General features: G+C 48.5%; 3 protein-coding genes across 23 annotated transcripts; 2 read left to right on the forward strand and 1 right to left on the reverse strand.

The window, feature by feature from the left end:
- Nucleotides 1-3,145: 3,145 nt before the first annotated feature.
- On the forward strand, nucleotides 3,146-25,931 carry Vsx2 (visual system homeobox 2). The gene is given in 5 exon segments (NM_001169128.3): nucleotides 3,146-3,632; nucleotides 4,892-4,976; nucleotides 9,307-9,430; nucleotides 22,771-22,951; nucleotides 23,703-25,931. Coding segments are annotated over 5 exon segments (1,086 nt in total). The 5' UTR covers nucleotides 3,146-3,262; the 3' UTR covers nucleotides 24,029-25,931.
- A 12,762-nt stretch (nucleotides 25,932-38,693) lies between these two features.
- On the reverse strand, nucleotides 38,694-53,081 carry Abcd4 (ATP binding cassette subfamily D member 4). 21 transcript variants are annotated; one of them, XR_015621807.1, is made up of 21 exons: nucleotides 52,973-53,081; nucleotides 51,218-51,336; nucleotides 50,969-51,096; nucleotides 49,702-49,841; nucleotides 48,378-48,494; nucleotides 47,925-48,050; nucleotides 47,722-47,783; nucleotides 47,281-47,331; nucleotides 44,706-44,800; nucleotides 44,345-44,466; nucleotides 44,175-44,266; nucleotides 43,942-44,031; nucleotides 42,106-42,314; nucleotides 41,881-41,972; nucleotides 41,435-41,471; nucleotides 41,076-41,125; nucleotides 40,442-40,494; nucleotides 40,075-40,151; nucleotides 39,425-39,540; nucleotides 38,990-39,247; nucleotides 38,694-38,875 (listed from the first exon to the last, which is right to left on the reverse strand). XR_015621807.1 is itself a non-coding variant. In XM_087552801.1 (20 exons), the coding sequence occupies exons 7-20, from the start codon at nucleotides 47,775-47,777 to the stop codon at nucleotides 39,179-39,181; spliced, it is 1,209 nt and encodes a 402-aa protein (XP_087408927.1). In that variant the 5' UTR covers nucleotides 47,778-47,783; nucleotides 47,925-48,050; nucleotides 48,378-48,494; nucleotides 49,702-49,841; nucleotides 50,969-51,096; nucleotides 51,218-51,336; nucleotides 52,973-53,081; the 3' UTR covers nucleotides 38,694-39,178.
- Nucleotides 53,082-86,950: 33,869 nt separating this feature from the next.
- Nucleotides 86,951-89,215, forward strand: Vrtn (vertebrae development associated). The gene is given in 1 exon segment (NM_001398941.1): nucleotides 86,951-89,215. A coding segment is annotated over 1 exon segment (2,265 nt).
- Nucleotides 89,216-105,966: the final 16,751 nt, after the last annotated feature.

A 105,966-nucleotide genomic window follows, 5' to 3' on the forward strand; every position in this document is an offset into this window, starting at 1 on the left:
AGTCCAAAGTCAGGGGGCAGAGAGCAATGGACGGGTGTTGCTGCTTAGTGCCTTGCCCTTTTATTTTATTTAAGTTTTATGTATATGTATGCATACATGCACACATTATATCTATATATAATCTATATCATATCTAATCTATATCTATATTTCCATCATCTTCACCTCCACCTCCACCGCCATCTCTATCTTATATGTACGTCAGTACCCAAGGGAGCCAGAAGAGGGCACTGAATCCCCTGAACTGGAGTTACTGACAGTTGTTGTCACCAATGTGGATGCTGGCAGTCACACTCAGGTCCTCTGGGAAGAACAATAAGTTCTCTTAACTGCTCAGTCCAGCCTTCTTACTTATAGAGTCTAGGATCTCAGCCAAGACACAATATCCCTCAAAATGGGAGTGTCCCTCCACCGAGACAAGTACAATCAAGATCATTTTCCAGGACTTGAAGAGCTGACTCGGCGGTTAAGATCAATCGCTACTTTCACAGATAACCCGAGTTTGGTTCCCAACATTCACATCCGGCAGTTCACAACTGCCCACGACTCTGGCTCAAAGGGATCTGATGCAGTCTTCTGGCCTTGAGGGGCAGCTGCATTCGCATATGGCATACACATACATAGATACACATGCATGAAATCAAGCACATACACACAAATAAGAAATATTTTTAAGGCTGGAGAGATGGCTCAGCAGTTTAGAGCACTGACTGCTCTTCCAGAGGCCCTGAGTTCAAATCCCAGCAACCACATAGTGGCTCACAACCATGCCCTCTTCTGGTGTGTCTGAAGACAGCTACAGTGTATATATAATAAATAAGATTTTTTTTAAAAAAGAAATATTTTTAGAAGATGATTCTCCATATACATGCTTAGTGGTCTATCTCCTAATCTCCCTGGTGGTTCTAGATTCTGTTAAATGGCAGTTGTGACAACTGTCACAGCAGGCCAGCACCAGCAAGGCCTGGAGATCTGCCTGTGCCTGTCCTCCTTCCAACACTGAGTTTACAGTTAAGGGCTGCCATGCCCAACTTTTTCCCTGGGTGCTAGGAGTTGAACTCAGTTCCTCATGCTTACACAGCAAGTGCTTTCCCAACTGAGCTATGTCCTCAGCTCCTGGTTTGATTTTGTTTTGTTTTTGAGAACAAGGCCTTAGGTAGTTCAGGCTGGCCTTGAGCTCTCTGTGTACCCTAAAGATGATCTCGAACTCCGTTTCTCCTGTCTCTGCCTCCTGGGGCTGCCAAACCCAGCTCAACAAAGCCTAATTTCCACACCTTTTTTTGGTGTCTCTTCCAGCTCAGTCTATCCCTAAAGAGGCCACAGAGAATACCAGACAACAGAGGAGGCAGGTCTCCGAGCCTTGCTGGTGTGAGCCTGCTGTGACAGTTGTCACAGCTGCCATTTAACAGAATCTAGAACCACCTGGGAGATAGACCACTAAGCATGTCAGCCAACAGAGGAGGGTTAGGAGGGTTCCATTTCTTTGGAGGTTTGCAGCTGACAAGCCAAGTTGTTCCAAATGAAATCTCCTGTCAGTCTGATTTCCCATTCTCCTCAAAGCAGCTGACTCTGTCCTTACCTTCCTCCTGAACGTGTCTTTAGGTCAAAGAACCATCCACTAAAACTCATCTTTTCTGGTGATGGTGGCATGAGCCTTTGAACCCAGTACTAAGGAGGCAGAAGTAGGCAGATCTCTGTGAGTTCAAAGCCAGCCTAGCCTACCGCTTGAGTTTCAGACAGCCAGAACTACACAGAGAAACCCCGCCTCAAAAACAACAAAAATGAAAACAAAAACAAAGTAAACCAAAACAAACAACAAAAGAAAAACAAAAAACAACCCCACCCCATCATATGTTCTATACAGTGGATAGAGAAACCCCCGATTTACTAAGATGATCTCCAGTTCTGGTAAGGTGACAAGGAGCTAAATCGAAGGTCTACAGTGTGTCTGGGACGCATGTTCTCCTTGGCTAGTGACACTTGGGCCATGCTCCGGGTCTGAGACCTGAAGCAAGAATTTTTTTAAAAACCACTCTACAGGTATATCTCCCAGCCTGCCTGAGTTGCTTCTCATCACACTTCCGCTGGCACCACCGACTGCCCTTCCGAAGCTCCTGGAGAGGGAGGTGGTCAAAGAGGCCCCAGCACTGGGAAAAGAGGCTCCTTTTTAGTTACTCTCTGCTCCCTTCTTCTGCACCGGCGATCACAGTTTCACACCCTGCCTTGTCTTGCTGGTTTGCTGCAGAAGCCCAGCCTTCTGCTCCAAGCTACTAGGTACCTGATACTTACTAACAGAATAACTGTTAGATTGAGTATAACCTTCCAGACAAGCACTTCAGGCTCATTCTGTGGAGATGCTCAGAAAGACATAGTTGGATTGTCAAGTTGGCCCCCAGATGAAATCCCAGCCCTCAGGAGGAGAATATTGAATTTGGGAACAGCTCGAACTGTATAGAGGTCCTGTCTTAAAACACCAGGAAGAAAGAGGGGGGTGGGAGTAAGGAGGATTAGATAAGGAGGGAAGGAAGACCCCATATTTGTTATCAAACAAAACCCTCACCTTTTCTCTTTCCCACGAGGGCTTGATCCTAACCCTGATCCCTTTAACGCAGGCCAGTATTTATTGAACAGCTCTTCTGAACTGAACACAATGTCCCATGCTGGAGAGACAAGCCCTACCCACACATCTAAGGCCCTTGCTGTGTTCTCATTCCCACCACTCAGTTCAGGGCCCTCCAGCCTTCCTTGTCCCGTGTCTGTCTATTTGAGGCTGCTGAGTTAAGAGAGGGGAGAGGTCTCCTAGTTTTGCAGACCATCCCCATCCCCCTAACCCTACCCCAGGGATCTGTCCCAGCTAACCTTGGCACTGGTCCCAGTCAGGTTATACAACTCAGAGCCCCTATCCACTGTGTCCCCTGGAACAACTCCAAACCTGGCTGTTTCACCTTTGTCCCTGCAAGAGCACCCTGCAGAGCCCACCACACTTGGGCCTGCAGCGCCCTGGCCCCTCGGTACCGGTGGCGGCGGGAGCTGCCAGCTTTTTGGAATTCCTAATCGCTCCTGGCCCCGGTGATTGGCTGTTCAGCTCTGACCCCACTTGGGCTGCCGCCTGGTTGGATAAAAAGGGAATCTCCTTGGGGCTCCAGAGCATTAGACACCGGAGGGGGCACCTGGGACCAACTTCACGAAGCGGGGAGCCCGGCGGGGGGGGGCTTGGGGGAGCAAAAGACCCGCGGCCTCAGCCCCTCCAAAGAACCGGGAGATGACGGGGAAAGCGGGGGAAGCGCTGAGCAAGCCTAAATCCGAGACAGTGGCCAAGAGTACCTCGGGGGGTGCCCCGGCCAGGTGCACAGGGTTCGGCATCCAGGAGATCCTAGGCTTGAACAAGGAGCCTCCCAGCTCCCACCCGCGGGCTGCCCTGGACGGCCTGGCCCCCGGGCATTTGTTAGCTGCGCGCTCTGTTCTCAGCCCCGCAGGAGTGGGCAGCATGGGGCTGCTGGGGCCCGGAGGGCTTCCCGGCTTCTACGCACAGCCCACCTTCCTGGAAGTGCTGTCCGATCCGCAGAGCGTCCACTTGCAGCCACTAGGCAGAGCGTCGGGGCCGCTGGACACCAGCCAGACGGCCAGCTCCGGTAGGTGAGGGGCGAGGCTGCTTGCCTGCCACACTGCTTGGGAAAGTCGCATCGGGAGCTGCCGGCTCTCGCCTGCGGGCCCCGACCTCCCCCGGGAGGAAAAGTTCACGCAGGTCAAGGGATCTCAGCCTAGGCCTAAAGTCAGCGGGCCCCGGCTAGCGACCCGAACGAACTCCAAGGGTTTTCAGATTCAGCTTGTCCGACCCCTGCTCAGTTCTTGGGACCTAGTGTCTGTCCGTGCACGATCGAATATCTGGGTTGGGGCCCCAGTGGATGTTGGCTCCGGTGGCCGAATCCTTGTCGCATCATTTCCTTGGAGCTAGCTGGAGGGCCTTAGCTCCACTGCTCCACTGAGGCTCGGGCCTTGGGGAGGACCTGCTCTCCTGAAGCCCCGATGCTGTACCTAGAGCTGGCAGGACAGGAAAAAGGAGCTGGCCCTGGCTCTTGCCCCTAGGTCCAAAGTTGTCTTTTTCCTCCCAGTTTCTCGGTCCCAAACCCCCGTATTGCTTAGCTAAGGTTCGATTTCCTCCCGCTACGAACTGGGAAAATAAAGCCACCACCGCACCCAAAGGGCAGCCATCAGATATAACCTAAGAGGCACCATGTATTAGATCCCGATTTTTCTCTGGCTCAGGGACCTTGGATGAGCTTCCCTTCGCCCTGTCAGGGCCACTTCCCTCGCAGTATGTTCTAGCTCGCCGACTCTCAGTATTTCCCCCAGATTTTTAGTGCCGTTATTATGTATTAAACGTAGCAGGACAACGAAAAGTGGTTCATCGTAGGCTCTCCGAACTCGAACAGAAAAACATTTTGTGGGTGCCACAAAAGAGACAACGAACTCGCAGTCTCCAGCCCTTTCCAGCACCCCAGCTCCCCTGCAACAAGCCCGGAATCCTTGGGTCAACTTTTGGATCTGAGACTTGGGGGCTGTAGGCGGATGGGAGATCTCGGAGCTGGGAGGACCCCTGGGGATCCCTGCAACCCCGGTGCCTGTCTCATTCTCCCATGTCCCTCCCTGCCTTCCTGCATGCCCGGCCTTGGCCTCTCTTGCAACGAAATCTATTCAAAAATCTGTGGTCTCAAGAGCAGACCTGGAGAGGGTCGGCCTGGGCGTAGGGATGGGGATGGTGGCCGGGACCGAGAGCTTCGGTGGAGACCACAGGCCCGCGCGGCTCCCAGAAGGTGGGGTCCTCACCGTTTGCTCGGCGCTGCGGAGCGCACTCCCCATTCCACTCCCTGCCTCTCCGCTCGCTTTTCAGATTCCGAAGATGTTTCCTCCAGTGACCGAAAAATGTCCAAATCGGCTTTAAACCAGACCAAGAAACGTAAGAAGCGGCGACACAGGTAAGAGCCACACAGTCCTTTCTTGTTCCCATCCCCAGCCATCTCGTCCCGGGCCGGGTGACCCAGATGTCGTTTTCTGCGGATCACAGATGTGAGGGCCCCGGCTGCACCGGGGCAAAGACACCTGCGTCGTATGCAGGAGCCTATCCGGGGGCCCTGGCGTCCGGTGAGGGTGACTGAGCCAGAGCAGCCCCACCATTTCTTCGGCTTTCTCCCTGTGCTGGAGACAGGAAAGGCCCAGCTGGGTCAGACCTGAGCCGGAGAGGCGTCGGCGACCTCAGATCTCTGCACCCACCAGGTCGGAGATCACTCAGACCCTGTAGAGAGCAGATAGGTTCCCACCTCCTTCCGGCTGGAGCCATATCCAGGCCCCTCAACCACGGGGGATCCCGTTCCTCATACACTGCCCCAGGCTCGTCAACTCTCCAGGTTTCTGTTGCGATCATTTCCCCCCAAAACTTCAGTGCACGACTGGACCTTTGCTTTTGGTCTCTGCAAGTCTGTGCTGCTGGGCGAGTCGCTATCCTTCGTGAGCCTCAGTTTTCTAGTCTGAAAGATGGGGAAGAAAGTGGACTGTCTGGTTTCACCAGCCGAGGCCGCAGTTGGCTGGACTGCTTTGGTGTCGGGCTAAGGAGGGTTGACCAGCTCCAGGGGATTCACGCATTCTTCTGGCCTCCTGGGGTACCACGTACAGGTACTAATAAGCAGATACGTACACGCGCACACATATTTTTAATGTGAAAAAATAGTCTTTAAATAGACGTTGCTTCCCCAAAGTTAAAATTCAATGGACGAAATATGCTCTCTTCGTCCCTTGTCCCCACGGGCATGGGGGCCGGGGCTGGTTCAGACCTTCATTCATTTCAGCGACAACACTAATCCGTTCCTAGCGGAAATCTTTGAGGAGATTTTTAAGGGGGAAAAAAAAAAGGCAAGAGGACCCAAGCAAACAAAAACACAAACTGAGTTTGAGTTTCTGGGGGTGCTGTTCCTGGGTCCCTCTACTTCTCAGCAGGCCAGTTTCCCACTTTTCTCTCCCAACCCAAGTGAGGCGACCACAGGGACATTTCCCCACTGCAGCGCACTCTGGCTCGCGTTCCCACCGCATCCTCTTTTCTCTCCCCGGGTTGGTCTCAGTCTGTGCATCCTCTCTGTGGGTGCTTCCCCGAGTCCTGCATTTCCCTAGCCCCATTCCCTTCCGAGATCACTACGGACTTGATTTCCTAACCTCAGAACAGGTTCTGGCTTGAGGGAAAGTGAACTTTAGCTTGGGTTTCTCAGGGGAACCTCAAGTTCATTCCCCGACGACAGCTGCTTGCTTTGGTTCCGTTTTATTTATTTACTTTTTTGAATCTCTAATTGTTACTATCTTGTGCACACCTTGTAATGTGGGGGCGGGGTTGGGTTCGATCAAGCCAGGGAAAGGTACCTGGTGGTCAGAGGACAACTTTGTGTAGTTGATTCTCTTCCTTCCACCCTTTTGTGGGTTCCAGGGAATCTACTCGGGTCTCACAAGCGCCTTTACCATGTTTAGCCATCTTGCCAGACCAGTTTATTTTAAACGGAAAGAAAATTTATTAATCTAGTCCCGGGTCTTTTAAAAACATTATCCAACAAAATTAATTAAAACAGTACCTATGCATCTGTGTCTGGCTGGTCCTAAGGGAGTCTACCCTTCTGGTCAGCTGTGGTGGGAGGGGAGTGGCATTGAGAGCAATCTCACCCCCAAACTGGAGTACAGTGCGACCACTTAAAAACCAGGTAGCCCTAGCCACAAGTCGCTCCTAAAGTCCCTCTTGACCTGCCATTCTTTCTGACAGAGACATGGTTTGGGTTTTGGTGGATTAGGGCTGGGGTAGAACAGCTCACCAACATCAGAAAACTAGCTACCCTGGTTTTTTATTTCCGGTGCATGAAGGCAGTCGATAATTAAAAAGAAGAATGGGGACGGATTGCAGGTGTGGGGGATGGGGATAGACCAGCAAAACAAAACACATTTTCCTGAGCGTCTGTCCTCTGAGGATTTTGAGGAAGAGACCCTGGAATCCTATGAGGAGAGACATTTTTGCCTCCAGGAAACAAACCAGTTTTAGCTGGACTTAGGGGACAGACCAGGGATACAGCAGCCGTGGTGGCCTGGCTCTGGGATTTTGTTCTTAGGGAAACTGCAGACCCTCTTGTAAGAGTTCTTGGACTCTGCCTCAGTCTGAGAAGAGTTTGGGTCACTGAGTGGGGGAAGGAGATCTCCCTGAAAAGTATGTGGTCACCAGTAGGAGGATCAGTTCTGAGGTAGGAATGGGGGAATCTTGGGGAATTTAAGGTTTTCTTCCTTTCTTCCTTGTTTCCTTCCTTCCTTGGTTCCCTTCTTTCCTTGCTTCCTTTCTTTTTAGCTTGTTTTTTACTTTCTTCTCGAAGTGTACTTCTGGCCGGCCTAAACTATGGTGATCAAGCTGGCCTTGAACTTGCAGAGGTCATCCTCCCCCACTTTGCAGTGCAAGTGGCACAGACCAGTCCCCACCACACCTGACTAGTCTGTTTCTTGAATGGACTCTTTCCAAGTACAGGAAGGCCTTTGTGTAACTCTAAATGGCCAAGAGCCAGCTCCCTTTTTAGGTTTTTGGTCAGGTCACACACTAGCTGCTTTCCTCAGTTTCCCTGGTTTTAAAAAGGACTTTAACAATATTTTGACAATCCGCTCCAAAGATTTTCAGCAAGTGGCAGAAGAGAAATAGAGGGTAACATGTTCAAAATCCAGAATAACTAACTTCTCTCTTCCTTTTTTCTTTGTTGTGTTTTGAGACAGGGTCTCACAGTCTAGCCATGTCTGGCCTAATGTACAACAGGCTGGCTTCTATCTCATAGAAATCTGCCCGCTTCTACCTCTGCACTAGGATTAAAGGCATCGCTCCTACACCCAGCTTATGAGTTAACATTCTATGTATGTAGGAATTCTACGTAGTACCGAGAGAATAGAGAAAATAATTTAAAATCAAACTAGTCTTCTTCTATAAAGAGCACAACCTTCTCTTCTCATACATACTTTATAACATCCCTGGAGATATTAAAGTCCATATTAATTAGCACAGGAAATGGGGGTCACTTGTGAACTTTTTCTGTGCATTGGGAGAAGGCGAGGACACAACAGGGAGACATTTTACTAATAAAACCCAGTGCTGCTCCCAGGGTCCAAAACTCAGAGGATCAAGAAGGGGTGTGCCACCTTTTACACTTTCTGTTTGTAGGAACCCCGCCTGTGGTGAGGATGTATAGTTAAAGGCCAGGAAGATGAAGTGAGTGTAAGATCCGAGAAGAAGAGTTCGCACCTGTGATTTCTAGTTTATTTTAAAAGGGGGGTGGGGTTATGAAGCCCTGAATACTGGAGGCTGGCTGTTTGCACATGTTTCCCCAGGTGAAAGAAAGTAGCTTTTTTGCTAGCTTGTTTTGTTGTTTTGAGACAGGGTCTCTCTTCATAGGCTGTGCTGAAACTCACTGTGTAACTCAGACTGGCCTTGAACTCACAGAGATCCATCTGTTTCTGCCTTCCGAGCAATTGGAGGTTTTGACTAAAGGTTCACCAGTTCTCTACATGAGTCAGTGTGAACCATTCTGGGGGCAGGAGAGGGAACAGTCCACCCTCACACAGATCCTGGAGCAGCTGAAGCTCTGTGGTGGGTCTGGGCGGTACAGAGAAAGGGCAGATGTGGATGAGGGAGGGAGGGAAAAAGGGACAGGGTGTCAAGGTGTGTGTGACTCGGTTCTCACAGACAAATGCAGAAACTGAGGCTGCATTTGGCCTTTAAGAAGAAGAGAATCTTTACATTTGTTTGGGGAGGAACACAGGAGGCAGGTCCTGTGAGCCAAGCCTTTATTCCTTTGATGGGTATCTGTTTGACAAGATCTCTTTGGCTTGTGGGGGAGAAAGAAGACTGGCTGATTTTCAGTCTTCTAGAACTTTCTTCGTATCACGTTTCCCCACCAGAGTGCTGCCAGAAAAATTGTGAGTGAAATATCACTGAAGTAATGCCCACTACCAAGATAATATGGGGCCTCTCCCCCCGAAAAAAAAAGGCTGGAGAAGGTCATTGTGCGTGCATTCATGGGGGGGGGTGCATAAATGTGTGTGTGTGAGTGAGTGTGCATTTTTACATGTGTGTGTGTAAGTGTGTGTGTGTGTGTGAGTGAGTGAGAGAGAGAGAGAGAAAGAGAGAGAGAGAGAGAGAGGGAGAGCAAGAGAGATGAGTATGACCAAGGCACAGGAGAGAAATATCCTATGTTCTCCAAGGCAGGCCCTCATTTCCAGGGTTCTGAGTTCTGATCTTGCTCCTCTCAGGACAATCTTTACTTCCTACCAGCTAGAGGAGCTGGAGAAGGCATTCAATGAAGCCCACTACCCAGATGTCTACGCCCGGGAGATGCTGGCCATGAAAACGGAGCTACCAGAAGACAGGATACAGGTAACAGCGGCTGGCCCCTCCGGCCACCCGGGGACATCTATATACCAGGTCCAAGGGCCCCTCCTCTCACCATCTAGACCCTTCTCTGGAGGGAGAATCATTTGCCAGTGAGCCTTTCTCAGTAAAAACAGTTTATTTTGACCTATTAAGCTAACAGCTATTTGCTGAATACCTACAATGGGAGCAGGCCCTAGGAGGACAAGAAGCTTGGTGGAGAAGTCCTGCTGTCCCTTCTAAACCATAGGCTCCCTGGGTTGGCGAGAACGTTTAATGGTGGAATGCTTTGACTAGCAGGAATAAGGTCTTCGGTTCTATTCCCAGCCACTGAGAAACCAAACCAAAACCAAACCCAAATGAACAAAACACAGACGGTAACTTCCTGAGAGCACACTGTAGAGGCCCTGAGGAGGCTTGATGATGAGAGACAAGAGGTGAGGGAGGGGCGTTGTGAGCAAGCCTACCATAGCACATGACTGTTCTAAGACCAAAGGTAGGACCAGGCAGCTGTGGGTGGCTGAGAAGGGAAGCTGGCTTTTGCCTCTAACCCTGGTCAGCTTCTCCTCCTCTTCTCTCCTCCCCTTGAAGAAATACTGTCCCTCCTAGTCAGTCTTATTCCTGACACCATGTCCAGCTGTAGCTCTGTGCTCCCCTCATGACCAGACAGCTGTTGTTCCTGCCTGCAGCTCCTCCTTGGTGTTTCTCTCTGGTCTGGTCCTGAATGTGGCTGGGTACACATTCTGTGCCCTCTGCTGGGACTAGTGGGACCCGGCCAAGCCCTTCCTCCTCTTCCGAACAGTCACGTGATGTAACTAGACACTTTTCTGGTCCTGTGGTAAGAATGAAGGGGAAGCTCCCAGACAAAACATATTCCCTACCCCAGAAAACCCAGGAAACACATCATGAGGCTAGAGATTTGAGAGGGATGGGAGGATTATTTCCAGAAGATCTGATTCCAGTCAGATCTTAGCCTCAAATGAAAGTTGCCCCTGGGTGGTTCAGAGGGTAGAGTCCTGCTCCTACAGAACTGGCAGGGGTCTGGGTAGAGGTGGGGTGAGTATGTCCTGAGTTCCTGATGCTATTGCCTGGCTAGTGTCTCCTCTCTGTCTCCACTGGAAGTCCTCTCTGTCAGCAGGTGCGTGGAGGAGGGGAGCATCCCGGATGTACTAGAGAAGGAGGCAGAGGTTGTAGAGTTGTTCAGACTGTCTGACTAGAGAGCCAGAGAATGAACGTGAGGCCAGGAGCTGTTTTTCCTTTCCCTGGAAGTTGAATTGGAATTTCAGCTCGGGCTCTGGACATTGACACTAACAATAAGCTCCACTATTCCTAAGCAGCTCGTGCTCATCTATAGAGACCTGGAACTATTTATTCTCTCTCAGTTGAGTTCTCGTGGGAGAGATTTGGGTGTGACTCTGAGTTGTTTGTGTGTGCTCACATGTGCATAGAGGAGGGGGTTTGCTGTAATCTAAGCCCTAGTTTGTCCAGTCATCTCCTTCTGCCCTTCATTAGCATCAACTTGGCCATTCCAAGCGGTTTCTAGACTGTTGCTGACAGGCCCACATTTGTACTGCTCATTAAGAAAAAGGAGCCTCTGTCTCTTTTGGTATGCTGTCTCATCTCTGGCTGCCGTGGGTGCGGTGCGCTGGGCAGGGCTGCTGGAAGCTAGAATCTCCCCAGTAACTGCCCTGCAAAAGCCCCAACAGCTCCAGGCTAGGCTTCATTGAGTCACTTGGAAGTTGTCTATAGGGAGATGTTAGAAGTCATGTAACCTGCTCGGGAAGAGGTGGAAATTAGAGAGCATGTATTGCTCTGGGACTATGGAGGCTGCCTATGGATGGGTGAATACAGGCCAGATGATCTGGCCAATCTTCTGGGTCTTACAGAGCTAAATGCTGCCTGCCCCTGAAGGCGTTTGTAAGTGATGAGGTGACCCTGTCCCCAAGGCATTTAAACAGGTGGCTTGATGTGTATTGGTAACAATTCCAGGCATTTCAGAGAAGTGTGCATGTCCCAAGGGTGAACACAGGCAAGGCATGGTGACATAGGTAGTGGCTGGTGACACTGATCCCAGAGCCAGACTCCTGGGTTCATAGCCAGTCATCTCCTCCCAGAGCCTCCCTGTACTAACGGGACTAGAATGGCTTCTCCCCTTGTGCAGATACAACAGGCTGCCCGTGAATAGAGCTCAGAGCAGTGGCGGACACGTGTCCCCGGCTCACTCAAGAGTCAGCTCTGCGCTCACTAAATCCTGATGACAGGTGGCAAGGTAGAGACCAGTTGCCTCCCTGAGTACTGTGGAAATGAAGGTCAGTCAGCAGCTTCCCGTGCTCAGTAGCTAGTAAGCAGAGGACGGGAGATTGGAAACCAAGTCTGTCCTTAAAACACCCCTTTTCGCCTTGGGCTTTTTGGTTGAGGAAGCTGAATCCAAATGGGGAAGAACCAAGGTGGTTTGAAAGCAGGCAGGAGTGAGGTCTGGGCATGCTGAAGAGGAGAGTCTGATGTATCTGAAGACTGACTGATACCACTGTATCACCTGTGTGCTGTGTGCATGTCCACACGCGTGTGCATGTGCGTGTGCATGTGTGTGTGTGTGTATGTAAGGCGAGGGAAGCCATTACAGGTAGAAGGGGACAATGTCCGTTTGTTTGTTGTTTTGTGGTGTGAGAGAGAACTGACATCCTCATGTATACTTGACCAGCACCCGACTCCTGGGCTACCAGAACAGAGGCAGCCTCCATATCAGGATCAGGGTCCTCACCAGGCTTTGAGCTGCCATTACTGGGTTGGGAGTGCGGGCCAGCTAGACTTTACCAGTCCTAAGTAGCCACTCAGGGAACTTAGCCCCGGCTTACCCATGCCAAGTACACTCCTAGTACAGCTGGTCTTCCTTCCAACCCTAACGACAGCCCATGGTGCACACATGCATGCTAGGGCACATCTACTTCTGCCCTTTGTTTCACTGCCAGCAAGTCACAGGCTGAGCCTCAAAAGACTCATCTGTAAAAATAAAAATAATGGGCCAGAGAGATGGTTCAGAGGTTAAGAGCACTGACTGCGCTGGGGATTTAGCTCAGTGGTAGAGCGCTTGCCTAGGAAGCGCAAGGCCCTGGGTTCGGTCCCCAGCTCTGAAAAAAAGAACCAAAAAAAAAAAAAAAAAAAAAAAAAAAAAAGCACTGACTGCTCTTCCAGAGGTCCTGAGTTCAAATCCCAGCAACCACATGGTGGCTCACATCCGTCTGTAATGAGATCTGATGCCCTCTTCTGGCGTATCTGAAGACAGCTACAGTGTACTCATATAAAACAATAATAAAATAATAATAATAATAATTATTATTATTATTATTATTATTATTATTATAACATTTTCCCAAACTCCTGACTTGCTAAAAAAGATATTGTGACTTGGGGGCATTCACTAAGTAGTCACCACTTACCTCTTAATTAAGTGACTGTCATGCCTCGTGGCATTTCATCCTTCAGCACCAGATGAGGATGGTGTTGATTTCATACCCATTTCCTGGATGAAGAAACTGAGGGCCTGAGAGGTAAAGTCAGTAAGGAACCAAAGTTTTGAGCCCAGTTTAACTGCTAGAACATGAGATGAAATGACACTACCTGTACAAACCATAATCACTAGGGTAAATGGCAGTGACATTGGGCCAGGCCTCACTGGGCAGCTCTGGGCTGGGAATGGAGTGCTGTGGTGCACAGCAGGGCGAGAAGAGGGTCTAAGTCACTGCAATATATCTGGCCGTACAGTTCTTTCGATGTGTCGAATTTAGGATATACATTCTGGAAGTTTCTTCTAGGTGTTAGTCCTGGGGAGTAGGAAATGGATTTCCAGACGAATCTTATTTTCTCTGAGGTTGATTGTAAGAGGGGGTTATATACACGGTTTGTTTTTGTTTCGTTTCTGGCATTAGGGAGCGAACTTAGAGCTGTGCCTGGGTTCGGCAAACATTCAGCCACTGAGCCACACATACTCCTGGCCCTATGGGTTTTTTTGTTTGTTTTTTAGATTTCTCGTTTCATTTCATTTCATTTTATTTTATGTTATAAACTGGGTGCCTGCCGAGGCCAGAAAAGAGCATTGGATCCCCTGAAACTGGAGTTACAGACGGTGGTGAGCCACCACGTGGGTGCTGGGGACTGAACCTGGGTCCTCTGCAAGAGCAGTAAGTGCCCATAAAAACGGAGCCATCTGTCCGCCCCACCCCTCCTTGGCCCTCTTTTAAAATATTCCATATTTTTCTTTTTGAAATTTTTATTTTCAATTGTGCATGCGTGCGTGTGTGTGTGTGTGTGTTTGAGTGTGCTTGTGTATAGATGCATGTGGAATTGTGGTACACACACTCAGACATGCTCCCAGAGACCAGAAGGGGATGTCAGGTGTCACACCCTGTCACCCCATGTCTTAATTTCCTTCAGACAGGGTCTTTCCCTGAATTTGGAGATAGGCTGGCAACCAGTGACCCTCAGCCAGCATCTCCCAAGTGCTAGGATGATAGGCCAGTGTGTATCAGGAGGGCCTTCATTATCCTTTTTTTTTTTTTAAAGCCAGGGTTTCTCTGTATAATCCTGGCTGCTCTGGAACTCTGTCTGTCAGCCAAGCTAGCCTCATGCTCACAGAGATCCACCTGCCTCATTTATTTTTATTTTATGCGTATGGCTGTTTCGCCTGTATGTGTGTCTGTATGCCGTATCCTTGGCAGCCACAAGAGGTGTATAGATGCATAGGGAAGTGTGGTACATACACTTGTAGTACATGGTAAGCCACCATGTGGGTGCCGGGAACTGAACCCAGGTCCTCTGCAACGACAGCATATGCTCTTGACTGCTGAGCCATGATTCCAGTTCCGTGTTTATTTTTTACAATGGCGGGGATTGAACCCAGGGCCTTTGTATATTCACAGACAACTTTTTAGACCATCACTGATAGCATCCCTATGCCCTACCAATGTAAATTTAATTGGTTTGTAGCCGGGCCTTGATGTCTATATTTTAAATCTCTCCAGGCGAGTGCTTCTGTGTGCAGTCAGCATAAAAACACCAACGCTCACACTTAAGATACGGTTGAAAGTGGGTTAAGAATGGAAGTGGGACTGGAGAGATGGCTCAGCGGTTAAGAGCACTGACTGCTCTTCCAGAGGTCCTGAGTTCAATTCCCAGCAACCACATGGTGGCTCCCAACCATCTGTAATGGGATTTGATGCCCTCTTCTGGTGTGTCTGAAGAACATATTTCTGGTATGTCTGAAGAGAATAACTTTTTTAGAAAAAAAGAAGTGGAAGAAGGAAATAACTTGTTCATGGTAGACAAAAGGATGCTGCTTGCAGATGCCCAGAAATGTGCGCAATGCTGCCCCCTACTGGACATCAGAGACCATGACAAGCTTGATCTTAAATGGTCTTAAATGGGATAAGGTGTTAAGACAGCAGCTTGAAATGTGTGTCTGTAGTGTTCTGTGCACTGAAGAAGCTGAGGTAGAAGAATTGCTCGAAGGTAGGGTGATGACCACAAGTTAGAGGCCATCAATGTATACATACCACATCTCAACCCCGGCTCTCAAGGTGTGGTGCCACACACCTTAATTCCATGGCTCAGAGGAGAGGCAAGAGGACCTTTGAGAATTCTAGAAAGTTTCAGGTCAATCATGGCTATATAGTGAGACTTTGTTTATAATAATAGTAATTTAAAAAAAAAAAAAAAAGGTCAGGCCGTGGAGGTTGATGGTTCACACCTTTAATCACAGCACTTGGGAAGCAGCCGGCAGACCTCTGAGTTTGAGGCCAGCCTGGTCTACAGAGCAAGTTCCAGGATAGCCAGGGTTACACAGAAAAACCTTGTCTCAAAAAACAGACAAACAGGGGTTGGGGATTTAGCTCAGTGGTAGAGCACTTGCCTATCAAGTGCAAGGCCCTGGGTTCGGTCCCCAGCTCCAAAAAAAGAAAAGAAAAGAAAAAAAAAACCAGACAAACATCAAAAATAAATAAAATTTAAAAAGAGAGAAAGGTCCTGTCTCAAAACAAATTAATCCCTTACACAGATGCGTGCGCGCACACATACACACACACGCACACACTCATGCACACACACGCACACATGCAAGCACACACAAATGCAGAATGGGATGTTGGCTAATGGCCACAATTCCAAATTCATCACTTCCAATCAGTGAAGAGCAAAGAGGCTGGGTGAACATGACTGTGACAGATGCTGCCACCTGGCGGCAAAGGCGTAAGCCTGGACAGCAGACAACTGGCTCTGCTGGTCCATGGCTACAAGCCAGGCACTTGGAGGCCGAGGCCGGAAGATGGTTTAAAGCCTTGGGCTGGAAATGGTACTCCGTGGTAGAATGTTTGCCTAATTTACACAGGCCTGGGTTCAGTCCTCAGTGCCACATAGACCAGGTTTTGTGACTGGGGAGGGGGAGGCAGGATGGTCAGAAGTTCAAGGTCATCTTCAGCTACATTATGGACTTGGGACCATCCAGGGATGACACGAGACCTGTTCTCAAACAGCAACACTAAGAACAAACCAGGGGGGCTGGAGAGTTGGCTCAGCAGTTAAGAGCTCTATCTACTGCCATTCACAGGTTTTAGCCTTCCATTGACCAATTAACTCAGGGAGCAGGGTTCACACAACAGAAGCTCGTGTACTTGGGAGTTTCCTCATGGTGGTGAAGGGCAACTAGATTTGGGGGCCAGTATTTAGCATCTGAATGCATAGGAGCACCAGACCAATCCCTTGCGTGGGCATTTGAGCCTGGACTATAATCGGAACTGTAGCCTTTCAGCTGGATCCGTTTGCATGGATCTTCAGATGACAAGAAGGGAAACCAGAGGCTGTCTGAATTAAAACGTTGAAAGCCCAGCGAGGAGCTGGCTCAGCAGTTAAGAGCATTTGCTTCTGCAAGCAGGCCTGGGTTCCGTTCCAACAGCTATGTAAGGCGGCTCTCACCACCTTTAACTCCGGTTCCAGGGAATGTGGTATCTTCTTGTGGTTCCTGCGGGCACCTTCCTGGACATGCTGCATGTGGAGAAAAGTAGGCACACACACACACACACACACACACACAACACAGACACACACACAGACACAGATAAACACACACACAGATAAACACACACACAACACAGACACACAGACACAGATAAACACACACACAGACACACACACATATACAGATACACACACATACACAGACACAAACATACATAGAAACACACACAGACAGACACAGACACACACACACACAGACACACAGACAACACAGACACAGATAAACACACACATACACAGACACACACATACACAGAGACACACATAGACACACACATACACAGAAACACACACACACAGAGAAGGAAAGGAAAGTCTTAGGTTGGAGTACAGCTTGAATGTACAATGATGGAGTATTTGTAAGGCCCAGGGTCCATCCACATGTGGGGGGCAGGGAGATTAAAGCCTGGTAGTTAGCGCTTGCCTTTCTGCCTTTGACTACACTTGCTGTCATTTCTAAGTCTAGCTTGGCTAAAGGACAAGTGTAGGAGGCCAGAGGGACGGGTAATGCCATTGATTAACCTGCCCTTTAGGCAGACTCCCATTGATTTTCTGGGTCTCCTTTGAAGTCCTAGGAGCTAGCAATTATTGAGCACTAGCTGTATGACCAGCTCTGACTTTAGGCACTTTCCACTTTCTTCATTTAACCCTGAAAGGTAACACAATTGTCCCTCATTGTCGGAGGGGGATTAGTTCTAACCGTTCTCCTTGGGAATGCTCAGGTCCCTTTATAAAATGACAGAGACGGTGACGTAGCACAATAGCAGAGCACCTGTCTAGCTCGTGTTAATCTCTGGCTTCTACTATGGGATGGGCAGTGGTGGGGGCAAAGAATTTGTACACAATGTATACACACCCTCCTGTGTGCTTTAACCCAGTGGTTAACTACAGTATCTAATCGAAGGGAAGTCTATGTAAATAGTTGCTACACCAGTTACTTTGGGAATAATGGCGCACATGCAGGTATCTGTAGGCTTAGGGAGATGGCTCAGTGGGTAAGATGTCTGCTGTGCAAGCAAGTCTGATCCCCGGCACCTGTGTCAAATGCCCGGTGTGAGGCCATGCATCTGTGGTCCTACTTTTGAGAGGTGAAGATGGCATAGACTTCACTGGGCAGCCAGTCTAAGCAATCCTGAGTTCCGTGTTTAGTAGCAGACCCTGTCTCAATAAACAAGGTGAGCCAGGCGTTGGTGGCAGAAGCCTTTAATCCCAGCACTGGGGGGGGGGGGGGGCAGAGTTAAGCAGAGCTCTATGAGCCAGCCTGGTCTACAGAGTGAGTTTCAGGTCAACCAGGACTACAAAGAGAAAGCCTGTCTTGGAAAAAAGAAAAAAGGATAGTGTGACAGAGGAAGGCACCTGAAACCTCCACATGCATGGCACTTGCACGTGCACACACATTTGCAGAATACACACCGGTTGTTGAGCCCACTGACATGGATACCGAAGGCCAATTGCACATCTTTATTTGAAAAACCTAAGTTTGGGGCTGGAGAGATGGCTCAATGGTTAGAGCACTGACTGCCCTTCCAGAGGCCCTGAGTTCAATTCCTAGCAACCACATGGTGGCTCCCAACCATCTGTAATGGGATCCGATGCCCTCTTCTGGTGTGTCTGAAGACAGCTACAGTATACTTATGTATAATAAATAAATAAATCTTTTTTTTTTAAAAAAAAAGAAAGAACAAGAAAAACCTAAGATCACATAGCACCTTTCAGTTCTGATTGCTTTTGGCTCGGATCAAGCAGAGTGACTTTTAAAAAAGAGTTATTTATTTATTTATTTATCTATGTATCTATTTATCTATCTATGTACATGAACACTCTATTTGCATGTAGGCCTGCATGACAGAAGAGGGCATCAGATCCTATATGAGCAGCATATCCCGTCCCGGATGGTTGTGAGCCACCATGTGGGTGCTGGGAATCGAACTCAGGACCTCTGGAAGGGCAGGCAATGCTCTAAACCACTGAACTACCTCTCCAGCCCAAGTGTGGTGGCTTTTAAGCTCTGTGCACACACTGGTTGCTTCCATCAAAGGAGGAGGAGTATGAAAATGGGTTGTCACTTCCCTCCAAGGCAATCATCATTTTGGAAGCCGGCTGCCCTAAAACAAAATCGTTTTGGCCGTCCAGGTTTCCTCCATAAGTTGCAGCCTCATCTGGTCTTCATGGAGAGTCAGACATTCCAGGAACTCGTAATTGAGGGGTTCAAGCCACCAGCTGGTGCACACCCCCCCCCGGGAGAATGTCACGGGGAAAGCTGATCTTCACGCCAGTGATTCATTTGCCGGAGGAGAACCCGAAAAGGGGGTTCTGCCCATGAGCATAAACAGATCGACAAGCCTGTACCGAGTCTTTAGTTCCTAAACTGTCCTTTCCACCTCACAGCCCTGCTGCACCCCTGGAACCCCTGGACTACCCAGGGGAATACACCTTACATGGAGGGCAGGCAGGGGTGTCCTGGTGTATGAACATTCTATGACGCCGTCTCTAGAATTCCCGATCCACACTGTCCTGAACATGAAAAGGTCCTTAGTCATTTTAGCAGCAAAACTCACATGGTGGCAAGAGCAGACAAGGCCTCATGCAATTCCTGGGTGTCTCTCTGTGTGGACAATGTGGGTGTGGCTGTTGCAGAAACTGAGGCTGGCAGAGCTGATAATGAGAGGCACAAGCTCTTGACTGCAAGCTATCTCAGCCGGGGGGGCTGGTGGCAGTCACCTTTAACCCCAGCACTCCATAGGCAAAAGGCCAACCTGGTCTATAGAGTGAGTTCCAGGATAGCCAGGGTTACACAGAGAAACCCTATCTTGAAAGCCAAAACAAATAAACAACCACTTCCCCAAAACAAAAACAAAAACAAAAACAAAACCCTATTAACAGTCTCTTCAGTCCAGGTTCCATATGCTTCCTAAAATCTCAGCCTCTGGCTGCAGTGTTCTAGCTAAGGAACTGGGACTTAGGAAGCACTGCTCTCCTGCTGGCAGGGTAGGCTGACAGGATGGCTCACCTCCCCGAGGGGCATCCGGCTGGTGTCCAGTCATAGGTTTGGTGGTTGGAATCTGTTGCCATTTATTCTACGTCATCTTGCCTGAGTGGTTGAGGGAACCAGAAGCCACTTACACTCGTGTACAGGTGAGTCCTTTTAGATGTTGCCTCTGTGGGAAAGGGCAGTTTGAAACAAATGTATATTTTGTAGAGGATGACCGTGTTAATAGGGGGAAGATGGGAGGAGACCTGTCCCAGACAATCCCCATGCCCAGGGAGAGCAGACAGTGGGGCAGACACCCTGGAGAACCGGCAGGCAGCCTTGGGGAGTGAGGCCAGGGCCAGACAAGCAGGCCATCTTCGAGGCTCACAACACTATTGCCCAGAGGACAGCTATCCTGTCACTTATAAAAACTCTTGTTCTGTGGCAGTTTCCCAAAGTGTTGGAGGTCTTGGATCTTTGCTTTCTGACTCCTCAGATCTAAACAGAAACTGCAGATTCCAATGGGTGATGTGTGGCAAAAGCATGGCTCACTGGCAGGTGCTACCACCCAAGGAAGGTCCAGTGATGGCTTTCTAAGTTTTTGGTCACTGAGAACTTGGGGATAATCATGGCTTCTGAGGCAGTGATGTTCCCATTTTTATTTTATTGAGACAGTCTTACTACTACGTTAACCATGGCTGGCTTGGAACTCACCACATAGACCAGGATGGCTTTGAACTCCTAGAGACCCATCGGCCTTTTCCTATTTTTGGAGTCTCCTGGTTATTTGCAAAGAAGAGATATGCAAACATGGCTATAAGGGCTAATTTGAAGATGTTTTGAAGGATGCAGTCTTTACCAGTAGGGAGAGAGCATCCCTGTAGCTCACCAACATGGATGGGTAGCGCCAGGAGCGCCCCCTGCGGGGTGTGGCCGGCCCTACTTCAGACTATGTCTGACAAGTGACGATCTGCGCCCACTGCGCCATCTGGCGGCGATGGCGGGAAGCGCCAGTGAGCAAGGCCTCGGGAGCCGAGCGTCCAAGCCTTAGCTCCCCGGTGCCCAGGCAGCTAAGGGTTAAGCTGTCAGCGGCGCGAAGTTAAACAGGTGTCAAAGGCGCCCCATATATCTGCAGATTGAAATCAAATTCTTTGCCGTATAAAAAGATAAATTACCCAGGCGCTGCCGCGCGTCCCACTCATCACGCCAGCGCCAGACGGCAAGCAATTTTTTTTTTTAATGTGCTAACGACCTAATCAAGCAATCAAGTCGGAGAAGATTGCAGAGTGACCGGGGCAGCCATCTGCCGGCGAGCCCCGCATTCATTTCCGCACCCCCGCACCGGGCGGGGGCCGGGGAGGGAGCTGCCGGGGGAGAAGAGGGGAAAAAAAATCCTAAACAAATTAACACCCAATTTTCCCCGTCTAATTAGTTAAATGAGAAGTGTTTGGGGTCCCCCGGGGAGGGGGAGCAGCTCGTGGTAAGGCGATCGCTGCCTCCCCAGCATTAATTAGTGCGGGTCAATGCCGTGGCTCCCAGGAGAGAAGCCGCTTTAATTTCCCGTGATATTTCAGTGCCTGAGGCCCATCGATTCAAACTGAAATTAACTTATTTTTCAATCAGCCCAGGGCTGCCCCTGGGGGTGACTCTTCTTTTGCCGCCTCCTGAATAGAGCTGGAGCAATTTTTCATCAAAAGCTGATACCGTGGCCGCCCAGGGCGGGGGAGGGGCCCGCGGGGAAGGGCGGGGGCGCCAGAGGCGAGTGGGTGGAAAGCGCCCAGGAAACTGGTTTTCTGTGCCTAGGTTCCTAGCCTGAGATCCAGCCTTCAGGCCCACCAGTTTACCTGAGGACATTAACCTTCCTTGAGGACAAGGCTGGGGAAATTCTGGGCTCTGACAGCTGCTGGCCTCAGGAAGGCTATTAGGGGGATAAAGAGACATCCTGATCCCCTGAACGGGCTGGATGCCTGGATTCCCTCCTGGAAACTGCATTGTAGCACAGTGACAGAGTGCTTGTCTAGCCTAGGCCCTGAGTTCCACCCCCAGCACTACAAACGGTGATGATGATGATGATGATAGTGGTGGTGGTGGTGATGATGACGACGATGATGATGATGATGCCGACGATGATGATGATTGGCTGCTGCCGCTGCAGACACCCCTAAGGGACCCCAGTGTCTTTCAGGCTCAGCCCGTACCAGTCAACTCAGGGACCAAATATACAGTCTCTAGGGTGTCACCTACTAAGCTCTTCTCGGCCCTAACAGTCTGTAGAATGTCATATTCCTTACCTGACCCAGGAAGGTCACCCACTCTGTCAAAATTCCATTCAATGTTAGGCCTGGAATGGTGGGCAGCAAGGTATGTGGGGGTCTATGGTGGCACAGCTGTGAGAAGGCAGGAAGATGGGGCAGATGAGTCAAGGAGAGTCTGCAACCTGCTGCCAGACCCCTGGCAGTGCACCCACTGTTCTGGCCTCCACAAACTCACACACTGGTGCTCTTCCTGGGCTGTGGGGAAGAGCAGGGCCAGGGAATCTGCTCTTAAAAAAGCTGTCATTTCATTTTATGTGTTTGGGTGTTTTGCTTGTGTGTATCTCTGTGTCCTTCTTGTGTGCCTGGTGCCCCCAGAAGCCAGAGGATATCAGACCCTCAGAACAGGAGTTCCAGAAGATTGTGAACTCTTGTAGGTGCTGGGAATCAAACCCGGGTCCTCTGGAAGAACAGCCAGTGTTCCTAAGCACTGAGGTGTCTCTCCAGCTCCTGGAATTTGACCTTTTGTAAATAGGTCTGAAGGTGGGATATCTATAAATGTGGCCCAACACAAAATCGTAAACTTAGTTAGAGTGTGATAAGGTTTAGGCCTCTTTTTTTTTTTTTTTTTTAGTTTAAATTTGATTATGTGGTACTCAAGCCAGAACTTCATAGATGACAATGACCTGTGGCAGTGGCAGGAGGCAGGGCACACCTGTACACTGAAGGTGCGAGGCTCTGTTTGCACAGGTGATGAGCATCTCAACTACAAACTGAGGACCTTACTGGATGCTGCCACCTGCCGAGCCTTGTCTGAAAGCCTCCCTAGCTTGGCTCCCTGGAATGGCTTTGATTTAGAACAACAAATGGATCCATTTTGCCCAAGGTAGTCTCGAGTCTTGAGGCCATTATTCTGAATACCCCCTTAGTCTGAGACTCCTCGGGCACTCTGTGGAGGAGGGAAACTGGGTTAACAAACCCCGGAGGCTGACAGAGGTAAGGGCCTTGGGCCTGGAGTCTCCCCGAGTGCCGCTCTAACCATTTCTCCGCACTGCCAGGTGTGGTTCCAGAACCGCAGAGCCAAATGGAGGAAGAGGGAGAAGTGCTGGGGCCGGAGCAGCGTCATGGCTGAGTACGGCCTCTATGGAGCCATGGTGAGGCACTCCATCCCCCTGCCAGAGTCCATCCTCAAGTCGGCCAAGGACGGCATCATGGATTCCTGCGCCCCTTGGCTACTGGGTAAGAGCCCGCACCCTCCTTGGGGCCCTGCCCCTGTGGTGAGGAGAGCGGGCTCCACTGGGGAGAGGGAACCGAACACTGGGTGGGGAGACCTGGGCCACAGTGACCCAATGGCATAGAGGTCTTCCAAACGGGCTATCCCGTCTTTCTGGGGCTATCCTTTGCACCTACCTACTGGGTGTCAGGACTCCCATCCTCAAGTCACTGGCTTCTCACACTGCTAGCGTAAGGAGAACGTGGCCCTTGCCCTAGAGTCCGTAATGCTTTCTCCCTGACTAGAGGTGGGTTTATAGTGAATTAAACTCTCCCCATTGTGACTTGAGGGGACTATGTCCCCCTGGCTACCTCTCTAGCTTTGCCCAAGAACGTCTTGGCCCCAAACCTCTTTCTGCCAAACCCAGTTGCCATCCAGGCCAATGAAGACAGCATCGGCTTATCTTGGGGTCCTAAGGCCTGAATTCCTATGACGGAGGGGAAGGGTGATGCCCGGAAAGTACAGAACGGGTTGCAGGGGGCGGGGTGGGGGTGCTCAAGCCCAAAAGTTCGATGTAGAAGGCCTGAAACTCCACCCCTACCAGGCACCCTCCCGCCCCACCCCACCCCCGGTCCAGCTGTGGGACTTGACTGTAGGATGTGAAGAAAGGCTTTCTGCTCCTCCTTAATTCTGGCCTCTCTCTATCTTTGCTGTTTTCAGTTCAAGATGGCTTTCCCAGGCGCTTTTCTAAACCCGAATACCAACAATTCTTTTTAGGGATGCACAAAAAGTCGCTGGAGGCAGCAGCCGAGTCCGGAAGGAAGCCCGAGGTGGAACGCCAGGTCCTGCCCAAACTCGACAAGATGGAGCAGGAGGAAAGGGCCCCGGATGCTCAGGCAGCCATCTCCCAGGAAGAACTGAGGGAGAACAGCATTGCGGCCCTCCGAGCCAAAGCTCAGGAGCACAGCACCAAGGTTCTGGGGACTGTATCCGGGCCTGACGGCCTAGCCAGGAATGCTGAGAAGCCAGAAGAGGAGGAAGCCATGGACGAAGACAGGCCAGCAGAGAAGCTCAGCCCACCGCAGCTGGAGGACATGGCTTAGGTTAAGGGCTGCAGGCCTTAAGACTGCTCTTCTCGGGTCCTGTGGTGTGGGGAGTTCTCTCTGAGGCAGGGCCATGTCTGGCTTCTGCTGCACCTCCCCACACCTCAGGCCCTCGACTACCCCACCACTCTAGGCACAGGCCAGTTCTGGCGTAGCTTTGGACCATGCTGAGATATCCTGGACCTACTCCTGATCCAGCATCCTCATCCTCAGCCCGGCTCCCCTGCCTCCAAAGCCTTCTTGCTACTCCAACATCGAGGTCCTGCCATTTCATCCCTGAGAGACTCTTGTCCAAGCCTAACCCTTATTCTCTGCTCTCTAAGCCTCCTTCTCAGCTCAGCCCCACTCGTGCACTCCAGCTCACAGCCTGGCAGAGCTGTGATTGGATTGAGGACCTGCACACCAGCTCCGGTGTCCTGAGCACCCCAGTACTGGGCAGACAGGCCTTTCCCTCGTCACCTGTTCCTTCTCACAGACCTGCGTCCTGCTGTGTGAATGTATTGCTCCACGGGTGACCGCTGCATTCTCTGCCCTACCTAAAGACTAACAGGGCAAGTCTGTCTGAGTCCTTCTGCAAACCTGTCTCATGCTACGCTGTGGGTCATCCTCAAGCCTTTTCTGTACCCAGCCTGCCCTATAGGTTCCTCCTTTGCAGAGGTGGGCTCACCACATTGCCAGTGTCTAGGCCCTGCACCCTGAGGGTGGGGGCCCTTCTCAGCAATGCTGTGTCTTGCTGTGCTGCTGGTGAGCCTTCGCCCAGAGCTTTTGCAGGCCAGGGCCTGTGTTCCTGAAGCGTTTTGACCTTTCTGCCTATGATGTTGACTTGCTGGTTAAAGCTTCCTTTCTCTAGAGCTTCTTGTAGCCCAGTGGTTCTCAAGCTTCCTAATGCTGTGACCCTTTAATACCGTTCCTCATGCTGTGGTGACCACTCCCACCCCCTAACCTCAAATTTATTTCCTTGCTACTTCATAACTGTAATTTTACTACTGTTGTGAATCACAATGTAAATATCTGATATGCAGAATATCTGACTATGTGACTCCCGCAAAGGGTCATGACCCACAGGTTGAGAATTGCTGTTGTAGCCAATTGGTTCACATGTGCCTGCTTTGGAGAAAACCAGTGCAGCTCGAAAGCCACAGACATGGCCTCACGCTGACCTAGGCAGTCCTAAAAGGCTAATCTATCTAAATCAGACCTGCACTGTCTACACACACACACACACACACACACACACACACACACACACACACGATGAATAACAAGAAAGGTACAGGGAAAGCTCAAAGGACGACAAGGCAGGTAGCTAATGAAAAACCCAGACTAAGCTCCAGACACTCCTAGCTCCATGACAGTTGTATGCCCAGAAACATGGAGCATGTCCAGAGAAGGAGCCATGTTGGACTGAAAGACTTCTGCCTGCAAAGGAGTGGAGCTGTCCATCCTGGTGGCCCATCTGCAGATGTCCCTTCCACCTGACTTTACACTTGTACTGGGGGGGCGGGGTACCCGGCCTTATGGAATCCTCTGCTTCCAGATCCCCAGGCCAACCACAAGAATCCCTTCATTCTGTGAAACTAGGCACTCCACCCACCATTTTAGGGGCCGCCTCACAAGAGAGGCGTGAGGCAGTGAGTGGTGGTTTTAAATCTGTTTTGACAGTTGAGTTCTTCTTTCGTTCTGTTCATAGAATTCTCCACTTCCCAGTTCTTGTCTTCTTCGGGTTGAGATGTTAGACCGTAGTTCTGCTGTGTAAATAGTGTATATAACGTGAGAAGGAAGAGACTGGATATCGAGGTGTTTGAAACACTGAAGTGTCAGAACTTTTAGGTATCTGAAGCATAATTTCTGTGCTGTTTTCTGTAAAGACACAAGCAAGAATAAAATTCATGCAAAGACTGCTGGACGTGGACCCAGGAGCTCTCTCTAGGTGGGGTCAATAGCTTACGTGTGTGGACAGGTGGCATAAAAAGTAAACCCACGGGTTGGGGATTTAGCTCAGTGGTAGAGCACTTGCCTAGCAAGCGCAAGGCCCTGGGTTCGGTCCTCAGCTCCGGAAAAAAAAAAAAAGTAAATCCACAAAGATTTTTTTAGGCTCCAATTAGGCTCCCTCTTCCGACATTACTCCAGACTTTGGCTAGGCACAGTGGCACACACCTTTAATCCCAGGACTTGTGAAGCAGATGCAGGCGGAGTTCTATGTCAACTTGGCCTACATAGCAAGTTTCAGGACAGTTAGGACGACATAAAGAGACTCTGTTTCAAAAAAAAGCAAAACAAATTCCTGCAGACTTTAAGGACTAACTGGCTTGTCTCTCAATGCTGAGTTCACACCACATTTACTGTGGAACCATTCTGTATTGCAAGGCCGAGTCTGCATTTCTGGAGCTCTTCCCTATAAACCCCTGCTAGTTCCCACACAGAAAGAAAACATCCTTTCCCTCTAGTACATCTTCCTAATCAAGCCTGTTTCTCTGGAGATGCCGGTGGTCCACAGCCTCTCTTCATTTCGTACACACCGTGTGCTCCTAAGTCTCACCTTCAACCCCCACAACAGCAGATAGAAAAGGTAAATGTGTCAGGTGATGCTAACGCTGACTCAGCCATTGAAAGTGCCTGCTGCTCAACTCGACAGTCCAGAGTTCACAAATCAGCACCCACATAACAAGCCAGATACCTGTGACTCCCGCTCTGAGAGATTTTGACTCTCTCTTCCGGCCTCTGTGCTCAAAGGGCTTTACACACACACACACACACACACACACACACACACACACACACACACACACACACACTGAAAGGAGAGGAGTGAAGAAGAGCCCCCAGAAGGTACATGAAATTGCCTGCAGACAGCTGTGACCCACAACTTGATGATGTCTTGAACGGAATTACGAGACGAGAAAGCACAGCGAGCAGACTAGACAGGCAGTGTCTGGGCTCAAGAAATCTCATAAGATTGGCTCAAATTGGCTCAAGCCGTGGAACTCCCTAGCAGAAGAGACTGCTGACAGTCCATCAAGATGAATGACAGGAGGTGACGGGCTTCATACCCCAAGCAGACCCAGAGTGTGATCCTCTCCAACCTGGAGCCTGAGCGCACACAACCTGTGAGGATCTTGTCTGCTGGACCTGAAGTCGGAGGACCTGAGAGAATGGGGCGGACTACAGTCTGATGCTGCAGACAGTCTAACTTTAGCTCTGTGTAGTTTTATACATGAATGTGATAGAGAAAGCAGTGATCCAAGGAAGGTTGCTTGAGTTCAGAAAAAAACATGATAAAAAAATAAATGCCAATAAGTACATATTAAATATTAACAGAGCAACCCTCAGGACAGAGTAATTGAAGCACAATTGCCTATGGTTTATCTCTGGGAAAGCATGGAAGCAAGGCAGAGGCCACATTCAGATTCAGGGTATGCGGACCACCTTGGGCTCTATAGCTCTGTTCTGACATCCAACAAGAAAAAATGTGTCTTATGAATTGAGTGTTCTGGAAGGAAGAAGAAAGGGCCCTGGGAAAAATCCAAGGTCTGAGCTCTGAGGGTACCCTTGGCAGCTGTTCCATCCCGGGTGGGTCTGGGTGACACACAGCTGGGACACTCACAGTGCTTGGGAGGTGCTAGCATTCCTCTTGGACAATCACCCTGGGCCTGGGGAAGAGGCAGGGCCTTGGCTACTGACAGACAAGAGGCAGAGGATTCACTACTGGCCTCCAGATAATCAGTGACAGAAACGCTGTGGTGGAAGGGCAGATGGCGGTGTCCAACAAGGGCAGAACTACTGCTCAGGTGCAGACTTGCAACTCCCCTAGGAGGGGTGAGGTGTTGGCGCCACAGCGCCACTGGCTTCCTATAGAAAACTGCATGCTTCAGGAAGTGCAAGAAAAAAAGGGCAGGAGGGACTGATTGATGAGGGCTGTCTGAGCTGTTGCACAGGCCTGGCAGGGATAGATGAGGAGGGGGTTGGCTGGGGATGGGAGAGTGATACCTGGGGATGGGGGTAGGGATGAAGTGGGAGCGCCTGAGGCCAGGGCCTGTGGCTTGGAGAGAGCAGCACTAACAGCAGAGACTTGGTCTGAGTTGCTGCTGTCCCAGAAACCCCTGGGGTGCTGCACCTGGCTCACCAGTTATTATGAAGGAGGCAGACGGATGCCAGCTGTTAATAATGGGAAATCGAACAGAAGTGTTGGGAACGCTGGATCTCGGTTCTCAAGTAAAGCCATAGTGATGGAGGATACCTGTAATGCAGCACTCAGCAGGTAACATCTTTGGGTTAGGACAAGTGCCAGGCCTGTCCCTTGCCCTGTCTCCAACCCCTAAACCTCTGATTACCATTTAGTCTCCTGGCATTCTCTGGTCAAAAGCCAGTGACCTCCTTTATGTGTAGGTCTCCCTGATGTCGTCTTCGCCCCTCTCCCCATACTGTTCCTCATCCCAGGCATCGGTGCAGCCTGCTGGTCACAGCTGAGCAGAACCAACGATGCTTGCTGGTTCCCCGTTAATGTCCCACTACTGTTCAGTTCCGTTGATTGGCAGCTTCCCACCCACTCCCTACTCCTCTCTGCTATGCCTGGGACCCCTCCCATTAATCTCCATGGCTTTGCTCCCAGTGTGGGCTGAGCTAGGCTGTGTATGGACCTCAGGGAGTCTCTGTCACTGGAAGGGGGTCAGGAATGATGTGGGAGGTGGCCTTGTGTTAAGCTGCAAAGGACACAGGCGCTGTCCTTTCTGTAGTTTATGAATGAGAGTGGCCCCCCATAGGCTCATATATTTGGATGCTTGGTCTCTAGCTGATTGGACTATATTGGATTAGGAGGTGTGGCCTTCTTGGAGGAGGTATGCTAAAAGGTTTCAAAAGTCCATGCCAGGTCCAGTCTGTCTGTCCGTCCATCCATCTGTCTGTCTGTCTACCTCCTACTTGTGGATCAGATGTAAACTCCCGGTTACGACTCCAGCGCCATGCCTGCCTGCTACCATGCTCCTTGCCTTCTGAAACTGTAAGCGAGCCTCCAGCTAAAGCTTTCTTTTATAAGTTGCTTAGGTTATGGTGTCTCTTCACACCAGTTAGAAAGACAAATCTCCCCCTACTCTCTGTCTCTCTCTTCTCTCTCTCTCTCTCTCTCTCTCTCTCTCTCTCTCTCTCTCTCTCTCTCTTTCTCTCTCTGTGTGTGTGTGTGTGTGTGTGTGTGTGTGTGTGTGTGTGTGTGTGTGGTGCCCTTAGAGGCTGAAGAGGACACCAGATCCCCTGGAGCTGGATTTACAGGAGATTATGAGCCTCCTGATATGTTCTGGGACTGAACTAGGTCCTCTGGAAGAAGAGCAAGCGCTCGACCACTGAGCCATCCCTCCAGGCCAAGCTGATTTTTGTGAACCACTTCTGCTTCTGAGTAGGTTCCAGCCCTGAATCTGATCCAGCACAATAACAAACCTGCTCTGTTTCACCTTTCCTCTGAGTCCACCATGATCACCCACCTCTTCCCAGGCTTCTAGAGGCCCCAAGCAAGAGTAGGAGGATGCTGGGCAGTCCCCCCTCACCCCTCCCACATCTCTATCTCTGCTTTTTTCCAGACAGGGTTTCTCTGCGTAGCCTTGAACTCAAAGATCCACCTACCTCTGTCTCCCTCATGCTGGGATTAAAGGCATACGCCATCACACACACACACACACACACACACACACACACACACACACACACACCTCTTTATAAAGGTGACTCAGCTAATTGAAATTATGACAACACAGGAGTTATCGTTAAGACCAGTGCTGAGCTGAATGGTAACAGAGTACGTTCAAAGGACCACGTTCTTCTTCAAGGGGTCTCTCACCCATGTCCCACGTCTTCGCATAAACTGCTATGGTTCAGTGAAAAGTCTGCCCATGCTTTCCATGGATGCCAAAGAAGCAAGACTCTGGGAAGGGGTGATGGGGTCCAGAGAATCAAGAAAGACAAGGCAGGGAGCAAACTTCCCGGTCAGACACAGAGTCCTTCCTCGTCTGGGGATTCCTATGCCTGCACCCAGGGCCTAACAGTCTCCCATTGAAAAGCTCTCAGGGAGAACTTTCCCTCGGGATGGAGACCCTCCAACTCCAAAGACCAGACCGAGACACCACAGGATGTAATCAGCAAGAGGATTTGGTTTATTGTCGGGATACACAGGCACAGGCACCTGCGGGCGCTTCAGTCACTCGGGGGACTGGCGCGCCCCACGGAACCAAGGATGGGCTTTTATAGGATTTTGGGGAGCAGAAGCAAGCATACAGAAGCAGATGCATGGTTACAGGGATATAATTGGTGGATTCTAATATGGCAAGGGTTCAGCCCGGGGGCAAGTTTCTTAGCTACCTTCGTGAAACATAACGGCTGACTCGGCCCCCCAAGAGTTTAGCCCGGGGGCAAGTTTCTTAGCTACCTTCTTGGAACATAACGGCTGACTCGGCCCCCCACCAGGGTGTGGGACCTCTCCCGGGGCTTTTCTCATTGTCAGGTGCTCAACGGCAGTCCTCCTGTTGCCAGGCCTTCAACCAAACACATCTTGTTTGGCAGCCGCTGTGTACTCAGTGTTCTAACCTTTCTCTGAACCAGTCATCTTAAATATAGCCTTGCAAAATGGCGTTACTGCTGCTAAGCTGGGGTCTTTCATTCCCCCATTTTTTTTTTTGTTAACTTTGAGTGAAATCTTTCACTCGACTTGGTCAAGAAATTTCTGTCTGGTGGGGGCTTATTTCCCCACTGACTCTAGGCCACAAAAGGGCTAGGAGGAGCCACGTAGGAGTTTTAACTTTAAGGGGTTTGGAGTGCGCTGAACTCTCCATGTCTGGGGTGTAGTGTTGTGATTAGTCAATTCCTCAGACCGGACTGCCTTGACGTGTGGTGCGTGGATCTAAGCCTCGACTCCGTCTACCTTTAGGGCGGTCGGGGTAGTCAGGAGGACGGTGTAGGGTCCTTTCCACCGTGGCTCGAGATTCTTGGTCTGGTGTCTGTGTACCCACACGGTGTCTCCAATCTGGAACGGGTGTGGCACCACCGGATGCTCAAGCTTGTCCTGGTAAGCAGCGGCCAAAGGTCTCCAGACGTCTCTCTGTACAATCTGTAGGGCCTGTAAATGGGCCCTCAGAGAAGGGCTGTCAGCAAAATCAGCAATGTTTGAATCAAAGAAATGGACAAATGGGGGTGGTGTTCCATATATTATTTCAAAAGGAGTTAGACCATGGGGGCCCGGGGTATTCCGGGCCCGATATAGAACTAGGGGAAGGAGGGCCACCCAATCCTTTGAGCCAGTTGCAAGCGTTAGTTTGGATAAAGTCTCCTTAATTGTTCTATTTATGTGTTCTACCTGACCTGAACTCTGGGGTCTATAGGAACAATGTAATTTTTAATCAATCCCCAGCAATTTGGACACCAACTGACTTACTTGGGAGACGAAAGCGGGCCCGTTGTCCGACCCCAACGCTTGAGGCATGTCATACCTGGGAAAGATTTTCTCGAGGAGCTTCTTGGTGACCATTTTTGTAGTCTCGTGTTTCGTGGGGAGGGCTTTGACCCATCCTGAGAAGGTGTCTACAAACACTAGGAGATACTTGTATCCATATATACCTGGTTTAATTTCAGTAAAATCAATTTCTCAATGGATGTCGGGACGGTGTCCCCTAGGACGAACTCCTTGTCTAATCATGGTCCTTTCCGGGTTAACCTGAGCGCACGCTTTGTAACTCTCAGTCACCTTTTGTATCGCTTTGTCCCGATTCAAAAAAAAACACAGATTTATCTCTTCCCGATCTAGTAAGGTTTTTATCTTCTTAAACCCCAAATGGGTTAATTTATGTAAAAAGGAGATCAATTCAAAAGTCATTTTTATTGGCATAACTGTCTTTTCTTTGTAGACCCACTGTTTTAGTTGAGGGTGGTAGATGGCCCCCATTTTTTTTTTTTAGGAGCTCTATGTCCTCATGGGCATAAACCCAACTGGTTTGTCCCACTGGTGGGGGCGTGGGTTGGTCTGGGCTATTTAAGGGCAAGATTTGTTTGCTCATGGCCGCTTCTCGCGCCGTGGCATCGGCCAGCCGGTTTCCTCGTGCCTCTGGGTTGTGTCCTTTTTGGTGTCCTGGACAATGTATAATACTCAGTCTTTTGGGCAAGAATAGGGCTTCTAAGAGGGCCAGAATTTTAGCCTTATCTTTACCCTCAGATGTGAGCAGCCCCCGCCTCTGGTAGATCTCCCCGTGGATGTGTGCCGTGGCAAAGGCATAACGGCTGTCTGTATATACATTTAGCCTCTTACCTTTTGCCATCTTGAGCGCCTGAGTCAAGGCGATGAGTTCAGTCCGTTGTGCGGAGGTACCAGCAGGCAGGGCTTTCGCCCAAATCACTTTGTCCTCCGTAGTGACCGCAGCTCCAGCCTTTCGCTCTCCCTCTGCCAAGAAGCTGTTGTCATCCGTGTACCATGTGTGGTCAGCATTCTGAAGAGGCTGGTCCGATAGGTCCGGCCTGGTTCCATGTACTTCTGCGAGGATTTGTAGGCAGTCATGCTGTTTTGTCTCCTCTGGTAGAGGAAGCAAGGTGGCAGGGTTGAGGGCGACTACGGGCCCAAACTGAACCCGTTCTGCATCCAGTAACAAGGCTTGGTGCGAGAATTAGAGAGCCAGCGGTCTGGGGGCTGCTTTACCAAGGCCTCCACTGCGTGGGGTGTTAGGATGGTGAGTGGCTGTCCCAAAGTCAATTTTCCAGTGTCCTTGATCAGGACAGCAATAGCAGCCACCATCCTTAGGCACGGTGGCCAGCCGGAGGCCACAGGGTCCAATTTCTTAGACAGGTAGGCCACAGGGCGTTTCCAGGGTCCCAACCTTTGTGTTAGGACCCTTTAGCATACCCCTGTTTCTCATCGATGAACAGTTACTGAGCAAATTGTAAGGGTTTGGAACAGTCAGATGAATATCTTCTATCCTCTTGTTGACCTTTCTCAAGTCTTGTACTGGCCTATAATCTCCAGTGCCAGGTTTCTTACAGGCAGAAGAGGCGTATTCTAAGGCGACCGGCAGGGGATTAGGATGCCTTGATCTAGAAGCCTCGTAATGTGAGGCCTTATTCCTTGATAAGCTTCATGTGACAGGGGGTATTGTTTTATGGAGACTGGAGTTGTAGTGGCCTTTAACTGTATAATTAAGGGGGGCTGTTGGAGCGCCAACCCCATCCCACCAGTCTCTGCCCAAGCCAGTGGAAAATTCGTGACCCAAGTGTCTATTTCTAGGGATTGTGGCTTGTCCTGTCCCGGTTCATATAGTCTATATTCATCCTCTAGTTGTAGGGTTAGAACTTGAAGGGGAGTTCCGTGGGGGCCAGTTATTTGGGCCCCTCCTTCCTCAAAATGAATTTAGTTTGGTGAGCAGGTCACGGCCCAGCAGAGGGTACGGGCAGTCCGGAACATGTAAGAAGGAATGGGTCACCTTACCAGTAGCCAGCTGAACCCGGCGGTCCGTAGTCCATCGGTATTGTTTCTCACCAGTAGCTCTTTGTACCCAGGCCGTCCGGTCGCTGAGTTGTCCTGAAGCTTGAGTGAGGACTGAATGCTGGGCTCCTGTGTCTACCAGGAAAGTAACCGGCTGCCCCCCAACTTAAGCGTTACCCTGGGCTCAGGGGGGGGGGGCTCCTGGCCCTGACCTCCCTAATCTTTATCTAGAGCCAAGAGGGAGGTTCGTGGTCGAGGCTTTCGGGGTCCGCCAGGCTTCTTGGGGCACTCTCTGGCCCAGTGCCCTTTCTCTTTGTAATAGCCACATTGATCTTTATCCAGCTTCAGCCCCTTTCGAGCTCCCCCCTATCTCCCTTCCTTTTTTGGCCCTGAACTACGGCGGCCAAGATTCGACTCAATTCTTTGTTTCTTTTTTTATCTCTCTCTTATTAAAAATCTTTTTAGCTTCTTTAAGTAAATCCTGTAATGTATAGCCCTGCAAATTTTCTAACCTCTGTAACTTAGTCCTGATATCTGGAGCAGCCTGCCAGATGAAGGACATAGAGACACTCGTCATTTGTCCTGGGTCATCTGGGTCATAGGGAGTGTACATACGGTAGGCCTCCTTAAGTCTCTCTAGAAAGGTGGAGGGAGTTTTCCCCTGCTTCCTGTAATACCTGTTTTACCTGAGCCAAATTAGTAGGGCGTCGTATAGCCCCTCGGAGACCCGCTAGAAGCAACTGGCGATAAAGGCGTAGGTGTCCCTTACCTTCAGCTGTATTAAAATCCCAGTTTGGTCTTCAGGCAGCTGGGTGGGATGCCCATCATCTCCCAGAACATGCTTTCTAGCCTCTAGGAACACTCCTTGTTTTTTTTTCTTCTGAGGTTAAGAGGGCCTGTAAGAGCTGTTGGCAGTCATCCCAAGTAGGCTGGTGGGTAAGTAAAACAGATTCTATTAGGTCGGTGAGTGCCACCGGATCTTTGGAGAAAGAAGGGTTGTGTTGTTTCCAATTGTAAATGTCAGCTGCTGAAAACGGCCAGTATTGGGTCTGGCCACCGGTTCCCTGTCTAAGTGGGAAAGCCTGGGAGGTTGAATCTGGCATCACCTCGCGCTTATTGCGCAATCTCCCTGCGACAGGGGAGAAACCCTTATCAGACTGTGGCCCGGCAACTGATCTGGCCGGCGGCTCTGCCTCCTCTGTTTTAGCCGGGCCTGTCAGAGAGAAGATCTATGAGAGGGGAGTTTGGGTCTGCCGGGAGGACAGGTTTCTTAGAAGGCTCTGATTTCACAAAGGTAGAGAGAGGAAGACGTGGCCGGCGGACCGGGCGGGGCAGAGGGGACAGACTGGGGGTTGAGGGGAGGCCAATTTGGGTCCACGAAGGGTTCCGCCCGGGGGGGGGGGGGTTAAGGCGAGACTCTCTCAAGTGATAATATAAGAAACCTGGTCAGGATGTCCGTGGACGACCCGATCTTTAACCTGTAAAATAATGATCTTATTAAATGTGCCATTCACTGGCCATCCCGCTCCGAAAGTGGGCCACTCGGATGTGTAGAGAGTCTGCCCTTTTCCTTTTTTTTTTTTAACCTCGACGGACTGGTTGTGTGCCCGGTCGTGGACGTCTTTCTAATGATCAAGAGTGAGACTTAGGGGCGTTGTTAGGGACTGTCCCATGTTAGTTCTAAGGAAGATTAGAACACAGAGAAAACAAACAACACCAACAGTCAAACAAACAACAGACAGGCGTGCTGCACGGCTTTGGTACCAAACTGAAAGCAAAAAGTCAGATGGAGGTGGCAAAGGTCCGGGGCCCTCTGAAAGCCAAAAATACAGACAGAGTGCCGTTAGTCCGGATCTTTCTCCTCTCCCAGATTGGGCCCCGAAAAGTCGGGCCCCAACACCCTTGGAACGTCTTCCAGGGCTGCGGGGCGAGAAGTCCGAGCTCGTCAGCTCCTTCTTCGTCCCGCCCAAATTCCAAACAACCTGGCTGAGCGCTCACAGAACAGACCTGGCTGAGCGCTCACAGAACCTGGCTGAGCGCTCACAGAACAGACCTGGCTGAGCGCTCACAGAACAGACCTGGCTGAGTGCTCACAGAACAGACAGAATAAGGCAGAACGAGACAAAATCAGACAGACAGACAGACGCCGACCGGCTTACCTCCCAGTGGGTGGTCGGTGGTCCCTGGGTGGAGGATCTCCTTTCCCGGCCAACGCACCAAATGAAAAGCTCTCAGGGAGAACTTTCCCTCGGGATGGAGACCCTCCAACTCCAAAGACCAGACCGAGACACCACAGGATGTAATCAGCAAGAGGATTTGGTTTATTGTCGGGATACACAGGCACAGGCACCTGCGGGCGCTTCAGTCACTCGGGGGACTGGCGCGCCCCACGGAACCAAGGATGGGCTTTTATAGGATTTTGGGGAGCAGAAGCAAGCATACAGAAGCAGATGCATGGTTACAGGGATATAATTGGTGGATTCTAATATGGCAAGGGTTTAGCCCGGGGGCAAGTTTCCTAGCTACCTTCCAGAAACATAACGGCTGACTCGGCCCCCCAAGGGTTCAGCCCGGGGGCAAGTTTCTTAGCTACCTTCGTGAAACATAACGGCTGACTCGGCCCCCCAAGAGTTTAGCCCGGGGGCAAGTTTCTTAGCTACCTTCTTGGAACATAACGGCTGACTCGGCCCCCCACCAGGGTGTGGGACCTCTCCCGGGGCTTTTCTCATTGTCAGGTGCTCAACGGCAGTCCTCCTGTTGCCAGGCCTTCAACCAAACACATCTTGTTTGGCAGCCGCTGTGTACTCAGTGTTCTAACCTTTCTCTGAACCAGTCATCTTAAATATAGCCTTGCAAAATGGCGTTACTGCTGCTAAGCTGGGGTCTTTCACCATGAAAACAGTGCTTCCTGAAGATGGGAAGAAAGTCAGAGTGGATCCAAAAGACATGGGTTTAATATGTGCAGACTCTTACCTTCCACTTCCCCAAGTGTGGTGGACTCCTCCCCCATGACACCACCTCACAGGCCCCTTGCAAAGGTCCAAGGAGATGCAGGGAGATGATTCGCACTGAATGCCTTCCCCTTGTGTGTTCTGAGTTCCACTGATTTCTCTAGTTATGATTTTAGTTTTGTGTTCAGGAGACCGGATCTCATATAACCCAGGCTGGCTCCAAACTGGTTAAGTATCTGAGATTCTCCATGGGCCAGCCCGTTTCCTGAGGGCTGGGATTACAGGCACCGTGCCCAGTCTGCTTTTTGTCCCAGTTTATTTCTCCCAGGATTGGTAAGCTGGGTGTGCTGAGATCGAAAAGCTGTGTCTGGGGAGAGGGTTCTCACGGTGTCACATGTGGAAGGCAAGTGACGAGGCAGAGAAAAAGGAGGTAAGAGGCAGAGAGGGAAAGACAGAGTAGGCCCACCACCTCCTCCATGCTGGGACTGTCTCAGTCCATTCCCGAGGGAGGGCAATGCACTCTGGACCTAATCACCTCTGAGGGTCCCGCCCACCTCTGGGCCAGGGAGATGGATCAATGGGTAAAGGTGCCTGTGGCCGGAGCTTGGCCATTTAAGTCCAATCCTAGGGACTCGGATTGGGAAAGGCAAGAGTGGACTCCTAGAAGTTGTCAGTTGACTACTACAGCATGTTTGTACATGAGTGCACACTTGTAGTACACACGTGTGCATGCACACTCATGCGCATGCACACACACACACACACACACACACAAAAGCAAATCTTTTTTCTTTTTTTTAAAGGTCTCATCCAGGTTGGGCATGGTGACACAAGCCTTTAATCCCAGCCCTCAGGGGGCAGAGGCAGGCAGATCTCTAAGTTCAAGGCTAGACCTGGTCTAAATATTGGACTATTTTGGTCTAAATAGTGAATTCCAGACTAGCCAAGGGTACACAGTGAGACTGCCTCAAAAAAAAAAAAAAAAAAATCTGCTAGGTGGTGGTGGTGGTGGTTTTCACCTTTAACTTCAGCTCAGGAGACAGAGGCAGGCAGATCTCTGAGTTCAAGCCTAGCCAGGTCTACAGATCAAGTTCCAGGATAGCCGGGCTAAACAGAGAAACTCTGTCTTGAAAAACAAAACAAAAAATAAATAATAAATAAGATATATAATAATAAAAACAAAAGTGTCCCATCCCCCAGCACTGTGACAATTCATACACACTACAGAAATACAGCAAAAGGGGGGCTGGAGAGATGGCTCAGCGGTTAAGAGCACTGACTGCTCTTCCAGAGGTCCTGAGTTCAAATCCCAGCAACCACATGGTGGCTCACAACCATCTGTAAAGAGATCTGATGCCCTCTTCTGGTGTGTCTGAAGACAGTGACAGCGTACTCGTCATATATAAAATGAATAAATAAAATCTTTAAAAAAAAATACAGCAAAAGAAAAAAGCCTTTGGGGGTTGGGGATTTAGCTCAGTGGTAGAGCGCTTGCCTAGCAGGCCCAAGGCCCTGGGTTCGGTCCCCAGCTCCGAAAAAAAGAAAGAAAAAAAAAATGAAAAAAGCCTTTGGCCTCAATAACTTTATTTTATGCTTTTGGGAATCCGCCTACTTAATTTATAGGAGTCTTATTAAGTAGCCAAGGAGTCTCAAACTCAGATGCATCTGTCTTTGCCCCCATCACTTTGGGGGGTCAGGTATGAACTTGGATTAATTTTTTTTCTGGTTCCATAGTAAAGATTGGGGGGGGGGGGACAAAAAGGAGACATAATCTACCAATCTTACTTTAGCTGGGAAGGGGGAAGGGATTATTTTCTTGAATTAGATCTTAAAGATGTACATCAGTGGCATCGCACTTGTAGAGGGTTCAAAGGTTCAATCCCCAGTGATGAAACAAACAAAAGATTAACGACAGAGGATCCCAGCAGTCGGTGGTCTAGGCACTAGTCACACCCTGCCCCCTCCAGGCCACCGGGTCACAGACTGAGTGGAAAGACACAGCAGGCATAGGGCAAGAGTGTACCTTCAAACCCTTAAGGACAGGTGTGGAGACCCAATCAAAAAGGCCACCCTAGGGGCTGGAGAGATGGCTGGGTGGTTAAGAGAACTGCCTGCTCTTGAGTTCAATTCCCAGCAACCACATGGTGATTCACAACCATCTGTCCTGGGGCTCTGACGCCCTCTTCTGGCCTGCAGGTGTACTACAGATAGAGCATTCATTTACATAAAATAAATAAATATTAAAAAAAATCACTCCACAGAAGAAAAAAACTATATTTTTAATATTTATTCTTTTTTTAAAAAACTTTATAAAATGTAAATGGTTAATTAAAGTTTTTTTAAAAAGTCTATCACTGTGAAATGTAACCAGCTTTCTTGAGGTGAACAGACTTCATGTCTTACAGTTCATTCAGTTTTTCGGCAGCAAACATCATCTGAAGTAATCTGTAAGAACTCGTGGGAGCAGGGGGTTGGGGATTTAGCTCAGTGGTAGAGCGCTTGCCTAGGAAGCGCAAGGCCCTGGATTCGGTCCCCAGCTCCGAAAAAAAAAAAAAATTAAAAAAGAACTCGTGGGAGCAGCGCTGGGGGGACCTCAGTGTTCCCCAATGGGCCACCCATGGGCAGGGCCCAGGGGTGCTAGGATGTCCTATGTAGGACCTGAGGTGAACCTGTGGCTCCTTCCTGGCTCATCAGGCTTCCTTGTCTGTGGGCACTGCAGGCCCCAGAGCCCCTCTGCTCCGATGAACCTGCTTGGCTTCATCCCATTTTGATTCTAGTCAGTTCCCAGCTTCCTCCTCCATGGAGTCTCAGAACCCAGGAGTGAAACTGCAAGAGCCCAGGACATGGCTGAGGTCAGACAGCTGCCAGCAGTCACCCCAATCCCTCAGTCACCCCAATCCCTCTGCCACCTGACGCCTCCAGTTAGGGGCCCTCTGGTCCTGGCCAGGCCCAGCCTTTGGGTTCTTCATCTATGGAATCAGGCCATCCCTGTGGCATGGGTACCTTCTCAAGGCTGGGCCGATGTCCCACGCTGATAAATGTCATCCCCAGTTGCTGGCCAATTCGGTAGAGCTCACTCTCCGCTTCCTCTGTCAGGGCACTGGTGGCTTCATCAAGCACTGGTGGGAGGTAGCGTGTGGTGGCAAGAGATCACAGACTGCCCCTGCCCTCTCTGTCACTCTTCCACCCCATTCACCCAGGCGGGTGTGTGTGTGTGTGTGTGGAGGACTGACAAGACAGTCAGGCCAGGAGAGAGACCACACCGGTGAGCATAGCTCAGATCGCTCAGCTGCCTGCAGATAAATAACACTGCGCCCCAAGACTGTACAACCCAGGACTCAATTCACCCAAGGCTCTGTCCTCAGGAGAGTCCACTCCTGCCAGGCACAGCTCAGGGGCTGCCCACTCACCTATGGCAGAAGCCAGGGAGCTCTAGTCACAAGCCCTCAAACTGAGGCTGCCCCGACCGGGAACGTGATAATGTGCATTTATGTTCTCAGGGCTATGCCAAGGTGCCAGCCTCTACTCATCACATGTAGGGGACGCAGGGATACAGGGACAGCATACATGTATGTCCAGGTTGTGAACACAGGCTACACGTGCCTGTAAGCACACACAGCGCCTGGCATGTGCGCCCGTGGTGTGCACCTCACCTGCATACTTAGGCTGCAGGTAGAAGAGGCGGGCGAAGGACAGTCTTTGCATCTCCCCTGGGGACAGGACATCATACCTAGAAAGAGCAATGAGAACTGAGCCCTGAAAGGAGGTGACAGCTTGACTCTTGCCAAGAACACATCGTGAAAGAAGCAACCTCGCTACAGAGGTTGACCCTAGGATAGAGGCCCTCCCTCTGAGCTGCATGACAGGTGAGGCCCAAGCTCTACCCAGATACAGATCCTGAACTGGTGGGGCAGCCCAACACCAGGCTGCTGGGGTCTGGAGCCATTCCGTCCTTCTACAGGGCTGCTGGGACGCTGTAATGGACCCATGGGGGAGCTGCCTGGAATAGCTCATCCTTACCAGTTCCAATCCACCTGCTGGTCCAGACCTCCTGTTCTTGCCACCAAGCTGGACTGTAACAGACAGGGGTCACAGAATCCACACGAGTGTCCATCCATGTTTTCTGCAACCTTAGATCCCCACCCCAAATCTGTGACAGACACAGCAGTGGTGTACCAAGGTGGGTGTTATCACCCACACCATTGAGGCTGACTGGACTATGGTGACAAGAAGCAGCAGGCAGACCATCAGCTTTATTGTTAAGATTTTTCCAAAGAGGTGAGATGGCTCAGTGGGTAGAGCGCTTGCCACACCACTCTGGCAACCTGAGCCTGATCTCTGGAACCCACACAAAGGTGGAAGAAGTGAACTGACTTTAGTGTTGTCCTCTGGTCTCCACATGTACAGTATGGCATACATACCTACACACACACACACACACACACACACACACACAATTAAAATAATATCTCTATAGAACGAGCGCACAGATCCTTACTGGCTGTGCCCCATCTGCAGCTCTCACTGCCAACTAGCACGGCCACTCTTTGCCCTAGTCTTGGGACCAGAGATGGCAGGGGCTCTGCTGGCCAGCAACTACTGTGGCCAACGCTCTCAGGTAGGCCTGAGTCCTCAGGGCCCCTGTCCCACTTACCAGGCCTGCCAACTCCAAGAACCTCACGATCCTCTCATCATCGGCAGAACCTGCAAAACGGAAGCTTCCTCAGCACATCAGGGCCTCGCTCGCGCTGGCCAGACGGGATGGCGTGCATGCATCACGGCAGGGGCAAACTCCCAGAACATAAGGCCTATGAAAGGAACACCTGCTTCCCTCCTCCATGGGTGTCTCTCTTCAGGAAAGGAAGACGGGACAAGAAGAGGACCCCAAATACTGAGCAGTTAAAAGACCCAGCAGCCTGGCACGCCCCCCACCCCCTGTGGGCACAGGGGAGGCCAGTCAGGCAGAGCACGGTCAACTGGGATGAGGAGACAGGCTGGGGAGGGACAGCTCACCTGAGTCAGGGTAGATCTCCTTCAGGGGATATATCACCTGAAAGCAAGAACATCTCTGGCTATGGTGGGTAATGAGAGAGGGCAGGACTCAGTCCCATCATTAGCATTCCTAGGAGCCACCCACAGAAGCAAGGCTCCTCCCCTTGTATCTCCACTGAGATACAGTGTAACGCATGGGACAACCTTCAGAAGTGTGTCTGGGAGGCAAGATCTTGGAGCCTCCTGAGGGTAAACTCTAGTGCCTGACAAACACATGGTTAGATACCCGAGGAAGCGGCTCTGGGTTCAGTCCATAAACACCACAGTGTGTTCTCAGGGCCTGGGAATCCCCAGGCATGGGCACTATTGCCCCTCTCCTCCTAGGGCCTGAGGTCTCACACTGTTAGAAGCCCTAGATGTAAGTGGGTGGCATGAGGTTGGAGGAGTGGACCCCTGACTGTGCTGACCTGCTCCCGAAGTGTCCCATCAGTGAAGAACGGCTTCTGAGGCAGGAACAGCACCCCGTGGGGCCCAAAATCAGCCAGCATCTGCACTGAGCCTGCAGAGCCCACAGAAGCCTCCATTGGGAGACCTCGCAGGCAAGGTGACTGCCTCTTCTCTCCATCTCTGACTTCCCACCACACTGCCCCCTTGTGGCCAGGCTGTACCAGAAGCAGGGAGGGCAGGCTCACCTTTCATGCTCTCCCACAGGCCTCCCAGCACCCGCAGCAGGGAGGTCTTGCCAGTGCCTGTGTTGCCTGTAATGAGCAGACTCTGCCCCTCACAGATCTTCAAGCTCAAGTCCTTGATCAGAGGCTTGTCAGAGGAAGGGGCCAAGATAGAGACCCGATCAAGCAGAAAAGCAGTGTCTGATGGCTCTGTTGTCGGCCACCCTGGGGCCCTAAGGCAGGGAAGAGAGGTGGAAAGACAGGCCAAATGGGTACAGGTCCAAGGGGAGAACCTGGCCTAGAGGCATCCCCTTCGTCCTGGGAGTCTTTACTCTAGTAACTGCCGTTTTCTTTTTTATAAAGTTATTTATTTTTATTTCACGTGCATTGGTGTTTTGCCTGCGTGTGTGTCTGTATAAGGGTGTCAGATCCCCTGGAACTAGAATTTCAGACAGCTATGAGCTGCCATGTGGGGGCTGGGAGTTGAACCCAGGACCTCTGGAAGAGCAGCCAGTGCCCTTAAGTGCTGAGCCATCTCTCTCCAGCTGTTAGTGGGGTTTTTGTTTGTCTTGATTTCTTTTCTGTTGTTTTTGAGACAGGCCTCACTGTGTAGTTTTAGGTCTCCTGAAACTTGCTATGTGGACCAGGGTGGCCTCAAACTCAGAGATCACCTGCCTCTCCTCCTGAGTGCTGGGATTAGAGGCAAGGGTCACATCCAGCCATATTTTCATTTTTGAAAGCTTCCTAGGTGGCCACCATGCAGTTACTTTCCAAGAATGCATCTAGTCCTTATTTCTGAGAAGGAAGATTTCATTACTACCCTTTCTAGAGATAAAGAAAATGACAAAGCAGTTAAGTCATTTGCCCAGAAGTTAAGTCATTAGCCCACAGGATGCCTTTCCTCCCACTGCCTGGGAGGCAGAGGCAGGTGGCTCTCTTTGAGTTCCAGAGCAGTCAGAGCTACAGAGAAACCCTGTCTCAAAAAAAAACGAACAAAAGACCCAAGGGGGTGGGGGCAAAGACAGGAAAGTCAGAAACATTCCAAAGGATACAGGAATAAAGACACCCACCCTCTGGATCTGGGAGGCATGGGAACGAGAGACCAGGAAAGGGGCAGCGCTGGACTCAGCAGGAGAGGAGAGGAGGAGTGTGACATTCAGACCCCTGCTCTTCTTTTTTTAAGCATTATTTTTGTCTTGTGTGATACAAACAAGCGTGTACACATGTGTGTACACGTATGATACCACAGGTCATGTCCATGTTCCTTCTTTGGGAAAGGGTCTCTCGTTGAACCTAGAGCTCACTGTTTGCCAAGGCTGACTATATTGACCCTTTGGGATCTGCCTGTTCCCAACCACCCTGCAGTAGGGTTGTAGGGACAGGGCCACACTTGGCTTCTTTCTGTGTGGTTGCTAGAGACTTGAACTTACATCCTCAACTTAGGTTACCCACTGAGCCACCTCCCAGCCCCTCTTTTCTTTCCTTTCTTTCTTCCTTTCTCTCTTTTTTATCTCGAGGCAGTGTCTCATCATGTAGTTTTTCAGGGTGGCCTTAAACTCATGGCAAGCCTCCTGCCTTGGCCTCCTACGTACTGGAATTAAAGCACTACCATGCCTGGCTTCTTGCTTTGCTATGGTGCCGGCAGGTATGTGCATTTGCTTGCCCTGTGGAGAAGGATGTAAAGCTACACAGCGGGTACCAGAAGGAAGGTGCCAGCAAACAGCGCACACTTATAAGGCAACTGACATGACATGGAGACTGTTCCCGCCCACTCCTTATAACCCTGCATCATAGCTGGAAGGGGCTCCGAGTTAAAGCCAGCTGGTGACCGTTGAATCTTTACTACAGCTCGGTACTCACTTGTCCAAATCCCACTCGCTCTCGCCTAGGGTCTCACAGTCGTGTGATTTTCGGGACATGTCCAGCAGGGCCTCCTGAAGCTCTCCAATCCTGGACAAGAAGTAAGAGCCTAAGGCAGGCTCTGGATGCCAGGTAAAGGGGAAACCCCTCCCTGTACCACGCTCAGCAGCGCACGCAGTGCGATTCTGCCCTTTTCCCATTCAGCGTTCTCTAGTGGCACACACTCTGCTCACCTGTGCGTGTAACCGGCGACATCCGAGAGCGTGGTGGACAGGTCAATGAGCTGGGTGAAGCAGCTGATGAGGTAGATGCACACAAAGGCATTCTGGTCAGGACGGAGAGCAGTCAGTGCAGGCCCAGGCACCAGGCCCCGCGAAAGGTTATCAGGAGAGCCTCTTCTCACCTTGCTGACCAGGGTGCTGAGCTCTGTGGGGCTCAAGTCTCCGTAGACCCCCCTGAAAATGGGGATGGCGATGACGACGTAACTCAGAATGCTGCCCAGGTAGTCAAAGGTGTTGATGCCAACTGTAGGAGACAGAGTTCATGAGACCCGGGAGACATTCTCGTGGTCTGCAGGGACACAACTGTCAGGATGAGGAGTAGGAAGTCAGGATGCCCACAGAAAGGGAAAGGCTCCCCATGGTTAATCCTTTTAGTAAACGGATCTCTGACCAGAGCAGACAGACAGCAGGAGGGTGTGCAAGTGAAGAGCTAACTGGACCATCCCCACCCTGGGGTTCCATCTCCCAGGCCCCTCTGCCTACTGTAGAGCCAGAGCTCCCTGGACATCAGCTCTCTCTGGGTCTGAAGGAGTCTCTGCAGCCTGCGGTCCGTCCTCATGTGCTCTACGAGCCCAGCTCTGGGGGAAGAGGATAGGGTGTCCACAGGGACTCGGTGAGGCTGGGATACCTTCATTCCCACACAGCCTCCTTCAGAGACCAAGCCCATGCAAATAACCTTACCCTCAGACCCTTTCCTCCATAGCACACACCCACATGTGTCATGAACTCAAAGTTGTCCAGACCTGGTTCAAACCCAAAGCTCTGACTGGTTTCTACTACAATAACGGTTACATGGGGAGCTGGAGAGATGGCTCAGCGGTTAAGAGCACTGACTGCTCTTCCAGAGGTCCTGAGTTCAATTCCCAGCAACCACATGGTGGCTCACAACCACCTGTAATGGGATCCGATGCTCTCTTCTGGTGTGTCTGAGGACAGTGACGATGTACTCACATACATTAATAAATAAATAAATCTTAAAAAAAAAAAAAAAGAGCACTGACTGCTCTTCCAGAGGTCTTGAGTTCAAATCCCGGCAACCACATGGTGGCTCACATATATCCATCTATATTGGGATCTGATGCCCTCTTCTGGCATGTAGGTGTATATGCTGATAGAGCATAAATAAATAAATAAATACATAAATACATAAATAAATACATAAATAAATAAAATCTTTAAAAGGGGGCGGGGGAGTTCCGTTGAGGAGTGCTGAAGAAATGGTTCGGCACTTGCTGCTCTAATAGAGGACCTGGGTTCAATTCCCACCCACACGGCAACTCACAACTGCTTGTAACTCCAGCCCCAAGAGATCTGATGGCCTCTTCTGGTCTCAGTGGGCACCAAGAACTCACATGGTACAATCGTTATACAGGCAAGCAAAACCACTCATAAGCATAAAATAAGTAAACCTTTAAAACTTTAGCCAGTGTAGTGGCGTATGACCGCAATTCCAGCATTTGGGAAAGCAGAGGTAAGCAGATCTCTGTGATTTTGAGACCAGTCTGTTTACAGCGTGACTTCTAGGACAGCCAGGGACACATAGGGAGACACTGGGCTTGTTGTTGTTGTTGTTGTTGTTGTTGTTGTTTCATTTTGTTTTGATTTTAAAAACAAAACAAAAAATAAAAACAAGCATCAAGTGCTCTTAACCACTGAGCCAGGGGCCCGAGGGCTGGCCCAGAGGGTAAGAGCACTCATGGCTCTGCCAATCCCAGTACCTACTCAGCTCACAACTGCCTGTAACCCCAGCTTCAGGGAATCCAATGCCTTCTTCTGGCCCCTGATGACACCAACACATACAGACACAGACACACACATAGAAACACAGACACAGACACACACACACAGACACACAGACACAGACACACACATAGAAACACACACACAAAGACACACACACACATAGAAACACAGACACAGACACACAGACACACACACACACATAGAAACACAGACACAGACACACAGACACACACACACACACATAGAAACACCCACATAGAAACACAGACACAGACACACACACATAGAAACACACATACACATAGAAACACACAGACACACAGACACACACACACAGAGAAACACAGGCACAGACACAGACACATACACACAGGAATAAAGTAAATACAAATGAAAAATAAAATTTTTAAAAACTAAAGGCAATTGCTTTAAAAAGGGTGTGGGGGTGTTTCTGTTTTTTGTTTTAAGACAGAGAGTCATGCAAGAAGGCCATCCCTTAACTTGTTACGTTGCCAACAATGACCCTAAATTCCTAACCCTCCTTGCTTTTACCTCCTAAACAGTAGGGCTACAGGTGTGTGCCACCACACCTGATTTATGTGGCACTGGGACTGAACCTAGGGCGGACTGGCCTGAACTCACTATGTAGATCAGGCTGGTCTTGAACTCAGAGATCTGCCTGCTTCTGTCTCCTTACCTGCCTACTAAAGGTGTGTGCCACCATGTCACTGGCTCATCGCAAACTGTCAGTGCTCCTGGTGTCCCAGTGGGGAAGTGACTGCTAATGGCAGTCAAGATTTACAGAGGGCAAAGGGTCTAAGGTATTAAATTCACTCCATAAACAGGTAATCTAAGAGATAAATTCATTTCTTAAATACAGACTATGCTTCCAGCCCAAACACGCACACTAGGCCCTCCCCTGGTCCAGGAGGGAAGAGACTTCACAAACCTGCTTGCAAGATGCCAGGTCCTTGGCTGCAACAAGTGTGGGGAGCAGATGTACCCTCCTATGAGAAGCCTATCTCCTATCCCCCATGCTACAGAGTCAAAAAGAAGCTATTTCAGACAGGATAAGAGACTAAGGCTACCCACTCATTTTATTCCTTGGCCATTCTAGGCCCCGTGTCTAACCACTAAGACTAAGGAAGCCACCAGCTTTAGAAGCAGTCCCTGTACCTAAGGACAGGGAGGAGGGTAAGGAGAGGGTCACAGCTAAGTGTGACAAGTTCTACAGGGCCAAGATGGTAATAGACTTTATCTTTCCTTTCCTAACACTAACTATGGGGAGAAAGGGAACTTTCTCCATTAGACTCACCTGTAGAAAGCTGCAGGCTCGGCGTTCACTCGAATCTGCATATGCTTGAACCTGGACAGACGGAAGGGGAATGTGTGCTAACGATGGGGAACCCTGGATGCAGAGGAAGCTCACTCTCATACAACACAGAGCCCAGCCCACATCAACACTGTAGCCACCTTTCCCTCGGCTGTCACAAGGATGAATCGTTCCAGGGCCTGGGTGGGGCAGCAGAAGCAGTACAAACAGTGCTGACCTCAGCTCTGTGCTGACCTCAGCTTTCTGGGATGGGACAGGTGTATTCTTGTCTATGGCACCTCCTCCCCAGAGCCTAGCTTAACGAAGGCAGGAAGCACACAGGGCAGGTGCAGGATGTGGATCAGCTTCTGACCCAGCAGACAGGGAAATCAGATCATGAGCATCCCCCAGAAGACACTGGTGATGGCCAACCCATACTCTTACCACTTCAGATGCACAGCCTCCTTAATTCTCACAGTTCTCCCAATAGACAAGCACATCACTCACTTGAGAGGCGAGGGAACAGAAACAAGAGGCATATCACACACACACACACACACACACCCTGTCAGATCACACACAGCTAGGAGCCGTCACAGCTAGGATGTCTACCCCATCCCTCCTCAACCTTAACCAAGAAAACACACCTAAAATCCCCCTCCAGCTTCTCCTGCTGCACCAGCTTCGTCACGATGGGCCCCATCAAAGTTTTGTTCACCATGGTACCCAGGATGAAATATCCAAAGATGCTCACAGGCCCAAGCCAGCCTGTGCTGAAAGGAGAGAGGAAAAGGGGTGGCAGGAGAGATGTTGGGTGCCACGGACAAAAGCCTTGGGACCCTTATTCCCGCCTCATCCCTCAGGGAGCCCCTGGTCAATTCGCACAGATGACAGTGACATCTGACACCAGGCTAAAGTCAGGACCCCTGACAGTGAAACATCACAAGACCAAAGAGGGGGCAGGGTCATGAGCATGTGGGCCTGAAGACACCCTGGGGTGCAGGTGGTGAAGAGGAGCGCCCTTGGACCCTGCCCTCTATGTGGGAGACGCTGGGTAAACACCAGGCTGGGGTGGAGGGCCCCGGAGGGAGAGGCTGCACCTTTGGAAGCACTGGTAGGTATAGTAGGCGAGAGTGAAGGGGGAGATGATGAGCTTGCTGGTCACGCTGCTGAGCTGCCGGCAGAACCGCTCCACGTCCTGGCTGATCCGCTGGTCCCTACAGCCAACAACACAGAGGAGCTGAACCCAGTGAGCTGGGAGCTTCCACTTCCAGCCTTGACTTAGGTGGATGTAGACAAATAGGCCTGGAGCTCTAACCAGGAGTTGCCTCAATTAACCCTACAGTGGGGAAAGGCCACCAAAAGACCCAAGGGCCCAAGCCAGCTCTGCACAGAGCCAAAGGAAAAACTGAGGGTAGAGCTGTCTTTCTGGGTGGTCAGGGATATGGTCTTCTTTTTTTTTTTTTTAAAGATTTATTTATTTACTTATTATATGTAAGTACACTGTAGCTGTCTTCAGACACACCAGAAGAGGGCATCAGATCTCATTACAGATGGTTGTGAGCCACCATGTGGTTGCTGGGATTTGAACTCAGGACCTCTGGAAGAGCAGTCAGTGCTCTTAACCTCTGAGCCATCTCTCCAGCCCGGGATATGGTCTTCTTAATGTCAACCCTCCCTATCTCTCGATGGCCCCGAGACTCCGCCAGGTCAGGGTCTGATGGTGAAAGCTTCACCAGGGCTGAGTCATCATGGAAAGGCCGTCTTCTAAGGACCTTCACTGGGAAGCTCCTCTTGAGCTGAAAAGTTACCCCAGGCAGGCAACAAAATGCCTACTGTGTTGTGCTGAGTGGGAAGGCCTAAGTGTGAAGGAGAGATCCCACAAGTCCCGCCTCACCACCAGGGCCATCCTGACTCCTAATCCAGACAGGCTGCTACAACCCCTCACCTCTAAAATGACAGCTCACACTAAAGCACGGGATGTCAGACACTACTCCGTGCCTGACAGGAACAGTATTTCATCCACACTACATCCTTTGAGGCAGGAACTCTTAGGGTCTTCATTGAACAGAAGATGTGTGTGGGGCTTACTGAACGAGATAGAGGGGGGATCTGAATCCCAGACCGCAGGCAGTAATTCTCATTTTCTTCTGCCCCGCCTCCCTACTGCACAGCCAAGAACTTGTTTCCTGGCAGGGGTGCTTTCTTCATTTCAACTCAGGATAGGACATGGACTGAAGAGAACTACTCCCAGCTCCTTCCTTTTAGCTCCCGAGACTCAGCCCCAAGATCTGTGAGAACACTCTCCCTTTACAGCTCTGGGCCGCAACGCTGGCCTGCAGAAGAGGGTGGTCAGGGACGCTCGGGGCTAAGCTACTTGGATGGGGCGTTCAGGAGGCGGCAGGGAGGGAGAGGGATGCCTACGGATTATCGATGTCGTCCCGCAGCACGTTGAGGGTGTAGTACACGCGGGCCCGGAAGTAGAGCTGGTGCAGGTGCTCCGTGAGGTCTTTCCTCCAGCTCACATACAGCAGGTTGCAGGTGAACTGGTCAAAACTCTTCAGCTGTGCATTGGGGAGGAAGGGGGGAGGGAGAGGAGGAAGAGATGGCCTTCTGAGAGTCTGGGTTCAAAGCTCAGAGCTGCAGGGGAGCTTCTGCTGATGGGGCAGAATCCATTGTGATCACTTCAGTGCAGTTTCCTTTCAAGGCTTCAAACCACGAGACTTCCCCTTTCCCCATTCATTCACACGCCTATCCTTCAACAGTCTCAAAGGGCATACGAAAGGCCAACTCCTCAAGTCCTTCCCTGCACTGTACGCCCCATGCTGAGCTCAGAGGGGCCGCTGGAGACAGAGAACCCTGTGGCTTGCTCCATCTTTGAATTTCTTCCTCTGTCCCCAATAGAAGAGGTTTTACTGACTGAAATCACACCCAAGTGGCCACCTTAGGACAAGAAAGGGAATCCCCAGTAAACCGCCAGTCCAGCCTGACAGAGGGCATCAGGTCGGGTCTTGGTAGAGCCTTGCCTCATCACCTGTCATTTCCAGAAGAGCCTTATGCTAAGCACTAGGGAAATGACAAGGCGTTCACAATCCGGCCAATGAGGGGCCGGTGGCGAATGTGTAAGGAGTGCAGAAGCAGCTGTCTACTCGAGAAGCAAGTACACACAGAGAAAGGCTTGGATTTGACGGAGGAAACACAGAGAAAGTTAAGGAGGACTCAAGAGAGGTGCCAATAAAGGTATCATGAAAAACAAGGAGGCTGTTGCCAACTTAAGTAGTGGAAGGCAGCTACTGGACAAGAGGGAGCAGGAGAGAGGGCTGGTGGCATGGTGTGACTCCACTCCGGGCTGAGTCACAGCCTCAGCTGCCAGAGAAGTAACAGCTTTCTGGCTGTAGATCCTGGTGTGAAAGTGTTCTGAGCTCCCTGAGGTGAGAGTTCTGGGAAGGGAAGGGACCTTGCCTGTTTCTACTGAATGTTAAACCAGAAAGTTCATCCCAAGAAAGCCAATAGCAAGATCAAGGTCCCGCCTTGGGTCCTGACCTTCAGGGAAACCATAGCTCTAATTCCCAGAAAGGGGCAGAAACAGACCCAGAGCATGGTTCCTGCTTCCTGAACATTCAGTCCTGCCAGGCATCCCACTAGACTGGGGAAGGGGGACCACAGGGAAAAGGGGCCTCCTTGTCCTTACGGTGGAGTTGAGAACAATGAGTGCCACGGCCAGGAAGGTCAGTGCCTTAAATCCATCCAGGTCTTTGTTTCCCAAGACACCATAATACTGACTGGGGATCAAGCCAACTTGGTAGATCACCAGTTGCTCTGTGGGGAGGGAGAGGAGGTAGAAGTCAAAGAAGAAAGGAAGACACTTCCTCCTGCCAGAGACAAGGAAAGGAATCCCAAACCCGGGTTCTTCCCCATCGCCCAATGCCCATTCACTCACCCAGGAGGGCCACACACAAGAGTGTCATGAACATTAAGACATTCTGTGATGACCAAGAAGGAAAGAAAACCTTCTGTATCCTTATGAACTTCTGGACAAGTTGCAGATCTAATCTGGGCCTGCAGAAGTCAGGACACGGGGAGAAGGCTTAGAGGATAGTTGAGGTTTACGAGAAAGGAGTAAACTTGGCATTGTTATTATTATGCAAAGGGACCAGGCTTTGCACAAAAAAAAAATGACTTTTGAATGCTGAAGATGGTAGAATAGAGGATATTCGTGGAAATAATGATATCAATAACCTACCAGAAGCAAATGTAAAAAAATTAATGAAGCTACCTTAATCACGATGGAGTAAGAAGGCATTTCTCAAATAAGACCCCAAACCTACAAACTATACGGGGTAAAACTGGTAGCTTAATTTAGAAGTAAGTATTTTATTCAACCCAGTACCACAGATTATGGTGAAGTGAGAGATGGTATTTGCGGAATGCGATTTATAAGGAATTACAATCTGGAGCATGTAAGGAATTTCTACATGTCAGCATATTTCTTTCTTGATCTTTCGAGACAGTTTCTCTGTGGAGCCTTGGCTGTCCTGGAACTTGCTCGGTAGACCAGGCTGGCCTCAGACTCACAGAGATTTGACGGCCTCTGTCTCTCCTATGTGTTGGAATTACAGGCCTGTGCCACCAGCACCACCCAGCCCATCAGGATATTCCATAGGAAAGTGGGAAAAAGATTAATAGGCAGTCTATGAAAGGAACAATCCACAAGCCGAAAAAATACTCAACTAGCACATCGTGGTTGACAAGATGCCTCAGCCAGAAAAAGGTCAAAGTGTTGGTCTCTAAGACCTGAATCCCACCCCACAATCCCACAGTGGAAAGAAAGACCCAACTCAAAAATCTGTTCGCTGATCTCCTCCATTACTGTATCACACGTGCATGTGTGCCGCCCCCCCCCCCACACACAATTAAAATAAAGTTAGCACAATAGAATACCACCTTACATACATCAGACTGATACCTATTAGGAAAACTAAACTAAACAACACCAAATACCAGGGATGGATATAAGGGACACCAGAACCATTATACATTGCTGCCAGGAACTATAAATTGGTTGTGACCACTCCAAAACACGGTGAAATTAAGTACGACTCAGCATCCCATCTTGAGGTGAATAGCCTAGAGAAAAATCATCAATATCTACCAAGAGACAATTGCCAGGATATTCATTACAGTATACTTTGTGATGCTTTAAGTATTGGAAGTAATCTAGGTGTCCATTATTGGGGAAATAGAGTCTAAGTATCCAGGGTGACACCGGGCAACATTCAGGAGTGAAAAACTCATATAGTATGGATGACCTAAAAAACCCAATGCTCGGTTTAAAAACTTTTTTTTTCTCTCTTTTAAAAATCACAAGATGATTCATGAATTCGAAATCAACCTACATTTTAAGGTAACATGACAATTTAAGTAAGAGGGTCTGAAAAAATTAATGCAGAGGAGGCTGTGCTAAGAGCAGGTTGGAATTGAGAATGAAAAAACTAAGGGACAAAGATAGCAAAAGAGGGGTGTCCGCAGAACCTAGAATGAGGCAGCGTCAACCCCCGCTCTGTGCAGCCAGGGTTCCAAAGAGCCAAAACGGAAAGGAGAGTTGCGAGGAAGGACCCGCAGGAGAGCAGCCCCTTCCTCACTGCCTAGGCAGGGCGTCCCTGCCAACCCGGCCGTCCTCAGTAGCCCTGCTCACCTGGCACTAGCTCGGGCCGTGGGTCCCGGGACCGCCATGACCTGGGATGTGAGCAACAAGACAACCGAGCAAGCCCGGTGTCCTCCCCGGGTAGAGTCCGCAGAGCTCCGGGCCCCGCCCTGGGAGGAAAGGGGCGTGGTTCCAGCGACCACAGAGACGCTGTGGATAGAGAGGACTGCTCGGGCGCGTTGGTTGCTCCCGGAAGCGCAGGCTTTCCTGAAAGAATGAGTAACCAGAGTTTATAGAACTGGCCGGGCGGCTAGAGCGTCCCCTGTGGGGCTGGGAGGTTTCTTTTGACAACTGGTAGTTCAGATTGTTACTTTCTCCCAGAGAAGACAGCGTGATCTAGTGTTTTTATTTAAAAAAAAAATATATATACATATTTATTTAGTATGTGTTCACGCGAACTGCGAGCCAGGGCACAAGTGTCAGAAGATAACTTCGAGGGGTCAGTGCTCTCCTTCCATCCTAAGTGTTTCTGAGGAGCCTACTCAGGTTGTCAGGATTGGCTGGGAAAGCCTTCAGGGTGAGCTAGCTCCCTGGTCCCATTACGATTGCCTGTATGTCTGAGTACCACGTGCGTGCCTGGTGCCTGCGGAGGCCAGAAGAGGGCATCGGAGTCCCTGGAACTTAAGGTACAGACCCCGGGCTTCTGAAAGAGCAGCCAGTGCTTGTAACTGCGGAGCCATATCTCAGGACGTCCCATCTCTTCCCAGAGTGATCTTTTAAGTCAGGTAGATGTGACTCAGTGGTAAAGGGCTTGCTTGGCATACATAAGACCCTGGGTTCAGTTCCCCAGCACTATGAAAATAAACACATAAATCAGTTTCCCAGAGAAGTATGACAGTTCAACCTTGTAATGCTGGATCTGAGGAGGCAGAGTAGGAGGATCAGGAGTTCAAGATATGCCTCATATACATAGAAAGCGCTGAGTTCATGACTAACCTGGACTACAGGAGACCTTCCTCAAGGGAAAAAAAAAGGGGGGGGTAGGGGATTCTGACTTTATATTTGCAATTTTCAATACTACTGATGTATAATGGGTTTCTGATCTGATTTGGTTTGGTTTTTAGTTTACGGCTGGGTTTGGTTTTTTTGTTTTGTTTTGTTTCTTACTTTCTGAAACAGTGTTCCACTGTGTAACCCTGGCTTTCCTGAAACTCACTCTCTACACCAGGCAGTCCGGGAACTCAAGAGATCTGCCTGCCTCTGCCTCTGTCTCTGCCTCTGCCTCCAAGTGCTAAGATAAAAGATGTGCGCCACCACATAGCGGCTGGCTGATGTATAATGTTAAACGAGGAATGGATGAATGCTTATCAACTGACTAAAACTCCCGAAGAGAGATTCAAGGAAACAATAGTAGCATTTCACAGAGCCCCACATTTGCATCTAGATATGTCTTCCTAACCCTTAATCCTTATGGTCAACTCTGTAACAAACACTCAAAAGGCCAACAAAGTAACAATTCTCAGTTGTCTTCAGAGGCTTTTAGATTTGCTCTGTAGTAGGCTCAGTTGTCTTTACAAAGCTCAGCGTCCATGACAAAGATACCAAACAAACAAACAAAGCAAACAGGCTTCCTGAACCTCAACTCTAAAAACTACTGGGCCTGGTCTTTGTCGGGTGAATTGTTGGAGACTGAGCAATGTCCCAAGACTGAACAGCTGTAATGCCAGCAGTGGAACCGTCCTTGACTCAGCCAATAAAAACGTGTTGTCAAATATCCCTTAGCAGAGAGGAGGACCAAAATTCTAGCCTCACTCTGCTCCCCAGAATTGCAAAACAATGTTTCGGAATGACAGAAAAGGGCAGCCAACTCAGGACACAGAAACAGGAGGTCCAGAAAAATCCCTGGGAGGATGTCAACTGAGAAGGAGAAGAACTTAACATGTCAGGGCAGGATTTTCTAAGATTTGATTTTCAAAAGAACAAACGAGCATGCAAAAGACAGCCAGACACATTGATACAAACATCGAAAATTAATAAAACATAATGGAGGGGGCTGGAGAGATGGCTCAGCAGTTAAGAGCACTGAATGCTCTTCCAGAGGTCCTTAGTTCAAATCCCAGCAACCACATGGTGACTCACGACCATCTGTAATGAGATCTGATGCCCTTTTCTGGTGTGTCTGAAGACAGCTACAGTGTACTTATAATAAACAAACAAATAAATCCTTAAAAAATATAATAAAACATAGTGGAGAGATGGCCCAATAGTTAGGAACACTGGCTTCCAGGGGCCTGGGTTTGGTTCCCAATACCTAAAAGGAAGCTCACAACTGTCTCTGTAACTCCAGCTTCAGGGGTATTGAGGACTTCCTTTGACCTGGATAGGCACTGCACATAGATGGTATACAGACATATATGCAGATGAAAGACCTAGACACACATGATAATAAATCAAAGAGGAAAGACGTCTGTTTGGACCTCCATGTATACCCACACTGACTAGTATATACTACACACTCCACACATAGCACACACAGGAACTTCCCACCAGACACAAACGCGAGCACACACACACACACACACACACACACACACACACACACACACACACACAACTGAAAGCTGTAGCCTTCATGTTAGAAATCACCAGGGACTTCCTGGCAGTGGTGTTGGTTGTAAGGCACTAGAGCACAATGGTGACAGTGGTGACAAGACAATCAGCTGTCAACTGATATTCACTGAGCTGTGTGACTGCTGTGTCAGGCCTGATTCTAGGGGTTGGAGACATCACGGTTTCGACATCGTTTCTCTCTGGCCATGGTGGTACACACCTGTACTCACAGCATTTGGGAAGCAGAGTGTGAGGCTAACCTGATACTTGAGACCTGTTTCAAAACCAGACCAAAATAAAGATTAAAAAAAAAATCGCAGGGGCTGGAGAGATGGCTCAATGGTTATGAGCACTTGCTGTGCTTACAGAAGTTCCCAGCACCAATGTGACTCAGTTTCATGTGACTGGGGGACCGGATGCCCTCTTCTGGCCTCTGCAGGCACCTGCACACATGTGGTACAGGTATCTTAGGCACACATCTTAAACAATAAATCTTAAAAAAAAAAATCTACTTTCATAACTGCATTTATCCTTAAGCCCATTCAAATAATGAAATTATATAAAGATTAGTTCATGCTAAGGAAGCCATAGCAAGGTGTCTCAGGTTGGGTCCACTGGGTTCCCTCCTTGAGATGCTTCTTAGCCCCTAAGATGTGCTTTTGTTTGGTGGTTTTGTTTTTGTTTTATAGTCCTGGCTGTCCTGAACTCCTTCTGTAGACAAGGCTGGCCTCAATCTCACTCACAGGATTCTCCGGCCTCTGCCTCTGCAGTGCTGGGATTAAAGGCACGAGACACTATGCCCAGCTTGTGCTGGGGATTTTATAGGAATCATTTACTTTGATCTGCAAACCCAATCTGTAAGCCCTGTCATTTTGTTACACCCATTTCATATGGAGGAACCGGCTCTGTGACCTCAGTCATCGGCTCCTAAGTACAGGAATGGGAATGGAACGGAGACTTCTGCTTTTAGAGCCTATACCCACACTTCCATTTTCGCCTGAACTATCTCTTACTCTAAATTTTAATTCCCAGCTGATATTTGCCTATTACCATTTATTCCCCCGTTGGTAGGAAAACATAACTCCTGGTCTCTCAAGACTCAACTGAAAGTCAGGTGTGGTGGTACCTGCCTTCTGGGAGGCAGAGTAAAAGGATCTCTGTGAGTTAGAGGCCGGTATGGTTTACCTTGTAAGTTCCAGAACAGTTGGGGCTACATAATAGAGAGATCCTGTCTCAAAACAAACAAACAAAAGCAACACACCATAGAAGGGACTTGAGTATACACAGACGGTAAATACACAGTTGGTATTCTGGGGAGAAGAGGATCCTGGAACCAGCTCCTGGCAGATACCAAGGAACAATGTGCTGAGAATACTGGAAGCCACACACAGGTAAGTATGGGTGAAAATGTAACCAGCTGGAAACAATCAATATTCAGTGCATTAGCCAGCCGTGGCGATGAGCTCCTGTAACTGCACTATCTGAGGGACTGAGGAGCTAAAAAAACGCTAGTGGATGTGGTACTCCTACGTGTGTAATCCCTAGCACTTGAGAAGTAAAGGCAGGAAGATGGGGAGTTCAAGGCAAGCTGTAGTCACACACTGAGTTAAAAGCCAGCCTGGCCACTATCTAAGACCCTGTCTTAAAACATGAGACAGAGGAGTGGGGTGCTGGAGCTGTAGCTCAGTGTAGAGAGCATGCCTAGCACGCCTGAGGCCTTAGGGTCTATTTCCAGCATTGTCAGGGGGAAAAATACAAATTCCTGAGTGTAGTATGTGCTGGTAGGGTATGTGTGTTAAGATATTGTGTTAGGGTATATGTGGTAGAGTGTGTGTGTTAAGGTATATGTGGTAGAGTGTGTGTGTTGGGGTATTGTGTTAGGATATATGTGGTAGAGTGTGGGTATTAGGGTATGTGTGTTAAGGTATTGTGTTAGGGTATGTGTGTTAGGGTATGTGTGTTAAGGTATTGTGTTAGGGTATGTGTGGTAGTGTGTGTGCCAGGTCCCCAGCACTATAAGGAAGAAGGAAAAACCAACATCAAAGGAAAGTACAAGGCTGGAGAGATGGCTCAGTGGTTAAGAACACTGACTGCTCTTCCAGAGGTCCTGAGTTCAAATCCCAGCAACCACATGGTAGTTCACAGCCATCTGTAATGGGGTCTGATGCCCTCTTCTGGTGTGTCTGAAGATAACTACCATGTACTTATATAGAATAAATAAATAATTTTTTTTTTTAAAGGAAAGTGCAGGGGTTGGGGATTTGGCTCAGTGGTAGAGCGCTTGCCTAGCAAGTGCAAGGCCCTGGGTTCGGTCCCCAGCTCCGGAAAAAAGAATAGGGAAAAAAAAAAAAAAAAAAAAAGGAAAGTGCAGCCTGAAGCTTATTTCCCCTGACATTTTTCAGTATGTCTGAGGCAGGATTTTGCATTATTGCAAGCAGGTTTCTCCCAGCCCTTGGGAGGCCAAGGCAGGAAAATCACTGCAAGTTAAGAGACCAGCCTGGGCTACCCAGTGAGTTCCAGGCCACTGGGGCCACATCTTTAGATCCTGTCTCAAAAGCCAAACAAATAAGGCAGGGAGGATGGCTCGCTCTCAAGTAAAGCTGACAAGCATGGAATCGGAGCTTGATTTACAACATGCACATGACAGGAGAGGACCAACTCCTGCAGGCTGTTTAACCTCCTCATTTGCATAGCGTCATGTTCTCATCCACAGACATCCACACAGATGCACGAGTGCATACATACACGCAAACATGTAATAACACCAAACGATCCTGCGCAAGAACTCCTCTATCCTAACACTGTGAGCTCAGGGGATCGGGAGACTTGGAATTCCTTTATATTCCATCACTGACCAGGTGGGTAGGGCTCCCAGTCAAATGCTGTGCACAGAATTTGGGACATGCTATCCTAAAACATTCTGCATCGCTTATGTTCCGTTTAAAACGTACTGGGTGTCCTGTGTTTTTTCTTAGCTCAGTCTGGAAACCTTTCAGCTTGGTGATCCTGCCCAGGTTCCGTTTCCCTTTGAACTTCTTATCTACAAAGCAGAGAAGTTGGGACATTCCTCAGTGTGGTGAGAGTTAAGGAGGATCTTCATAGGAAGTGCTTGACACAGCAGAAGGCTCATACATGGTGAGTGCCCAGTAATGAGCTCTTAGGATTCATAACTTTCATTTTTAATTTCTGTATCTCCTAGAGCATTTAAATATATTCAATCACGTTAGATTTATTTATACCAGCTTCCCAGAAATGAATTAGTTAACAGTGAGTTTACACGAGTCTGGCCTGCGGGGAAGCTGGCTGGGAGCTTGAGTCAGTCCTGGACCCCAAAGAGAAGATTAATGACATTAATGTATCAATCAGACGAAATTTCCTCAAGGGGGCAAAGCAGGAAAAACCAAACCAAACCAAACCAAAATCAACAGTGGGCCTCTTTAAGAAACCACTAGGGCGAGTGTGTGCGTCTTAGACCGCCCTGGGATACACTGCAAACGGCAAACTTTCCATATTTTGAGAACAAAGCAAGGCATGAGCGAGCTCTGGGAAGTGCGGGTTCCAGAAGTTAACCCGGAGTCCCCCGAAATGCCAAGAAAATCAGTCTATATAAGGCTATATTACCAGTGGGGCATCAATGGGAAGATGGTGGGAAAAGGAGAAGCCAATACCATGGGTAAAGAAAGGAAAAAGAGTGAGAGGTGGTGGCGTGTGCCTTTAATGCCAGCCCTCAGCTCTGAGGAGGCAGAAGCCAGCAGATCTCTGAATGCAAGGCCACTTTGGTCTACAAAGCTCGTTCCAGGATAGCCAGGGCTACAAAAAGAAACCCTTGGGCACGCGGGGGCGGGGGTGATGAGTATACTGAAAGAGTAATAAATAAATAAATAAATAAATAAATAAATAAATAAATAAATAAATAAATAAAATAAATTGTATTGCAAATTCCAGAGCTTAAGAATTTATAAAGATTCCATCATCATTAGACCAAATGTGCAAACAATGAAATTAAGGGGGGGGGGGGCGCTTGCTGGAAAGACACTTGCCTCAAATGTGTGAAACCCTGGGCCTGATCTTGCACTCTGCAGAAGAGAATAAATTGAATTAATGATCTCAACTTGGGAGAAGAGGAGGCAGAGGGATCAGGAGGTCAAAGCTAAATTGGGCTCTTCATATGATGAGACTCTGGGGGCAGGGAGAGATGGCAGAGGGCTGAGATGTTTGTGGAATAGTCCTTGTCCAGACTGTGAGAATCTGTGACTGATATAATTAAAGGATTTTAGAAGCTCTCATGTCGTTGCTCAATGGTGTTTTAAGGGGCCCCCCTCTGCTCTGCTCCCCTTTTTAATAGCTGAGATTCGAGGATGACTTTAGACGTGTCTTAGGTGGGACTACGATCTGATAAGAAAATGCAAAGGGCCCTGAGGGTCGCATATGGGGTTTAGGACATGTCTTTAAATGGGGTTTCTGGTGAGGGTCCTAGAAACAGCTGGGAGGGAGGGAAGGCAATTTTGGGAATTCTTGGTTCTCAGCTAGTGAGAGACATCAATCAAACTCTGGGATGAGAGGTTCCTTCCCTTTCCTCATCTCAACAAATTTTCTCATCTTTCTATCCTGCCTTAATAGGACTCTAGGGCTGAAGGAGAATCGGGAGTTCAAGGCCAGCCTGGAAACCAAGAGCTATGGACAACAGGATCAGGATATAGGTAGGTAGATAGATAGATAGATAGATAGATAGATAGATAGATAGATAGATAGATAGATAGATAGAAAGTATATAAATAAATAGAAAGGAAGGAAGGAAGTTTGCTGTTCTTGCAGAAGATCACAGTTCTTTCTCCCACACTGGGTGGCTCAGTACTGTTCCTGGGAATCTGACACCCTCATCTTGCCTCTGTGAGCAGGGTATACAAGTAGTGCACAGACCACTTTGACAGTGGGGAACATTCCTAATTCTCGAATGTGAGACTCCCAGAGTGCTGTAAGTCATCACAGGCTTTAGCCATGTAGCCATAGTCTTGTGTGTTGGCTGCTCCACTGTCTAGTTAGCCTGGGAAAGCAAGGGGGAGGTGAGAGGAGCAGATAGATGGGACCTGAAGGACAGGTGGACAGCCAACCTAGTCCAAAGAGCAAACTGCAGAATCTGTGAGAGGCTCTGCCTCAAAAAGTATGGTGAAGTGGCTGACACACTTTCACACAGATTCGATTTCCAGAACCCACATAAAGGCACAAGGAGAACTGAACCCACGAAGGAGGGGTTGTCCTTTCACCCCTCCATATGTGTGCCAACGAGGGACATCATGCACACATTCACTCTTGGACACACACACACACACACACACACACACACACTTTTTAAATAGTAGAGAGCTGGAATGGTTGCACACGCCTCTAATCCCAGCACTGGGGTGGCTGAGGCAGGTCTATATAAAAAGTTCCAGGTCAGCTGGGGTTCACAGTCAGACCCTGTCTCAAATAAAGTGAAACAAAACAAAAAGCTAAATAAACAAATAAAGACACAAATAAAAATGGCAGAGAACAGTGGAGGAAGACCCACCTCAGCCTCCAAGTGAGAATGTAGGGACATGTGCACAGAGTTACAAGCAGCCCTTGCAGGAGTTTGTGCCTGCGTCCCCACGATTATTAAGGAGAGTGTGGTCAGCAACACTGACTCTGTTGTACCAAGAGCTTTTTAAACATTAACTCAAACCAGGAGTCATGGCTCCTGCTTATAACCTTAGCACTCAAGAGGCTGAAGTAGAAGGTTTATATTGAGTTTGATGGGCTACACAATGACTTCCAGACCAGTCTGGGCGACAGAGTCAGACCCTGTTTCAAGAAACAAAAAAAAAGCAGAATAATCCAGAAATTATTCTGTACAAACCCTCTGAGGAGGTGGTAAAGTATGCTGTGAATTTTACTGTGGAGCTCTGGACGGACTTCGAGCCTTGGACCTGTTCAGACTATATCTTTGTTCATAGTTGTTTCTGTTTCTATCACGGAAATAAATAAATGTGAAAGAAGGGGGAGAAGGAAGGAAGGACAAACGGAAAGAAGGAAGAAAAGACAGAAAACAGTTGTTATCTTGTCCGGGGTTTACGCAGCTGAAAGAAGACCCCAATTTGGACCTGGGTCCAAGTCCATCCATTTCCTGACACTGGTTTGTCTAGGAAATCAATTAGTTTGCCCAGTAAGCCTTTAGTGCCTGGAGTTTTGAATCCCAACCAAAAGAGGAAGCACAGAAACATAAAAGCAAGACAACTCCCAAACCTCAGAAAAAACCCACAGCCTTAGTTATGTACCCTAGGAAGCTTTGGCGGATTTGAGGACTGGAGAGATAGGGGTTTGGAATGACAATTGAGGGGTGGGTGGGGATTTCAGTTTGTGACCAAATTCTAATAAGCAGGATGGAGTCTACGTGTCTTGGAAGTTCACAGGCTGGGAGGCGAGAAGCTGTGAAATCTGTTTGTCTGGTCCAGGGCATGCTGAGTTTCCATTCTCATTTCTAGGCCTTCTAGGCCTGAGTCTGTGAGGCCCTCCCCCATTGTCGCACCTGCTGGCAGCGGGGGCTCCAGTGAATGGACACCTTTCAACAATTCTTCCCCCTTCCCCCACCTTTTACATAGCCAAGCCCGGCGACAAAAGGCGTCCAGAGTCTAGAGCCTCTTGCTCACTCTCTGCCAGCTCCAGGGAGTGCCAGACAGCTGGAGCCGAGCTTCTCCTACACCATTTACAGTTTTTACCGCCTGCCCAACCCACTCCCTCCTCCTCCACCCTACGGCTAGGAGATCCTAGGATCCTCCTCCTGGTTCCCTAGAGGCTGAGGGTGGGTGGCTACCCGTGTAACGGGCAGGGAACCCGGTGCACGTGAGCATCCGTAGCTCACACTACAGGTGCAGATGTTTTGTATAGGGTAACACGCGACACAACGGGGACACAGCAGCAGCAGCAGCAGCAGCGGAACGCGGTGCAGGGTAACCCGAAGCTTCTTGCCTGATCACACGGCCCTGATTTCTGGCCTTGGTAGCTTCCCTGAAGGACACTGGTCCCTGTCTCTCAGCTACTTCATTTACCCCCGATACATGTAACTTATTCACTGAGCACTTAAACACACACACACACACACACACACACACACACACACACACACACACACACACTCCCGATTGAGTAAATGACTCCGGTCCGTTCTCAGTGTTAGCAGGTCAGACGGCAGTAGCACTAAGATGTGAATCCAGGTCTTCCACACCTTGAGTGCAAAACTGAGGACTGATACCCTGTCCAAATTCTTGCGGTCTGCTCCTTACCGATATTCCTAGATCTGTAGACAAGCGCCAACTCACCTTTTCCTGTTCTCAGGGCTAACTCGGCTTGGCCCTTAACCTCCGAACTGTACATTGTGTTTCCATGGGTGGGTGGAGAAGAAACGGTTACACCTCAGTTCTGGGAGCTGCCCTGAGGGGTTAGAGGCCTGGCTTGGATCAAAAGCAGCAAGTTTGACTCCCTCTCTTGCAAGTCCTGTTCTACCGGACTAGGCCCACCTTCAGAGAAAATGAGGATCGTTTAAAATGTCCCTCAGCACTTCCAACTTAGAAGCCGTGGGCCAAGGTATCAAAGAACATCTTGCAGGGACAGGAGGAGCAGCTCTGGACCGAAGACTTGGGGTAGCAGTTCTCACGTTCGCATTCAATTCCTTGGAATTAAAAAAAAAAAATGGGAACCCAGCAGTGGTGGCTGCGCACGCCTTTATTAACACGGAGGCAGAGGTAACTGGATCTCTATGTGTTTGAGGCTAGCCTGGTCTACAGAGTGTGTTTCAGGACAGCCAGGGCTACACAGAGAAACCTTGTCCCAAGATGAAGAATAAAAGGAAGGAAGGGAGGGAGGGGGGAGGGGGTATTCATTTCCTGGACCCCCTCTTGGGAGTTCTTTTTTCACTGTCCTTTAATAAATCTGTTTGCATGCTAAAATACACACACACATAATAATAATAATAATAATAATAATAATAATAATAATAATAATAATAATAATAATAATAAATCTTTGAGGCTACATGTGCATGCAGTAGTACCCTTGGGTCCCCTGGAACTGGAGTAACAGATGGTTGTGACCCACCCTATGTATGCTGGAATTGAACTTGGGTCCTCTGGAAGAGCAGCAGGTGCTCTTAACCACTGAGCCATCTCTCCAGCCCACACCCCTTTAATCCTTCTTTTAATTGTTAAAAATTCCTTACTGATAGTAGATTAACATGTAACAATTGAAAGCAGGTGTGGGAGGAGCCAGTGTTGGGACGGGGAGGCAAGAGGGTTGTGAGTTTGAGAACAATCAGGGCAGCATAGTGAGGCCCTGTCTGAAAACTGACACAAGGACAAAAAGCAAGAGTCAGGCATGGCGGGGAGGGTCACCTCTGTCATTTTTTATCATCTTGGTGCAAGCCATTCAAATTCAGATGAGATGGGCTGGAGGGCTGACTCAGAGGTTGAGAGCACTTGTTCAATTCCCAGCATCCACATGGGGGCTCATTACCCTCCGGGCCTGCATTCCCAGGGTATCTGACAGCTCCTTCCAACCTCAAAAGGCATTAGACACGCATGTGGGGATTAAACATACATGCAGGAGAAAAAACATACTAAAAAATATTAAAATTTAAAGAAATTCAGGTGAGATCATTCAACTCTAAAACATAAATACAATTTTTTTTTCTTTTTTCTTTTTTTCGGAGCTGGGGACCGAACCCAGGGCCTTGCGCTTGTTAGGCAAGCGCTCTACCACTAAGCTAAATCCCCAACCCCACATAAATACAAATTTATCATTAGTTCTTTAAGTGATTTTAAGATACTTTAAGAAACAAAGATTGGGGGGTTGGGGATTTAGCTCAGTGGTAGAGCGCTTGCCTAGGAAGCGCAAGGCCCTGGGTTTGGTCCCCAGCTCCAGAAAAAAAAAAAAAAGAAACAAAGATTGGGGGGCTGGAGAGATGGCTCAGCGGTTAAGAGCATCCAACTGCTCTTCCAGAGGTCATGAGTTCAATTCCCAGCAACCACATGGTGGCTCACAACCGTCTGTAAGGAGATCTGATGCCCTCTTCTGGTGTATCTGAAGACAGCTACAGTGTACTTATATATATATAATGAATAAAATAAATCTTTAATAAAAAAAAAAAAAGATTGGGGACTGGTGATGTCTCATCAGTAAGAACACTCTGGGCTTTTGCAGGGGACCTGGGTTTGGTTCCCAGCAGTTACATGGTAGTTAGTAAAAATCCAGTCCCAAAGGGTCTGATGCCACAGACATTCCACGGGGTCTGTACATACACAGATACCTGCAAGCAAAACACCCATAAAATAAAAACAAACAGCTGGGAGGTGGCAGCAGCAGAGCAGGCCTTTAATCCCAGCACTGGGGAGGCAGAGGCAGGCAGAGCTCTGAGCATGAGGCCAGCCTGGTCTACAGAGTGAGTTACAGGACAGCCAGGGCTATGTAGAGAAACCCTATCTTGAAAGATAGATAGATAGGTAGATAGATAGATAGATAGATAGATAGATAGATAGATAGATAGATAGATAGATAGGTGGGTGGGTGGGTGGGTGGGTGGGTGGGTGGGTGGATGGATGGATAGATAGATAGATAGATAGATAGATAGATAGATAGATAGACAGACAGACAGACAGACAGACAGAATTCTTATTTTTCTAAAAGATATTTTAAGGGCTGGAGAGTGGTTAAGAGCACTGACTGCTCTTCCAGAGGTCCTGAGTTCAAATCTCAGCAACCACATGGTGGCTCACAACCATGTATAATGGGCTCTGATGCCCTCTTCTGGTGTGTCTGAATAAATAAATAAATAAATAAATAAATAAATAAATAAATAAGATACTTTAAAATCTATATTCGAATTTATCCTAAAGTCAATGACTTGAAAGGCATTCGTGATGCCAGATTGGAGCAGTGGATAGACCCAGAGATGCCAACTCCAGCCTGGGAGCACTCTCAGCACTGTGTCTAGGACATGGATGGAGAACAACTTATTCTTGTCCTGGAAGTGGGAAGGAACTGTAGCTCTTATTTCGCTTTACTGTGCACCCTCCTGTGCTAGCTCTTAGGAGTTACACTAGCTCTTTATTTTTTTTTTAAGATTTATGTATTTATTACATGTAAGTACATTGTAGCTGTCTTCAGACACATCAGAAGAGGGCATCAGATCTCATTACAGATGGTTGTGAGCCACCATGTGGTTGCTGGGATTTGAACTCAGGACCTTTGGAAGAGCAATCAGTGCTCTTAACCGCTGAGCCATCTCTCCAGCCCACACTAGCTCTTTAAAGGTGCTGGAATTTGCATGTGTTAATGTACAATACTGGGTTTTATTGAGACACTTTCATACTGTACACAGTGCACCTCTGTCACTTCACCCCCTCCATTAGTCTCGCCCAACTAGCCCACTTTCTCTATGTATATGTGTGCCTGTGTATGTGTGTATATGTGTGTATGTATGTGTGTGCTGTGTGTGTATGTGTCTGTGCTCTGTATGCTGTGTATGTATATATATAATGTGTATATATGTGTATGTATGTGTATATGTGTGCATATGTGTGTTGTGTGTTATGTATGTGCATGTGGTATTGAGCATGTATGTATGAGTGTATATATGTATATGTGTATGTATGCATATGTGTGTATATGTGTGTGTGTATGGATGTGTGTGTGTCTGTGTGTGTGTCCCACTGAGTTTCATTAGAGTTATTTACAGGAGTGCAGATTAGAGTTTATTTATAGGCACAAGCGCCTATACCAGTGGCTACCCCATTGAAGAAAATGTCCTTCTCCCATGCGTTGAGCTCAAGAAGAAACAGTGGATTAGCATGGTGGTAATGCCTTGTAGGTGAGCTCTGTGAATTTTAGGACTGCCTGGTCTACACAGTGAGTTCCAGGTCAACCAAAGCTACATAGAAAGATCCTGTCTCAAAGGAAACAAGGAAGGAAAGAAGTAAGTAAGTAAGTTATGCTCAGAAGATAGGGCCCCCCTTCCCCTTCTGATTCCTTTCATCACCTTTTTTATGGTATTCCCAAAGCCTTGGAAGGAATGATATAGATGGTCCATTGATAGATAGCTGGGCATTCAATAGTCATTTATTCTCAGTACTGCTATCAGTTGAGTCTCAATAGTCATCTCAGATCACTGCAAAAAAAAAAAAACATAAATAAAAAATAAAAACATCAGTTCGGTCCCCAGCTCCAAAAAAAAAAAAAAAAAAAAACAAAAAAAGAAAAAAGAAAAACAACAAACAAACAAATCAAAAAACCACAAAGAAACAAAAAACAGAACAACAATAAGACATTTTTCTGACAAAAGCTGGCGTCAAGTCTATTCTGAGTATAAACACAATCATTTAGAAGGCGATTTGACGGGCTTATCGTGCCCATCTAATAAACCACAGCAGTAGCTTCCCCACTAGAGTTTATATCCTTCCCAGCCATAGGCTTCTGACTGAGTTTTCAGAGTCAGACATGAATTTTCCCTGTGGGAACTGGCACCAAACCAAACCAGAAAGCATTTCATAACACCCGTAACAGACTTGCCATTTTGTACCAGCGAACTCTGCTGGTCTGGCTGGCCAGTGTTGTAGCAAGAACAGACTACTGATGACATTTCACCTCCACAGCACTGTGCCTTGCCAGGACAAGCCAGCAGGCGGGAGCTTCCAGCTCAGTCCAGTTTACTCTCACCATTTCCTCCGTCCAAGGTATATATGGTGTCTTTATGAAAAGAGCTGCCTCTAGTTGGGCCTGGGCACTTGCCTTTAATCCCTGTACTTGGGATGTGGACAGTCAGGGCTATACAGAGAAACCCCATCTCAGAAAACATAAACAAGACCCAAACAAAGTCCTATCCAGTTAAGTCCAACCAACAGAGATCAGTAGTGGCTGCTGCCTATATGGTTTTGGGTCAACAATTTATATGGCAGTAGCCCATGCCCTGACATTGGGATTTTCATTTAATTACCTATGGCTTTGGGGAGCAGCTTTATCTACTCACATGGGCTACCTCCCTTCATATTTTATTTTTTGATTAGTTTATCAAGTACCAGATTTCCTCAGGGCTTTCAGTCACACTGTCAGTCGGCCCTTCCACCAGCACCCGTTCGTTCCTATCACTTCCCTGAGCCTTGCTGCCTTTGATCGCAGTGCTCTGAAGGCAAAGACAGGTGGATCTCTGAGTTCCAGGCCAGCCTGGTCTACAGAGCGAGTTCTAGGACAGCCAGGGCTATACAGAGAGACTGTCTCAAAAACAAAACGAACCAAGCAAACAAACAAAAAGACAAAGGGCTGTAAGGTTCAGGGCTGCCTGATTTGGGCAAGTTCCCAGTGCAGCAGTCCTCGGGAAATAAAGCCTTTCTGCTTTGAGAGTGCCCTGTGGTGGTCTCTGGGCTTGGCACACAACATTAGGTTCCTCAAACATCTGCCTGTTAACATCTAGACATAAATGAATGAATGGTTATCTTAATAAAGAATGGAGAAAAGAATGATGGGTTATAATATATAACACAGTTTTCTTAGTGGTGGAAGTAATGCAAAAGAAAGATGGATAAATTGTTTTTCTTTTCTTCTTGTCTTCTTTCTTTCCATCTGTCTTTCTATCTGTCCTTCCTTTTCAATCTGTCTGTCCGTTCTTTCTTTCTTTTCTTTTTTCTTTTTTAAAGATTTGTTTATTATATATGAGTACACTGTAGCTGTCTTCAGACACACCAGAAGAGAGCATCAGATCTCATTACAGATGGTTGTGAGCCACCATGTGGTTGCTGGGATTTGAACTCAGGACCTCTGGAAGAGCAGACAGCACTCTTAACCACTGAGCCATCTCTCCAGCCCCTTTTCTCTCTTTCTTTCTTTCCTTCTTTCTTTCTTTCTTCCTTCCTTCCTTCCTTCCTTCCTTCCTTCCTTTGAGACAGTCTCTTATCACCATGTCTAGTAACAAAAGGGATGGAATTTTTAAATCTATCTAGAGCCAGATGTGGCAATCACTTGTAATCCCACTCAGGAGGCAAACAAAGGAAGGAAGATCAAGCCAAGTTTGATGCCAGTCTAGTCTGTGTAGCCAGTTCTAGCCTAGTCAGGGCTACAAAGTGAGAAACTGTCTCAAAAAAGAAACCGGAGGTCCAAGATCTGGCTCAGTGGTTCAGTTCCTAACAGCTACATCAGCTGGCACCTCTAATTCCAGCTCCAGGGCATCCAACACCCTCTTCTGCCCTTCTCAAGCCCCTCTGCTCCCATGTATCCAGACCCAGACCCAGACCCAGACCCAGAACCAGACCACAGACACAGACACAGACACAGACACAGACACAGACACAGACACAGACACAGACACAGACACAGACACAGACACAGACACAGACACAGACACAGACACAGACACAACAATGTAGCCAATAGGGAGTAGAGTTAGCTTATCAGAGGGACATGAACTGAGCATCGTGGTGTTGGAACCCAGCTACACACTTTACAAGTAAAGTTTATGGCACCCAGCCCCCCCGTACACCCACCACCACCACACACACAGCAACCTCTCTCTCATCTTCTAAGATGGGAAATTGGCTCCTGTGCGTTAGAAAGTTTGCTCAGTGTCACAGGGCAAAGCAGGAGTTGATATCATCATTTTAGTTTACACCTGGGGCTTTTCACGGCTTACTGATTCCCAACAAGTAGTTTACTCCTCACAAAAGTGGTTCTGGTAGCTGATGTAGGAACAGGTAAACTGTGAACTCCCTTGTAAGCTGTCCCTGGGAAGCTGTTCGTTTCTAGCTCTGTTTTTGAAAAGGAAGCTCTTCTTCTGCATGCCCCTTTATACGTGACAGATGACAGACTACTCTTTCCTTATCCACTTCCTCAATCTGGATTTTGTTCAAAGCTAGGTATGTATTTACTAAAGATGTCTGCTTGTAGGCACTGGCTTAATTATTGCTGGGGATCTGGGAGGTTTTGGTGTTTGATAACTTACTGGCCCAGACCCTCAGGATCTTCTTTACTTTTATGAAATCTCACTGTCTGTTTTTGTCTATGTTTGAGAAGGGTTGTTGCTATATAGCCCAGACTAGCCTAGAACTTAGGAAAATCTTTCTGCCTCAGCTTCACAAGTGTTCAGATTTACAGGTGTGCACCACCACACCTATCTGGCCTTTTTGTTGTGCTGGTGATTTGGTCAACATGGTCTATTTCTCTCTCTCTCTCTCTCTCTCTCTCTCTCTCTCTCTCTCTCTCTCTCATATTTTTTGAGATATGGCCTTGTGTAGCCCAGGATGCTCTTGGCCTGAGGGAAAAGGGACAAATTTTCTACCTATTAGATTAACAAAGATCACAAAAAAAAAAAATCTGTTGTAATGCACACCAACAATCCCCTCACACTCATGCCAACCTTCCATTCCCAGCCTTTTAAGTGCAATGAAGTTCTAGGATAGCCTGGGCTATAGATTGTCTCAAAAAACAAAACAAACACCAGTTCCTCACTGTAATTCACTTTGGCATAGTTTAACAGCAAAATATGGAAACTTTTTTGTAGATTGTTGTCTCTATGCAGGTGAGGGCTGGCACAAGTTGTCTAAGGCTTGTGATTGGTCAGTGAAAAAGTAAGGCGGGCAGAGTTTTGAAGGGAGGCGGGGGTGAGAAGAGAAGAACCAAGATGGCGGCAGAGAAGGACCGCCCAGATCCCTGTGGCTTTCAATGGCCACAGGTAGTTATGAATATTTCTTAAGGGATGGATTTTATAGATCGATTTATCTTGAAAAGCTCTCAGGGAGAACTTTCCCTCGGGATGGAGACCCTCCAACTCCAAAGACCAGACCGAGACACCACAGGATGCAATCAGCAAGAGGATTTGGTTTATTGTCGGGATACACAGGCACAGGCACCTGCGGGCGCTTCAGTCACTCGGGGGACTGGCGCGCCCCACGGAACCAAGGATGGGCTTTTTATAGGATTTTGGGGAGCAGAAGCAAGCATACAGAAGCAGATGCATGGTTACAGGGATATAATTGGTGGATTCTAATATGGCAAGGGTTTAGCCCGGGGGCAAGTTTCCTAGCTACCTTCCTGAAACATAACGGCTGACTCGGCCCCCCAAGGGTTCAGCCCGGGGGCAAGTTTCTTAGCTACCTTCTTGGAACATAACGACTGACTCGGCCCCCCACCAGGGTGTGGGACCTCTCCCGGGGCTTTTCTCATTGTCAGGTGCTCAACCGAAGTCGTCCTGTTGCCAGGCCTTCAACCAAACATATCTTGCTTGGCAGCCGCTGTGTACTCAGTGTTCTAACCTTTCCCTGAACCAGTCATCTTAAGTACAGCCTTACAAAATGGCGTTACTGCTGCTAAGCTGGGGTCTTTCAATCTTATCTAGGTGGGCAGTTTATATATTATCAATTGGTTGTGAGTTTATTGTGTGGTCGGGTTTTTGTTTTTGGTTTTTTTTTTGTGGAGTGTAAATTTACTGAGATAAATTACTGAGATAAATCTGATTGCTAAATTCCAAGCTTACTGAGTCTTGATTTTTGTGGGTTGCTGGGAGTTGATACTATAACCACAGGGGGTGTTTGATGGGAATGTGGCTCTGGCAGAGAGCCAGAGCCTAGGCTTCTGTTGGGACCAGAGAATAGCTAGAAGTAGCGTGGCTTGGTGCCCTTGAACCCGCCATCACTGAGATGAAAATACCCTGCAGATGCCATATGGCTTGACGATGCCGGCTAGCGAGGGTTTGTGGACATTTTCAATATTTACCGCAACACCTTTTTTTTTTTTTTTTTTTTGAGACAGGGTTTCTCTGAGTAACTCTGGCTGTCCTGGAACTCTCTCTGTAGACCAGGCTGGCTTCAAGCTCACAGATCTACTGCCTCTGCCTCCTCAGTGCTGGGATGAAAGGAGTGTGCCAACACCACCTTGTTTAGAAATAGTCTTAACTTTTATCAATACCTCAAAAGCCGAACTGATTCATGCCCGGTTCATGCTGTGTGTAAATTTGTGGTAACATAGAAGCCCTTAGTTTATGAAATGTGTCTGGTCCTACTTGAACTCTCCCTCCCTCCGGCCCTCTTCCCAGTCTCCTCTCTTTTCCCATTGAACTGAACCCACAGCCTCTCACAGGGAGAGTACTTTAAGCATGGAGCACTCTCCCATACCCTCGCAGAGCCTGGTGGGACAGGTCTGTGATCTCTGAATTCTGGAGGGGGAGTTGGAGGCCCTTGAGTTCCAGACCAGCCAGGGTCAGGAAAGCTTGATCTTTTTTTTTTTTTTGGTTCTTTTTTTTTTTTTTTTTTTTCTCGGAGCTGGGGACCGAACCCAGGGCCTTGCGCTTCCTAGGTAAGCGCTCTACCACTGAGCTAAATCCCCAGCCCCAGGAAAGCTTGATCTTAAAAACCAAAACAAAAATGAAACTAAGCAAAACCACACCAGATTTTGAAGACTAGTTATAGAAGGAATTTCAGAAGCTAGGCATGTGAGTGTAAACCTGTAATCCCCAACCTTGGTAGGTGGAGGCAGCATTGGGGGTTCAGGACCATTTATAGCAGTTCAAGGACAGCCGTGGTTTCATGGAATTTTATCTTAGAAAAAAAAAAAAAAAAAAAAAAAGAAAGGTAGGATCCAAATGTGAAGGCATCAATGTTAATAAGCAGTTGTGAGAGGAAAAATGCAAATTTGGGGATGTGGCCTCTTCAGTAAAGTTCTTGCTTAATGTGAATAAACTCTTGTTTTGATCCCTAGCATCTCACACACGTGTGACACACAGCTGGTGACGCACAACTGGAATGCAAACTCTTGGGGATAGACGCAGGAGGATCAGAGGGAAGGATCTTCCCCAGCGATGACAGGCTTCAATACAGAAGCAAACCTGAAACTGAAGCTAAAGAAATGGAATCGTGTGTGTGTGTGTGTGTGTGTGTGTGTGTGTGTGTGTGTGTGTGTGTGTTTCTCTCTGTGTGTCTCTGTCTCTGTCTCTCGTGGGGCAAGGTCTCCTTCCATAGCTAGAATGGATCCGGAACTTCCTGTTTAACTTCTCCCACCCCAGCCTCTGGAGTTCAAGGAATTCAGGTGCCTCCTCCCTTGTTAGTAAATTTAATACTAATAAGTAATTAATATTTCTCCCCAAATAACATTTTTTTCCAGCATCTACTTTCCCAGGGCTGCGATTATTGTCATGGGCCACCATACTTTGTCTATTAGTGCCGGGGATTGAATCTGTTGGGTTCTGGGAGTCGCCACACAAACCGCGTACACCAATCTTAGTTATGCAAGAATAGTTTATTGAACATATTGAAGATATTACTGGACATCCAGGTCCACAAGAAGAAACAAACCTAATTTTGGCACCAGTCTGTCCTCAGGGCAGGCCTTTTATATGAGAAAACAGGTTTAAAAGTTTAAAGTGGGGAACTGGAGAGATGGCTCAGCAGTTAAGAGCACTGACTGCTTTTCTAGAGGTTCTGAGTTCAAATCCCAGCAGCCACACGGCAGCTTCCAACCATCTGTAATGGGATCCGATGCCCTCTTCTGGTGTGTCTGAAGACAGCTACAGTGCACTCATATACATAAAATAAATAATTCTTTTTTTTTTCTTTTTTCTTTTTTTCGGAGCTGGGGACCGAACCCAGGGCCTTGCGCTTGCTAGGCAAGTGCTCTACCACTGAGCTAAATCCCCAACCCCGTGGTTTTTTGTTTATCTGTTTGTTATTCTTTCTGAGATAGAGTTTCTCTGTGTAGACCAGGCTGGCCTCTAACTCAGAGATCCACCTGCCTCTGCTTCCTGAGTGCTGAGATTAAAGACTATGCCACCATCCCCTGCTATTTCATGCTAAATAACATGCGACAGTATACATTACTTAGTGTGGTTTTTAATCTATTCCATTGGTGGTGTTATCTCTGGGTAAAAATAGAAAAAAGTGAGGTATATAATCCCAGCAATCAAAAAACAAACAAACAAAAACAAAAAAAGAAAAAGAAAAGAAAGAAAAAAAGAAAAAGGAAGGGGGGAAGGGGGGTTGGGGATTTGGCTCAGTGGTAGAGCGCTTGCCTAGGAAGTGCAAGGTCCTGGGTTCGATCCCCAGCCCCGGAAAAAAAAAAAAAGAAAAAAAAAAGAAAAGGGGAAAGGCCTTTCTACCTCGCTCTGCCCTTTTCCTGAGATAATTTGCTTTTGAGACAGTGTCTAAGGAGGTTTTTTAATCCTCCAGTCCATACCTACCCCTCCCAAGTGTTATGAATTTAGGAATGTACCGCTGAAGCCAGGCCTGGTACACGCTGGACAAAATACTGACTGAGCCACACCTCCGGAATGAAACACTAAAAACTGTAGGGTGGTGTCTTAGTTAGGTTTTTATTGCTGTGATAAGAGCCAAGACCAAAAGCGAGTTGGGGAGGAAAACGTTTATTTTATCTTACACTTTCAGGTAACAGTTCACCACAGTGGAAAGTTGGCAGGAAGTCAAGCAGGGCAGGAACCTGGAGGCAGGAACTAATAAAGAGGCAATGGAGGGATGCTGTCTCCTGGCTTACTCCTCACGGCTTGCTCAGCCTGCTGTCTTATTGCACACAGGGCTACCAGCTCAGAGATGGTACCACCCACAGTGGGCTGGGTCCTCCCCCATCAATCATCAATTAAGAAAACGCATCACAGCTTGGCCCACAGGCCAATCCACTGGAGCAGTCTCTCAACTGACATTCCCCTCTACCAAAAGGACTCTCTGGCTTGTGCTGCATTGACTTAAAACTAGCCCGAGCAGGTGGTATTTAGAAAGATGAATTGTTACCAGAGAACAAGATTACCATTTGAATTTTATTTTATTATTTTTTTAATTTATTTATTTTCTGTATACCAGTACACTGTAGCTGTCTTCAGTCACACCAGATCCCATTACAGATGGTTGTAAGCCATCATGTGGTTGCTGGGAATTGAACTCAGGACCTCTGGAAGAGCAGTCGGTGCTCTAAACCACTGAGCCATCTCTCCAGCCCCCCATTTGAACTTTAAATCTTTTCATAAAGTTTTGAGCCAAGCTGTTCAAGCACTATTATGTGTATATGTATTTATGTAATCTAAACATCACGTGTATCTATATGTGCCTGTGTGAGTCCCTGCCACATGTGTATACTGACCTGAGGGGGCCAGAAGGGAGTGTCAGATCCCTGGCGTTGGATGGCAGGGTGTCCCAAGCCATCTGAGTACACACCCAGGCCCTAGGAATGGAGCCTAGGTCCTCTGAAAGAGCAGGGGACACTCTTGATCCTCGAGCCATCTCTCAGCTTCTATATTCTAATTATTTATTGTATGTGTATGTGAACTCGGGCATGCGCCAAGGCACACTTGGGTCAGAGGACATCTTTCAGCCATCAGTCCTTGCTTTCCAGCCCATTGTTTCTGCTCTTGCATGGCTTAGCCCAGGCTAGCTGGCCCATCACACCAGGCTTTTACAGAGGTTCTGGGGATCAAGTGGATCTGGTTTGTCTGTCAGACCAGAGATTTAAGGCTGGGCTACGTCCCTTACCCTATTTTGTATATTTCATACATATGACTTTTTTGTTTGTTTCGAGACAGGGTTTCACTATGCAGGACTGGCTGTCCTGGAACTCTCTGTAGACCAGGCTGGCCTCAAACTCACAGAGATCAGCTTGCCCCTGCCTCCCGAGTGCTGGGATTAAAGGTGGCCGCCACTGTTCATTCGTTTAGTGTGGATAACGCATTTGATCATAGTCTTAAAATCTTAGCTGTGTGTGGTGGAACTCGGGAAGCTGAAGCAGAGATATTGAGAGCTTAAGGTCTTGCCTGGGTTACAGCGTGAGGTCAAGACCCGTTTGGGCAATGGAGAGAGATCTCGTCTCAAAATAAAAAGTTAAGAGGCTGGGGCTGCAGCTGTGTGGTGGAGCTCTTGCCTACCTCGAATGAAGCCCTGGGTTGAATTAAAAATTCAACCCTAGTGAGGATTGAATTGAAAAAATGATTAAATCCTTGACAAAAATATTCAACCAGAGAAAATTTCCTCTAACAGGTGTATACAGAGACGGCAGCGGCAGATCCGGACAGTGGGGAGCCAAGTGTGGGAGAGTCGGTTAAACTTACGCTGTTTTAACATTTATTTTATTAACTTATTGATTTGTGTGTGTGTGTGTGTGTGTGTGTCTCTGTCTCTGTCTCTGTCTCTGTGTGTCTGTATGTCTGTGTCTATGTGTCTGTGTGTGTCTGTGTGTATGTGTCTGTGTCTCTGTGTGTGTCTATGTGTGTGTGTGTGTTGTGTCTCTGTGTGTGTCTATGTGTGTTTGTGTGTGTGTGTGTGTGACTATATGTGTGTGTGTATCTGTGTCTTTGTATGTGTGTGTCAGTGTGTCTGTGTATATGTGTGTGTGTCAGGGTGTCTGTGTATATGTGTCTGTGTGTGTGTGTATGTTTGTGTTTGTCTGTGTGTGTCTGTCTGTGTTTGTCTCTGTGTGTGCCTATGTGTATGTGTCTGTGTCTCTGTGTGTGTGCCTGTGTGTATGTGTGTGTGTCTGTGTATATGTGTCTGTGTGTGTGTGTGGGTGTGTTTTTGTGTGTGTATATGTTTGTGTGTGTGTGCCTGTGTGTATGTGTGTGTGTCTGTGTATATATGTCTGTGTGTGTGTGGGTGTGTTTTTGTGTGTGTATATGTTTGTGTGTGTCTGTGTGTGTCTGTCTGTGTCTCTGTGTGTGTGTGCCTGTGTGTCTGTGTGTGTGTCTGTGTATATGTGTCTGTGTGTGTGGGGGGGTGTGTTTTTGTGTGTGTGTGTATGTTTGTGTGTGTCTGTGTGTGTCTGTCTGTGTTTGTCTCTGTGTGTGCCTGTGTGTATGTGTCTGTGTCTCTGTGTGTGTGTGTCTGTGTGTGTGTCTGTGTCTCTCTGTGTGTGTCTGTGTGTGTTTGTGTAGCTGTGTGTGTGTTGGGGATTGCACATATCACAACATACATGTAAAGATTAGAGGACAACTTGTTGAAGTCATTTCTCTCTGTTCACCTTGTTTTTCCCAGGGACGGAACTCATGTCTCCTATGGGCCTGGTGGCCTTTTGTGGCTGAGCCATCCTGATGGGTTCTTATCCTCTCTTATTTTTTTCACTCTGTGCCACTTGAATCTTTTAAAAAGAGAATGTTTAAACTGTTTAATCATAAGGGGGGAGTGGATTGGGAACAAAATATACCAAGATGTTCACAATAGCTCTTTTTAGATAATAAAATTACATGTAATTTTTTCTTTTATAAGTAATTTTTTGTCATGGAACAACCCCCAAGCTCTTTTTTCCACCAAAGCTTCTTTAAAAAAAAAGTCACACTTTAAAATATTCCATTAGCCTTTTAAAGAATTTTCAATTATCCTCATTACTTTAAAAAGATAGCAACCAAACGCAGTCCCTTATAAAATGTCAAGCAGTGCAGGTAGGAAAAGGTCCCTGTCGTTCTGTCTTCTTCTACGAGACTCCCACTACTCTCTCAAACCTTACAAATACTGCAAACTTACATCAAGAGCACAAAAAGCAATTTCAAATCACCAGAGGGCCTGAGAGTTTGAATATATGTCCTTTGAGCCATGCGCAATCCAAAATACTTTCAGTTGATCAGGACATCAAATAACCCCAGTAACCAAGAAGTCAAGCTTCTGGGGTTCATAATTTGCCCAAGTCTGGCATCTAAATCCAAGATGGAGAGCCTAGGCTAAACCAGTGCCTCAGGCCATTACCATCTCGGTGGGTGGCGCTGGTAACAGCCCTTCAGTGGAATGGGTGTCTAAGAAGGGATTTCTAAGTGATAAGAGAGACCATAACTGAGACAGGGAAAACTGAGACAGTATTCTCCTACCCGCCTTTGGGTAGAGCGGGCAGGAGAATACTGGGGGGTGGGGTGGGGGTGGGAAGAGATATCAGCCAGTCAGAACACTCCAAAGGGTTAAAGCCCGGCAGGAAAACTCCAGGAGGGAAGCCACTTCCAAAGACAGCCACCGGAGCCCTTCACCTCCCCCCACTGCTGAAGACTAGACAGGCAGTTGGGATTGGATCCTGTTGGGATTATTTAAAACCCCTAGGTGCTCTGCAGGGAGGGATTAAAGCCCTCCGGACAGTACAACCCCTCCTTCCTGTGGGCCCAGAGTTTAGACGTGCTGGGATACACCCCCACCCCCACCCCCAGCTCCTGCCAGGCACAGGCAAGCTTTGAGAAGAAGAGACGTTGAGCCCCAAGCCCGAGAGATGAGCAAAGAATGACGGAACATGGGAGAAGACTTTTGTGAAGAACAGACCTGTACCAAGATGGGGGGAGGGAGTTGTTTCCACTGCCTGACTGTTCTAGTCTTGTAAGGCCTACTCAGGCAAGCCGGCTCAGGCAGAGATGCATTGTAGGGGTTTGGAAAACACCGAAGTCTTAATCATCCATGGCTCCTTTGGGGTGACACCAAGCTGTCACCCCCAACTCTCAAGCCTAACTACAAACTTTTCCCTTCCCTCTCTCTAGCCACAACCTTCTCCCCTCCCCCCAAACTCTTAGGAAATCTTTCAATTTTCTTTTAAGTTTTCCGTGGTCTGCAAGGGGTCTGTTTCAGAACTAGGTCAGGGCACTTTAACAGGCCCAGCGGGGAGCAGTGGATAAGACAATAGCTGCTATCACTTTACCATTGGAAGTGACCCCCGAATTTGCACTTCTTTCATCTTGGGACCAGAGCTCTGGAGGTAGGCGATTTCCTGGGGGGGAGTGGCTTAAACCACTTCCCCACCAGCCAGTTGGTTGTAGACCATCCATGCTCAATGGTTCACTACAGATATGAGACTGGTGTAGCCGTGAGAGTGGACCTCAGCAAGCGACGCTCTCCGGGAAGACCTCTCCCGGTAGGGTGCCTTAAATGACCCGGGCTGGAAGGTGGCGAGAAGAGTGGATGCCCCCCAGGGCTCTGGACCACCCTCGAGGTCAGTAAAGTAGATTATTTTCTCAAAACTAGAAGGGGTCGGTGCTTCATTCAACTTGATGCCCTAGGCACCTAGGAGTTGGCTTCAGGATACTCAGGGATTAGTTAGGTCTATGGGACACCGTGAAGATGCTACGGAAGTGGAAGTGTGTGGATGGGGACGCCAGGCATTGTCTTAAGTTCTCCCTACCCCCACACCTCCAGCCCTTTCCCCACCCCCACCGACTAGCCTATCTTCCCTCCCCACCCCGCAGGCACAATGGTCTGGCCTCAAGCTCCTCCCCAGACCGCAAGAGCTTCTCAGGTTAGGTCCCCGGCTTCTGCAGCTCCAGGTGGGCCGTCTCTCTACTCTACCACCCACTGTCTCCCAAGGTGACTGGTGGCCCTCACTCTTCTCTCTCCCTTCCAGACACAGGGTCCAGTCAAGCGACTGAACTTGGGGTAACCCCTGAGGCTCTTAGCGTGGTGGTCTCAGGTGCACCGGTTAGCGCTCACTTAGTCGGGGGAATTTTGTTGGGAAGTCAGCATCTATAAAGACCTACCAGTGGTTCCCTACGGTATCCTTCTATGCCTAGTTTGGTCTCCAGGACACGGGAGGGAATCAAGATGGCTGGCAGTCCCTTGGTCACGCAGCCTGGGCAGCCAAGCCAGTGTGCCCTGGTGATTGGAACTAGACTGGCTAAAGAGTTAGGTGGCTGTCCAGGTTGGTAGTGTTAGGGATCAAACTCTACTGCTTTATTGAGCCTTAACCATGTGGCCCACGTACTTGTGGGTTCAGAAGATTACCGAGACTGCAGTGTGCTTTGAGAGGGACAGGGAGCATGGGGGAGGTCTCCAGAGAGCACTGGATTCCAGTCGGGTTCCTTGGAGCCCAGGGTACAGTTGGTAGGGAATTAATTTGTCCTACAGGGAGTCCCTCCAGTTTTTCCCTTCCGGGCCCTATACGGAGCCCTGATTTACCCCTCCTAAAATACGGGGACTGGAAGCTGGAACGCGACTCTGAAGTTCCATCCGCTTGCAAATGGGGAACCGAGATGACAGGGATCTGGTTCTAGTAAAGGTGAGATAGAGTGTTTCCCATCCACTACGTGACTCCGGAATCCTTTCCAGGCGCTAACGCGTTTAGTGACTGATGCCCTGAAGCGAGCATCATGGGGAGGTGGGGCTGTGCACCTCATCATTGGCTTAGTACTTCTTCAGACTTTCCAGCAGCTCTGTGGAGAGTTCAGGGAGGCCAGCCACAGACTGGACTCGTTCCTTCAGTGCACCTGGCAGGAGTCACGTTGGCCCTGCGTACATTTCAGGAAGGGCACCTTTACCGAAGCGCCGCAGCTGAACTCCATCACTGATCATCTACTTAAGGGCTTCCTCCTGCAGCCGTCTGCCCTTTTCCACACCGGCTGTCTTCGGTGGTCCAGCCCTGTTTTGTTTGGCTGAGGGATGGGGCAATTTTAGGCTCTCCTTTGAAGCTACTTTTTAATTCTATTTTAGAAACAGCCTCTTCCTGTGTAGCGTAGGCTGGACTTGAACTCAAGAGCCTTGCAAGTGCTGGGATTGCAGGCTGCTCTCAGCAAGCCTTTGAGGAGGCCAGAAGTGAGGTATCATCTACTAACATTCTCTTTGGGGGAAAGAAAGGAGGAAAGAGGGTGGAGTCGTATGTGACTAGACCAGGGAAGATGAGGTAGGGTAGGCCCTGGTAGGGTGTGGAGGGTTAAGGACTGTGCACAGGAAGTGTGTTGCATCTGGACGCTGTTTTGGACACTACTGGAGGAATTCAGGCAAGTCAGCTTTATTCTTTCTACCTCCATTTCCTGGTCTACAAAGTGGCTAAGTGTATCTCAAACTGTCAGATTCTCTGGATCCTTTAAACAAATGCTTGGAAGAATGGCAGTGGTTAGGAGAGCCCCGGAGTCAGACTGCTAAGGTTTTGCAGCTTTTAATAGCTGTGCTTTCTTAACCCCTGCTGAGCCGCAGCCTCCTCTTCAGGTGCGAGCTAGGAATATTGATGCCTGTGCTCGGGGTAGGTGTGATAGAGTTGTGGTTTTGTGGAGGGAAGGTGAGACCCACAGAGTAATAAAAATTACCTCTGAAAAACCTGGAATCAAACGTTCACTCCCACAAAAGCCCGCTCGTGATCCCCCAGGGGAACATCACGCTCTACTTCTAAGCAGGCACCCATGGAAGCAGGAAGAATCACCTACACGGTTTAAATTGTTCTTTCTGAGACTTGGGTTCAATTACCCCAGTTAAATTGGTTAGTTCGGAGTCAGTCAGTGGCAGCTATTTTCCCAATTTTGTTGCAAAGTATCTCAAAGCGCTCATATGCATGCAGCTGTGTACCTCTTAAGAAAGTGACATCACCTAAGCAAAACAGAAAGAACATTATCCCCTTTCTTGGGATATTTCTGACAGTGAAAAACTCTTTGTCTTTAGAGTTTGGTTTTGGGGGCTCGGTTTTGGTTTTTTGTCTTTTGGTGTTTTTTGTTTTTTGTTTTTTGTTTTTTTTTAATTAGATATTTTGTTTTCAGTTTTTTTGAGTTAGGGTTTCTCTGTGTAGCCCTGGCTGGCCTGGAACTCCGAGATTCTCCTGACTCTGCTGGGATTAAAGTCATGCATGTCTCAGCACCGTCGGGCTGTCTTTTTTTTTTTTTTTTTCTTAGTATGTACATATTTTGAAGAAGTTTAGAGCTTAGAATGTTAACCAAGGATGATTCTGATTATCACAATTGGAAAGGTTCTCCATTCTTGCTCTCAAGTAAAATTCTGGCAGTTCCATCACTGCTTTAAAATCCTTTTCTACTCACCTTTGCCCAATCACAATTTACATTGCAGTGGATTTCTTTTAAGTATACAGTTTGGGGGTTGGGGATTCAGCTCAGTGGTAGAGCGCTTGCCTAGCAAGCGCAAGGCCCTGGGTTCAGTTCCCAGCTCCGAAAAAAAGAAAAGAAAAAAAAAAAGTAAACAGTTTGATAAGCTGGAGCACACATGTGCAAACACATTTTTTTAAATGGGGGCTAATTAAAGCCATGCGATAAGTTCTGAGAACCAGGTCTGAGAAGCCTGAAAAGGAAATATTCTCTTTTCTAATTTACAAGCTCCCCGAAAAGGAATGCCTCCGCTTGGCAGTTACTGAAGTTAGGAAGCTCGACCTGTGTTGAGGGGAAGCTGGCTGGCTGGCTGGTTGACTGGCTGACTGGCTCATTTGTGATACCTTGGCCAAGTTAGGTACACTGCTGCCAAACGCCTCCATTTCTCTACCTGGGAATTGGGGCTAGTGAGAGTGCCAGCCTTTTTCGCTCAATGTGAGACAGGGTCTGAAGTATTCCAGACCAACTTCACATACCTTGGTCATCGATCAGTCCTCCTGCCTCCACTTCCCATGTGCTGGAATTTCTTGGGGTTCCTCTTCTAGAATTGCAGGCATTCACCAGTGCACACATTTATGTGGTGGTGGAAGTGGAATTCGGAGCTTCTTGTGGTAAGCTCTGTACCACATCTGCAGCAGCCCTTTCAAAATTCGAGACTCGTTTATTATTTATTTTACGTGTATCAGTTTTTACTTGAATGTATGTCTGTGCATCACAGACATGCCTGGTGCCTGCGGAAGTCAGAAGAGGGTGTTGAGTTCTCTGAAACAGATTACGTGCCACCATGTGGGTACTAGGATTTGTACCTGTGTCATCGATGAGAACAAGTGTCCTTAACCACTGGGCCCAGGACTCGTTTTAAAAACAAATGTTATATTTATTTATTTTGTATGTAGTGGACACACATGTCTTAGCACATATGTGGTGGTCAGATGACAATTCCAAGAGTCGGTTTTCTCCTGTCATGTGGGTCCTGGGAGTTGAACTCAGACCATCAGGCTTGGCAGCAAACCCTTTTTTTTTTTACTCACTGGGCCGTGTGTGTGTGTGTGTGTGTGTGTGTGTGTGTGTGTGTGTGTGTCTGTGTGTGTCTGTGTGTGTGTGTGTGTGTGTGTGTGTGTGTGTGTGTAGGCAGGCAGGCAGGCAGGCAGGCAGGCAGGCAGGCAGGCAGGCAGGCAGGCAGGCAGGCAGGCAGGCAGGCAGGCAGGCAGGCAGGCCAGACTTTCCTGCACTGCTCTGTAGCTTCCATTTTGAGATAGGTTCTCACTGAACCTGGAGTGAGCCTCAGTGGTTCAGACTGACTGGCCGGCAAGCTCAGGGCTCCTCCTGACTCTGTGCAGGTGTGCGCCTCCCCAGCTCTTCACGTGGATCCTGACGATCTCAGCTCAGGCCCTCACGGGGTTCTGGGTCAGCACTGTACCGACTGAGCTCTCTTCCATCTGTTTCCTTTTCCACACTCCTGATTGCTTGCACGCTGGTCTCTTGCGTGGTGTGCCTTACCACTGAGCTATATCCCCAGTGGTTCCAACACCACAGCCCTGCTGAACCGGTTAGAACAGAAGCAGTCTCCACTCCACAGTTCCCCACACCAGGTGGTCGTCCTTGCTGCCTCTGTGGAAGCTCCTCTATTACATAGTACAGACAGCAGTTCTTAACTTTTTTAGTTTCAGGATCTCTGTTAACTGTCTGTCTGTCTGTCTGTCTGTCTGTCTGTCTGTTGGAGACAGGGTTTCTCTGTGTAACCCTGGCTCCCCCAGAACTAGATCTGTAGATCAGGTAGGCCTCAAACTCAGAGATTTCACCCACCTTTGCCTCCCGAGTGCAGCATCAGCACCTCTCGGCTCTGTTAGTTCTTTAAGTGTGAGGAACTTGAAGACTTGTTGTTTATATAAGCAGTTACCTCAGTGTACACTGTATTCAAAGTTAAAGCAAGAGACTGGGAGCACTGGTCTTACATGTTCAAGGCCCTGGGTTTGATCCCTAGCACTGAGTTTTTTTTTTTTTTTTTTAAAGATCTATTTATTTTATGTATGTGAGTACACTGTTCTCTTCGGACACCCCAGAAGAGGGCATCGGATCCCATTACAGATGGTTGTGAGCCATCATGTGGTTGCTAGGAATTGAACTCAGGACCTCTGGAAGAACAGTCAGTGCCATCTCTTCAGTACTCCCCAACCCCTGTGCTAATTTAAAAAAAAAAGGGGGGGTTGGGGATTTAGCTCAGTGGTAGGGCGCTAGGCAAGCGCAAGGCCCTGGGTTCGGTCCCCAGCTCTGAAAAAAAAAAAGAACCTAAATAAATAAATAAATAAATAAATAGGGAAAAAAAAGAAAAGTTTCCATAGTAGAAAGAAAAGAATCATTTTATAATTTCTCAGCCCTCTGGGACACCAGTGTAGTAGGGTCTCATCAGTCTGTTTTGTTGGGGAAATATTTCAGGAGAATCTGACTTTAACCACAATTTGAGGAGGCTTTGGTTGCGTTTCTACAGCATGTTTTTCCTGCTAACGCAAAGCTTAGCTGTAATGCGGGTTTTCAAACGCTCTCTACTCCCAGCTCTGTGGAGGCTGAGGCAGGAGGATCTGGAGAGTAAACGAGAAACTGTACCCTGAAAAATTTGTATCTCGCTGTACCCAAGCCCTTGTACATGTTACCGAAGTTTGTAGGGCTCTCTGTCCGTTATATGGTAATATAGATTTTTGCTTGTAATATAACTAACAGAAATGTTGACAATATGACTGTACAGTATAAAAACTACCTAGGTGGGTTGGGGATTTAGCTCAGTGGTAGAGCGCTTGCCTAGCAAGCGCAAGGCCCTGGGTTCAGTCCCCAGCTCCCCCCCCAAAAAAAAAACCTACCTAGGTATTGGGAAGTTGTTAAGGTTATCTCAGTAGTAGTAGATAGATGTTCTCAAAACAAGAATGGAGGGAGCCTCTAAAAGGGTCTCAGCTTGGCTGGTCTTAAACTCACTACATAGCCCAGGTTGGCCTTGATCTCTGTCTTCCAAGTGCTGGAATTACCAGTATGTGCCACCCTGCCTGGTTTTATTATTATCTTTTGACATAGAGTTTTCATTGTGTTTCCCAGGCTAGCTCTGGATTCCTGGGCTCTGGAGGTTCCCCTCCCCATTTACAGGGGAAATGACATCATAGTGATAGAGTTAACTTTGAAGAGGTAGGCTCACCTGAATGTTTTTCTTACTTAAAGAATATTTATTTTATGTGTATGAGTGTTTTGCCAGCATGGGCGTATAGATCATATGCATGGCTAGTGCCCAAGGAGGCCGGAAGAGGGTGTTGGATGTCCTGATACAGGAGTTACAGATGCTTTTGTGAGTGCTGAAACAACACTCAGGTCCTGTGCGAGAGCAGCAATGGTTAGCCACTGAGCCATCTCTCCAGCTAATCTCTCTCAGGTATGCCTGAGTCTATATAACAAGGTTTTGCTGTTTTTATTTTGTCTTGTTTTTTTTTTATTTTGTTTTGAGTCAAGTTCTCCTGTGGCCCATGTGGCCTTGAGACACCCTGACAGCTCTGGCTGACCTTGAGCTCTGAACCTGATCCTTCAGTCTCAGCTTCCCAGAACTGGAATTACAGATGTGTGCCGCCATGACTTACTGTAATACCCAGCAGTCTTACTCTAGAGACAGTAATCCTGACAACTATCTTGAGAGCTTAACCTGTTCTAGGCTGCTCCTTATCCTAAGTCTTTCTCTTAAGATCTGTTCTTAGATCTGTAGTAAGATTCTAACCAGTAAACTCCCAACTGAGTTTTAAAAAATAAAAAATGGCTCTGCAGGTGTGGTGCGCACTGGGAAGCACTGAGAGGCAGGGGCAGGAGGTAGACTTGAGTTAGGCAAGCCTGGTATGTGTAAAAATGTTCATGCTAAAAGCAGCTGATCTCGGGCTGGAGAGCTGGCTCAGCGGTTAAGAGCACTGACTGCTCTTCCAGAGGTCCTGAGTTCAATTCCCAGCAACCCACATGGTGGCTCACAACCATCTGTAATGGGGTCTGATGCCCTCTTCTGAAGGCAACTACAGTGTACTTATATATAATAAATAAATAAATCTTTAAAAAAGCAGCTGATCTCCTCATATACAATTAAACAATAATTCAAAGGAGACTCCAGCCTGCTCAGGGTGAGGGAAGGCCCACTTCTAAATCTAGAAGTGTGTGGGTGCGCTTAAGGACTTCTGTTTAATGAAATGTGTTCTGAAGGGCCTTCTTCAAGGACGTCAGAGGAAGAAACGACTTCATAGTTAGATGCTGTTGCCTTTATTCCTGATCGGAAAGAGAAGTTCTCAACCCCAGCCCAGGCTGGCTTGGGATTCACTTTGTAGATTGTGCTGGCCTTGGCCTCATGTTCTGCCTCAGTCTCCAGAGTGCGGGATTATAGGAGTGAACTATCACTCTGTGCCATAAAATAACATAGTTTAATTCAAATGACAAGAAGGCAAATTATATCATTGTGTTAACTGTGGTGTGTCTAAAGCACTGTTCTCAATAATTTATGAGGGACCTGGGACTATAGTTTGAGAGTCATTGTTGCAGGTTTTGGTCCATTATATTACTATTTTTATTTATTCTTAAAGATACATTTATTTGATGTATATGAGTACACCTCTTCAGACACACCAGAAGAGGGCATCAGACCGTATTATAGATGGTTGTGAGCCACCACGAGGTTGCTGGGAATTGAACTCAGGACCTCTGGAAGAGCAGTCAGTGCTCTTTACCGCTGAGCCATCTCTCCAGCCCTGTTTCTTTATTTTTGAGGCAGGGTCTCACTGTGTAATCCTGGCTGACCTGGAACTCGAAGAGATCTGGTTGCCTTTGCCTCCCAGGTAAGCGCTAGGACTAAGGGCACACACACCACGCCCTGTGGGGGTGCAGCTTACCCGTCTGCTGTATAATATGTATTGTAGATATTGCTGCCAGGGAACTAGCATTCCATTCTGCTTTACTCTGTATTAGGTACTGTTCGAGGGAGGGTCATGAGACAAAATTAAACATATGTGTTGGTCAATTCCTCTGCATCTTCACCCACTATTGTTTTATTTTGGTTTTAGATAGAATCTGGCTAGGTAGCCCAGGCTGGCTTTGAACTCATGATCCTCCTGCCTTCACCCTCCCAGTGCTGGGATTGTCTTTTTATTGTTTTGTTTACTTTCACTATCAGTTTTAAGCCCACAAGGGCTCTAAAAGGGGAGAAAGCAGAAGCTAGGGGGTTAAGAGTTATACCACACTAACATCATGAGTTCCTGAGACCAGGCTTTCCCTTAGAACCACTGAGCGACTAAGCAAAGCCATGGGAAAGCAGTTAGCTGTTAAGCTTCTGGTGACATCACACCCCCATTTCCCACCTTGGTCCCTGAACCTTGCTAATGCTGCGACCCTTTAATACAGTTCCTCATGTTATAGTGATTCCCAACCAGAAAATTATTTTCATTGCTACTTCATAACTGAATTTTGTTACTGTTACGAATCGTAATCCAAGTATCTGAAACCCCGGACATCTGATCTGCTGCGCGACCCACAGGTTGAGAACTGCTTCTCTGGGAGAAGGCACCAGAGCGCACCCACCATTCTTCTGACCTCTCCCCTCTCCCCTTTGCCTTGTCAGGATGACTTCTCGGGATCAGCTGGTGCAGCAGGTACTGCGCAATCTGCAGGAGGCAGTGGAGTCCGAGGGCTTGGAGGGTCTCATCAGTGCTGCCCTGGAGGCCAAGCAGGTCCTAGCTTCCTTCAGCCTCCCCATCTGCCAGAAGGGTGGCCCTGGCGCCCAGGTGCTGGAGGTGGACTCTGTGGCCTTGAGCCTGTACCCAGAGGATGCTCCTCGGAACATGCTGCCCTTGGTGTGCAAGGGTGAGGGTAGCCTGTTGTTTGAAGCGGCCAGCATGTTGCTGTGGGGGCACACGGGTCTCAGCCTGGAACTGCGGGCTCGCACTGTAGTGGAGATGCTGCTACACCGGCATTATTACCTCCAAGGCATGATCGACTCCAAAGTGATGCTGCAGGCCGTGCGCTACTCCTTGTGCTCTGAGGAGTCCCCCGAGATGACCAACCTGTCTTTTGCCACGCTGGAGGCCATCTTCGACGCTGACGTCAGGGCTACGTGCTTCCCTACTAGCTTCTCCAATGTGTGGCACTTGTACGCCCTTGCTTCCATCCTCGAGCGCAATATCTACTCCATCTACCCCATGCGCAATGTCAGGATCCGACCCTATTTTAACCGTGTTATCATGCCTCGCCGCTCCACCCACGTGACCTCCATGCTGCACATCATGTGGGCTGGTCAGCCCCTCACTAGCCACCTCTTCCGTCATCAGTATTTTGCCCCCGTGGTTGGGCTGGAGGAGGTGGAGGCTGATGGTACTGCTAGCCTGGACCCTGCTCCTCCAAACCTGGGTCCTCTGCTACCACCAGCCAAAACCCTGGAGCTGCTCAACCGTGAACCCGGCCTCAGCTACTCCCACCTCTGTGACCGCACCAGCATTACCAAGAGCACCTTTTACCGCTGGCGGCGGCAGACCCAAGAGCACCGGCAGAAGGTGGCCACCCGCTTCTCTGCCAAGCACTTCCTGCAGGACAGCTACCACCGTGGGGGCTTTGTGCCGTTGCAGCAGTTCCTGCAGAGGTTCCCTGAGATATCCCGCTCTACCTACTATGCCTGGAAGCATGAGCTGCTGGGCTCTGGTGCTAACTCAGCCCTGGTCCCAGCCACTCCATCCCGGGAGGCAGTGGCCGTGCCAAAGGTGGAGAGGCCACCAGGGAAGATGGCTGCCGAGGAGCTGGGGTGTTCCCCACTGACAGCAGCAATCTCAAGCCCTACTAGCTTGATCTTAATGCAGCGTGCCAAGTCATACCTAGAGCATTGCATCTCCCTGAACAAACTGGTACCCTATCGCTGCTTCAAATGCCGGTTCCCTGGCATCTCGAGGTCCACCTACTACAACTGGAGGCGGAAAGCCCTCAGGAGGACCCCCAGTTTCAAGCTGTCCCCAGGTCTTGAAACTACTGAGTCTCTCCAGCCAACAGATGTTGGGGAAGAGAGCCTACACTCTTTGAAGAGTGAGGTGGGAGAGGAGGGGGCGGGGAAAGCAGTAGGTGAAGCTCCTCTGACTTCCCGGGGGTTCACATCCCCAAGGATGCCCTTATCTCGCTGGCAGAGACGAATACGCAGGGCTGCCCGCAAGCAGGTGCAAAGTGGGCGCCTACCCTTCTGTCGCTTCCGCCTCCGCTACCCTAGCCTGTTACCTTCTACCTTTTGGGTATGGAAAAGTCTTTCCCGCGGAAGGCCCCGGATGCAGGCTCCTTCTTTGAGCCAAAGGAAGCAAAAGCTGGAGGAAAGGCAGAAGCCCGAGGAAAGGCAGAAACCCGAGGAATGGCAGAAGCCTGAGGAACGCCAGAAGCCCGAGGAATGGCAGAAGCCCGAGGAACGCCAGAAGCCTGAGGAACGCCAGAAGCCTGTTGAATGGCAGGATGTGGAAGCTGTTAGGAAAGTAACGCCTGTGGTAGTTCCTTCAGTGGAAACACTACCAGTGGCTGCTTCTCCAGAAGACGCCCCAGAAATTGCCCCAGGAGGGCCTTCTAGAGAGGGGATCGTTCAAGAGGCAGCTGTGGTGCAGGGCCAGCCCCATAGTGGATCGTTGCCAAGCCAGACTATGGTGATGGCACCAGGTGGCAGTGATGGGCAGGTGCTGGTGATGGACGTGCTTAGCGCCACGAGATTCAAGGCCCAAGCCAAGCTGTTTCTGCAGAAGCGCTTCCAGTCTAAGACTTTCCCCTCCTACAAGGAATTCCAAGCTCTCTTCCCCCTCACTGCCCGCTCCACCTACTACATGTGGAAGCGGGCGCTCTATGAAGGTCTCACGCTGGTTGATGGCTGATGGGAGGGGATATAGAACATGGGAAGAAGGGGAGCTGCGCTGCCTCCTGACTCGGCTACAATGTCCTTGGCTCCGTCTTCTGTAATTTCTTGATGGAGAGGTGGAAATCGGCGACTTGCTCTGATGAAAGCTACAGGAGGGCCAATCATCTCTTTGGTTGTTGGCTGGTCGTATATTTTTGTTGTGTTTTGTTTTTCTTCTTTCATATTCATTTGGATGACAGGAACCCTCCTTGTTAAAGTTGTATTGCTTGTGCCATGACTGCGTTCAACTGTTCCTGGGCTCACAAGGCAAGTATCACAGCAGCTCCTGTCAGAATAAATATATCCGCCTTTTCTTTTCTTTTTAAGGATTGTGTCCTTTTTGTCGTCCCCCCCCCCCCAAAGATGTCTTCCAAAGGAACAGGAGAATTGAGTGTGAGGCAGCTTCTGCCTCAAACCCTCAGTGGAAAAGGACTGAACTTCACAGAACAAACCATGGTGGCCTCTAAGGAAGGGAAAGGCCCTAGGCACTGGAGACCCCAAAGAGGGCATCCTGCTTCCTCTGCTGGGGAGGGTTCGCTTCAGGTCAGGTGTCTGCCAACCTGCTGCTGTTGGGGTCTTGCCTGTCTGCTGAGCATCCTCAACCCCTGAAACACGTCTTGGGCAAGGAACTTCAAGGTTACAAGGGTAGCGGGGGGGGGGGGGGGGATTGAATTTTCATGGTCCGCTAGCACAGTTGGAAAAGCAAAGCAAATAAAGCAATATCTTGCTCACACACAGCCTGTGGCCTCTGGGCTTTGTTTGGCTAAGGTAGAACTGTGTTCTAGGGTTCCCTTCAGCTTAAGGGGCTTGGGAGGCCATCTCTGGCTTCTGATAGTACATGAGTGGGACCCGGGCTTACCTGGTGGGACTCGATTGTGAGGTGAGGCCCAGATGCCGATAAGGACTTTTGTCTATTAGATGAAGCATCATTGAGATGTAGGGGAGAGGTGCTCTTAGGTTCCGTCTCCTGTCTTGTCTTCCTGTAGCTGACATTTTTATGGTCCTGGGTTCTGCCTTTTTGCTATCCCACGTCCTTTCCATCACCAAGTCCAGTTGACTTCGGCGGTGCTGGGGGCGTGGAATCCAGGGCCCTGTGGATACTGGTCAGATGATCCATCACCAAGTAACATTCCCAGCTTCTTTTTAACTTGTATTTGGACTCTTCCCTTCAGTCTGAGGCCCACCTCACAGCCCCCAGTTTCCCTCTCCCATCCGGTCCCATGTCCAGAGGGATTCTGGGGAGAGTGGACCCTGTCACATTCCTGCTTAGGGTGTGTCTGCAGCTGCCTTTTAATCCCAGAAGAGCTGTGTGGCCAGGCATGGGAGGAAAAGGCAGACGGATGTCTGAGTTTGAGACCAGCATGGTTTACAGAGTGAGTTGCAGGATAGCAGAGGCTGTCCAGAGAAACTCTGTCTTGCAAAACAAAAACAAAGCAAAAGGACTGTGAAGCGGCCCCAGCTCACTCTCCCCTCTCTCGCTGTGCTCACCTTTGCCCACTGTGCCTCAGCCACACTGGCCGCCTCTGATCCTGGACGACTGCACTCCTTTCTGCTCCAGCACTACTTGGTGCTTTGGTCTAAAACCCTCTTTCACCCTCTTTGTTCCGTCCTCTCATTTTATTTTCTTCACCCCTTATCCTTCCCCCTTCCTTTTAAAATTCATTTTGGACAGGGCCTCAGTATGCAGCTCTGGCTGGCCTGGAACTGCGTAGACCAGGTTGACATTGAACTCAGATCTGCCTACTTCCTTCTACCTTGTGGATACTGGATGAAAGTTATGCATCGTAATTGGCATCTAATCTAGGCTCCGCCCCACAGTTACCTGGCAACAGTCAGGTATGCCTGACCCTCTGTAAAAGAGGCTGCTTGCCCCCTCCTCTCTTGCTGTCTTGCTCCTGCTCTGTCCTCTTGGCCCTTACCTCCCCCCCCATTCCCCTCCCTTTCCCTCTCCATGTGCTCATGGTCAACCAATACTCCTTTACTCTCTGCCTTTCTCTGACTCTAAAACCCTCTCAGCTCCCCTCCCCATGCCCTGAATAAACTCTATTCTGTACAGAGGCACCATCTTCCCCCACACCTGACTGCACACCCACCAGAAATATAGACATTATAGACATATCCCTTATATTTTATAAAAACACAATCATGAAGTCTCAGTCTCTCTCTCTCTCTCTCTCTCTCTCTCTCTCTCTCTCTCTCTCTCTCTCCCCTCTCCTCTCCTCTCCTCTCCTCTCCTCTCTCCTTCAAGACAGGGTAAAGATAGGTTTTAGTACCCATGTGGCCCATGTTGAGTATCCATGAATCTCAGCCCCCTGAGTGCTGGGATAACAGATGTACAGTCCCATGGTCAATTCCATTGCCCTTTCCCTGTTTACGAAGCAGACATCATATCGCTGAGTCCCTAATACATTATCCTTTTGAATTGTCTGCTAAGTTCTTGTTTCTATTTGCTGACTGTATAGACTTTTTTTTTTCCCCTTTTGCTTACAGCATTGAATCCCATAGATGAATTTTAGGCACACAGTAGGTGCTAATATTAAATAGAGAATGGAATGGTGCTTTTATCCTTTCTTAGTGTTAACTGTGAGATCCAGTTTTGCAAACCTAGTCAGTGATGGACTTAAATATTTCTCATAGGCCCATTTCCTCCTCTGTCTTCACAGCCACCCTGTAATCTGTGCCAACAACAGCTTGTCTTTGATAATTTTTCGAATGTCTCTACTGAATCTATTGCTTCTTCTTGACAAGGTTCCAGAGTGATCTTCCCTGAATCTGACTCACTGCTGGCTTTCCTTCCCATTGCCCTCAGCACAAATTCCAAACTAGTAAGTAAGGCCCCTAACTACCACTGAGCTCTCTAACTCTCATGTTGTACCCATCACACAGACATTCTTTTTCCTGTATGCTTCCCTCCCTTCCCACAGGGCTCAGCACAGAGCCTTCTTTAGTGCTTGTTGATTTTATGCCCTGGACTGAGTTCTGGGGTCTCCACTGAAGTCCTGCACCAGTAAGGATTTTGTGAAAGAATTGGACCAGGGAATTTCAATCTAACTTGCAATGGCAGCTTCTGGCCAGGAGGTGGCAGTCCAGTGCAAAGAGACTACCATTGGGTGGGAGCTAGGTTCCAATTCCTTTCCGTTTGGACCATGAGGTAGTCTCAGGGACCCTCCCGAGGAAGGCTCCATGACAGAAAGCTTACACTCAGCACCAAAACAGTCCCTCTGAGCCTGGGAAGCAGAGTCCTAATGGGAACTACAAGCCACCCTGAGGGTTTGGGTAAAGCTCAATGGATAAACATTTGCCCAATATGGGTGGTGCCCTGGGTTCAGTCTGGTACTTCAAAGCCAAAGCACGTCTATGGATTGCTGCCTAGGGGGAGGATTTGTCAGGAATGTGAATCTCATGGTTCCATCCAGATTTACCAATTTCCACCTTAGACATTCACGTGCCTCCTTTTTCCCATTTGAAGGCAAGATCACAGTTGTACCATGGTGGTATGGTGAGAACACACCTTCCCATAGTAAGAGTCAGGTGAGTGAGTGCTCTGGAGGCCCTTGGAGTTCAGAGGGACCGATTTCTGCCTGAGGAATGGAGGATGGGCTAATGCCTGAGAAGATGCTTGCTTGGGGTTACTCTCCAGTAAAACGTGCTCTGGTCCTGAGACGGGAAGAGAATGTCTTCCAAGACCACTGTGAAGCCCTAAACCTGCAGCAGAAAGTTCAGCTTCTGTTGGAAAAGATGTCACTGTCTTTGAAAAATGATTGTGTGTGTGCACGTCCAGTTTTGTTACTGTTTAGAAGAGCTGTTTATAGTCTGCCTAGAAAGGCAAAGGAACCCAAGTTCTGTTCACAGCTGTCAACAATGCTTCATACTGAGGTCTCACTGTGTAGCTCTGCCTACCCTGGAACTCTGTAGATCAGGCTGGCCTGGAACTCACAGAGATCCACCTCCCTCTGCCTCCCCGAGAGCTGGGATTAAAGGTATCGCCATCATATCAGCTTCATGCTAGTTTTGTGGTTGACATATGTTTAAATTGTTTTTTAAAAATCATACACACACACACACACACACACACACATTATAGCTGTCTTCAGATACAGCAGAAGAGGGCATCAGATCCCATTACAGATGGTTGTGAGCTACCCTGTAGTTGCTGGGATTTGAACTCAGGACCTCTGGAAGAGCATTCAGTGCTCTTAACCCCTGAGCCATCTCTCCAGCCCATTTGCATTCTTTTGATGCCATTTTCCACCCCAGATATCCATGGGGAAAAGTTCAGCACAGCGAGGTGTAAATCAGGGAGGAGAGCAATGCATGATTTGGTTTTATCTCCTCGGCAACATTCTGTATGGCTCTAAGGGAAGGTTTTACTTTAGTTAAATTTTATGTGTTTGAGCTTTTTGTCTGCATGTGTGTTTGTGTACCCCACGTGTGCCTGGTCCCTGTAGAGGCCAGAAGAGGGTGTCATATCCTCTTGGACTGGAGTTATAGACAGTTGTGAACCGTCATGCAGGTACTGGGAAATGAAGTCCATCCTTTGGCAAACCAGTCAGTGCTCTTTTTGTTAGTGTCAAGACAGGGCTCCTCTGTGTAGTCTTTGCTGTCCTGGAACTCCCTCTGTACACCACCTGACCTTGAGCTCAGAGATCTGCCTGCCTCTGCCTCCCAAGTGCTGGGACTCAGGGTGTGCACCACCATTGCCTGGCTTAGCTGTGCTTTTAACTGTTGAGCTTTCTCTCCGGCCACCCAGAGAGAATATTTTAGATATAAAAGTTTTACCCTGGGAGGCTGGATTTGGTGGTAGTGCACATCTTTAACCCAGCACTCCGGAGGCGGAGGCAGGCAGATCTGAGTTTGAGGCCAGTCTTCAAGTGGATCTCTGAGTTGTAGGTCAGTCAGTCAGAGCTATGTACTGAGACCCTGCCTGAATAAACTTTCACCCTAGGTCCTGGGAGATGGCTCAGGAAGGGGACTTGCTGTTAAACTGGAGGACCTGAGTCCAATCCTGGAACTCAGGATGGCGAGAACTGACTCCTGCAAGTTTGTCTTCTGGTCTCCACATTCTGTAGCACACACTTAAACACACCAATAAACAGTAAATAAGTGCAATTTTTAAAAATTAAAAACCAGGCTATAGGAACACTAGTTTTCCCTTTTATTCCTACATGTCCCACTGAGGAAAATCTTTCACTCTTTTTATGGAGATGTTTTTGGCTATTGTGGCCCCTGATTTGCTGCTGAAATGTTTCTCGAAAGTGAGCCGGGTGTGGTGGTGTGTGACGGTAATCTCAGGCTGTGGGAAGCCGAGGGGGAGGCCAGCCTGGGCTACAAAGACAAGGATACTTTTTTTTTTTTTTTTAAGATTTACTTACTTTGTATGAGTACACTGTCACTGTCTTCAGACACATCAGAAGAGGGCATCAGACCCCATTACAGATGGTTGGGAGCCACCATGTGGTTGTTGGGTATTGAACTCAGGATCTCTGGAGGAGCAATCAGTGCTCTTAACCACTGAGCCATCTCTCCAGCCCGGTAACAAGTTTTCTATAGCATCCAGCTATCAGTTGAGCTGGCCAGAGGCTCAGTTAACCTAGCATAGTCTCCCTACTTCTCCGTTGCACCAGGTCTGTGAGAACACCACGATATCGAAGGCTTTGCAAGACTGCATGCTGCTGGTCTATCACAGGGAGAATCCTTCCCTTAACCCATCCCTCCAATCCCTGCCTTCTACTGAGCAGCTCACATCGAGGCCCCTGACAAGTTCTATCATCTGTGGCTGAGGTGCAGGCCAGTCTCCCTACAGAAGGAGCTGGGAGACACACCTTCTCACCCAGTGACCTCTGATAGCCAAATGCTAAGGAGAGTCACCTGGCCTTGACTTGTCCAAGGCATCTGTTGTCCAAGGCCGCTGTGGTTGGCGGCTCACAGGAGTTTCTAGTGGGTGCACCAGGAAGCTCTCGCTGGCTTTCCATGACATCAGGGCGCATCCCGACCATCCAATCTGTAGTTGTTTAGGAGGCAGTGGGGGAGGGGAGCACTGGAGCGCGTAGTTCGGTGGTAGAGTGCTTGCCGAGCACTAAGCGAGATTCCTTCGCAAAAGATTGACTTCTGTTTGCCTGAGTCCTTAGGCGGCTGCTAAACTGAGGGACAGCTCTGGCAGAGCAGTCTTTAGGAGGGGATCAGGAAGCCAAGAAACAAGGCTTAGTGCATGCAGAGAGCACCTGCTGCAGCCGCAGGCTGTCTGTCCCACTTCTCACCGGAGCCTTCTCCCCAGCTACCGACATCAGGGTTACCTATAGGATGTTTCCAGCAGGTCCCTAAGTGTTCCGATTGGTGTTTACCTCGTGGAGGAGGGGTGGGCTTTTAGGGAAATGAAGAGCAGCAGAAAGTAGGTTTAGTGGTGTAAAAAAAATTTCCACGGAAGATGACTTTGAAAATAGCATGAAATCGGCTTAACTCCGCCAGTGCCTCTGCTGAGCAGAGAGTGCTGGGGGCTCTGGAAGCAGCTAGGAGACTCAGCAGGAGATGTTCACTCGGAAAATAATCACTTTCTGTCTGGAATACCCACTGCGGTCGCAGAGGGTGGCAAGGCCACACACTGAGGTCCGCCAAAGTGCCTCAACTGCAATTCCAGACATGAGCCCTTGGTACTGGGATGGGGGCTGGGAGGAAGAAAAGCCAAGCTGTGGGAATCATGAGGGAGATCCTGGAAAGAAACCAGTGGTCTGGGTTCCCTTCTCCAAGCCCCTGAGGCCAACCTCACTCAGAGCTGGGCCCTGTCTTCTGTGGCTTGTGAATGCTGGTAATTTCTAGGTTTCCTGATTTTGGCAGAAGTCAGAATTGGGGGCATGATGGACTTCATGGCAGGTGCTGAGGGTTTGCACTGATCCTCAGAGCTCAGCTCCTTGAGGACAGGAAGGAGCTGGCTATCTGTGGGTTATTGGCTGTTTCATTCATTACAGCTATGGTCACTGTCTTAGCTAGGGTTGTATTGCTGGGAAGGGACACCATGACCACAGCAACTCTTATAAAGGAAAACAATTGACCGGGGCTGGCTTATAGATCAGAGGTTTAGTCCATTGTTACCATGGTGAGAAGCATGGTGGTGTGCAAGCAACATAGTGCGGGGAGGCAGCTGAGAGAGCTCTGTACCCATAAAGGAGCAGGAAGAGACAGTGAGATGGTAGCCTGGCTTGTTCTGAGACCTCAAAGCCCACCCTGCGATGCACTTCCTCTAACAAGGCCACACCTCCTAATAGTGTTACAAAATAGGGGTGACGGCATTGGGTAAGTGGCACAATTGGTCCAGTGTTTCCTTAGCATGCACAAGGCTCTGGGTTTGAGCTCTTGTTCTGTATAAACTGGGTGTAGTGGTGCTCTCCTACAGCTCCAGGACTTGGGGAGTAGAGGGAGGAGGGTTAGGAGTTCAAGGTCATCTTCGGCTACTCTGCAAATTCGAGGCCAGCCTAGGATATATGAGGCCCTATCTCAAAAGCAGGCCCAGGGAAATGGTTCAGTGGTTTTGTTTGTTTGCTTTTGTTTTTCTCATACAGGGTCTTACTATGTAGCCCTGGCTGGCCTAGAACTTGCTATGTAGACCAGGCTGGCCCCATTCTCACAGAGATTCACCTGCGTCTGCCTCCCAAATGCTGAGGTTAAAGGCGTGATCCATCACACCTACACCCAACTGAAATGGCTCAGTGGATAAGCAGAGGCACTTGACCTACAAACCCGGTGACCTAGGTTTAATTCCCCAGAACCCACAAAAAGGCGGAGAGAAAGAATGGACTCTACAAAGTCGTTCTCTGGCCACTGCACTTGTGCCCCCTATTAATACATGAAAACTATGGGCTGGAGAGATGGCTCCGGGGCTAAGAGCACTGGCCGCTCTTCCAGAGGACTTGGGTTTGATTCTCAGTACCTGCAAAGCAGCTGACGATCATCTGTGACTCCGGTTCCAGAGGCTCCCATGACCTCTTACGGCCTCTGCCAGCACGCAAATAATGCACAGACATCCGTGAAGACAACACATGCATAATCATAAAAGAAGGACTGAAAATCAAACCACAAAGGCTGGGTCTGTACCTCTGGGGTGGAGAGCTTGCCCAGTATTGCAAACAAAACCCACAGTGTGCGGACTGGGGAAACTGAGGAAGGAAGGAACTGGTAATGCAGGGGCTACTGGGAAACCCCATGAGGGTGAGATTGACATATAGCCATTTAGCTGCAGGGCGCAGCGGCTCCAAACCATTCAAAATGTCAGTTTTCTGACAGTGTCCATATTGGCCATGAAGTGTTTATGTGCATGACGGTTTCAGGTGAGTGTGCACCATGTTCGTGGAAGGCTGGAGGAAGAAGGCATTAGGTCCCCTGGAACTGGACTTATAGATGGTGCTCTTTGTCTGAGACAGAACCTATCTATTCTGTAGTGATGACTGTCCTGGAACTTGCTATGTGGACCGGGCCAGCCTTGAACTCACAGAGACTTAAGTGCTGGTATTAAGGGCCAGGTCTTTTTGCAGAGCAGCAAGCGCTCTCTTAACCACTGAACTATCTGGCCTTGGCCATGATACATTCCTACCATAGAAATTGATAAACTTGGGGTTGGGCATTTGGCTCAGTGGTAGAGCGCTTGCCTAGCAAGCACAAGGCCCTGGGTTCGGTCCCCAGCTCAGGAAAAAAAAAAAAAAGAAATTGATAAACTTTACCAATCAGCCAGATTTGAGTGGCTTCCTTTCATTTTCACACAGCTGTCTGTGGTCAGGCAAAGCCACGTTACCTGTTCAGATTTAACCCTACCTTATGTCACCCCGTTAACACCGTACCTCTCCACTGCTCTCATCTGCACCTAAAGCAGTCACCTGGGTTGCTGTCCCTTTTAGGTTGCAAGCCTTCAGGGAGCAGAAACATGTCTGACTTATCCTGCTGAACTCCAAATCTTGTACTGAACTGAGGAACTTCTCTGTTGGTCTAGAACCTTTGGAGAAGATGAAAATGGATTAAACCTACTGGAAATTTGGAGATAGTGTTGTTACTAGATGTATAAAAAAGAAAAGGAGGGGTTGGGGATTTAGCTCAGTGGTAGAGCGCTTGCCTAGCAAGCACAAGGCCCTGAGTTCGGTCCTCAGCTCCAAAAAAAAAGAAAAGAAAAAAAAAAAAAAGAAAAGAAAAGAAAAAAAAGGAAAAAAATAGGCAAATAATTTACATTTGAATTTCAGGTAACTTTTTGTTTTTGGAGGTAGGGTTTCGCTATGTTGCCTTGGGTAGGTTGGAACTGGCTTTGTAGCCCAGGCTGGTTTCAAACTATAGTGACTATTATGCCCCTGTCTCCTAAGTGCTGAGATTATAAGCATGTGCCACTGTGCCTCGTTGTAATAATATATTTTTAAATATTTATTTGCCAGCCAGTCCTGGTGGTACATGCCTTTAGTTCCAACACTTGGAAGGCAGATCTCTGAGTTCCAGGCCAGCCTGGTCTACAAAGCAAGTTCTAGGATAGCCAGGGATACATATAGAAGCATTGTCTGAAAAACAAACACCCCAATAAATAAAATATTTATTCATTATTTTATTTGTTTTGGTGTGTGTGAGTGTTTTCCCTGCCCGGTGCTTTCAGAGATCAGAGAAGGGAGTGAGAAGCCATCTGTAATGTGATCCAGTGTCCTCTTCTGGTGTGTCTGAAGACAGAGACAGTGTATTCACATACATAAAATAAATAAATATTAAAAAAAAAAGAAAAAAAAGACGTGTGCCACCACCGCCTGATTTAGAACAAATGACCCTAACTACTGAGCCATCTTTCCAGTTCCTGAAACTGTCCATATTTATATATGTGGAGTAGGGCATAGAGGCCAGACATTGAATCCCCTGGAGCCACCTGACATTGGTGCTGGGAACCAAACTCAGGTCCTCTGGAAGAGGAGAAGATGTCACCTTTGAGCCATCTCTCCAGCCCTTCTACCTTACCTTTTGAGTCAGTCTCTCAATGAGCCTGGAGTTCATTGTTTCAGTCAGGCTGGCTGGTCAGGGAATCTTCCAGATCTGCTCTGCCTTCATCCTCTCCCCCGCCCCCAGCGCTGGTGACAGATGTGTACTAATACACCTGGCTTTTTACATGGGTCCTGGGGCTCCAGAATCTGTAAATGCATAGCAGACATTTTACTAAGCCGTCCCCAGACTGCATGGAGCAAAACTGTTATTCCATTACCATGAAAGTGCGCGCACGCGCACACACACACACACACACAGAGACAGAGACAGAGAGACAGAGACAGAGACAGAGATAGAGACAGAGAAAGACAGAGAGAGAGACACAAAGACAGAACGAGAGAGAGAGAGAGAGAGAGAGAGAGGTGAATGTGGTGAATAATTGAACAATCATTCAGTGTTCTCTGTCCAATCTCTCTGGCCTCACTAACTGAGCTGTGGTTAGCTCTCTGTCTGCATGGGAGGAAGGCAGGGGACCTGTCTCCCGCTAGCTTCCTTTCCATCTTCCGTTGCCTGAGAGACACTGGGCACCTTGACCTTGGCTCCACAGCTTTCCTAAGGATAGTTTAGAGCAAGCGATGAGCTGCTGTGCACCTCACCTGAGGACAGACACAATCACCAGGGTGCTTTCAAACTCAGCGTTGTCCAGGCCAACTGCACACCAATTAAAATCACAATCTGCGTGGTCTCATTAACATGTCCTGTGATTCCTTCCTTCTAAATATAGACAGTCCTTTCATTTCATGCTGACATTAGACTGAGATGTACTCCTTTTTTTTTTCTTTTTTCTTTTTTTCGGAGCTGGGGACCGAACCCAGGGCCTTGGGCTTGGTAGGCAAGCGCTCTACCACTGAGCTAAATCCCCAACCCCGAGATGTACTCCTAATATACGAGAAGGGTCCTTCTTCCTTCTTTCCTTCCCTCCCTCCCTCCCTCCCTCCCTCCCTCCTCCTTGTTTTTCTTCTATAACTAGGCCTTTGATAATCCTTGGTGATGTGCATGCTAGGCAAGTACTCTACCAGTGAGCAGAGCCATGCACCCAGCCCCCCTCCCAATATAACCCCTTTTAATTAAAAAAATATTTTACCTTACTAGATTTACTTTTCAAGTATTTATTTATTGATTGATTTACATGAGTGTTTTACTTGCAGGCCTGCCTGCATGATAGACTAGGACATCAGATCTCATTACAGATGATTGTGAGCCACCATGTGGTTGCTGGGAACTGAACTCTGGACCTCTGGAAGAGCAGTCAGTGTTCCTAACCCCTGAACCATCTCTCTGGCCCCTTGTTTGTTTTCTTTTGTTTGTTATTTCAAGACAGATCTTGCCCCCATCCCCACACCCCATCCGTGTAGCTCTAGGTGGCCTTGAACTCACAGAGATCACAGAGATCCCCCTGACTCTGCCTCTGAAGTGCTGGGATTCAAGGCATGGGCCTCCACAACCAGCTTGTCTGATGCTTTCTCAGGATTATATTGTGAACATAGATCTCTGGCAAGAATCTACAGGAGTGGCTGGAGAGATGGCTTGGTGGTTAGGAGCACTGACTACTCTTCCTGAGGACCAGGAAAAGGCAACTCACGATGATCAGTTAACTCCAGTTCCTAAAGATCCAGCACCCTCTTCTGGCACACGGACATACATGCAGACAAAGCACATATACATATAAAATAATACAATAATAACGTTTAAAGAAATGGAGAAGATTGCTCAGTGGTTACCCACACCCATACATACTCACACACATACAAATAATTAAAAACAAAAATTAGAGCCTGGAGAGATGGCTCAGCTGTTAAGAACTCTTGCTACTCTGACAGAGGACCTGGGTTCAGTTCCCAGCGCCCACCTGGCAGCTCTCAACCATCTGTAACTCCGGTTCCTGAGGGTCTGACTTTCTCTTCTGGCCTCTGAAATTACTGCACATATGTGATGCACAGACATGCATTCCAGACACTCATACACATTAAAAATAAACAAATTGGGGCTGGAGAGGTGGCTCAGCGGTTAAGAGCACTGACTGTTCTTCCAAAGGTCCTGAATTCAAATCCTTCAGGCAACCACGTGCCTGAAGACAGCTACAGTATACTTATATATAATAAATAAATAAATCCTTAAAAGGAAAAGAAAACAAGCAAAACAAAAAGAAAAGAAATCATCAGACAAGCTCAAACTGAGAGACTTCATGCATTGTAACTGACCAGTATTGGAGGCACAGGCCTAGTATTTGAGGCCAGCCTGGTTTCCATCCTGAGACTTTGTCTCAGAGAAAAACAAAACCAAACCAAAATGTCAAGGTCCTGTAAAACAAAACTGAGAAACTGTCACAGATTAAAGGGGACCACCGAAACGTGAGAGTTTGGTGTGGTCCGGAGCCTGGCGTCAATGCATGCTGGGAAAAGACCGGGAGACACCCAGAGCACTGTGGGTAAGTCCGCAGTCTAGTTAATAGGACTGAGCTTTTATTTTCCTGTTACGATTATTTTTTTTTACCACACTTCAGTGAGTTGTTAACATCGGGGGAAATTAGGTACAGGGCATATGGGAATTCTGTGTACTATTTTTTGTAGGCTTAAATGTACTTAAAAACAAAAAGCTGAAAAGAAAGCATGGTGGGGTTGGGGTGGGGCTGGAGAGCTGGAACAGTGGGTAAGAGCTCGTACTGCTCTCACAGAGGACCTGAGTTTGGTTCCCAGCACCCATGTGGAACAGATCACAACCACATGTAACTCCAGTTCTAGGGGATCTGACGCCCTCTTCTGGTCTCCAAGGGAACCGGGCACACGCCTGGTACACATGCATGCATGCAGGCAGTCATACACTTAGACACATAAAATAAGTAAATCGTTTCGAAGGAAACATTCTAGGGTTGAGGATGTGGGTTAGTGGTGCGGCACTTGCCAAGAACATCAAGGCTCCGGTACAGACCCCAGCATGGGAAAGGAAGTGTGAGATTCTAACTCTCTCACGATGCTGGTGGCATACTCCCGAAACCCAGCGCTTGGGACGTGGAGGCTGGAGGATCAGGAATTCAAGGCCAGCCTGGGCTACATAGTGAATTAGAGAGCAGCCTATGCTATACGACATTCTCTCTTAAGGTCAAAAAATAAAATAAAACAAATGAAGAATCTCCTTTCTTCGGTAAATGCTTTTGCAAAGATATCCGATGGAGAATAAAACCCCCAAACTGACACAAAGATCAATATACCTGTGTAATTGTGTTTCTGTATAGCGGCAGTGAACACTCTGAGGAGAAAATTGAAAGTGCCAGTTCCCGTAACACGGCACTCAGACACTGAGAAGAAAACGCAGGCAGGGAGCTAAGGATTTGCCCACTGAAAACGGCCCAAGGACGCTGAATGGGAAATGGGCCTGGGGTGGTGCAGACCTGAAGCCCTGGCACTCACAGGAGGGAGGCAGGGTCGGGGGGGGGGGTTCATAGGGTTATCCTTGGCTACCTAGTGAGTTAAAGGTCAACCTGGGCTAAATAAGACAGTCTGAAAATAAAACAAAAAGAGGGCTAGAGAGAGGATTGAGTGGTTAAGAGCATTTGCTGCTTTTCCAGAGGCTGGGAATTAGGCTCCAAGCACCCAGATGTTGTGGCTTACAATTGCCTGTAACACCAGCTCCTGGAAGACCCGACACCTTCTGGTCTCTGCAGGTTCTCTCTCTCTCTCTCTCTCTCTCTCTCTCTCTCTCTCTCTCTCTCTCTCTCTCTCACACACACACACACACACACACACACACACACACACACACATGCACACATGCACGCATGCCCCTCCAAGTAAATTAAAAAAAAATTAAACAAAAACCCAAACGCATACATTAGAAAACTTACTATCATAAGGTGATAATCCTCCACAGATGCTGTAAAATTCTTATCAAAGTCCCAGGGATTCCCTCTCCTCTTTTACGCCGAGATGGAAAAGAAGAGCCTCCAGTTCAGGCGGGGCTGCCAATTGTCCTGAGTGACCAAAACAATATCCAAAGACAAAATCAATGCTGGAAGATTTGGAGTTTTCAACTTTGAAACTATTCGGAGGCCCATGTGTGGTGATGCGTGCCTGTTATCTCAGGACTTGGAGGCCAGGCAGGACTTGGCATTCCAGGCTAGCTTGGACTCTACAGAGAGACGTACCTCAATGAAATGAGCACACAAACTACAGAACAACTTAAGAAATAACTTACTACAGAACTCTAGTCATCGAAATGCTATAAAAACATAGGCCAACGGAAGAGAGTCTGAAGAGATGGCTCGGTGAATAGGAGCACTAGCTGCTCTTCCAGAGGCCCTGGGTTCGATTCCTACCACCCACACAAGGCCCTACAACTCTGCGCAACAACAGTTCTAGGGATCCCGTGGGTGATCCCAGCCTGCCTGTGATTCCCCCATAAATAACAACAATAGATTTAAATAAAAAGAGATTCCAAAATTAAACTACAAATATCTCTGGCTAGCATGTTTTTTTGTTCAGGGTCCTGAGAGCATTCCAAGGGGAAGAATAGAGTCTGAGTTTGTTGTTTGTTTGTTTGTTTTTAGTTTGACAAATGTTATCTTTATACCTGGACAGTTATTTTTAAAAAGACTGGAGTGGGAACACCACCTCATCCTGTACATGACGTTAAGTCAGAACGGATCAATAACCTGACTGTAAGATCTCGGATTATAAAACTATGGCCGGGCTGGAGAGATGGCTCAGTGGTTAAGAGCACTGACTGCTCTACCAGAGGTCATGAGTTCAATTCCCAGCAACCACATGGTGGCTCACAACCATCTGTAATGAGATCTGATGCCCTCTTCTGGTGTGTGTGAAGACAGTGACAGTGTATTCATATGCATAAAATAAATAATCAAATCTTTAAAAAAAAATAAAACTATGGCCATAGATATAGCAATAGCTTCTCAGATAGGATACTAAAAGTGTGAGTGACAAAAGAAAAAAAATCTAGACCTGTTACACACTATCAAAACAGAAACAAACAATAACAACAAAAACCCTGGAAAATGGCATCTGTCGGTAAGCCTAACACATGGTAGGAAGATCTGGAGTTCAAGGCCAGCATCAAACTTCATAGGAAATCTGAAGCCAGCCTGGGCTACAGGAGACTTTGTGTTTCCTAAACTAAAATCAAAGCAGAAAGCCTAAACATCTTTATATGTATCCAGTGACATAAAAAATTCAGAAGAGAGCTGGAGAGATGGCTCAGTGGTTAAGAGCACTGACTGCTCTTCCAGAGGTCCTGAGTTCAATTCCCAGCAACCACATGGTGCCTCACAACCATCTGTAATGGAATCTGATGCCCTCTTCTGGTGTGTCTGAGTACAGTGCACTCATATACATGAAATAAATAAAAAAATTTTTTTAAAATGCAGAAGAGACACAATATGAAGCTGTGATCAAGTATTTGCAAATTATATATCTGAAGAGAGTTTAATATTTGGACTATAGAACAAACTTTTATGCTAAAAGAAAAGACAAACAAGTGGATCAAAAGTTGGGGATATGAGCAGACAAACACAGATCCTGAGAAACAGAAGCCCCCCAGCCTCTTTCCTAACTAGCTGGTACTTGAGACAGCCAGGGCCGCACTGAACCTCAGATAACAGACTGTGATGGTGTAGAAGTCTATGTCAAGTGGAAGACATAATTTAAATTAAATTAAATAAAGTAAAAGAGTCCCAGAGATTAATTAGTAAATTAATATTACATAATAAATAAATTAATTGATATTAAATAATAATACAAATTAATTAAGATTTCCAGGGTCGTGGCTTCTCGATGGTAAAGAAGAGGAATTTCTCAGGGGAAAGAGTATCCTAGGTTCAAAAATACCTAGAACGCAGAGAAGGAGGTGTTTGGCTTTTGGAAAACATGGGCCAGGTGGTCAGGGAATGAGATCAGGGAAGGCAAGGAGTTTAGGCCCTGTTCATGGGCCATAGTAGACTGGCTGCTGGGTTTGTAACCTAGTATGGCTCTCAAGGCTGTGAGCCTGCCTGGAAGATATGTATAAAATCACGTGGGCAGAATCAGGAATGGTAGTCTACCTCCAGAACCCCAGCACCCGGAAAGTAGAATCAGCAGAATCAGGGGATAGCCTTGGCTACATAGTGAGTATGAGGTCAGCCTGGCTCAAAAAAGACTCTGTCTCAAAAAAGAAGAAGAAGGAGGGAGGAGGAGGAGGAGGAGGAGGAGGAGGAGGGGGGGGGAGGAGGAGGAGGAGGGGGAGGAGGAGGAGGAAAGAAAGGAAGGAAGGAAGGAAGGAAGGAAGGAAGGAAGGAAGGAAGGAAGGAAGGAAAGAAATCATTGTCTTCTGTTGCTTTCTCCCAAACTTCTGGGTTCTGTTCACTGGGTATAAGTGCTAGCCGCAAGTCGTGTGTGTGTGTGCACATGCCTGCACCAGTGCTTGCCTTCATGCATGCGTACGTTCGTGCTTGTGTGTTTCCTGGCTACCTATTTCGTCCCTTCACAATCACGCCCTGCCCACTCAGGGCCTTTGACCCTAGCAGCTCTTCCCCCTTGGGCCTCTCTTAGTGCCTGAAATCAGCCTGCTTTCCTGACTGGCAGTCACACCTACTGCCTCCCCCTCCGCAGGCTAAGATCTCCTGCACCCTTTCCCTCTCATGAAGCAGCTTTCAAATGTCACTGATGAGTGATGAGCCCCTTCCCAGGTGCCAAATCTGAGTTCACCTCAGGGCACCTCCTTCTCCTCTTCCTTCTCATCTTATGCAAAACG

The sequence above is a fragment of the Rattus norvegicus genome, chromosome 6 (genome assembly GCF_021556685.1).
Source record: "Rattus norvegicus strain SHRSP/BbbUtx chromosome 6, alternate assembly SHRSP_T2T, whole genome shotgun sequence".
In the NCBI taxonomy this organism is placed as follows: Eukaryota; Metazoa; Chordata; class Mammalia; order Rodentia; family Muridae; genus Rattus; species Rattus norvegicus.

Bases quoted from the DNA above. Each gene is read 5' to 3' on its own strand.
- Abcd4 (XM_087552800.1), bottom strand. From the start codon at position 47,998: ATGGTGAACAAAACTTTGATGGGGCCCATCGTGACGAAGCTGGTGCAG. The intron at 40,495-41,075 runs GTAAGTGGGACA...TGTCTGTTACAG, and splicing joins TCTTGGAGTTGGCAGGCCTG to TCCAGCTTGGTGGCAAGAAC. The intron at 39,541-40,074 runs GTGAGGTGCACA...ACCTCCCACCAG, and splicing joins CCTGCAGCCTAAGTATGCAG to TGCTTGATGAAGCCACCAGT.